This window comes from Rutidosis leptorrhynchoides, chromosome 7, assembly GCF_046630445.1.
Source record: "Rutidosis leptorrhynchoides isolate AG116_Rl617_1_P2 chromosome 7, CSIRO_AGI_Rlap_v1, whole genome shotgun sequence".
NCBI lineage: Eukaryota > Viridiplantae > Streptophyta > Magnoliopsida > Asterales > Asteraceae > Rutidosis > Rutidosis leptorrhynchoides.
In genome coordinates this window covers 370,709,677-370,853,855 of record NC_092339.1, presented here as the reverse complement: position 1 = coordinate 370,853,855, position 144,179 = coordinate 370,709,677, and the positions used below count along the sequence as shown (strand labels likewise).

General features: G+C 33.4%; 1 protein-coding gene and 2 pseudogenes across 1 annotated transcript; 1 reads left to right on the top strand and 2 right to left on the bottom strand.

The window, feature by feature from the left end:
• Nucleotides 1–63,307: 63,307 nt before the first annotated feature.
• On the top strand, nt 63,308–67,286 carry LOC139857581 (transcription factor EGL1). The gene is made up of 8 exons (XM_071846395.1): nt 63,308–63,435; nt 64,047–64,319; nt 65,027–65,123; nt 65,228–65,242; nt 65,567–65,623; nt 65,715–66,335; nt 66,674–67,027; nt 67,107–67,286. Exons 1-8 carry the CDS (start codon nt 63,344–63,346, stop codon nt 67,176–67,178), a joined length of 1,581 nt encoding a protein of 526 aa, XP_071702496.1. The 5' UTR covers nt 63,308–63,343; the 3' UTR covers nt 67,179–67,286.
• Nucleotides 67,287–67,764: 478 nt separating this feature from the next.
• LOC139860511 (uncharacterized) lies at nt 67,765–112,572 on the bottom strand (annotated as a pseudogene).
• LOC139860510 (uncharacterized) lies at nt 112,572–114,235 on the bottom strand (annotated as a pseudogene).
• Between the last annotated feature and the right edge of the window lie 29,944 nt (nt 114,236–144,179).

Sequence of the window (144,179 nt, the reverse complement as noted above, 5' to 3'; positions counted from 1 at the left end):
CAGACTAGTAAGCGGCGGAAGCAACCTCAAGCACCTGAGAAATACATGCTTAAAAATGTCAACACAAAGGTTGGTGAGCTATAGTTTAAGTATAACAGTAATGTAAGTAGGCCACGAGATTTCAGTGCTACAACGAGCGTTTCGAAAGTATGTAAAAGTATATGCTAACCGTGGGCACTTGGTAACTAACTTAACGTTTATACCCCCTGAAAGTACACTTGGCAAGTGCGTATGTCTACGAAGTATTAAACACTCGTTAAATGCTAGCGCTACTAGCCCGAGTGGGGATGTCAAACCCTATGGATCCATATCTAAGATTCGCGTTCACGGTTCAAAAACCAATGATTAAACGTTACCGAGCTAAAGGGAATGTTTATGCCGTTGTATAACCCACACATATATAAGTTTAAGTACTCGTGCCTAGTATGTAAAACATAAAATCCGCATGTATTCTCAGTTCCCAAAATAAGTTTAAAGTAAAAAGGGAATGCTATAACTCACAATGATAATGTAGTCGTAAAGTCGGTTCGGAAAAGGTGTGCAAGTAATCGGTCCGAAGTCCTCAACCTAAGTAAAATAGTACTAAGTCAGTAAATCATCTTAATAGGTTTAAAAGTATGTAATTAAGGTCTTAAAGGTCATCATCATTCATCATCAAACAAAAGACGTAAAGTAGGTTTTGTTTATGAAAGTTGTTTAAAACAAAGGCTGACTTCGATCAGTCACCACGGCCTCTACCCTTACTGAATTAAGGTGAGACCAGTGGCCATGGATCTGTATATGAGTCCCTTAAGTGTGATAAAATTTACAGAAGCAAACTCGTCTTCGTTTAACCGTGGTGACGGTTTAAGTGCGAGTAGGTCTGAAATTTCTGCACAACGTTAAAAGACATAGTGACGCTCGGAGGGCCATAAATCCTAAACCGTAACTCGGATTAAGACGAGTCCTATATGAAAAGTTATCTACTCGAAAATTTCTATCTAGAAATCTAGGTTAGAACAGCCCAGGTCTACTGGTCTGTTACAGAAACATCAGATCAGTAGCTTTTGGACAGAAACAGTAAGTTTAAAAGGGTTCTGGTGGTCTTGGTGCTTGATGTTCATCATGGTTCTCATCCTTGATGCATATAGCTTCAAGTGTACAACTCATTGATGTATCTACATCATCTTAACCAAGTCTTGACCATCATAACCCTAGTGCAAGTCTAAGACATGAAGCACAACTCACTTAAGAGTTGTATGAAGTTTGATGAACCAAAGTTACATCAAGGTCTTAGATCTAACACCTACATGAACTTTAAAGCTAATAACAAGTTACAAACTTGAAAGTAAACTAACTAATCAAGATCTTAAGATGTAGAACATAGTTCCTTAGTTAGATCTTGAAGATCCAAGACCCAAAAGTCTAGATCAAGCATAAGTATACAAAGTTATTTTTAAAGAAAACTTATTTGTGTGTTCTTGAACTTTCAAAGTTAACTTTTAGTTCAAGATTAATGAGATCAAGGTTAACTAGTAACACTTGACCAATAATAACCAACAAACATCAAATTAAAGTGCAAGTAACTAAATAAACAAGTAAATTATTCATGGTTGTTCATACTTTAAAGATTCAAACCAAAGTTTGATCTTTAGAAAGTAAACTTTAAAGTTTACTTCATGAACTTCAAGTATGAATTTAATCAACACATGAACTTGCAATCTTTTAAGAAAGTATATGTAGAACCATAACTAGTAAGTTATGTTCTTGAGTGTTCTTGATAAATACAAGATATAATGAAGAATAAAACTAGTAAGTTAGATTCTTGAAACCAAGTAAGTAAATAACTAACAATTACTAGAAATCAACACAAGTAAACAAAGATTAAAACAAACAAAGTATGATGATGATGGATGCATCAAGGGTCACGGTTTTTGTAAGAGTAAAAGAAGAGAAGAAAAGTCTTGTTGCTTACTAGTTTAGAGAGAAAAATGAGAGAAGAAAGTAGCAAGTATTGTGTGTGTGTTTTTGAGAGAGGAATGCAAGTGAGATGTAATGAAAAATGAAAGCAAAAGACACCCCTAAAGGCCTCTTTGGAAAAATGCAAGTGAGAGTAAAAGAAGAGAAGCAAAACGGGGATCGCGATCTGAGATGATCGATAAAGGTACACCATGACGAGATACAACCTCTTTGATGTATAACTGAGCAAGTCTCTCCATTGTATCAGTTTCCTTCATCGCTAGAAAGTGTGCAGATTTGGTAAGGCGGTCAACAATAACCCAAATAGTATCGTATCCGCCCACCGTCTTTGGTAGCTTGGTGATGAAATCCATTGTTATCCTTTCCCACTTCCATTGTGGGATCTCCGGTTGCTGAAGTAACCCAGAAGGTCTCTGATGCTCGGCTTTAACCTTCGAGCAAGTCAAACACTTACCAACATAAGTCGCAACGTCCTTCTTAAGATTCGGCCACCAATACTGTTCTTTAAGGTCGTGGTACATTTTGCCCGCTCCAGGATGAATCGAATATCTCGATTTGTGTGCTTCATCAAGTATAAGGTTCCGTAGATCTCCATAAAGAGGTACCCAAATTCTTCCGGCATAACATCGGAGTCCAGACTCCCTAACCTCGAATCGAGAGACAAGTATGTTCAAATGTTCGTGAGATATATTCTCCTCCTTGAGAGCCTCAACTTGGGCTACTCTGATCTGGTTGTTGAGGTTCGAATGGATGGTGATGTTCAGAGCCCTAACACGAAGAGGTGCCGTCCTCTCCTTTCGGCTTAAAGCGTCAACCACAACATTGGCCTTGCCAGGGTGATAACGGATTTCACAATCGTAGTCATTGAGCATCTCGATCCATCGACGTTGTCTCATATTTAGTTGCTTCTGATCAAAGATGTGCTGGAGACTCTTGTGATCGGTGAAGATAGTGCTCTTAGTTCCATACAAATAGTGTCTCCACAATTTAAGCGCAAAGACAACGGCTCCAAGTTCAAGATTATGTGTAGTGTAGTTCCGCTCGTGAATCTTCAATTGGCGGGAGGCATAGGCAATAACCTTTGATCGTTGCATCAGTACACAACCAAAACCACTCTTCGATGCATCACAATAAACAACAAAGTCGTCACTGCCTTCAGGAAGTGATAGGATAGGTGCGGTGGTTAACTTCTTCTTCAAAGTTTGAAATGCTGATTCGTGTGCGGGTTCCCAAATGAACTTCTTGCCCTTGTGAGTCAGTGCGGTCAAAGGACGCGCAATCAGAGAAAATCCTTCGATGAATCTTCGGTAATAACCGGCGAGACCTAGGAATTAGCGAATATGCGTCGGAGTAGTGGGGGTCTCCCACTTGCTGATAGCTTCAATCTTGGCGGGATCAACTTTGATACCCTGGTCGCTCACAACATGACCCAGAAACTGGACTTCCTTCAACCAAAATTCACACTTGGAGAATTTGGCGTAAAGTTGCTCTTGTCTTAAGAGTTCAAGCACTAATCGGAGGTGTTGCTCATGCTCTTCTTCGCTCTTAGAGTAGATGAGGATATCATCTATGAAGACGATAACAAACTTGTCCAAGTAAGGCTTGCAGACACGATTCATGAGATCCATTAACACGGCAGGTGCATTTGTCAAACCGAATGGCATCACGAGGAACTCATAATGACCATAACGGGTTCTGAATGCAGTCTTCATCACGTCACTTTCCTTCACCCTCAACTGGTGATAGCCGGATCGCAAATCGATCTTTGAGTAGACACTCGATCCTTGTAGTTGATCAAAAAGATCGTCAATTCGTGGAAGAGGATACCGATTCTTGATTGTCAATTTGTTGAGCTCACGGTAGTCGATACACATATGAAAGGATCCATCCTTCTTCTTCACAAACAGAACAGGTGCGCCCCAAGGCGAGAAACTTGGTTGGATAAATCCTCGGTCAAGTAGCTCTTGTAGTTGACTCTGTAATTCTTGCATCTCAGAAGGTGCGAGTCTATAAGGTGCGCGAGCTACAGGTGCAGCTCCTGGCACTAAGTCAATCTGAAACTCTACTGCTCTCTACGGCGGTAATCCAGGCAATTCCTATGGGAAGACATCGGAAAATTCGTTCACAATTCGAACGTCGTTCACGCTCTTCACCTCAGTTTCTACCGCTTTCACATGTGCTAGGACAGCAAAGCGTCCCTTCTTCATAATCTTTTGCACTTTCACGCAACTAATGAGGTTCAACTTCGAGGTACATCTCTCTCCATAGATAACCAGTGGTTCGCCATCTCCTTGTGGTATGCGAAGTGCTTTGTCTCCACAAATAACCTCGGCTCTTATCTTAGTCAACCAATCCATGCCAACAATAACATCAAAACTTCCCAACTTAATGGGTATCAAGTCTATCTCAAACTCCACGCCGGCTATGTTGATAATAGCCCCTCGGCCAATTTGGTCCACTTTTTCAAGTTTACCGTTCGCTACCTCGACAAGCATACTTTCCTTTAAAGGAACTAACGACCAATCTAACTTATCGCAAAAATGTCTACATACGTAACTTCTATCGGCACCAGTATCAAATAGGACAGAAGCTAAAAGATTGTTGATTTTGAATATACCTGTCACCAAGTCGGGGTTATCGCGTGCGTCCCTTGCATTAACATTGAAAGCTCTACCTCGCGGTGGTCCTCCGTCTTTTCTCTTGTTTGGGCACGCATTTCTGAAATGGCCCGTCTGTCCACATTCGTAGCACTTCTTAGGTCCATTGGTGTTCGGCTTCCCATTCAAAGTGGTGACCTTGCAGTCTTTCCCGATATGCCCAGCCCGTTGGCACTTCTCGCAGACAACATTGTAATACCCAGTGTGGTGTTTGTAGCACCGTTTTGCATTGTGGTAAGGTTCCTTTGTAGTTCGGGTTGGTGTTGGTGTTGTTGTTGGGATTAGGGTTTCCACCGTTGTTGTGCCTCTTGGCGGGGGTTTGATCGTAGTTTCTCCCCCTGTTGTTGTTGTTGTTGTTGTTGTTGTGGTTGTTGGGGTTGTTGTCCCATTTCCTCTTTTTGCTACTACCAGCCTCAAACTTAGCCTTCTCCGGCTCATCAATAAGAATCTGATTCATGAGGGTATTCACCATGCGCATTGCTTCGGGAACATTCGGTGGTTTGGACGATGTGACGTTTCCTTTGATGGACTTAGGGAGTCCCCAGAAGTATCTCTCCATACGCTTGAATTCCGGGGTGACCATTGTCGGACACATAAGAGCTAACTCAAGAAACCTCCTGTTGTAACCATCAAGGTCGTTTCCAACGGCCTTTAACTGCATAAATTCGATTTCCATCTTCTGGATTTCGGTTCTCGAACAATACTCATCAATCATTGCAGCCTTGAATTCTTCCCATGGCGTAGCATACACCTCGTCAATGCCTTTCGCTTGAGCTAGCGTGTTCCACCACGTTAGCGCGCCGTCAGATAGCGTGCAAGATGCAAACTTGGTCTTGTTGTCCTCCGAACAGTTGCTAACTCGGAATGCTGATTCAAGTTTCTCGAACCATCTGGTGAGGCCAACTGGTCCCTCGGTGCCGCTGAAGTTATGCGGTTTGCAGCTCTGGAATTCCTTGTATGTACACCCATTTCGAATGGGTGGAATAACCGGTGGTGGTGGCGGTGGAGCTTGGAGATTTCTTTCTGCTAGGGCTGCAGCGACCCGTTCGTTGATCATGTCCTCAATCTGGGCGGCGGTAGGTGTGGATCTTCCGTTAGCCATGATATTTTAAACAAAAATTTTGACCCAAGTCAAAATCCAGCATTCAGTATAGTAATAATATAGTATATAGCAACTAACATGAAAACAGCACAACACATGTTGATTAAGTAACGCAACTAGATATAAGTACCACAAATCACCACATAGTAATGTAAATAGGACACTTGTGCAAAAAAAGTAAACAACGCAAATTTCCATTAATAATAATAAGTTTCATACATCGCATAAGTTCGTACAATACATATGAAATACATGAAACTACAACTAGATTACATCATGAAATCTGAATACAAAGTTCTACGGTGAAGGCGGGTGAACTGCTCCTCGAGCCAACTGCTCCTCGAGCTCAGTGACTCGAGCTCGGAGGATCTCAACCTCCCTCATCAGTTCCTCGTCAGAGGGAGCTGGTGGGGCAGGAGGTGCAGGTGGGGCGGGTGGTGCGGGTGGTGCCGGTGGTGCTGATGTAGATGGTCCGGCTCCGGATGTAGACGGTACGTCCCTAGATGTAAGTGGTCCGTATCTAAATCTATGAGGTACGGTTCCAGGAATGGTCAATACGTAACGGGGAACCTTACGTATCTGAGGGTAGGCAGGGTATGGCACAACCCGTTTACGGGCGGTAACCCTACGACGATGGCCAAATGCGTCAGTAAAAGCACGACCTCCATTCACCCCTGGAATGACGGTGCCGTCGAAACGGTACCGCTTCTTCGGCGGGGTGGAGGGTGCCTGAATAGGTCTATCAGCGGGATCCTCATCATCGCTGGAGTCGTCTGATGATGAAGAATCGGCGGATGATGAGTCATCCGAATCGTGTGGTGGTGGCACTGGTGGCTGAGCTGGTAGTCCGAAGCGTCCGAAGGCGGCCAACATCTGTCGGTGTCTGCCTGGCGGAATTACGACTAAACGTCCGTCGGGAGTGCGTCGGCAAGGTGTGCGCATGTGGTTACGAAACGGCCCTTCCCCGAACTCCGCGGGGATCTCAATCCCACCAATGCGGGGCTGTGACCTCGAGGGTCCGGGAACAGACGGAGCTGGAATCTCCGCAGGGTCAGAAGTAGCCATAGGTGCTGGCGCACTACTGCTCGCTCCGGAAGACGAAGCGCTGGGATCACTAGTGGGTAACGGGACCGGTGTATCAGCAACAATAGCAGGTGATGTGGTGGAGTCTGAGTCTGAACTGCCCAAAACGCTAGCAGGTGGTACATCCGACATCTGAACAAGGAAAAATAAATTTTCCATGTCAGTAAGTCATAAGCAAGCACGTATTAGGCCAACAGTTTAAATCATGTATAACAATAAGTAGCATGGCAATAATAACGAATCGTACAGAAGTAGCATGCAATTGAAAGCAAGTAATATCATGCAGTAGTGAAATCATGTAGTAGCATACGGCATATAGCAGTAAAAGTAAGCAGCAGCATGCAGTAAGTTCAGCGGAAACAAGTAAACTAGCAAGTTGTAGATTAGTTCTATTAGTGAATCCTACTCGGGTCGGTCTTAGACTCACTAATGCAACCTAATTCCCTACAACCAATGCTCTGATACCAAATGTGACGCCCCGTACCAAATCATCATGTACGGACCATCAACAACAGGATCATTACAAGGTTAAGTACTATATGCGTTTTCAAAAAGAGTTTGCATTCATAATTAAAAGTGATGTCAAACCAACATCGAAAGTTTTACAATCCAAAAGTATGCTTCACTAAGTAGAAGCAATAAATAAGTGTATGTGACCACAAAGGTCGTTACAAGTCATAATTCAAAAGTACAAATGTTTGAATGCAAAGTAAAGTAGTTCATGCGTTGACAACTCTAAGCAGCGGGTGTCTACAGCACAAACTAGTACGCGGCGGAAGCAACCTCAAGCACCTGAGAAATACATGCTTAAAAATGTCAACACAAAGGTTGGTGAGCTATAGTTTAAGTATAACAGTAATGTAAGTAGGCCACGAGATTTCAGTGCTACAACGAGCGTTTCGAAAGTATGTAAAAGTATATGCTAACCGTGGGCACTTGGTAACTAACTTAACGTTTATACCCCCTGAAAGTGCACTTGGAAAGTGCGTATGTCTACGAAGTATTAAACACTCGTTAAATGCTAGCGCTACTAGCCCGAGTGGGGATGTCAAACCCTATGGATCCATATCTAAGATTCGCGTTCACGGTTCAAAAACCAATGATTAAACGTTACCGAGCTAAAGGGAATGTTTATGCCGTTGTATAACCCACACATATATAAGTTTAAGTACTCGTGCCTAGTATGTAAAACATAAAATCCACATGTATTCTCAGTTCCCAAAATAAGTTTAAAGTAAAAAGGGAATGCAATAACTCACAATGATAATGTAGTAGTAAAGTCGGTTCGGAAAAGGTGTGCAAGTAATCGGTCCGAAGTCCTCAACCTAAGTCAAATAGTACTAAGTCAGTAAATCGTCTTAATAGGTTTAAAAGTATGTAATTAAGGTCTTAAAGGTTATCATCATTCATCATCAAACAAAAGACGTAAAGTAGGTTTCGTTTATGAAAGTAGTTTAAAAAAAAGGCTGACTTCGATCAGTCACCACGGCCTCTACCCTTACTGAATTAAGGTGAGACCAGTGGCCATGGCTCCGTATATGAGTCCCTTAAGTGTGGTAAAATTTACAGAAGCAAACTCTTCTTCGTTTAACCGTGGTGACAGTTTAAGTGCGAGTAGGTCTGAAATTTCTGCACAACGTTAAAAGACATAGTGACGCTCGGAGGGCCATAAATCCTAAACCGTAACTCGGATTAAGACGAGTCCTATATGAAAAGTTATCTACTCGAAAAGTTATATCTAAAAATCAAGGTTAGAACAGCCCAGGTCTACTGGTCTGTTACAGAAACATCAGATCAGTAGCTTTTGGACAGAAACAGTAAGTTTAAAAGGGTTCCGGTGGTCTTGGTGCTTGATGTTCATCATGGTTCTCATCCTTGATGCATATAACTTCAAGTGTACAACTCATTGATGTATCTACATCATCTTAACCAAGTCTTTACCATCATAACCCTATTGCAAGTCTAAGACATGAAGCACAACTCACTTAAGAGTTGTATGAAGTTTGATGAACTAAAGTTACATCAAGGTCTTAGATCTAACACCTACATGAACTTTAAAGCTAATAACAAGTTACAAACTTGAAAGTAAACTAACTAATCAAGATCTTAAGATGTAGAACATAGTTTCTTAGTTAGATCTTGAAGATCCAAGACCCAAAAGTCTAGATCAAGCATAAGTATACAAAGTTATTTTTTAAAGAAAACTTATTTGTGTATTCTTGAACTTTCAAAGTTAACTTTTAGTTCAAGATTAATGAGATCAAGGTTAACTAGTAACACTTGACCAATAATAACCAACAAACATCAAATTAAAGTGCAAGTAACTAAATAAACAAGTAAATTATTCATGGTTGTTCATACTTTAAAGATTCAAATCAAAGTTTGATCTTTAGAAAGTAAACTTTAAAGTTTACTTCATGAACTTCAAGTATGAATTTATTCAACACATGAACTTGCAATCTTTTAAGAAAGTATATGTAGAACCATAACGAGTAAGTTATGTTCTTGAGTGTTCTTGATAAATACAAGATATAATGAAGAATAAAACTAGTAAGTTAGATTCTTGAAACCAAGTAAGTAAATAACTAACAATTACTAGAAATCAACACAAGTAAACAAAGATTAAAACAAACAAAGTATGATGATGATGGATGCATCAAGGGTCACGGTTTTTGTAAGAGTAAAAGAAGAGAAGAAAAGTCTTGTTGCTTACTAGTTTAGAGAGAAAAATGAGAGAAGAAAGTAGCAAGTATTGTGTGTGTGTTTTTGAGAGAGGAATGCAAGTGAGATGTAATGAAAAATGAAAGCAAAAGACACCCCTAAAGGCCTCTAAACCGTCGGCCAGCTGCAATGGGAGGGAGAATGGGACTGTTTGATGGTTATTAGCATGTAAAGAGGTTAAAAGTTGGTTAATAGAATAGGTTACATGGGGATTATGGCATGACTAGATTCTTATTGTTCAAACTAACTAGTTACATTTAAAAATGATACTTACAAGTAAGACATGGGCTAACTAAGTCCATAAATAATGTAGGGTGGGCTTACAAGTCTTAATTCATGAGTCCATTATCTTTAAACAAGCCCAAGTCCAAATAATAACAAGTTAAACCAATTAAAGCTCAAGTAATTAACTAATAGCCATAGTTAATCAAAATGATTAATAAACCTTAATCATGAATGCAAATAATATCTAGAAATATTATTCGTGAAGTTTCGTGTGTCACAAAGACGTTTCGGGCACTTATAAGTCAAGTACGGGCAATCAAGGCAATATGTAAATGTAATAACATACATTCGTTTAATCACGCGTATTAATAATAATAATTATTAATAAATAAATGTTGGGAAAATCCAGGGTCGTTACATAATTATAATGTGAGCTACCAAAACGTCATATGGGTGAGAACATATTTTATTGATTGGATCCCATATTATAATGACATTAAAACATAAATATACAAATTAAATATTTAAAAACTTTGAATTCGGTTTTCGGTTAAACCGAATTCAAAATTTTCAAAACCGAAAACCGAATTCAAATTCGGTTTCGGTTTGACTCAATCCGAAAACCGTTTTTCAAATTCGGTTTGATTTTTTTCCAGTTTGGTTTTGGTTTGGTTTTCGAGTTCCACAGTTTCAAACCAAATACTGACCACCCCTAGTTGGATTGAAGGATTTCGGATCAACATCTTAAAGAAGGAACGTATCATCGCGGTCGTGGTTACTCTCCTATGGGTACTTTGGCGCTTTCGGAACAGAATAGTCTTTAATGAAACTTTTTGTAATAGAAGTAGCTTATTTGACGTTGTTAGATCACTTTCTTTTCGTTGGCTTAAAAATAGAGGTCATTTAGTCTCCATTTGAAACTTGTGGCTTTATATGCCTTTGTAATATCCCTTAACGTCTTGCTAGGGATCGTTTTTCTTTAATAAAATTTCACATTTCAGCCGTAAAAAGAAAAAAAAAAACCTTCATAACTTCATTCTTAAATGTTCACACATAATAAGAGATAAACACAATTTTAAAATGTGTATTGATGAAATTTCAACTAATAAGATGTTTTTATTGATAATATGTAACTCGCTCTTAAGTTTATAATATTGGTATAGTTAAGATACGAAAATAAGTGAGTATTAGATGTAGTTTTTGTCAAGCACAAAATCATTCTAATACAAACAAAATTTTAAATATATTAAATAAATTTACATCACCATATATTAAATGTTAAAATTTAAAAGTCAAATATTTGAGTTGCTTATGTTGTACACTAACAACAACAACAACAAAACCCAATAACACATGAGTGGTGTATGAAGAGGTGAGATGTAGAAAATTATTCCCTTATCCTAGAATAAAGACAAGTCATTTCTCCACCCGAAGTGAAACACTCCTACGAGTAGAGAAAGTCATCACTCTCAATGTTCTATGAATAGAGAAATTGCTTCCAAAAGGACCTCCGGCCTTTAAGTAGGAAAAAATTTAAAAAATAAAAAAATAAAAAATGAGTTGCCATGAAAATGGTAGAATCAAATTTCCATGGGTTTTAAATCATCTTATGTTGTACACTAAGATGATGTTTATTTTTTAAGATGTTTTTATCTGAAGATCTGAGAACCTTGTTTGTAATGAAGATGTGATTTAAAGATTTGTATGCTGAATAATGAAGATTGTTTGTTTTTTATGTCTGCAGAGTAACTTGATACTGTCTGCGATACTTAGAAGCATATTTCTAAATCCGTGATTTTACAGAATAAGACTTTATTTTATCTTATATATTTAGAAAATCAAAATAGTCTGTAGTAAAAATGTTTGCTAATGCGTAGACATAAACATAATAAGATCTAGAGACTGAAAAACAAACTACTACACATGTATATACTTGATGAGTTGATGGATGCTAATTTCTGTTGCCAGCCATCTGCTCAACTGTTTTTCTTTCATGTTCTCTCTCACTGTCACAAGTAATTAAACATACTTCAGCATTTAATTCTTTATATTCCATCTTTTATTATATTTCTTCCACTCCAGCATTAATGGAGGTTTCCCAAAAAGCCCATCAATATCACATCTAGCTTCAAATATCAAACCTTCTGAATAAAAATTATTTATTTAATTTATGTCTGCCATGTTATCTTGATTAATTATCATGCAGTATACTTTACACCAATCTTTCATATTTTCAACTTATTGGTAGCAATGGAAAATTTGAGACATAAACTAGCTATGGCTGTCAAAAGCATTCAATGGAGCTATGCTATCTTCTGGTCATTTTCTTCAACACAACAAGGGTACCTTTTAATTTAACTTAATTTTAATAGCATATACATGATATTGAATATACAAAATTTTTAATTAGCTTGTTGTACAACTGTTAATGAAAGCATTAAGTGAACAATTGTGCATGATTCGTGTATATTAGCAGAAGTATGTGTTTGTTCATGGCTTCTGAGTTCTGATCATATATTTGATTCAGTGTACTAGTTTTTGGAAATTAAATAGGTAGAAACACAGTTGAACTTTTGAGGTCAAACATTGATTTCCAAAATAAAAAATTGATTCAAGTAATGAAGTGAGAAAAAAGATAGATGATAAGCATACCAAATTTTTTTAAGGACTGTTACCAAAGTATGTTTGTGAATTCGTTGAATGTGTTTAGTTTTCATATAATAACTGGAATTTTAGAAAGTGATAGGATTGACCTGTTAAAGTCAACATGCATCTTTGTTGATACACAAAGGAGTTCTTGAGCCTCATTAACACTTCTTTCTCTTAATCTGCTTAATGGGTTGTATCTTGTCCATATCAAGTAACTATCTTTTGGAGCAAAGTACAACTCATAAAGCAGGAATTTCACTTTGTGAGTGTATAATCAATTTTGTATAGAAATTAAATAATTAGGTTATTGACATGGTGTGATGGATACTACAATGGAGATATTAAGACAAGAAAAACTGTACAAGCAGAGGAAATGATTGATGATGATGACGAAATGGGGTTACAAAGGACGGAACAACTAAGGCAACTTTACGAATCACTTTCGGCTACAGCTGAATCGCACCATTATGAACCACAAACACGAAGGCCATCGGCTGCATTATCCCCGGAAGATCTTACAGACACCGAGTGGTATTTCTTGGTTTGCATGACATTTGAATTCGGAAATGGTCAAGGGTAAGCGTATATATACTCCTTTAAATGACTGTCTTCTCATTATACTTGAACTATTTTTTTTTTTATAACAAAAACTATCCTCCTAGCATTTTTGAAACAAAGTTGTTGGTCGTATAGTAAACACTCCTAGCTTTAGTACTTCGATGTTATTTTATCATGTCCGATGAATGTCCCGGAATGATAGGGGATATTCTTATATGTATCTTGTTAATATCGGTTACCAGGTGTTCACCATATGAATGATTTTTATGCATGCACGCTGTTTACATGAAATGGAAATATGAAATCGTGTGGTCTATTAATACGAATTGATAAATATATAGGCTAAACCTATAACTCACCAACATTTTTGTTGACGTTTTAAGCATGTTTATTCTCAGGTGATTGTTAAGAGCTTCCGCTGTTGCATACTAAATTAAGGACTAGATTTGGAGTCCATGCTTGTTAAATATTGTTTAAAAACTGCATTCGAGAGTTTACTTTGTTGTAACATATTAATTATTGTAAACCATTATGTAATGGTCGTGTGTAAGCGTGAAATTTTAGATTATCATTACTTGATAATCTACGTTATAATTATTAAACTTTTATCGATAAAATAAAGGTTATGGTTTGTTTTAAAAACGAATGCAGTCTTTGAAAAACGTCTCATATAGAGGTCAAAACCTCGCAACGAAATCAATTAATATGGAACGTTTATAATCAATATGAACGGGACATTTCAGTTCGCCTGCAATGACTCCGGGCTACTCGCAAAGCGGGTAGTCGCCATGAGATTAGTCAGTTTTGAAAAAATGGTTGAATACTCAGGTTAATTAAAAAAAAGAAAGGCAACAACTTACAAGAAATATTTAACCAAATAATTCAACAATTTAGACTACGATCTTTTTGTTTAATCCAGAAAACATATAAGAATGAACATTATCAAACAAAATACACTTTAACCATTTGTTAAGCGGTTTTACTCTCTCATGTTGTCCGTGAGACTGGTCAGTGATGAAATGTCCCGTTCTTATTGATTAAAAATGTTCCATATTAATTGATTTCGTTGCGAGGTTTTGACCTCTATATGAGACGTTTTTCAAAGACTGCATTCATTTTAAAACAAACCATAACCTTTATTTCATCAATAAAGGTTTAAAAAGCTTTACGTAGATTATCAAATAATGATAATCTAAAATATCCTGTTTACACACGACCATTACATAATGGTTTACAATACAAATATGTTACAACAAAATAAGTTTCTTGAATGCAGTTTTTACACAATATCATACAAGCATGGACTCCAAATCCCGTCCTTATTTAAGTATGCGACAGCGGAAGCTCTTAATAATCACCTGAGAATAAACATGCTTAAAACGTCAACAAAAATGTTGGTGAGTTATAGGTTTAACCTATATATATCAAATCATAATAATAGACCACAAGATTTCATATTTCAATATACATCCCATACATAGAGATAAAAATCATTCATATGGTGAACACCTGGTAACCGACATTAACAAGATGCATATATAAGAATATCCCCATCATTCCGGGACACCCTTCGGATATGATATAAATTTCGAAGTACTAAAGCATCCGGTACTTTGGATGGGGCTTGTTGGGCCCGATAGATCTATCTTTAGGATTCGCGTCAATTAGGGTGTCTGTTCCCTAATTCTTAGATTACCAGACTTAATAAAAAGGGGCATATTCGATTTCGATAATTCAACCATAGAATGTAGTTTCACGTACTTGTGTCTATTTTGTAAATCATTTATAAAACCTGCATGTATTCTCATCCCAAAAATATTAGATTTTAAAAGTGGGACTATAACTCACTTTCACAGATTTTTACTTCGTCGGGAAGTAAAACTTGGCCACTGGTTGATTCACGAACCTATAACAATATATACATATATATCAAAGTATGTTCAAAATATATTTACAACACTTTTAATATATTTTGATGTTTTAAGTTTATTAAGTCAGCTGTCCTCGTTAGTAACCTACAACTAGTTGTCCACAGTTAGATGTACAGAAATAAATCGATAAATATTATCTTGAATCAATCCACGACCCAGTGTATACGTATCTCAGTATTGATCACAACTCAAACTATATATATTTTGGAATCAACCTCAACCCTGTATAGCTAACTCCAACATTCACATATAGAGTGTCTATGGTTGTTCCGAAATATATATAGATGTGTCGACATGATAGGTCGAAACATTGTATACGTGTCTATGGTATCTCAAGATTACATAATATACAATACAAGTTGATTAAGTTGTGGTTGGAATAGATTTGTTACCAATTTTCACGTAGCTAAAATGAGAAAAATTATCCAATCTTGTTTTACCCATAACTTCTTCATTTTAAATCCGTTTTGAGTGAATCAAATTGCTATGGTTTCATATTGAAATCTATTTTATGAATCTAAACAGAAAAAGTATAGGTTTATAGTCGGAAAAATAAGTTACAAGTCATTTTTGTAAAGGTAGTCATTTCAGTCGAAAGAACGACGTCTAGATGACCATTTTAGAAAACATACTTCCACTTTGAGTTTAACCATAATTTTTGGATATAGTTTCATGTTCATAATAAAAATCATTTTCTCGGAATAACAACTTTTAAATCAAAGTTTATCATAGTTTTTAATTAACTAACCCAAAACAGCCCGCGGTGTTACTACGACGGCGTAAATCCGGTTTTACGGTATTTTTCGTGTTTCCAGGTTTTAAATCATTAAGTTAGCATATCATATAGATATAGAACATGTGTTTAGTTGATTTTAAAAGTCAAGTTAGAAGGATTAACTTTTGTTTGCGAACAAGTTTAGAATTAACTAAACTATGTTCTAGTGATTACAAGTTTAAACCTTCGAATAAGATAGCTTTATATGTATGAATCGAATGATGTTATGAACATAATTACTACCTTAAGTTCCTTGGATAAACCTACTGGAAAAGAGAAAAATGGATCTAGCTTCAATGGATCCTTGGATGGCTCGAAGTTCTTGAAGCAGAATCATGACACGAAAACAAGTTCAAGTAAGATCATCACTTGAAATAAGATTGTTATAGTTATGGAAATTGAACCAAAGTTTGAATATGATTATTACCTTGTATTAGAATGATAACCTACTGTAAGAAACAAAGATTTCTTGAGGTTGGATGATCACCTTACAAGATTGGAAGTGAGCTAGCAAACTTGAAAGTATTCTTGATTTTATGAAACTAGAACTTTTGGAATTTATGAAGAACACTTAGAACTTGAAGATAGAACTTGAGAGAGATCAATTAGATGAAGAAAATTGAAGAATGAAAGTGTTTGTAGGTGTTTTTGGTCGTTGGTGTATGGATTAGATATAAAGGATTTGTAATTTTGTTTTCATGTAAATAAGTCATGAATGATTACTCATATTTTTGTAATTTTATGAGATATTTCATGCTAGTTGCCAAATGATGGTTCCCACATGTGTTAGGTGACTCACATGGGCTGCTAAGAGCTGATCATTGGAGTGTATATACCAATAGTACATACATCTAAAAGCTGTGTATTGTACGAGTACGAATACGGGTGCATACGAGTAGAATTGTTGATGAAACTGAACGAGGATGTAATTGTAAGCATTTTTGTTAAGTAGAAGTATTTTGATAAGTGTCTTGAAGTCTTTCAAAAGTGTATGAATACATATTAAAACACTACATGTATATACATTTAAACTGAGTCGTTAAGTCATCGTTAGTCGTTACATGTAAATGTTGTTTTGAAACCTTTAGGTTAACGATCTTGTCGAATGTTGTTAACCCATTGTTTATTATAACAAATGAGATGTTAAATTATTATATTATCATGATATTATGATATATAATATATCTTAGTATGATGTATATACAGTTAAATGTCGTTACAATGATAATCGTTACATATATGTCTCGTTTCGAAATCATTAAGTTAGTAGTCTTATTTTTACATATGTATTTCATTGTTAATACACCTAATAATATATTTACTTATCATTTAACATAATTAACCAAGTGTATCAATATCTTAATATGATTCATATGTACCTAGTAAGACGTTGTTATAACGATAATCGTTATATATATCGTTTTCGAGTTTCTTAAATTAATAGTCTCATTTTTATGTATATAACTCATTGTTAAAATACCTAATGAGATACATACTTATAATAAAAACATGTTAACTATATATATAACCATATATATGTCATCGTATAGTTTTTACAAGTTTTAACGTTCGTGAATCACCGGTCAACTTGGGTGGTCAATTGTCTATATGAAACATATTTCAATTAATCAAGTCTTAACAAGTTTGATTGCTTAACATGTTGGAAACATTTAATCATGTAAATATCAATCTCAATTAATATATATAAACATGGAAAAGTTCGGGTCACTACAGTACCTACCCGTTAAATAAATTTCGTCCCGAAATTTTAAGCTGTTGAAGGTGTTGACGAATCTTCTGGAAATAGATGCGGGTATTTCTTCTTCATCTGATCTTCACGCTCCCAGGTGAACTCGGGTCCTCTACGAGCATTCCATCGAACCTTAACAATTGGTATCTTGTTTTGCTTAAGTCTTTTAACCTCTCGATCCATTATTTCGACGGGTTCTTCGATGAATTGAAGTTTTTCGTTGATTTGGATTTCATCTAACGGAATAGTGACATCTTCTTTAGCAAAACATTTCTTCAAATTCGAGACGTGGAAAGTGTTATGTACAGCCGCGAGTTGTTGAGGTAACTCAAGTCGGTAAGCTACTGGTCCGACACGATCAATAATCTTGAATGGTCCAATATACCTTGGATTTAATTTCCCTCGTTTACCAAATCGAACAACGCCTTTCCAAGGTGCAACTTTAAGCATGACCATCTCTCCAATTTCAAATTCTATATCTTTTCTTTTAATGTCAGCGTAGCTCTTTTGTCGACTTTGGGCGGTTTTCAACCGTTGTTGAATTTGGATGATCTTCTCGGTAGTTTCTTGTATAATCTCCGGACCCGTAATCTGTCTATCCCCCACTTCACTCCAACAAATCGGAGACCTGCACTTTCTACCATAAAGTGCTTCAAACGGCGCCATCTCTATGCTTGAATGGTAGCTGTTGTTGTAGGAAAATTCTGCTAATGGTAGATGTCGATCCCAACTGTTTCCGAAATCAATAACACATGCTCGTAGCATGTCTTCAAGCGTTTGTATCGTCCTTTCGCTCTGCCCATCAGTTTGTGGATGATAGGCAGTACTCATGTCTAGACGAGTTCCTAATGCTTGCTATAATGTCTGCCAGAATCTTGAAATAAATCTGCCATCCCTATCAGAGATAATAGAGATTGGTATTCCATGTCTGGAGACGACTTCCTTCAAATACAGTCGTGCTAACTTCTCCATCTTGTCATCTTCTCTTATTGGCAGGAAGTGTGCTGATTTGGTGAGACGATCAACTATTACCCAAATAGTATCAAAACCACTTGCAGTCCTTGGCAATTTAGTGATGAAATCCATGGTAATATTTTCCCATTTCCATTCCGGGATTTCGAGTTGTTAAAGTAGACCTGATGGTTTCTGATGCTCAGCTTTGACCTTAGAACACGTCAAACATTCTCCTACGTATTTAGCAACATCGGCTTTCATACCCGGCCACCAAAAATGTTTCTTGAGATCCTTGTACATCTTCCCAGTTCCAGGATGTATTGAGTATCTGGTTTTATGAGCTTCTCTAAGTACCATTTCTCTCATATCTCCAAATTTTGGTACCCAAATCCTTTCAGCCCTATACCGGGTTCCGTCTTCCCGAATATTAAGATGCTTCTCCGATCCTTTGGGTATTTCATCCTTTAAATTTCCCTTTTTTAAAACTCCTTGTTGCGCCTCCTTTATTTGAGTAGTAAGGTTATTATGAATCATTATATTCATAGATTTTACTCGAATGGGTTCTCTGTCCTTCCTGCTCAAGGCATCGGCTACCACATTTGCCTTCCCCGGGTGGTAACGAATCTCAAAGTCGTAATCATTCAATAATTCAATCCACCTACGCTGCCTCATATTCAGTTGTTTTTGATTAAATATGTGTTGAAGACTTTTGTGGTCGGTATATATAATACTTTTGACCCCATATAAGTAGTGCCTCCAAGTCTTTAATGCAAAAACAACCGCGCCTAATTCCAAATCATGCGTCGTATAATTTTGTTCGTGAATCTTCAATTGTCTAGACGCATAAGCAATCACCTTCGTTCGTTGCATTAATACACAACCGAGACCTTGCTTTGATGCGTCACAATAAATCACAAAATCATCATTCCCTTCAGGCAATGACAATATAGGTGCCGTAGTTAGCTTTTTCTTCAATAATTGAAACGCTTTCTCTTGTTCATCATTCCATTCAAATTTCTTCCCTTTATGCGTTAATGCAGTCAAGGGTTTTGCTATTCTGGAAAAGTCTTGGATGAACCTTCTGTAGTAACCAGCTAGTCCTAAAAACTGGCGTATGTGTTTCGGAGTTTTCGGGGTCTCCCACTTTTCAACAGTTTCTATCTTTGCCGGATTTTGTTCACTATGTGACCGAGGAATTGAACTTCTTCCAACCAAAATGCACACTTTGAAAACTTAGCGTACAATTCTTCCTTCCTCAATACTTCTAACACCTTTCTCAAATGTTCACCGTGTTCTTGGTCATTCTTTGAGTAAATAAGTATGTCATCAATGAAAACAATGACAAACTTGTCAAGGTATGGTCCACACACTCGGTTCATAAGGTCCATGAACACAGCTGGTGCATTAGTTAAACCAAACGGCATGACCATAAACTCGTAATGACCGTAACGTGTTCTGAAAGCAGTCTTTGGAATATCATCTTCTTTCACCCGCATTTGATGATACCCGGAACGTAAGTCAATCTTTGAATAAACAGACGAGCCTTGTAGTTGATCAAATAAGTCGTCGATTCTCGGTAGTGGGTAGCGGTTCTTGATGGTAAGTTTGTTCAACTCTCGGTAGTCGATACACAACCTGAATGTACCATCTTTCTTCTTGACAAACAAAACAGGAGCTCCCCACGGTGATGTGCTTGGTCGAATGAAACCACGCTCTAAAAGTTCTTGTAATTGGCTTTGCAGTTCTTTCATCTCGCTGGGTGCGAGTCTGTATGGAGCACGAGCTATTGGTGCAGCTCCTGGTACAAGATCTATTTGAAATTCAACGGATCGATGTGGGGGTAATCCCGGTAATTCTTTCGGAAATACATCGGGAAATTCTTTTACAATGGGAACATCATTGATGCTCTTTTCTTCGGTTTGTACTTTCTCGACGTGTGCTAGAACAGCATAGCAACCTTTTCTTATTAGTTTTTGTGCCTTCAAATTACTAATAAGATGTAGCTTCGTGTTGCCCTTTTCTCCGTACACCATTAAGGGTTTTCCTTTTTCTCGTATAATGCGAATTGCATTTTTGTAACAAATGATCTCTGCTTTCACTTCTTTCAACCAGTCCATACCGATTATCACATCAAAACTCCCTAACTCTACTGGTATCAAATCAATCTTAAATGTTTCGCTAACCAGTTTAATTTCTCGATTCCGACATATATTATCTGCTGAAATTAATTTACCATTTGCTAATTCGAGTAAAAATTTACTATCCAAAGGCGTCAATGGACAACTTAATTTAGCACAAAAATCTCTACTCATATAGCTTCTATCCGCACTCGAATCAAATAAAACGTAAGCAGATTTATTGTCAATAAGAAACGTACCCGTAACAAGCTCCGGGTCTTCCTGTGCCTCTGCCGCATTAATATTAAAAACTCTTCCGTGGCCTTGTCCATTCGTGTTCTCCTGGTTCGGGCAATTTCTAATAATGTGGCCTGGTTTTCCACATTTATAACAAACTACATTGGCATAACTTGCTCCGACACTACTTGCTCCGCCATTACTCGTTCCGACACCATTTGTTCCTTTTGTTCTATTAACCCCTGGTCCGTAGACCTCACACTTCGTCGCGCTATGACCGTTTCTTTTACACTTGTTGCAAAATTTGGTGCAGATCCCCGAGTGATACTTTTCACACCTTTGGCATAGCTGCTTCTGATTGTTGTTGTTGTTGCGGTTATTATTGTTGTTGGAATGATTGTTGTAGTTGCTGTTGTTGTTGTTGTTGTTGTTGGGCCGTTTGTTGTAGTTGCGATTGATGTTGCGATTGTTGGGATAATTGTTGCGATTATTGTTGTAATTGTTGTTGTTGTTGTATTGGTGATTCTTATCACCATTTTCCTCCCACTTTCTTTTGACTTGCTTCACATTGGCCTCTTCAGCAGTATGTTCTTTAATTCTTTCTTCAATCTGGTTCACTAGTTTGTGAGCCATTCTACATGCCTGTTGTATGGAGGCGGGCTCGTGTGAACTTATATCTTCTTGGATTCTTTCCGGTAATCCTTTCACAAACGCGTCGATCTTCTCTTCCTCATCTTCGAATGCTCCCGGACACAATAGGCACAATTCTGTGAATCGTCTTTCGTACGTGGTAATATCAAATCCTTGGGTTCGTAACCCTCTAAGTTCTGTCTTGAGCTTATTGACCTCGGTTCTGGGACGGTACTTCTCGTTCATCAAGTGCTTGAATGCTGACCACGGTAGTGCGTACGCATCGTCTTGTCCCACTTGCTCTAGATAGGTATTCCACCATGTTAACGCAGAACCTGTGAAGGTATGCGTAGCGTACTTCACTTTGTCCTCTTCAGTACACTTACTTATGGCAAACACCGATTCGACCTTCTCGGTCCACCGTTTCAATCCGATCGGTCCTTCGGTTCCATCAAATTCCAAAGGTTTGCAGGCAGTGAATTCTTTGTAGGTGCATCCTACACGATTTCCTGTACTGCTAGATCCAAGGTTATTGTTGGTATGTAGCGCAGCCTGTACTACGGCTATGTTTGAAGCTAGAAAAGTACGGAATTCCTCTTCATTCATATTCACGGTGTGTCGAGTAGTCGGTGCCATTTCCTTCAAAATAGTCAAATGGAACAAGTTAATCATACAGAATATTAAGAGTAGTTAATAGTATTTCGTAGCATAATATGAACTCATTTATAAAAGCTTTTTCTTCATATTAGCGTTTTATAAATTTAAATTTGGGTAGTACCTACCCGTTAAGTTCATACTTAGTAGCTAATATACAATTCAACTACTACAATTCTATATGAAAAACTGATTATAATAATATTTCGCGTTCAAACTTTTATACAATATTTTACAAACTTACAATACCGCTTATTTTACATAAAGCATGAAATATAGCACACAATAACTTTGATACAAGATAGTTGTGAAGATAATTCTAGCTAGTACACAAGTCGTTCAGCAAAGGCAATAAAGACACGTAATTCATACGTCCAGAAACAAGTCATGCATTCTGGTTTTACTAGGACTACTTCCCATCCTTGGTCTTGTGGAACATAACCGTTATGGTCGTTGATAAGACAGCGTGTTGTAACGTCGTCAAAGGGACAAGGGTTACGTAATGTCCAACAGTCCCGTAACAATCTAAAAACCTCATTTCTTACCCCAATTGCCGACTCCGTCACTTGTGGAAACGTTTTGTTTAATAGTTGTAGCCCGATGTTCTTGTTCTCACTTTGGTGAGAAGCGAACATTACTAATCCGTAAGCATAACATGCTTCTTTATGTTGCATGTTAGCCTCTTTTTCTAAATCACGAAGTCCAATATTCGGATATATTGAGTCAAAATAATTTCTTAACCCGTTGCGTAAAATAGCATTTGGGTTCCCTGCAATATATGCGTCAAAGTAAACACATCGTAACTTATGGGTTTCCCAATGTGATATCCCCCATCTTTCAAACGAAAGTCTCTTATAAACCAAGACATTCTTGGAACGTTCTTCGAATGTCTTACAAACTGATCTCGCCTTAAATAGTTGTGCCGAGGAATTCTGACCGACTCTAGACAAGATTTCATCAATCATGTCTCCGGATAGGTCTCTTAAAATATTGGGTTGTCTATCCATTTTGTGTTTTTAAACTGTAAAATAGACAAGAGTTAGATTCATAAAAAAATACTTATTAATACAAGCAATTTTTACATATATCATAAAGCATAAGCACACTATATTACATATATTACACCACACGAATACAACTATCTTATTCCGACTCGCTCGTTTCTTCTAGTTCGGTTTTGGTTCATTTTGCCAAGTTTCTAGGGGTATATGATGTTCCCCTAATACGAGCCGTCGTTGTCCACATTGGTTTAGAAAAACCTGGTGGTTTAGAGGTTCCCGGGTCATTGTTACAACGTAAGGACTTCGGGGGTTGACGATACATATAAAGTTCATCGGGGTTGGAATTAGATTTCTCTATTTTTATGCCCTTTCCCTTATTATTTTCTTTTGCCTTTTTAAATTCAGTTGGGGTAATTTCTATAACATCATCGGAATTCTCGTCGGAATCCGATTCATCGGAGAATTGGTAATCCTCCCAATATTTTGCTTCCTTGGCGGAAACACCATTGACCATAATTAACCTTGGTCGATTGGTTGAGGATTCTCTTTTACTTAACCGTTTTATTATTTCCCCCACCGGTTCTATTTCTTCATCCGGTTCTGATTCTTCTTCCGGTTCCGATTCTTCTTCCGGTTCCGACTCTTCTTCCGGTTCCTCTTCGGGAACTTGTGAATCAGTCCACGAATCATTCCAATTTACATTTGACTCTTCATTATTATTAGGTGAGTCAATGGGACTTGTTCTAGAGGTAGACATCTATCACATAATATCAAACGCGTTAAGAGATTAATATATCACATAATATTCATATGTTAAAAATATATAGTTTCCAACAAAATTTGTTAAGCAATCATTTTTCAAGTAAACACGATCGAAGTCCAGACTCACTAATGCATCCTAACAAACTCGATAAGACACACTAATGCAAAATTCTGGTTCTCTAAGACCAACGCTCGGATACCAACTGAAATGTCCCGTTCTTATTGATTAAAAACGTTCCATATTAATTGATTTCGTTGCGAGGTTTTGACCTCTATATGAGACGTTTTTCAAAGACTGCATTCATTTTAAAACAAACCATAACCTTTATTTCATCAATAAAGGTTTAAAAAGCTTTACGTAGATTATCAAATAATGATAATCTAAAATATCCTGTTTACACACGACCATTACATAATGGTTTACAATACAAATATGTTACAACAAAATAAGTTTCTTGAATGCAGTTTTTACACAATATCATACAAGCATGGACTCCAAATCTCGTCCTTATTTAAGTATGCGACAGCGGAAGCTCTTAATAATCACATGAGAATAAACATGCTTAAAACGTCAACAAAAATGTTGGTGAGTTATAGGTTTAACCTATACATATCAAATCATAATAATAGACCACAAGATTTCATATTTCAATATACATCCCATACATAGAGATAAAAATCATTCATATGGTGAACACCTGGTAACCGACATTAACAAGATGCATATATAAGAATATCCCCATCATTCCGGGACACCCTTCGGATATGATATAAATTTCGAAGTACTAAAGCATCCGGTACTTTGGATGGGGCTTGTTGGGCCCGATAGATCTATCTTTAGGATTCGCGTCAATTAGGGTGTCTGTTCCCTAATTCTTAGATTACCAGACTTAATAAAAAGGGGCATATTCGATTTCGATAATTCAACCATAGAATGTAGTTTCACGTACTTGTGTCTATTTTGTAAATCATTTATAAAACCTGCATGTATTCTCATCCCAAAAATATTAGATTTTAAAAGTGGGACTATAACTCACTTTCACAGATTTTTACTTCGTCGAGAAGTAAGACTTGGCCACTGGTTGATTCACGAACCTATAACAATATATACATATATATCAAAGTATGTTCAAAATATATTTACAACACTTTTAATATATTTTGATGTTTTAAGTTTATTAAGTCAGCTGTCCTCGTTAGTAACCTACAACTAGTTGTCCACAGTTAGATGTACAGAAATAAATCGATAAATATTATCTTGAATCAATCCACGACCCAGTGTATACGTATCTCAGTATTGATCACAACTCAAACTATATATATTTTGGAATCAACCTCAACCCTGTATAGCTAACTCCAACATTCACATATAGAGTGTCTATGGTTGTTCCGAAATATATATAGATGTGTCAACATGATAGGTCGAAACATTGTATACGTGTCTATGGTATCTCAAGATTACATAATATACAATACAAGTTGATTAAGTTGTGGTTGGAATAGATTTGTTACCAATTTTCACGTAGCTAAAATGAGAAAAATTATCCAATCTTGTTTTACCCATAACTTCTTCATTTTAAATCCGTTTTGAGTGAATCAAATTGCTATGGTTTCATATTGAAATCTATTTTATGAATCTAAACAGAAAAAGTATAGGTTTATAGTCGGAAAAATAAGTTACAAGTCGTTTTTGTAAAGGTAGTCATTTCAGTCGAAAGAACGACGTCTAGATGACCATTTTAGAAAACATACTTCCACTTTGAGTTTAACCATAATTTTTGGATATAGTTTCATGTTCATAATAAAAATCATTTTCACAGAATAACAACTTTTAAATCAAAGTTTATCATAGTTTTTAATTAACTAACCCAAAACAGCCCGCGGTGTTACTACGACGGCGTAAATCCGGTTTTACGGTGTTTTTCGTGTTTCCAGGTTTTAAATCATTAAGTTAGCATATCATATAGATATAGAACATGTGTTTAGTTGATTTTAAAAGTCAAGTTAGAAGGATTAACTTTTGTTTGCGAACAAGTTTAGAATTAACTAAACTATGTTCTAGTGATTACAAGTTTAAACCTTCGAATAAGATAGCTTTATATGTATGAATCAAATGATGTTATGAACATCATTACTACCTTAAGTTCCTTGGATAAACCTACTAGAAAAGAGAAAAATGGATCTAGCTTCAATGGATCCTTGGATGGCTCGAAGTTCTTGAAGCAGAATCATGACACGAAAACAAGTTCAAGTAAGATCATCACTTGAAATAAGATTGTTATAGTTATGGAAATTGAACCAAAGTTTGAATATGATTATTACCTTGTATTAGAATGATAACCTACTGTAAGAAACAAAGATTTCTTGAGGTTGGATGATCACCTTACAAGATTGGAAGTGAGCTAGTAAACTTGAAAGTATTCTTGATTTTATGAAACTAGAACTTTTGGAATTTATGAAGAACACTTAGAACTTGAAGATAGAACTTGAGAGAGATCAATTAGATGAATAAAATTGAAGAATGAAAGTGTTTGTAGGTGTTTTTGGTCGTTGGTGTATGGATTAGATATAAAGGATATGTAATTTTGTTTTCATGTAAATAAGTCATGAATGATTACTCATATTTTTGTAATTTTATGAGATATTTCATGCTAGTTGCCAAATGATGGTTCCCACATGTGTTAGGTGACTCACATGGGCTGCTAAGAGCTGATCATTGGAGTGTATATACCAATAGTACATACATCTAAAAGCTGTGTATTGTACGAGTACGAATACGGGTGCATACGAGTAGAATTGTTGATGAAACTGAACGAGGATGTAATTGTAAGCATTTTTGTTAAGTAGAAGTATTTTGATAAGTGTCTTGAAGTCTTTCAAAAGTGTATGAATACATATTAAAACACTACATGTATATACATTTAAACTGAGTCGTTAAGTCATCGTTAGTCGTTACATGTAAATGTTGTTTTGAAACCTTTAGGTTAACGATCTTGTCGAATGTTGTTAACCCATTGTTTATTATAACAAATGAGATGTTAAATTATTATATTATCATGATATTATGATATATAATATATCTTAGTATGATGTATATACAGTTAAATGTCGTTACAATGATAATCGTTACATATATGTCTCGTTTCGAAATCATTAAGTTAGTAGTCTTATTTTTACATATGTATTTCATTGTTAATACACCTAATAATATATTTACTTATCATTTAACATAATTAACCAAGTGTATCAATATCTTAATATGATTCATATGTACCTAGTAAGACGTTGTTATAACGATAATCGTTATATATATCGTTTTCGAGTTTCTTAAATTAATAGTCTCATTTTTATGTATATAACTCATTGTTAAAATACCTAATGAGATACATACTTATAATAAAAACATGTTAACTATATATATAACCATATATATGTCATCGTATAGTTTTTACAAGTTTTAACGTTCGTGAATCACCGGTCAACTTGGGTGGTCAATTGTCTATATGAAACATATTTAAATTAATCAAGTCTTAACAAGTTTGATTGCTTAACATGTTGGAAACATTTAATCATGTAAATATCAATCTCAATTAATATATATAAACATGGAAAAGTTCGGGTCACTACAAGTGAGGCCACAATAGGATCAGTTTTACTCAATGTCATGAGTTTCAATCCTAGCCCCATCTTACTTTAACTATGAGATAGCTATTTTCCTCTCTCATATTAGCCGTGGAACCGGCCAGTGGGACCCGCTAGAGGGTCTGTTCTACCTTCTTTTGTATATGCACATGACACGATACTTCTGAATAGCAGATTCAAGACTAGTCTAACAGAAAAATATTACAGGTTTGGTCCATCCTTATTATAGCATAATTGTTAGGAAGAGGGGATCGCCTGGACGTTGGGAGATATAGATTTGAGAGAAAAATAACTCTATTACTCACAAGAATAGATTTACAGAGTATTACAAAACTCTTACAAAAAAAAACTCTCAAACTCACACACACTCTCTAGGTTGTGATTACACTTCTCTGAGTGATTTGGGATGATTTACAATTGAGGTTTGCACCTCTATTTATAGCAAAAATTCTATGGCGGTGAATGGTGTGAACGAAGAAGGTTGGCGGAAGTTGGCGGCCGTCATCGTGTTCAAGTTTGCTACTTCCGTATGAGTTGTTCAAAGCTGGAAATGTTGAACATCTAGATGGCAGCTGGAACAGAGTCATCTAGATGACGGCTGGAAATCACTGGAAACCATCAATTCTCCCCCTCCAGCCGAATCCACGAACATTCCAATTATGTCTCTGCATAACTTCAACTTTTCTCTAGTCACCACCTTTGTTAACATATCCGCAGGATTCTCCTTTGTATGGATCTTTACTAGTCTCAACAGTTGTCGATTAATTACCTCGCGTATTCAATGATAGCGAATATCAATATGTTTTGTACGAGAATGGTACATGGAGTTCTTGCTCAAATCTATAGCACTTTGACTGTCACAATATACCTTGTACTCCTTTTGCTTGATTCCAAATTCTTGAAGATAACGCTTTAACCACAACATTTCTTTTCCAGCTTCTGCGGCAGCAATATACTCTGCTTCAGTTGTGGATAATGCAACACACCTCTGTAGTCTTGACTGCCATGAAACAGCTCCCCCTGCAAAAGTGTAAATGAATCCTGAAGTAGATTTCCTACTATCAAGATCTCCGGCCATATCCGCATCTGTATAGCCTTCCAAGATTGGATCAGCTCCCCCGTAACAAAGACATAGATTCTTTGTACCTTTAAGATATCTGAGAATCCATTTTACTGCATCCCAATGCTCTTTCCCGGGGTTCGAGAGAAAACGACTCACCGTTCCCACTGCATGAGCAATATCGGGCCTTGTACACACCATTGCATACATCAAACTTCCAACTGCTGAAGAATATGGTACTGAAGACATCTCCCCGATCTCTTCCTTGGATGAGGGACAAGAACTCTTGCTTAACTTGAAATGGTTAGCTAATGGAATGCTAACAGGTTTGGCATTGTTCATATTGAAACGTGAAAGCACTCGTTCAATATATTTCTCCTGAGATAGCCATAACCTTTTATTCTTTCTGTCTCGGGTTATTTGCATTCCCAAAATCTGTTGAGCCTGTCCTAAGTCTTTCATGTCAAAAGACTTAGAGAGTTCCTTCTTCAGCTGGTTGATCTTCGTTGCGTCTTTCCCTACGATCAAAATATCGTCTACATATAGTAGAGGAGCAACGAAATCTCCTTCAGAAAACTTCTGAATGTAGACACACTCATCTGCTGCAGTTTTCTTGTACCCTTGACTCACCATGCACGAGTAAAACTTCTTGTACCACTACCTAGGTGCCTGCTTCAAATCGTACAAACTTTTCTTCAACTTACATACGAGGTTATCTCCTGAAACCTCAAAACCTTCTGGCTGCTCCATGTAAATTTCTTCATGTAAATCTCCATGAAGAAAAGCTGTCTTTACATCCATCTGTTCAAGCTCCAAGTTCATACTTGCGACCAATCCAAGTATGACTCTAATTGAAGTCATCTTGACTACTGGTGAAAATATCTCGTCAAATCAATCTCTTTCTTTTGTTGGAATCCTTTGACTACAAGTCGTGCTTTGTATTTCACCACTTTTCCACTACCATCCTTTTTCAGCTTGAACACCCATTTATTTTTCAGTGCCTTCTTCCCGCGTGGAAGTTCTACAATCTCATAAGTTTGATTTTTCTGCAGAGAATCCATCTCATCCTGCATTGTGAGCAACCATTTTTCTTTATCCTTATGAGTTACTGCTTCATGAAAACTCTCCGGTTCTCCATCTTCAGTAAGTAGAAGGTACTCGGATTCTGGATATCTACTCGATGGAATCCGACCTCGTTCAGATCTACGAACTTCTGGAATATTCTGAGGAGATCCACCATCATCTTGACCTTGTGATGGTGCTGGAACGTCTGGCAGATGGGGTTGTGGCTCCCCCTGCTCAGCACCGTCATTTTCCTCATTATCTTCTACTTCTGGCATTTCTTCTTGCACTGAAAATTCATTTCTCATGAATGATTCCGCTGTTGCCTCTGGCACCTGAGCAGCAACATTTGTCTTCTGAGATATTGTGGGCTTTTCAATATCTTCTATTGTCTGGCTTTCATGGAACACTACGTCCCTACTTCTGATCACCTTTTTCTCCTTTGGATCCCATAATCTGTATCCAAATTCTTCATCTCCATAGCCTATGAATATGCATGGAGTGGTCCTTGCATCCAGCTTCTGCCTGAGCTCCTTGGATACATGTGTGATAAGGCTAAAAAGGAACATATATTTCATAGCAATATCCCTCCTAAATAATAGGTTTTCATATGTAATTGTATTATATTTTCATTGTAATTGTGTAAATAAATAAGTGCGAAGACAAAAGGCGAAAATGACGATTTGAAGACGCAAATGACCAAAAAGCTCAAATGTACAAGATACAATCCAAGTGGTTCAAATTATTGATGAAGAACGTCTAAAAAAGATAAGAGTACAAGTTACAAAACGCAAAGTACAAGATATTAAATTGTACGCAAGGACGTTCGAAAATCCGGAACCAGGACATGAGTCAACTATCAACGCCCGACGCAACGGACTAAAAATTACAAGTCTACTATGCACAAGAATATAATATAATATATAAATAATTATATTAATTATTTATATTTTATATTTATATATATAAAACGTCGGCAAAGAATATCCCCGCGATTCGCGGAGTTCTCAGGCACAAAGTGCCGCGACTCGCGGAGCACAGAAATTTCAAAATCCCTATAAAAGGTCGCGAATTCTGCCGAGTTTAAGAACATAATAATAATAATACTCCCTAGTATAATATAAATAAATATATATATGTATATATAGTATAGATTAGTGTTATATTAGATTAGTTTGGGTTATGTAAAAGTTATTTTTACGGGTTTTTAAAGTCGGAGCTCTGTCCGTGTAACACTACGCGATAAATAATCAATGTAAGCTATGTTCTCCTTTTTAAATTAATGTCTCGTACTTAAGTTATTATTATGCTTATTTAAAACGAAGTAATCATGATGTTGGGCTAATTACTAAAATTGGGTAATTGGGCTTTGTACCATAATTGGGGTTTGGACAAAAGAACGACACTTGTGGAAATTAGACTATGGGCTATTAATGGGCTTTATATTTGTTTAACTAAATGATAGTTTGTTAATGTTAATATAAAGATCTACAATTGGGCGTCCCTATAAATTACCATATACACTCAATCGAACACGATGGGCGGGGTATTTATATGTACGAATAATCGTTCATTTAACCGGACACGGGAATGGATTAATAGCCACTAGAATAATTAAAACAGGGGTGAAATTACATTCAAGGGTAATTGGTGTAATTGTTAACAAAGTAGTAAAACCTTGGTTTACACGCAGTCGATAACCTGGTGTATTCATTAAACAAAGTATTAAAACCTTGTTACAATTCGAATCCCCAATTAGTTGGAATATTTAACTTCGGGTATAATAATAATTTGACGAGGACACTTGCACTTTATATTTATGACTGATGGACTGTTATGGACGAAAACCAGACGGACATATTAAATAATCCAGGACAAAGGACAATTAACCCATGGGCATAAAACTAAAATCAACACGTCAACCATCATGGTTACGGAAGTTTAAATAAGCATAATATATTTTATTTCATATTTCCTCGTACTTTTATTTATTGTCATTTTAATTATGGTTATTTATTTTATTGTTATTTAAATATCATCATTTACTATACGCTTCGCTTAAAATATAAATCGACAAACCGGTCATTAAACGGTAAACCCCCTTTTATATATTATTATATATAATTATATATATTTTATACAAATATAGTTGTTTAAAAATATAGTGTGCAATAAGCCCGCTCCCTGTGGAACGAACCGGACTTACTAAAAACTATACTACTCTACGATTAGGTACACTGCCTATAGTGTTGTAGCAAGGTTTAGGTATATCCATTTTGTAAATAAATAATTAAAACTTGTGTAATTTGTAACGTATTTCGTAGTAAAATATAGTACTATCACGTACCCCTCCGCTACATCATCAAGTTTTTGGCGCCGCTGCCGGGGAACTTGGCGAAACGCTATATTTTTAATATATATTTGTATAAATATATTTTTAGAAAAACAATATATAAAAAAAAAAAAAAAAAAAAACGTCGAATTTCAAACTGTACCAGAGTTGAATTCTGGAACCCCCCGACACGCGGGGTTTGCAGCTTCGGGAACCGCGACTCGCGGAGCCGTCTGACACGAACCTGGTCCAGCAATTAATAAGATTTAGGTTTTAATTATTTATTATTATTATTATTAAACCTAATTAGGTTTTATATATAATATTATTTAGTTTAAGTTTTTAATTAATTTGTAATATTAAGTTTTAATTAGTTTTATTTATATATAAAAATTAATACTATTATAAAAAAATAATATTTTTATAAAAATTGTATTTTTTACAACTTTTTGTATATTTTTATATTTTGTCCCTTTTTATTTGTTTTTAGCGTAATATTTGTATGTTTTTAGCTCATATTTAGTTTTAAACTTAGTTTTTGCCATAGTTATTTTTACTTCTAGATTTTTAGGCTTTGCCGTAAAATCCTTTAAGTGCTTTTTCTTTAGACTAAGATTTAGGTGCTTTAGAATTTTGCGACGCCGTTTTTATATTTTAGTACCTTTTTAAGTTATTACCATTTGGGATATAGTTTTTCTTTTAAGCTTTAATATTTTTAGACGCAACTTTTAATTCTTAGTTTTTAATTCCTTTTTAAGTTACGACGCGCTATTTTCTTATTTTTATTTTTCGACGTTTTTCGACGCGCATTCTTTTTCTTTCTTATTTCTCGACGCTTTAGTTTTTAGGACTTAGAAATCTTCTCTATTTCTTATCTAATATCTCAAACAGAAAGAAAAATTATTTAAGTGGTTAAATTAATGGACGTTGACAATTTTCTGCTTCGCAGTAATAGTTGGATTTGTTAGTGGCTGAGTTGTGAGCTTCCGATTTAAAGGGTTCTGGCTCCCTGCTGCATCTTTTGGCTATTCGAAACGTGGGCAAAAGCAGAAAAGTCTATTAATTGGACAACTTATATAAGTTTTTCTATTTTTATAACTAATAGGATAATTAGTAAATGCACCACATTGTAGCTAAAATTTGGCCATCGCAATAAAATGGAAAATTTTGAAAACAAGGCTATGGAAACTCTTTTTGATATCCAAAATCAATTAAATCAATACTCTCAAACGAGTGTTGATAAAAATTCATTCGGTCAATCTTGGATCACGAACGACGAAACAATAACTGGTTGTGAAATTTGTGGAGATTATCACTCAACATGGGAATGTTACTATTACGTTCCTATGGAAAATTACGCACCCACGGAACCTGAATGGAACGATTACGAAGAATACAATTCAAATTGGGATTATTCCCAAGAATATATCCAAACTCAACAACCAGAAGACGAGGAAAATTATGTGCCTGAAAATTCTTTAGATTATATGAAAATCAAACTCGAAGAACTCAATGCTCAAAATGAACAAATGAGAGAGTTTGTAAACCGGCAAGCTGAAACTCTATCAGACTACACACCTGTTGATCTGAGGAGTATTGTACAAGAAAATCTCATATCATCGAATTTTGATGAATTCGAGAGCTCCGAAATCACCAACTATCCCGATGATACTTTTTATTCAGTCTTACCAATTTCACAACATATCGACACATTAGCCTCTACCGACGAAATCATCGATCCATCAATGGATAAAGAAGAAGTAAGGGTAACAAATTGGTACTCTTGGAAATACGATAACGTTGAAAATTTTAACCCCAAGGCCAAACCGAACTTCACCATTCCACAACCTTCCAACCCAATATTCTCAATAGACGAGTCATCTACCGAAAATGAACTACGAGCTGTAATAGATAATGACACCTCGGATTTCACCCAATTGGGTAATAGAGGTGAAAACTTTGATCTTGAGAATAAAAGGAAGGAAACGTTAGAAATTGTCCACCCTATAATATGTATGTCGGTGTATATCGATCCATTTGACCAAGAACCAGAAAAGAGACATATCCATTTACTAAAAGCTACACTTAAAAAAGAATTTAGTAGTGACGATCGGGTGGGTCTAAACTTTAAACCCATTAATATATTTTATACCACCCGAGATGTGAATAACTGGCTCACTATTTTAATTCGTGGAACTTATTCTACTGACTTCACATGTCGTCAGCTAAGTGTGAGGAAGTTTAACCCCACTTAACGTTAAATTAAGGGTTCGGGTTAGTGCATAACTCGTTAATAAACATGCATAATAAATTAGGGTAAAAGACGCATTTTTAAAGATTAGCAAACAGTTCAGAAAAGCAACCGTTTTTGAAGAAAAATATGTGTGATAAAACAAGAAGGAATGAACGATGAGCCGCGCCATCTATCATTCGACGAGCTTTATAATTACAAACTGAGTATTTTCAATCACTTTTCTACACTAATCACCCTCATGAATTTATAATTAGAGTCTGATTTCATGCAAATGAGGGCATTGCATGATCTCAAGTGTGGGGAAGGGTTATAAATTCTCTCAGGTTTATACTTGGCTTATTTTCTAAATTTTATGAAAATTTGAAAAATTTTAAACTAAATGAATTTAAAATCATGTTTATATATATTTATGAACGGTGAAAACTAGGTGTTAATACCGAAATTATCGTTACCTCGGAAAGGACATAAATTGAGAAACACCCTAAAACGATTGAATTCATTTAAAATGGAATAAAGGAGAATAAAAAGGCAAAGAATGAAACTAAGTGTGGGGAGAATGTGCCAAGTTATTCAATTAAAAACTATCTATCACATGTTTCTGTAAGGTTTATTGCAGGTGCTTTTGATTTGGACTAAATTAACTATTTTACCCGATGAAAGAAAAGAAAAGATGGATCTACACGATGAATCAATTCCATCATTAAAAGGAAGTAAAGTCTTCCGAAAAAGAAACGCGCTTCTTGATTTAGGTCAGGAAGTTGTCGTCCAGACCAGCTGTAGGTTGACGAAAAATCTAGAAAAGTCATCTCTAAAATCAGCAGGAAATCCACGGACCTCAGCATCAAACAGGGTCGCCAAGTGGTCAGATTTATCCTAACCATGAGAAGGATTTATCTCGTACAATGGGGGGGCACCGTGCAAATTAGCTTGATAAGACTAATGAATCAGATCCCCAGAAAGGATAATCTCCTTAAAGATTAAAAATCAGCTTTTAAGACTGATATTACTCAATCCTTGAGATTGACCTTAAAGATTAAGAATTTAAACTCATGGAATTCAATGATATCTAAACTCGAGCTTGAACGAGAAAATATTTTGATCAAAATTACAAACCGATTTGTTTTCTGAAAACCCATTTTTAATGCGTTCATTACCATTGAACGTAAAATCCTATGAATTCACCTGGAATTCATTAGGTCACCTGAACCAAATCGGGTGTCAACTGTGATGACCCGGGAATTTCCGACCAAATTTAAACATAATCTTATATGATTCGACTCGATAAGCAAAGTCTATTAAACCGAGTCTCATTATGTTTGAACTATTTCATGATAACATTTGACCTTTAACTATTTCCGACGATTCACGAACCTTTAATTGTAACTAAGAATGTAAATATAAATAATTATATATAAAACTAATTATATTAGTATTAATGAACTATTAAGTAATTTTGTTATTATAAAAGATAACATTTAATAACTAAAGATTTTCATTTTGAATATATATAGTATATTGTATATAAATGATTCAAACATATTTTACCAACGTTATCAAAATATTAAATGTACAATGTTATACTTTGTAGTTAATTATTTAATATACATAATTAATCATCTACTCAACATTTAAAACATGATTTTATATATATGGTAGTATACATATATACATAAATATAACTATATATATATATGATTTTATACATAATTATTATATTATGTATATGTAGAAATTTATAATATATCTATGATGAAATAATGTACTATTTTAATAAATATATATAATACTTACATATATAAAACATTTATATTTTTCATAATTACATACATAAGTATAATATAATTAGTATGTAAATAAATATTATAATATATTTATATTAAAATGCATAAATATATAATATTCAGTATATGTTACAATACATATTACATAATTATTAAATATTACATAATAATAGATGATATTAATAAATTAAATTTAAATACAAATATAGTTGTTGTAGTAATGTTATTTGTATCGTCAAATATCAATATTTGTATTCATAATATCACTTTATATCATATAAAGATGAAATTGGATGTATAAATTAGATTATTATTACTAATATTATTATTATCGATAAAATATTAATATTATCATAATTAGTATGGTATTATTATTATTATTATTATCATTTTTACAATTATTATTATCATTAATATTATATTTATCATTATTATTAATTTTATTAATATTATTAGATATTAATAGTATTGTTATTATATATTATTATTATTAATTAAAAAAAAACAGTAGGGATCTATATTATACGCGTGACCTCTGTATACTTTATCTCTATTATTATTATTTTTTTTGTTTCTTTCCTGCTCCCAACTCGTGAACCTGTGTTGACATATTCTCCATTTTTTATCAACCGATCTCTATTATTACAACATGATTATGTATAATTGCAAATCAAATAAAAAGGAAATCCAATGGGATTAAAGAACACAGCGATATTTTTTTTTTCTTCTTCTCTGCACGCTCCAATTTTTTTTCTTTCTCTTAATTCAATTTCGAATAAAGTTTCAAAATCTAAAAATGCAGAAAGGTTAGAAATCTTTCTTTGAATCTATCTGCAAAATCTCAACTCTCAAATCTTTATATCGATCTTGAATTTTGAAGTCAAAGTTTAGTTTAAAAAAAGTCAACAATTGTTCTTGAGACAAATTCGCGTTCGTGTATATGTTTCTGATCAAATTGACGATTCCAGTAGTTTTTATACATGTTTAGAAAACTATTTCGTGTTATAAACATTATCTATAATGTTATCTATTACGAAATCAATTTTTTTTGTTTTGTTCCAAGAACCGACGCTGCAGTAGGCCTTTAGTATTTTTTTTTTATTTTAGAACCCAAATTATTATTTTTTCTGTAATGTTTTGAAGCTTTAAAGGGAACCCCGATTTTTTTTTTTTTGGTTATTGATGTTTTGTTGAATCCATGAGACTTGTGGAGAAGAAGAGGAATAGAAGAAAAACAGTTTATATATAAAATTTAAATTCGATATTAGTACAGAGAATCAGAATTGGTGGGATGGTCGAGAGTGTTTGCGTGTGAGCATGTGGTCACGAGATCGAGTCCAGAGGACGGTATTTTTTTTTTTTTTTTTTGAAACTCTTTTCATGTGAGGTAGTTTTCTTTTCTAATTTTATTATTGTTATTATATATTAATTATTATTAGTATTATTATTATTATTATTATTATTGTGATTGTTTTGATTGTTATTGTTATTGTTATTATTAGTATCATACTTGTTATCATATTTGAAAGTATTATAGACATTACTATTATTATTATGATAGGTATTAATAATATTATTATTAGTAATAAACTTATCATTTTAGTATTTTATCATCATTAGGATTATGATTATGATTATCATTATTATTATTATGAAGGAAATAAAAATATATTATTATCATCAATATTAGAATTTGTACCGGTTTATAAATAATAGTATCATCAGTACATTTACAATTAATAATATCATATTTATCAGTATCATCATTAATATTTACTAGTATTATTATGATTATCATTTATCATTTTATAAATATTAGAACCCTTATTATTAACATAAGTATGGTATTAGTATTAATATTATTTTAGAGTTATTATTATTAGTATCATTAACAGTTATCATTTTCATTTTTTTTGCTATTAGTATTATCATTATTAATAAAATTATTATTATTATTAGTAAATCATTATTATCTAAATTATTATTTTAACAAATAAATCTTTTGTACACTATATATATACTTATGGTATATACTAGGATTGTATTAATAATTCACATAACAAACTAATAAAATTTCATAAATACAATACTAACCACAAATATATGTATATAAATATATTAATGTCACTATTTATATAAACGTAAATCATTATAGATATATATACATAAAATAGATATATATATAAAATATAACTTAAAATATAATATAAGTATACGTTTTAAAATAAAGGTTAGAATAAATTCTACAAAACTATAATATATAAATAATACATATTAATAAATAAAATTTTGTAACTTACATTATACGTATTAATATATACACAATTGATATAGGTTCGTGAATCCGAGGCCAACCCTGCATTGTTCAATGACGTCATATGTATTTTTACTACAAAATACAGTATCGTGAGTTTCATTTGCCTTTTTACCCTTTATATTTTTGGGCTGAGAATACATGCGCAACTTTTATAACTGTTTTACGAAATTGACACAAGTACGTGAAACTACATTCTATGGTTGAATTATCGAAGTCGAATATGCCCCTTTTTATTAAGTCTGGTGATCTAAGAATTAGGGAACAGACACCCTAATTGACGCGAATCCTAAAGATAGATCTATCGGGCCCAACAAGCCCCATCCAAAGTACCGGATGTTTTAGTACTTCGAAATTTATATCATGTCCGAAGGAGGATCCCGGAATGATGGGGATATTCTTATATATGCATATTGTTAATGTCGGTTACCAGGTGTTCAATCCATATGAATGATATTTTTGTCTCTATGCATGGGACGTATGTTTATGAGAAATGGAAATCTGAAATCTTGTGGTCTATTAAAATGATGGAAACGATTGTTTAAGTTAAACTAATGAACTCACCAACCTTTTGGTTGACACTTTAAAGCATGTTTATTCTCAGGTACGAAAGAAATCTTCCGCTGTGTATTTGCTCATTTTATAGATATTACTTGGAGTCATTCATGGCATATTTCAAAAGACGTTGCATTCGAGTCGTCGAGTTCATCAAGATTATTATCAAGTCAATTATAGTTGGATATATTATGAAATGGTATGCATGCCTGTCAACTTTCGATGTAATGAAAGTTTGTCTTTTCAAAAACGAATGCAATGTTTGTAAAATGTATCATATAGAGGTCAAGTACCTCGCGATGTAATCAACTGTTGTGAATCGTTTATAATCGATATGGACTTCGTCTGGATGGATTAGGACGGGTCTTCACAGTTGGTATCAGAGCGGTGGTCTTAGCGAACCAGGTCTTGCATTAGTGAGTCTAACTGATAGTCGTTAGAATGCATTAATGAGTCTGGACTTCGACCGTGTTTGCATGTCAAAAGTTTTGCTTATCATTTAGTATCGAAAAATTATTTGCTTATCATCCTTAAAGTCTAAGACACGTCTTACTGCCTTTATTGCATAGACAGTGTATAGTTAAATTCATATCTTAGTGTATCTGTTATTGTTACCTTTGCCTGACAGCTTCCGTAGATTCCTCCGTAGCTTATGGGATTTTAGTATTATATATGCATATGTAAATTATGTATTGCAGGGTATTAATCTACATCCTATAATATATTTCTTATCGAAAATCCTTCATCTGATCGTACAAGATGAATCCCTCAACCAGTTCGAGTCCATCAGATTTCGATAGCTATTTCGATAGTTATTCCGACAGCTATTTCGATATGGATTTCCACTCGAGCTCCGAAAGCAGAGTAACCGGAATGAATCGATCAATTAGCCATCATCTATTCTGAATGAATTGGAGATGGGTTCGTAGTCGACTTAATCAATGGAAACGCGAAGAAGGCGATCATTTCCACTAACCAAATTCACCTCTTGACAATGAACCTAAAACGTTTACCGGCGAACCTGTTCGAGACACCATTTTCTCTCTCATTTCCAAAGTATCTCATCACGATCATATACTATCTCAGATTCTAAACCTCATTCATCCGCTCGTCCGAATCGACAATCATCCCGGTGTAATAGAAGAAGTTAACGAACTTCGCGCATAAGTTGTAGTCTTGGAAAATATGGTGCAAAACGTACCAGCTTTATCCAAATCACCGGCACCAACAGTACCACCAACAACCCAAATTTCAATATCACATGCATCAACATCTCAATCTATACCTCGAGTATAATCATCATTCTACATGACATTCTACATCAGTTATCTTCGTTCGACATGGTGATTATGTAATCTCTAATGTTTTAGAGATTATTTATTCTAGTTCCAACTGAAAACTAAATGAGTTTAATATCATGTTAACTCATTAAATTCATGATTACATTTGAAGAAAATATATATGTATATATGTTTTCATAAAGATTGTAATTAAAAATTCTTTTGTACAAACTGTTAATAATAAAAATATTTTAACGGGTAGGTAATACCCGAGGAATATTTAAATTTCACATTAATAAGTTACACTGTATATTCTTCGAATCTGATTCAACAGTTATTCACTATCCTATTTACAACCACCGGAATACTTATCCATTCACCAAAGAATAACTATTTTCATTCAAATTCAATTTCATATTTGAATTTTGACCTATCAGAATCCAACAAGTGGCATAATGAAGAAATAATGGACACAATAAAAATTGATTAGAAACAGACTAATTAACAATATTAAATTTTATTAAGAAACCACGCTAACAAAATCCTAGCTAACTGTTCCTAGCTAACTGTTAATTCCGTATTACATTTTATTTATCGCAATTTATTTATCGCAATTTATTTTATCGCAATTTATATTCTCGCAATTTTATTTATTGTCATTTAATTTCTGTTATTTACTTTACGCACTTTATTTATCGTCATTTAATTTCTGTTATTTATTTTACGCACTTTAAATATCGGGACACGTATACAAGGTTTTGACATATCATATCGACACATCTATATATATTATTTGGAATCACCATAGACACTCTATATGCAGTAATGATCGAGTTCTCTATACAGGGTTGAGGTTGATTCTATAATAATATATATACTTTGAGTTGTGATCGAGTCTGAGACATGTACACGGGTCACGATACGTATTAATTAATTCAAATATTATATATTAAACTATATATGAATGATTGCACTGTCAACTGTGGACTATCGACTGTGGACTAATAACATTGGACAATTAAAATGAATTAAAATATTGAATATAACATATGAAACTAAACAATTCTTCAAGTTTGCCACTTGATTTTGTCTTAAACCTCATTTGTATCTTCACGATTACATTCTGCATTCAAACCTTTCATGATTCTTGAAAACACCTCAATCGATAGGATGAATCAACCGCACTTCATCTACGGAAGGAAAGATTTATGCATATAGTTATGCACCTGAGAAACTCTCGGCAATTGAGTAAAAGTTCAACACGTAGCCGCGTCAGATCCTTTGGCATTTATTAACAAAAACAACTTTTCGATCCCTTTTCAAAATTAGCCAATTTTGTCACAGCTCCAACAAGTCAACTTCGACTTTTCGTACGAAACAACCTTATTATAACGTTTATATATACGCGTGCTCTTTTATTGTTACCAGGTAACCTTTCATATTCCATCATATTACCATCAGCGTTTAATCATCTAAAAACACAATTCTCCTGAAACCACCTCGGATTAATAACCGATGATTCAGATATCATAGCATTAAATGCAGAGGAACAGAAAAATGGTAGATGGTCTAAACGGACAAAAGTTTGATGATAAAGAAAGGAGTGTTAGGAACGCTCGATAGAAAATTGGGTATTGAAAAACAGATTGAGTTACCCATGAAGGAGACCAAGTACAAATACAAGGACCAAATCCTATATTCAAAGGATTCAGGTAATTCTGGATCCGTTGAAATCTTTAGAGAATATCTTGCTCCGAAGTCATGTTAAAATCTTGCGGAAAATCTTTCTCCATCAACCGTCGAACTTAGAAATTCCAAAATATCATCATCAATATCTTTGATATTTCTGAGGATATTTTCATAAATATTCTCGTCCGAAATTATATACCTCTTCGTGCTTCCTGTGTATCAATATATTGGAAACATTCAATAGAAAATATAGTACCGAAAAGCAGATTATGCGAAACTATGAAGAAAGTCGTGGATAAATCACAAAGAATAAGTTTGACTTCAAAGAATCCAAATAATTCAATGTCTGCTAAAGTCTATAGTGAATAACTTGCTCCTTACTCTAAACCCTTGCAGACAATAGTTTCTATCATCCTCTGATCTTAGATATTCTGAGATATTATCGTACCTTTCATTATAAATATCCTCCATATTTCTGGAGATATTTTTATAACTATTCTTATCTGAAATCATTAATCTTTTCGTGCTATCAGTATTACATCATATAGAAACTGTTAGTTTCTATATTCTGTAAATTTTCAAGCTTAAAATATGAATGTTATTGTAGTAATGATGGGAACTGATGCATGAGTTAGTATAATATAATGACACTTGATCAACGTGATTATATTACAGTAAGTCATGCTGAGTTTCTAAATGAAACGTGATGATTCACAGATCATAACGTCATCATGTGCCATGTTACATAACTCTTTCATCCTACTTAACTCCGTAACAAATCAAGAAAATGTATTCTTGATGGTTCTATCTTCCGTGATGTTGATAAATTTGAAAATCAAATCGTGCTATCACGTTCCTTCATGCTTAGAACATTATAATCATTCGAAACTCTATATCTATAAATTCTGGACCATTATTCGCTTGACTTGAAGTCGGGAAGAGAAAACAAAAGCATAGAGCTTTGAAATATAAGGGAGAATATAAAGTCCGATAACAACACATAAATTACAAACCGTGTATATCAATGTTTATCGCAACATAAAGACACGGGAGAATTAAAAACATTATAATCCCGAGGGCGAAGTAGAAGAAAGCAGATTCCTCTGGTGGAAGTTGGAAAAGGAGAATGATTGTTGCGATAGTAAGGATGAGGACAAGGATCAGAACTGGATTAATCATTTTCAGAATCTTTTGGATGTATGAACTAAGAAAGAAAGTATAAGAATGGTGAGAATAATGGAAAGGAAGAGCTTAATTTATACTGGAAATATCAGACGTAGTAATCGGGGCAGATCACCGTATTTAATTAAAGAGATCTTAATTTCCATAAATCCCGAAGAATCAGATTTTATAGATCTTCAAGATTTTCTTTAAATCCCTTAAATTCCGGAATTCAACCAAGGCAATGTCAAAAGTTAAGACGCTCCTTATTTTCTAAATTCAAACCTGACTACGTCAAAAGTTAAAAACAAATCTTTGTTTCTCATTTCATCCTTTTGTGAATAGCTTCATTCGCACTCTTCGAATAATCGAATTATTTTTATCCATATTACTCAATGATGATAAAACTCAAGTTATCAACTCATATTCGTCAGGAAAACATATTTATTGTTAGCTATGACGACCTCACTCAAATTTCGGGACGAAATTTCTTTAACGGGTAGGTACTGTGATGACCCGGGAATTTCCGACCAAATTTAAACATAATCTTATATGATTCGACTCGATAAGCAAAGTCTATTAAACCGAGTCTCATTATGTTTGAACTATTTCATGATAACATTTGACCTTTAACTATTTCCGACGATTCACGAACCTTTAATTGTAACTAAGAATGTAAATATAAATAATTATATATAAAACTAATTATATTAGTATTAATGAACTATTAAGTAATTTTGTTATTATAAAAGATAACATTTAATAACTAAAGATTTTCATTTTGAATATATATAGTATATTGTATATAAATGATTCAAACATATTTTACCAACGTTATCAAAATATTAAATGTACAATGTTATACTTTGTAGTTAATTATTTAATATACATAATTAATCATCTACTCAACATTTAAAACATGATTTTATATATATGGTAGTATACATATATACATAAATATAACTATATATATATATGATTTTATACATAATTATTATATTATGTATATGTAGAAATTTATAATATATCTATGATGAAATAATGTACTATTTTAATAAATATATATAATACTTACATATATAAAACATTTATATTTTTCATAATTACATACATAAGTATAATATAATTAGTATGTAAATAAATATTATAATATATTTATATTAAAATGCATAAATATATAATATTCAGTATATGTTACAATACATATTACATAATTATTAAATATTACATAATAATAGATGATATTAATAAATTAAATTTAAATACAAATATAGTTGTTGTAGTAATGTTATTTGTATCGTCAAATATCAATATTTGTATTCATAATATCACTTTATATCATATAAAGATGAAATTGGATGTATAAATTAGATTATTATTACTAATATTATTATTATCGATAAAATATTAATATTATCATAATTAGTATGGTATTATTATTATTATTATTATCATTTTTACAATTATTATTATCATTAATATTATATTTATCATTATTATTAATTTTATTAATATTATTAGATATTAATAGTATTGTTATTATATATTATTATTATTAATTAAAAAAAAACAGTAGGGATCTATATTATACGCGTGACCTCTGTATACTTTATCTCTATTATTATTATTTTTTTTGTTTCTTTCCTGCTCCCAACTCGTGAACCTGTGTTGACATTTTCTCCATTTTTTATCAACCGATCTCTATTATTACAACATGATTATGTATAATTGCAAATCAAATAAAAAGGAAATCCAATGGGATTAAAGAACACAGCGATATTTTTTTTTTCTTCTTCTCTGCACGCTCCAATTTTTTTTCTTTCTCTTAATTCAATTTCGAATAAAGTTTCAAAATCTAAAAATGCAGAAAGGTTAGAAATCTTTCTTTGAATCTATCTGCAAAATCTCAACTCTCAAATCTTTATATCGATCTTGAATTTTGAAGTCAAAGTTTAGTTTAAAAAAAGTCAACAATTGTTCTTGAGACAAATTCGCGTTCGTGTATATGTTTCTGATCAAATTGACGATTCCAGTAGTTTTTATACATGTTTAGAAAACTATTTCGTGTTATAAACATTATCTATAATGTTATCTATTACGAAATCAATTTTTTTTGTTTTGTTCCAAGAACCGACGCTGCAGTAGGCCTTTAGTATTTTTTTTTTATTTTAGAACCCAAATTATTATTTTTTCTGTAATGTTTTGAAGCTTTAAAGGGAACCCCGATTTTTTTTTTTTTTGGTTATTGATGTTTTGTTGAATCCATGAGACTTGTGGAGAAGAAGAGGAATAGAAGAAAAACAGTTTATATATAAAATTTAAATTCGATATTAGTACAGAGAATCAGAATTGGTGGGATGGTCGAGAGTGTTTGCGTGTGAGCATGTGGTCACGAGATCGAGTCCAGAGGACGGTAGTTTTTTTTTTTTTTTTGAAACTCTTTTCATGTGAGGTAGTTTTCTTTTCTAATTTTATTATTGTTATTATATATTAATTATTATTAGTATTATTATTATTATTATTATTATTGTGATTGTTTTGATTGTTATTGTTATTGTTATTATTAGTATCATACTTGTTATCATATTTGAAAGTATTATAGACATTACTATTATTATTATGATAGGTATTAATAATATTATTATTAGTAATAAACTTATCATTTTAGTATTTTATCATCATTAGGATTATGATTATGATTATCATTATTATTATTATGAAGGAAATAAAAATATATTATTATCATCAATATTAGAATTTGTACCGGTTTATAAATAATAGTATCATCAGTACATTTACAATTAATAATATCATATTTATCAGTATCATCATTAATATTTACTAGTATTATTATGATTATCATTTATCATTTTATAAATATTAGAACCCTTATTATTAACATAAGTATGGTATTAGTATTAATATTATTTTAGAGTTATTATTATTAGTATCATTAACAGTTATCATTTTCATTTTTTTTGCTATTAGTATTATCATTATTAATAAAATTATTATTATTATTAGTAAATCATTATTATCTAAATTATTATTTTAACAAATAAATCTTTTGTACACTATATATATACTTATGGTATATACTAGGATTGTATTAATAATTCACATAACAAACTAATAAAATTTCATAAATACAATACTAACCACAAATATATGTATATAAATATATTAATGTCACTATTTATATAAACGTAAATCATTATAGATATATATACATAAAATAGATATATATATAAAATATAACTTAAAATATAATATAAGTATACGTTTTAAAATAAAGGTTAGAATAAATTCTACAAAACTATAATATATAAATAATACATATTAATAAATAAAATTTTGTAACTTACATTATACGTATTAATATATACACAATTGATATAGGTTCGTGAATCCGAGGCCAACCCTGCATTGTTCAATGACGTCATATGTATTTTTACTACAAAATACAGTATCGTGAGTTTCATTTGCCTTTTTACCCTTTATATTTTTGGGCTGAGAATACATGCGCAACTTTTATAACTGTTTTACGAAATTGACACAAGTACGTGAAACTACATTCTATGGTTGAATTATCGAAGTCGAATATGCCCCTTTTTATTAAGTCTGGTGATCTAAGAATTAGGGAACAGACACCCTAATTGACGCGAATCCTAAAGATAGATCTATCGGGCCCAACAAGCCCCATCCAAAGTACCGGATGTTTTAGTACTTCGAAATTTATATCATGTCCGAAGGAGGATCCCGGAATGATGGGGATATTCTTATATATGCATATTGTTAATGTCGGTTACCAGGTGTTCAATCCATATGAATGATATTTTTGTCTCTATGCATGGGACGTATGTTTATGAGAAATGGAAATCTGAAATCTTGTGGTCTATTAAAATGATGGAAACGATTGTTTAAGTTAAACTAATGAACTCACCAACCTTTTGGTTGACACTTTAAAGCATGTTTATTCTCAGGTACGAAAGAAATCTTCCGCTGTGTATTTGCTCATTTTATAGATATTACTTGGAGTCATTCATGGCATATTTCAAAAGACGTTGCATTCGAGTCGTCGAGTTCATCAAGATTATTATCAAGTCAATTATAGTTGGATATATTATGAAATGGTATGCATGCCTGTCAACTTTCGATGTAATGAAAGTTTGTCTTTTCAAAAACGAATGCAATGTTTGTAAAATGTATCATATAGAGGTCAAGTACCTCGCGATGTAATCAACTGTTGTGAATCGTTTATAATCGATATGGACTTCGTCTGGATGGATTAGGACGGGTCTTCACATCAACCGTAAGAACGGTGGTTGCATAGCTTGGTCGAAGACAGGACCTTGTGCCAGACCGAAAAATTATAAGGATGATCTTTACTATTGCTCCTACAAAGGATAGTAATAGCATCCGACACGTTTTTGGACCATAATCAAATGCATGTCATTAGACATAGCCTTAACAGTTTCTTGTTCATCGCTTTCTTTTACAACCGGACGGTAGTTTGCCGAAAGGTAATATACGGGACAAGTAAACTAGACGTGTTGCTTTCCTAATACAAGGATAGCAAGTGGGTAACACAAAACCACAAGTGTTGAGCTAAAATTTTCAAATCTGAAACCCACACAACCCACAAAAATATTTTGCAAACACCGGTGAAGGGTTATTCCGGAAAACTTATCTAGGGTAAAAGCTAGATTGAATTTTCAAAAGATCAAATATTTTCATAAAGATCCAATTTCCTTACGGACCTAAATTTTCATAGTCATGTGGGACTGTAAACCGCCTTTCAAATGTGCACTTTGCTTTGGAAACCGAAAGTAAATCGGCTATTTGGTTGCAAGTGTCGTTGACCTAAACCCGAGGCAACTGTGGATGACACACCCACCTTTAACCATGGTTCTATTGTTACTATCATTGTTTATACCGCCATCTCAAAATCACTAATGTATAAAGTGTGAAGAATAAAGAAGTGATTCGTGTGATGTATTATATTTCAAGTTCTGTATTGCTTGAGGACAAGCAACGTTCAAGTGTGGGGATATTTGATAAGGCTAAAAAGGAACATATATTTCATAGCAATATCCCTCCTAAATAATAGGTTTTCATATGTAATTGTATTATATTTTCATTGTAATTGTGTAAATAAATAAGTGCGAAGACAAAAGGCGAAAATGACGATTTGAAGACGCAAATGACCAAAAAGCTCAAATGTACAAGATACAATCCAAGTGGTTCAAATTATTGATGAAGAACGTCTAAAAAAGATAAGAGTACAAGTTACAAAATGCAAAGTACAAGATATTAAATTGTACGCAAGGACGTTCGAAAATCCGGAACCAGGACATGAGTCAACTATCAACGCCCGACGCAACGGACTAAAAATTACAAGTCTACTATGCACAAGAATATAATATAATATATAAATAATTATATTAATTATTTATATTTTATATTTATATATATAAAACGTCGGCAAAGAATATCCCCGCGATTCGCGGAGTTCTCAGGCACAAAGTGCCGCGACTCGCGGAGCACAGAAATTTCAAAATCCCTATAAAAGGTCGCGAATTCTGCCGAGTTTAAGAACATAATAATAATAATACTCCCTAGTATAATATAAATAAATATATATATGTATATATAGTATAGATTAGTGTTATATTAGATTAGTTTGGGTTATGTAAAAGTTATTTTTACGGATTTTTAAAGTCGGAGCTCTGTCCGTGTAACACTACGCGATAAATAATCAATGTAAGCTATGTTCTCCTTTTTAAATTAATGTCTCGTACTTAAGTTATTATTATGCTTATTTAAAACGAAGTAATCATGATGTTGGGCTAATTACTAAAATTGGGTAATTGGGCTTTGTACCATAATTGGGGTTTGGACAAAAGAACGACACTTGTGGAAATTAGACTATGGGCTATTAATGGGCTTTATATTTGTTTAACTAAATGATAGTTTGTTAATGTTAATATAAAGATCTACAATTGGGCGTCCCTATAAATTACCATATACACTCAATCGGACACGATGGGCGGGGTATTTATATGTACGAATAATCGTTCATTTAACCGGACACGGGAATGGATTAATAGCCACTAGAATAATTAAAACAGGGGTGAAATTACATTCAAGGGTAATTGGTGTAATTGTTAACAAAGTAGTAAAACCTTGGTTTACACGCAGTCGATAACCTGGTGTATTCATTAAACAAAGTATTAAAACCTTGTTACAATTCGAATCCCCAATTAGTTGGAATATTTAACTTCGGGTATAATAATAATTTGACGAGGACACTTGCACTTTATATTTATGACTGATGGACTGTTATGGACGAAAACCAGACGGACATATTAAATAATCCAGGACAAAGGACAATTAACCCATGGGCATAAAACTAAAATCAACACGTCAACCATCATGGTTACGGAAGTTTAAATAAGCATAATATATTTTATTTCATATTTCCTCGTACTTTTATTTATTGTCATTTTAATTATGGTTATTTATTTTATTGTTATTTAAATATCATCATTTACTATACGCTTCGCTTAAAATATAAATCGACAAACCGGTCATTAAACGGTAAACCCCCTTTTATATATTATTATATATAATTATATATATTTTATACAAATATAGTTGTTTAAAAATATAGTGTGCAATAAGCCCGCTCCCTGTGGAACGAACCGGACTTACTAAAAACTATACTACTCTACGATTAGGTACACTGCCTATAGTGTTGTAGCAAGGTTTAGGTATATCCATTTTGTAAATAAATAATTAAAACTTGTGTAATTTGTAACGTATTTCGTAGTAAAATATAGTACTATCACGTACCCCTCCGCTACATCATCAATGTGCGTACGCCAAACATCCAAATACTCTTAAGTGAGAGTATGATGGATCCTTTCCAGACCAAAGTTTTTCCGGAACTTCAAAATTCAGTGGTACTGATGGAGATCGGTTGATCAAATAACAAGCGGCTCTGACTGTTTCTCCCCAGAATGGCTTTGGCAGATTAGCCATACTGAGCATGCTCCGAACACGTTCCATGGTTGTTCGGTTCATTCTTTCTGCTATACCATTATGTTGAGGGGTACGTGGGACCGTCTTCTCATGTCGGATGCCATATGATCTGCAATAGGCATCGAACTGCCTGGAAGAGTATTCACCGCCGTTGTCGGATCGAAGACACTTTAACTTCTTTCCTGTCTCACGTTCTACCATGACATGGAACTGTTTGAAGTAATCGAACACCTGGTCCTTCGTCCGCAAGAAATATACCCACACCTTTCGAGAAGTATCATCGATAAACGTCAGAAAGTATCGGTTGCCACCAATTGATTCAACCTCTAAGGGACCGCAAACATCAGAGTGTACCAGACTGGGTAACTCTGATCTTCTCGTTGAAGAGGAATTAAACGAGACACTATGTTGCTTATCAAACAGACAATGATTGCAAGGATCTAGTGCAGCGTCCTTGTCTACATTGATAAGCTCCTTCTTTATTAGGGTAGACAACCCTTTCTCACTCATGTGACCGAGTCTTTGGTGCCATAAATTTTGTGAAGCCTCCTTTTCTGCAACATTAATGCTGTCTGTGCAGATCTTCACATGAGTCTTGTACAGTGTGCCACAAATGTGTCCTCGAGCGACTATTATAGCGCCTCTTGACAATTTCCATGTGCCTCTACTGAAATGACTATCATAGCCCTGTTTATCGAGAGCTACTCCGGAAAGTAGATTCAGCCGAAGATTTGGCACATGGCGGACATCCTTCAGAGTGATTGTGCTCCCAGAACTTGTCTTTATCTTGACATCACCAATTCCGACAATCTCAGCGGAACTGGAATTTCCCATCTTCACAGCTCCAAAGTCACCAGCTTTGTATGTTGTGAAGTATTCTTTGTATGGAGTCACGTGGTAGGAAGCTGCAGTATCTACCACCCATTCCGCTTCTTCTCGTGAGACGTGAAGGCATGTCTCATCATGGGTTGAACAATAAGCTACATCACCTGTGATAGCAACTAATGTTTCTCCACCCTTATTCTTCGGCTGTGAACTGCTTTGACCTTGTTCCTCTTTTAATCTATAGCAGTTCTTCTTCATATGTCCCTCTAATCCACAATGATGGCATTTATATGTTGGTTTTCTGCCATCAGCTGACCTGCCCCTGCTCTTGCTTCTGCCTCTACATTTATTTTTGCTACTCATTCGCTGTCTCCCCCGATTCTCTGTGACAAAGGCATGGGTCTGATCTGTGCCCATGTCCTTTCTCCTTGCCTCTTCACTGAATAGGGCATCCTTGACCATTGACATGGTAAGTTTGCCATTAGGAGCTGAGTTGCTGAGTGTTACGACCAGCGTTTCCCAGCTATCGGGAAGGGAACTAAGTAGCAGTAGCGCCTGAACTTCATCGCCAAGCGGCATCTCTACAGACGATAACTAGTTGACCAAGCTCTGGAACTCACTGGTATGCTCGGCAACTGAAGTTCCACTTTTGAGCTTCATGTTGACTAAACGCCTCATCAGTAGGGCTTTATTCCGAGCAGTCTTGGCCTGGTACATGTCCTCCAACTTTTTCCAGAGGACATATGCGTCTGTCTCTTGTGTAACATGGTGGAAGACACTATGATCAATCCATTGACGGATCTGACCAATAGTTTTTCGGTTTGATTTCTTCCACTCTATCTCTTTGGCAGAATCAGGGTTTATACCCTTCAATTCAATAGGATCGAACAAATCCTTACAGCTGAGGAGATCTTCCATCCGAGGTTTCCACAGTGTGTAGTTTGTGGCCGTGAACATAATCATAGCTCCGGAAGATGATGTTGACTCTTCTGTGGACATTATCACCTTACAAATAATTTTTCAACACAAACGGAGTTGAATTGTAGAAAACGGAGATCACCGTTACGTCCGGAACGGTTGAAAATGGTGGAATAGACACTTCGCGGCTTAAATTCCACTTATGGGGCAAAATTATAATTTTCTAAACTTTCAGGGACCAAAAATGAATTTCTGAAAATTTCAGGGACCAAATTGTAAAATTTCAGAATTGCTACAGTACCGCTACAGTGCTGCTACAGTGACTTGCTACAGTGCCGCCAGCTGCTACAGTGATCGTCTTCTCCGGCCAAAATTCCGGCACCGGTCGTCTTCTCCGGCGAGATTCCGTCGAGTTGACCAAACTTTGACCGCGTTTTCTGGACTCGTTATAACTCCGTTTAAGTCACCGTTTTTTGCGTTGGACTCGGTTCGACGAGATGAATCCAATGGTACACTCAAAATTGGATTTTGAGAAAATTTCAGAAAACCCAAAACTCGACCAACGTCTCTAACCAAGCTCTTGATACCACTTGTTAGGAAGAGGAGATCGCCTGGACGTTGGGAGATATAGATTTGAGAGAAAAACAACTCTATTACTCACAAGAATAGATTTACAGAGTATTACAAAACTCTTACAAAAAAAAACTCTCAAACTCACACACACTCTCTAGGTTGTGATTACACTTCTCTGAGTGATTTGGGATGATTTACAATTGAGGTTTGCACCTCTATTTATAGCAAAAATTCTATGGCGGTGAATGGTGTGAACGAAGAAGGTTGGCGGAAGTTGGCGACCGTCATCGTGTTCAAGTTTGCTACTTCCGTATGAGTTGTTCAAAGCTGGAAATGTTGAACATCTAGATGGCAGCTGGAACAGAGTCATCTAGATGACGGCTGAAAATCACTGGAAACCATCAATAATTGCTTTAAAGTCACATATGTTTTATGAAAGTTAGAAGGTACAACTAGTTATGCATTAAATACAACTAGTTTGTTTCGGGTTCCTAGTGGTTTGGTTATCTCTTTGGCCCTTGTGGTCTGGTTCTTGTTTGTTTGTTTTAGTTTGTTGTGTCTGCAGGTAGTTTCGTTTGCTTGTTTGCTCTTTTAGTTTCCGTTAGTGTTTGGGTTCGGTTTGATTGTTCGTTTAGTCGCTTGTTATGTCTTTCTTGTTTGTACGATATCATCATCTTTGTGATGATTCTTTAGTGATAAAAGTTTTTGTCTTTTTGGCCAAAAATAAATAATAAGTAAAGCATAAAATAATTGAATGTGGATGTATAATTTGGCAGACTTTTTTCTTTCCTCTTGTCAAATGATGATTTTTTTTTTTTTCGTCAGATCACAAATTCTCATCAAATAATTGATTAGACATAAAAATAAAGCATTGGCGTCACATATGCAACTAAACCACTACTGCTAACTACCCCCAAATATGTGGACCAATTATACCCTCCATTTTACCAACTTCTTTCACAGAATGTTACCTGACACCTCTTGGAGTTACACTTAAGTCAAAAATTATTTATTTTTAAAATTATTATTATTATTATTATTATTATTGTGCATTATATCTCATATGGTCTGTTGATTTCGTATCAACAATGTCATTGGTTAATCATATTTCATGATTTTTTTTTTTTTTTTTTTTTTGAAAGGCAAGATATATTAACAACTCAAAGGAATACAGAGAAAGGATGAGCAAGCTCATATACAAGAAGCGCGAAAAGGTTTGCAAAGTTAGCAAACAAACAAACACGAAAACATGCACGAATTTTACGCTATTCTAAGAAAAACACTAGGGTCGTTGAGCCACGTTAACCATTCAATTTTCCGCTTTTTTGATCTTTTGGAAATCCACTCAAAGGTCTTGACTTGGATTTCATTCAAAGCTACCGGAGGATTCCAACTTTTGTCTCTAAAAACCTTCTCATTTCGATTCCGCCAAATTAGATACGCACTTACCCATTCCACCGCTTGCCATATTTTGGATCCAAAAGTCGTTGAAGAAGTAGGCATGTTTCCACGCAATAATTCGTTAATGCTAAGGTTTGACATATTACCAAAACCCCACCATGAAAAGACTCGGTCCCAAATTTCCATCGCACTTTTACAAAATATAAGGGAGTGATCCACGGTTTCTAGATCCTCGTCACACAACGGGCATCTAACAGAATGTAAATCAATACCCCTTTTATCGAGTTCGGTTCTAACGGGCAAACGTTTTAAAGTCGCCCTCCAAACAAAGATCTCAAGCTTTTTTGGAACTAATTTGTTCCTCATTGTTTCATTGTTGTTTATGTATTCACCAAGTAACTGGCAATCGATAAGATGGGATAAAGATTTAACAGTGAAGATACCGTTATGGGAAAGGATCCAAGAACACGAGTCCCTCCCTGAGTTGTTGAATCCGTATCTTGCTATGCGACTAGAGAGGTCCTGGAGCTCGTTTAGTGTCCTGCCAGTCGGAGGACGAATCCATTCGCCCCTAAAAACAGCGCCTGATCCGGATACTTCAATCCTGTTTTTGATGCTGACTTGCTTCGATACTTCTAGCATGTACAGACGCGGAAAAACAGCACTCAATCTGCATCCATTCATCCATTTCGACTGCCAGAATTCACTGCTTGATTCGCTGCTAACCGAACATTGGAATGAGGATATGAAGTTGATGCCACAATCTTGAATTAATGTACCTGCCAAAATAATATTCTTCCAAGTGGTTGGCTTTAAAGAATGAAGTGCTTCACTCTCTAAATCCAAACCGCCACTTGAACCATAAACACTACGAATTAATTTAACCCAAAGTGATTCGGTTTCGGTATGGAACCTCCACCACCACTTTCCCAATAATGCAAGATTTTTGCTCTTTAAAAGTCCGAAGTTTAGCCCCCCATTTTCATAGGAGGATACAACCTTGGACCATTTTACCCATGAAATTTTTGAGTTTATTTCAGACCCGCTCCAAAAAAACATTCTCCTCACACTCTCAAGTATTTTTAGCACACTCGACGGGGCACGAAAGAGCGAGAAATAATACAATGGAAGGCTATTTAAGATCGATTTGATGAGCACCATTCTTCCCCCAAACGACATCGAACGCATTTTCCAACTAGAAAGTTTGGATTTTATTTTTTCAATCACCGGATTCCAAGTACTTAGTTTGTTCATTTTTGCACCAATAGGAAGGCCAAGGTACGTGAAGGGAAAAGTACCAACTTGACATCCCATGCTACATGCCATAAGTTTTGATTCATCGACACTTACCCCAATACCATAGAGACAACTTTTATGGTAGTTAACCTTCAATCCCGAAGCTAATTCAAAACACTTAAGAAGTTTTTGGAGGTTTAGGAGGTTTTCGCGGCTCCATTCACCTAAGAAAATAGTATCATCGGCATATTGGAGATGAGATATTTTGACTTTATCGTTTCCAATTTCCACTCCATTAAAGAGACCTTTTTCGTTTGCTGCTTTTGTAAGGATGTTTAGACCTTCCGCGGCAAGAATGAAGAGAAATGGGGAGAGTGGATCACCTTGCCGGATACCTCTTCCTAGTGAGAATTCCTTGGTGGGGGATCCGTTAACGAGTATGGATATTGTAGTGGATTTTAAACAAGATAGAATCCAAGTTCTCCATTTCAACCCAAATCCCATACTTTTCATGACTTCCATCAAGAAGTTCCAATTAAGGCAATCAAAAGCCTTTTCAAAATCGACTTTAAGGAGAAGGCCTTTCTTTTTTGCTTCTTTTAGAAATTCAATACTTTCATTCACTATTAAAGCTCCGTCCAGAATAAATCTCCCTTTTAAAAACGCGCTTTGCTCTGAGCCGATAAGATGTGGTATTACCTTCCGAAGTCGATTCGAAAGAATTTTAGCAATGACCTTGTAATAACTCCCGATCAAGCTAATAGGGCGGTAATCACTAAGTCCGAGAGGATCTGTTTTTTTTGGAACTAACGTGACAAAAGATGCATTACACCCTTGAGAGAACTCCCCTTTATTCCAAAACCACCCGATAGCATTAATAAGGTCGGTCTTTATAGTACCCCAATATTTTTTGTAAAAGTGCATATTAAAACCGTCAGGTCCAGGCGCTTTGGAACTACCACACTCAAATACCGCATCTCTAATCTCTTTTTCGTCGAATGGGAGTTCTAATGTTGTAGCATTATCCGTAGATAGACATGGATAATTGAGATCTTCCATACTAGGTCTTTCCACTTCTAATTCCTCGAAAACACGCTTAAAGTGGTTAAAGATTTCACCCTTCATGTCGTTAGGCGAATCGTTCCAAACCCCATTAATGGTTAGGCCCCTCATGTTACATTTGTTGTTCTTGCGGTTAATAATTGAGTGAAAAAACTTTGTATTTTCATCACCTTCAAGAGCCCACTTGACACGCGCTTTTTGTTTCATCATACTCGATTTCAATCTTTCCTTTTCCATCCATTTTTTCCTGTACCCCAACCATACCGTCCTATCTTCTTCACTTAGCAACTTGTTTTCAGCTCTTAATTCATAGTTTAAAGTTAGAGTTTTTAGACTCTCTATCTCATTATCCAAACCTCCAAATTTGCTAGAACTCCACTCTCTCAAAGCATTCTTAACATTTTTTAACTTGTTACGAAACATACAGTCTTTTCGATTGATAGAAGGGACAGGAAGGGACCATGAGTTTTGAATTATTTCATCTATTCCTTCTTCATCGAACCAAGCATCGAAGACTTTGAAAGGTTTAGGGCCAAAGTTCTTTTCTTCATCATTCATCATGATCGGACAATGATCCGAGAATTGTCGTTCTAAAGCCATCGCCGAAACATTCTTCCACATATTATAAAATTTTTCTGTAACTAGGAAGCGATCAATTTTACTAAACTTCAACCCATCATCACTAATTCGCGTAAAATTTCGGCCACCCAATGGGATTTCCATCAATTGGTTGTTAGATATAAACTCGTTAAACCTTCTTGTTCGATGTTCAATAAATTCACAATTAAGTCTATCCGAGTGCTCTCTAACCTCGTTGAAATCACCACATAGGACCCAAGCTTCGTCACTATCACCTAACAGATTAGACAGCGAGGACCATAACCTGATTTTACTAGCATCATCGTGGGGCCCATGTATGTTTACAAAATTTACAGAGGTATCTGTATCTCTCCATAAACCACGAATACATAGAATACTGTCACTGAGAATTTTAACAGTAGCCTCGAACAAATCTGTGTTCCAGATTAGTAATTGACCCCCCCCAAGACCGACTCGTTCTTTTTGTATGAAATTACAATTAGCGGATCCCCATAGAGATTGGATCCAACTAATATTGACCTGCTTTAATCTTGTTTCTTGAAGAGCAAGGAAGGTTGGCTTTTCCTTCAATATCAGTTTACGCACCCACCCGAATTTATTTTCCGAATTCCCGAACCCGAATCCTCTAATATTAAGAGATAATATCTTCATGATAAAAACAGAAAGATACGAAAGAACAGATCATAACTTACTGGGGAGATTTCTTCTCCATCCATTTTAAGCCCAATTTGCTTCCGTATTCACGTACTTCCGCCGAGTTAACAGTGACGCTTGGATTATCAGATGAGTAACTGTTGTGTGAGCAGCCATCAGAGTCGTTCTTCCCATTTTCTTCCCTGGCACATGACGAACATTTAGATCTTAGGGTTTGATCATCTTCATGAATCCTTCTAGCAGTTTTTTTAATATGTATCATCTTAGAAGATGATTTCCAGCCGCGAATCTTTGCCCAGCAACAATTTTTCTTTTTGCCATTCTTGTTTACAGTAGAGTTTTTATTATTGCCTTTCGATATTCTAGCTCTTTTGTCTTTCCATTCTTTTGTTTTACCCTTTTTGGCCTGATTTGATTTTTTAGCAAACCCAGTATACTTATTGGAAGTGTTAATGGACTCAATCGAGACATGTTCATTGTTAGGCCCAACATTAGAGCCCATTTCATTTCCTACCAGAGTCTGGCCCATATGGTTATTAATTTGATCCATGTCGTGCATTTCTCCTTTTTGTCCGATGGTTTCTTCGACAAAGTTTGAACTATTCTCATCATTATCTAGATCTTTTTTTCCCCCCTCTTGGATTGGCTTAGGCCCCACATTGGTACGGTTGTCATTGGAATTCCCACAGCATGCCTGTCTGTCATGCACGCTTGTCTGGTTTACACTATTATCATGATTGATATCTTGGGAGAATCTACGGCTCCCAATGTTGTTGGACCCTCCATCCCCTTTATTGTCTGAATTTGATCTCCGGCCACCTGAATTACCGGAATAATTGCCTGTGTCATGAGATTTAATCGGACTAATGACTTTGTTTTAAGGTGTTATGGCTTCTACAAGGTCCTCTTCATCTTCATCCTGAACCTTGTTTAATGAGAATTCACTTTCACCTTCATCTTCTGAATTATCAAAGGTGTCATCGATATACTCATCGTCCTCATCTTCATTAGCATCGCTTTCACTGTTGTTTTGAACACAGTCATTTTTTTCTTCATCTTCATCAGTCTCATCATCTTTATTATATGAAACAACTGGACAGAAGCCTACAGTATCGTGTAAATCTTCTTTAACAAAAATTGAAACTTCTTTGTTATCAACCGTTAAGATGACTCTTTCATTGATAAGACTTTTAACTTCAGTAAGGATTATTGCCTGACCAGATTCCATATTTTGGTTCTCATGATTAATGGTGCAGTTTTGTAACTCAAGAACCACACCCCATAGCTTGGCTATGGAACTGAAAGCAGCTTCATTCCAACATATAACCGGCATATTACTGATGTTTAGTCGGACTATTCTCTTTAAACAAACATATCCATCCTCTAAGATCTTAACAGAGCTACACCATCGATGGATAGCGTTGTCCTTATTGTCTCTGACCTTTACTGCTTCAAACGTAGAATTGAATATCCATAGGACCTCCATACCTCCCAAATATTTGATGTCACAATTGATCATTCCATCCGCCCTACTTAAAGCACAAATCTGGGGAATAGATTTCCAATCGTTGAGGGTCCCAACTAGAGAACGTTTAGTTAGGTACCTCTTACAATCTGATTCCCTGATAGTTATTCTTTTGACCGCCTGTTCGTCTTCCCTTTTCCTATCATATTTCTCGTTAAGTTTTTCTCTCAGATCTGTTTTTTTAAGCATGTTGCGGAGATCAATAGAATGATTTCCAGCGACTTCACTATAATTTCGTTGATCGCGAAACGCGTTGCCCAAAGGTATGTTGGTGTTTCTGTGGACTTCAGCAGGTATTTTATCATCTTCAATGGGTTTACGTTCAAAGGCTTTAAAAATCTTAATTGGGTTTCCTTCAAACATGATGCCCGATAAGGATGAAAGAAGGATATCAGCATCATTAACCTGACAGAACCTCACGAATGCGAATCTCTGACCCCCCTTTAATCGTTTACTCGCCATGTAAACGTCACGAATCTCCCCGTAGGGTTTGAATGTTTGCCATAAATCTGATACAATCCAGGTTTCCGGGAAGTTGAAAAACATGTAAGATGTTAGTTGAGTTCCAAATAGCCTCTTCAGTCGGTCTCCATAGCCACCATTGAATCGATCTCTTTCAGCCGTGCCCGCCCGATGGTCTTTTCCGGTTTTCTCTCTCATCGCTCTCTCTCTTTGACAAACTAATCATATTTCATGATGTTAATTCATTTATGTCATTCTTGGTATCACTTCACCCACGTAGAAGTGTACCACTATCTTATTTGGCATCTAGATGACTAGATTCACCTTTTTTTTGGACGGGCCAATCTCAAACTTTTCTGTTACCTAGTTTATTCTCATAAATCGGTATAAATTTCACATATAGTCGAAACTGAGGGACCGTTTCTAATGTGAACGCAAACTCAAAACGACAATCCGATATAGCTGCAACGACGGCATTTCCATGTCTTTTAGTATATAAGGGTTAATAATTTCACATATACTACAGAGTATTGGACACTGCTTATGTTAAGTGGCTTAAATAAATAAGTATGTATCAAACTTCATTGTATTTAGATGGAATGGAAAAAGGTTTGGCCTTTTTGTTAGGTGATGATTTCTATACTACCACAATTATCCGCACACAACTAAACATGCATTATAATGTTGTACTGTATAACTTTCTAAAAACAGTTTAGTGGTGTATAGATAAAATTTAGTGGTGTACAGATCACGTCGTTTTTTCAGTATTATTTATGCAGTTGAGGTAATTATGATTTATAAATGTCTACGTAAAATCTAGGGCAAATTGCCTAAAAAGGTAACATAAAATAAAAATTTTCCAATAAAGAGAATATCGTTTTTCACTTTGCCCAAAAAGGTAACATGATATAAATTTGGTGCACAGAAAGGATTTTGATTTGAGAAGAGTTTGATAAAGGTAATATCCGTCCACATGTGCATCCGCAAAGGCGCCACGTCATCGAATCTGATGAGGTGGATCCACGTCATCGATTTCCGGCGCCATGGCATCAAATTTTCCGACCAAAATTTTTTTTCGGCAACTTTTTCCGGTTAAAAAGTCAATTTTCGGGCACACGTAGTTAATGACGTGACGCCACCTCATCACATTTGATGACATGACACCTATGTAGATGCGCATGTGAACGAATATTACCTTTATTGAACTTTTTTCAAATCATAATTATTTCTTTGTATCAAATTGAAATCGTGTTATATTTTGGGCAAATTGAAAAGTGATATTTTCTTTATTACGAAATTTAATTTTTATGTTACTTTTTAGGCAATTTGCCTTAAAATTGTATCATAGAAACAAAATAAAAAAAAAGGTAAGAAGAAAAAAGAAGTCACTTGTTACAAATTTATTTATTTATTTTTTTTTTCTTCTTCTTCTTATGAGTAGGACCCGTGTGATTATAATGTTAATTTAATTATCTGCGATCATACAATCGCTTTACTATGTAGGCTACATCATTATATTTGACTTGAATTCCAAATGATATCAAAGTCCCTAACATGACGGTCGATAATGCAATTATTGTTACATTGTGTAATTTCCTAAAATTGATAGCTTTAAATTTTATAGTAATTCATAGCATATTAAATAAATTAAATAGGCCACATGTACTTCTCACTTTTTCATGCAGAGTGCCACGAGAACAACTGTCATCAGACGACTCACTTTTCATAATTATTCATGCATAGTGTATGCCTTCATAACTTCTTTCTCTCCTATGCCACGAGAACAACATGCCTTCTTTCTCTTCGTGCAGTGGGATTCGTTTTTCAGTTGATTACTCTCCTATGGGTACTTTCGGATCAACATCTTAAAGAAGGAACGTATCATCGCGGTCGTGATTACTCTCCTATGGGTACTTTGGCGCTTTCGGAACGGAATAGTCTTTAATGAAACTTTTTGTAATATAAGTAGCTTATTTGACGTTGTTAGATCATTTTCTTTTCGTTAGCTTTAAAATAGAGGTCATTTAGTCTCCAATTGGAACTTATGACTTTCTATGCCTTTGTGATATCCCTTAGCGCCTTACTAGGATCGTTTCTCTTTAATAAAATTTCACATTTCAGCCGTAAAAAGAAAAAAAAAAAAAAAACCTTCATAAGTTCATTCTTAAATGTTCACATATAATAAGAGATAAACACAATTTTAAAATGTGTATTGATGAAATTTCAACTAATAAAATGTTTTTATTGAATACTAGTTTTATGAGCCCGTGCGTTGCACGGAAATTATAAATTTATCTTTTCGCAAATACAAAATATCGGGGCACGGAGCGTGTGTTGCACGCCTCTTAATGAGCGGAAAAAATTTACGTGTAATAATGTCGAATGATTGAGATATTTAAAACCCGTTGATTGAATTTCAAAAACATCATGATCATCATTCAATACTGACAAAAAATAAATTAATAATTAAGTAAACCACCAAAATATATCATATGTAATGTGATGAGTTTTAATACAAATAATGATGTTAAATAGTAACTTGTCGTAATTAGTGAATACATATATGAATGGCGAGTTGTTGCAAGTAAATAGATATAATATATATTTACGGTGTAATTAGAGAAAATCAATTTGATTTAGATAATGGATTTGCAGTTACAACATACCGATAACCTCTAATGATATTATTGACGTATTAACGCAACTTATAAATTTATTTTTTCGCAAATACAAATTATCGGTGATCTGAGCCCGTTCATTGCACAGCTGTTAATGAGCACAAAATTTTTACATGCAATAGTTATTAGAATGACCCTAACTATTCATTCACATTGCGAACCATTCAACGCTAAATAATTCCATTTTTATCGAACGCATCATTAGAATGTTTTTTTCTTTTAATGATACTCCGTAGTATATTTTAGTACAACTATGTTTTTCCTTATTTACTTTATATTGTTATTTAATTTGATTATTTAAAAATTAAAAGTAATATTAGTATTCTAATTTCTCTTTATTAATGTCATTTTGAGAGTTAAGAAGTATATGTAATTTACGCTACTTGATTCTTGATCAAGTATTACGGATTATTTTATTATATAAAATAAATGTATAGATAATTTAAGAAAGGATATGGTAGATATGTATAAAATAATTATTTAATTCACTTTAATTAAGAAAATGACACGTATGATTATTTAATTCAGATTAATTGAGAAATTGACATGTAGGATTATTGTCACGTGCTTTATAATAATGTATGTATGTATGTATGTATGTATGTATGTATGTATGTATGTATGTATGTATGTATGTATGTATGTATGTAACTTGCTCTTAAGTTTATAATATTGGTATAGTTAAGATACGAAAATAAGTGAGCATTAGATGTAGTTTTTGTCAAGCACAAAATCATTCTAATACAAACAAAATTTTAAATATATTAAATAAATTTACATCACCATATATAAAATGTTAAAATTTAAAAGTCAAATATTTGAGTTGGCTTATGTTGTACACTAAGGTGATGTTTATTTTTTAAGATGTTTTTATTGAAGATATGAGAACCTTGTTTGTAAAAAAGATGTGATTTAAAGATTTGTATGCTGAATAATGAAGACTGTTTGTTTTATGTCTGCAGACTAACTTGATATTGTATGCAACACTTAGAAGCATATTTCTAAGTCTGTGATTTTGCAGACAGAATAAGACTTTATTTTATCTTATGTATTCAGAAAATCAAATAGTCTGTAATAAAAACGTCTGCTAGCGCGCATACATAAAGACATAATAAGATCTGCAGACTGAAAAACAAACTACATATACTTATATACTTGATGAGTTGATGGCTGCTAATTTCTGTTGCCAGCCACCTGCTCAACTGTTTTTCTTTCATGTTCTCTCTCACTGTCACAACAAGTAATTAAACATACTTCAGCATTTAATTCTTTATATTCCATCTTTTATTATTTTTCTTCCAATCCAGCATTAATGGAGGTTTCCCAATAAGCCTATCAATATCACATCTAGCTTCAAATATCAAACCTTCTGAATAAAAATTAGTCATTTATGTCTGCCATGTTATCTTGATTAATTATCATGCAGTATACTTTACACCAATCTTTCATATTTTCAACTTATTGGTAGCAATGGAAAATTTGAGACATAAACTAGCTATGGCTGTCAAAAGCATTCAATGGAGCTATGCTATCTTCTGGTCATTTTCTTCAACACAACAAGGGTACCTTTTAATTTAACTTAATTTTAATAGCATATACATGATATTGAATATACAAAATTTTTAATTAGCTTGTTGTACAACTGTTAATGAAAGCATTAAGTGAACAATTGTGCATGATTCGTGTATATTAGCAGAAGTATGTGTTTGTTCATGGCTTCTGAGTTCTGATCATATATTTGATTCAGTGTACTAGTTTTTGGAAATTAAATAGGTAGAAACACAGTTGAACTTTTGAGGTCAAACATTGATTTCCAAAATAAAAAATTGATTCAAGTAATGAAGTGAGAAAAAAGATAAGATGATAAGCATACCAAATTTTTTTAAGGACTGTTACCAAAGTATGTTTGTGAATTCGTTGAATGTGTTTAGTTTTCATATAATAACTGGAATTTTAGAAAGTGATAGGATTGACCTGTTAAAGTCAACATGCATCTTTGTTGATACACAAAGGAGTTCTTGAGCCTCATTAACACTTCTTTCTCTTAATCTGCTTAATGGGTTGTATCTTGTCCATATCAAGTAACTATCTTTTGGAGCAAAGTACAACTCATAAAGCAGGAATTTCACTTTGTGAGTGTATAATCAATTTTGTATAGAAATTAAATAATTAGGTTATTGACATGGTGTGATGGATACTACAATGGAGATATTAAGACAAGAAAAACTGTACAAGCAGAGGAAATGATTGATGATGATGACGAAATGGGGTTACAAAGGACGGAACAACTAAGGCAACTTTACGAATCACTTTCGGCTACAGCTGAATCGCACCATTATGAACCACAAACACGAAGGCCATCGGCTGCATTATCCCCGGAAGATCTTACAGACACAGAGTGGTATTTCTTGGTTTGCATGACATTTGAATTCGGAAATGGTCAAGGGTAAGCGTATATATACTCCTTTAAATGACTGTCTTCTCATTATACTTGAACTATTTTTTTTTTATAACAAAAACTATCCTCCTAGCATTTTTGAAACAAAGTTGTTGGTCAACTCTGTATAGTAAACACTCCAATATATCATTCTCAATAGATATTAATGTCAATTCATTAAGTCTTTCTTGTGACATGGACCATGGTACACCCCCTTGCCGTTGTCTCCACCTTTGTTTATAAGAAAACAAATAATTTATTTAGTGTGATTGAATTGTTTGATAAATGAATGTTCGCAATTTGATTTATGAATAAATATATAAATGAATGTGTTATTATTTTTTTATTAATTTTTTTTTTTTTTTTTTTTTTTTTTTTTTTTTTGTAAATTTTGAACCATTTGGGTTGCATACTTGACATGTCCGAAGACGTCCCTGTGTTGATGTAAGCCGCATGATTAGTCTAGAGAATTTTATGTAGATGAAAGCAGAAACAAAGATATATATGTCAACTAGTTGGTGTCCATAGTCTAAAGAGGATAACATATCCATGTTCAAGGGTATTGTCTTTTCCCTGTATGCTTGAAAATGTGTTTTTTGACATCGAAAGTCAAAATCAAGAATATGATGGAATTTAGATGCAAAAGGTTGTTGAATATTCATAGGTCGATAGAAAGAACAATGTAACTTGAAAAATCATAACTTGATCTGATTTAGATTGCCAGGAAGAACATTGGCAAATAGTACAACTAGTTGGTTGTGCAATGCTCACCATGCTGATAGCAAAGTCTTCAGTCGTTCTCTTCTTGCGAAAGTAAGCAAATTTTTTACATCAATAAACTTTGCATACAGATTAATTCCCAAAGTATCCCAATCTAATAATCGTTCTTGCTTTCCGGCTCGTATATTTTACCTCAGAGTGCATCAATTCAGGTACGCCTTTTTGTCGCTTCATTCCTTTAAGTAATGACAAAGTGGCAGTGGCGCATCTACTTTAAAGGGAATGGGGTCCGGTGACCCCACTAGTTTGATATTTTTTTTTACAAAGTAGTCTTCAAATTGTATAAAACACCGATTAATTTAAACTATAGGACCCATATATATCTTTAAAGATAAACATACACTAAAGTACTCTTCATACTTTTGAAAAAAAAATCAGGACCCCCTTAAGTTTTGGTGCTAGATTCGCCACTGCAAAGTGAGCAACATTTTCATTAGTAGAATCCAAGATTCATATGTTTTATCTTTGACATGTAGACCGTCGCGTGCTTTCCATATTTAGAAGGTGTACTTGAGTTTGGCATAAGTGAGCAGGTATAAAAGTAGATAATAGCTTCTTTATAATATCTTTCTGGTTCTTCATTTTTCGGCATTGCTAATTTTCTGAAACTTCTGCTCTTTTAAGGTTTTAGAAGAACCGAACATCATAAAACGGATTAAAGCTTGTATCTTTGATTCTCCACCACAAAAAAGCCTTGATATCCCTTTAGAAAGTTGTTCCGGCATGCTTAATCATGATTTAATCGGCAACAATCTTGAAAATTTGCTTGAATATGATCAAAACCTAATTATAAGGACTCAAGAACAAAGCTGGCAGTATGTAGATGATGAAGAAGAAGGTGAAGTTAGTGTGTATCCTAATAATTCGATGGGTTCGAGTGACTGTATATCTCAAAATCTCGTTAGTGACATTTGGAGCGATGATGATAGTCGATATCAATGTGTGCTTTCAAAGATATTCAAGAACACACAAAGTTTAATTTTGGGACCTCACTTGAGATACTGTGATTATAAGGATTCCGCTTTCGTCAAATGGGAAAATTATGATGGAACAAATTCGAAAGCATGTTCTTCACAAATGTTATTAAAGAATGTGCTTTTTGGAGTACCCAAAATGCATAAGAATCGGATAATAAGTGACGCGAATGGAAGAGTAGATGAGATGCAAAAACTTGAGGCTGATGATGTGAAGAACATCAACCATAGGTTTTCGGTTCTAAGCTCCATGGTCCCTACGAGAGGCAAGGTAAATTACACTCTTTGTGTAGGTGGCAAATTGGGCGGGTTGATTAACAGGATTGAGTCATTCATCCAAACCTTTCCCAAATTCTTTAACTTTTTATATACCAATAAGTAGTGTGTTAACGATTAGGAATTATCTAACTACAGAGTTGTCGTTAACGCACATAAAGGTGTGTTGTACATAGCAATTATATGTTGACTTTAAGGTGACAATTATTGAATTGTACAATATCTTTATGCGTGTTAGAAAAATTCTAAAGATTATTACCACGTAATAAACTATGTTATTTTTTTTGGCATCGATCTATCTTTGACTTGTGATGATGTCTTAATTTTGGTTAGGTTGACAAAGTGTCTCTACTCGACGACACTATAAATTACTTAAAATCTCTAGAGAAAAAGGTGAAAGCGTTACAATCACTCAAGAAATCTCATGATGTGCGAGAGCGAATCTCTGATAACTACGCCAACAAACGAAAAGCTTCATGTGATCTTGAAGATATACAAGAGGAAAGTTCATCAGATTGTATCACTGTCAGCGCGATCGAAAAGAACGTTACGATTGAAATAAGATGTCGGTGGCGAGATAATATGATGGTACAAGTGTTTGATGCAATGAGCAGTCTTAACTTGGAATGTCACTCGGTTAATTCTTCTACTGTTGATGGGATTCTTACATTAAGTATTGAATCTAAGGTACGTGTACTTGGTCAAGAATGTGTCGTTTTACATATAACGTGTGTTGTTTAATGCTTGATACACTTGTACATTGCAGTTAAGGAGTTGTACAGCGTCAACAGCAAAAATGATAAGGCAAGCACTCCAGAGAGTAATTCGTAGGTACTGAGTCAAATTCTTAGTTTCTAGTAGAACTATAAATATTTTGTAATATAAATTTATGATGCCATCGTACTCTGATAGTCGAATAAAGTACGCATAGCACAACTAATAGTAGTACATGTTATTTATATAAACGAAGTTCGGTGCTCTTGTGTGCAGGGGCGGAAGCGGAACAAAGTGTATCTCAAAGGGGGTATCGCCACACATGAATTAAAAAAAAAAAGTTTTTTTAGTGTTTACCCTCTGTGGCTATTTTCACCCCTCTGTAACCGGGTTTCAAGTTCCGTCACTCCCTGTGTGCGGTCTTAACACGTCCTTTTCGTGTTAGCGTTGTGCACAATTGGTTTAGTTATAACTCCAAATTCAACTCCTTTTTGTTGCTCAAACAAACTATGCCAAAACATGAACAAAACACACCCATTATATATTATTGGAGCAGTAATGTTATAACATATAAGTGACCCACGATTCATTACATATAGCAGCAATCTAGAACTGCAAAAAAATAGGCATAACCATTTCTGCGAATTCTTGCTTAAATTCAAGTTGTATAAAGCCACCATTTACTGGTCACTTTCGGTTGCGCCATTTGTTTATTCCAATTGAATTGTTAACGGAGGTTTAGACGTAATGTCTAGACACACTCGGTTCGCCCCACGGGCATGGTTGCAGATTTTTCTTGACACGTTATCTAGGAACTTATGCTCAAAGTAGTACCTAAATATTGAAATATAACAAGAGTTGAGGGTTCGCGCGTTGCTGCTCCAAGGTTTATGCGTTTATAACGCTAGCTATCAATTTGCATGGCACATTTTACCCGCTGTTTTTTGCGGCATACAAACTACAACGAAAAACAATTATTTTTTTTTTAACAGCGATTGGGATCACCCGAGGGGATTTTAACCACCCGCTGCGATCATCTCCCGTTTCGACTGATGTCTCAGCATTCCTCATCTCTTTTCCATTAAAAAGAAGCTGTTGTTGTAATAGCACTCGCCTCTGCTAATCATAAAGCAAATCAACAATAGATCTAAGACTGAAACATTATGGAAAGAAGCTCCCATTGTGTGACAATAAGAATTATATAAAAAATCAAATATGTACTTTCTAAAGTTCCAAACATTCACTAATCGATAATTAGATGTAACATTATATAACCAACTGTATGACATGTACACTATATACGAATTACTACTATTTATAGTACACAAAGAATCACATACTCATAGTGCTAAACACAACCTAATCTCCATTACACTCAAAATTCAACAATCCAGCAAGACTTTACACTTAAACTTCAATTTATATTATTATTTTATACACGGCTCACCATAAAGAAATAAAGCTTTTGCCATCACCAAATGACGCAAACCAGCGTTCGCTTACAATGCTTGTTCAGAAGCTTCCTTCAGTTCATTATGAGGGAAAGTAGACCACAAACATGTAGGAGCATTATTAAGTCCAACAATACATTTTGCTTTCACAATCTCCTACAAAATAACTTCTTTAAATTAAAATCAACAACTATACTAAGATGTAATGAATCACTTGGTACAGAAAAATATATGAGAATGTTATCATGATGATCTCATGATATTGAATTACATGTAAGCAAAAAATAACATTAAATCCATCAAAGATGATAAGAGTGTCAAAAAAGGTGTTGAACATAACAGTTGTAGTGCATTAAATCATAAGTTAATCATAAGTTATCCATCAGCACCCCCAAATCTAATAAGCGAGGTCAAAAAAATGCTGAAAATTTACTGAGCAAACTAAAAACACTAATTTAGGGTTTAAAAATTTTACTCTCGAACTGTAAAAAGTAAAAAGTACTCACTTGTGCACAAAGTTCCAGTACTTGTTGCTTGAAAAAAGGCATACAAAAAAACATCCAGCATAGCCTGCAAGAGGCAGGCCGAAAATTATGACAACATCGAAAATTTTACATCACTAAAGAAAAAATTAACACCCATTTAATGACAGCACCTATTTGATCAAGCCTTGCACCTTAAAGCCTTCAAAAAACACCTTGGATCAATCTTCCACTCTTCCATGGAAATTACCCATTTTTTATTAAAATTTATTGAGTTTCAAAAAATTAGGCGGTATTTTAATCACGCCTTTATTTATTTATTTATTTATTTATTTATTTTGGACTGATTATTGATTTTTTTATTGAATAATGTATTTTTTTTTTAAAATTTAAAAAAAATTATGACATCAGCAAGAGTGGCTGAGATTATTTTTTATTTTTGATTTTTTGTTATGCTTTGGGTAACCTTTTTTATGACATCATCGAAAGTGTCTAATATAAAATATCAACCTTAGCAAAACAAACCTGGAATCAACGGGTCAATTTCATGCGCCTATCTGCAGACTTATGGATCACTATAAGTCAAAAGTTATACTTACTTCTCGCTGCTCATGTATATCAACGGGTCATTTTTTTGTGTTCCTTGTACACCTTTATTCGTTGACATATAACCTACAATTCAGAAATACCTTTAGTGATTTACTAATTTAGATCGGCAAGACATAAATACACAATATTTAAACAACTTTATTATTTTTTCTATTTTATGCTCCTAATTCACTTTATATTTCATCAACCTAGTGGTATGCATTTCATCAACCTGGATACATTAACTGTTATCACTACCATATTTAATCACTATAGGTTAATATATAAAATTATATATGAACAATATAACATTAAGCAACAAAATTGAGAAATAAATTGAAAGATTAACAAATAATAACTTTTACAATTGAAATTATCTTATATTGAAAAATAAATTGAAAGATAATTTCTTCGTTTCAACATAATTTAAGTATCAGGTGCAAGAGAGCATCAAAATAATTCTCTTCTTCATATTCCTCATCTTCCCTCCAGCGTATTTCTACATAACGATCTCATTTTTTATATTCCTTAAAGATTTATTATAGATGGACTAAACAACACGGTGAAACAGATCAAATAGGTAATGTAACTCCAACATGCCACAGTCTATTTTTAACATTCATAACCTTGTGGAACTACCTAAGTCAATGTATGTGTAAATCTTGATTATTTACGCGTTAATATTTTTATTCGAATCATAAGTAACACATTAAACAACTATAGACATTTAGACATGGGAAAAATTGTTGTGTGGGAAATAATATTGCCCATAACGATGATAGATCTTGATACATAACCTACATGATCGCTACTATCCCATCCTGGTTTATTACGTACTCGAGCTAAACGACCCATTTATATTCAGCTCATTAAGTTCAGATCAAATATGGCCCATGAGTGAAATTATTCTAAAAGAAGGTACCTGAATAGTCTCCGAAACGCCATAACCATAGTGGCGAATAACCAATGTACCACCTGGTGAGTGTCCTAGTGTTTGCAATTACTTAACTGTTATGATAAAAATAGCGAGATTATTAAGTTAGACTCGATACTTTACCCTTGATAGATACATGTTGTGAATCGCCACTTTATATCATTCATTATAACAGTGAACATGTACATAATAATGGAATTAGCATTTTGATGAGGCGCAAGCTTTAAAAGAGTTGAGCAGAATATCCTCATTTAGTGATCAATCTGCATAAATCAAATAACGTAAAATGCGATATATAGTTTGTTTATAATTAATCAATGACAACTAATAAGCTTCACAACACTATAACCAAACTATATATCAAATTTCAAACTCATGTCCTACTTATTGAAAAATCCAAAATCAATACCTTTATACAAATATATTTCAGCTACACAAATATGATCCATCTAACACTCGAATACCAGTACTAAACACAATCGTAATAAGCAAAATTATAAACCTTGAACAAAAAAACCTATAAAAAAACCCAGAAACAGATTAGCACTACAACCCGATCTAGATTTGTACCTTTCGTAAACGATTATGTTTATAAATTTTGAAACAAAAATGTTACGATGGTGGTCGGAGTCCCAAGGTGGGCGGCCCTCCATTGAAACACAGATCCAAATATAATATAAAACTTACATAACATCATGACCAAACCTCAAGCTGACCCAGTTCGACCAAACTAAAATACATGATCAAACTTTTTGAATCTTCACCTAAGCCGCACACTTTGACACTACTAAATAAGAGTAAACAGAAAGAAAACTTACAGTCTTTGCGTTGCCTTCATTGTTTTATATCGAGTTCTCAAAGCATCAAAAGTGTTTGGGGTGCTTTTGTGAATATAACATCTATCTAATCGTAAAGCTATCTAATCTAATCTCCATTGACACAGTTCAACTGTTGGGAAATTACGGTCTCACTAATTCCCACCACCCAGCTCAACAATAATAGTAAAGAAATAAGAACAATACACAACACAAGATTTAACGTGAAAACTCCAAAACAGGAGAAAAACCACCGGCCCCCAAAGAGAGAAATACACTATATCACAAATTGTTACAATGATATAGACGACTCTCTTAAGCCAACTACACTCTCCAAAATATTTAACTAATACAACTATCAAACAAGGGTAAGAAAGAAAGAAATAATCAAATACTTAAAGTGTATTGATTGGTGCAATTTGGAAGTGAGGCTTAACACTCCTTTTATAACCAAGTCACCCCTTCCAAGTTCTTCCTCCCACCTATGTGGGATAACATCCATTTTACCAATATAGCTAGCAACCATATTCATCTTCTAACCAAAACTATAGCCAACAAATCTCCACCTTTTGGATAGAAGAAGATAACCATGCTTCCACATTGCAAGGATAACCGACGTAGATGCTTCCTTGACGACAACTTTAAGATCCTCATCTTCATGTCGCTGACATTATCTCTAACCCAAGAAATAAAATTTGCATCTTCATCGAATATTGTCAAGACCCGACAATCATTGTCATAACAGACAATCATAACTCTTAACAGAATTATCATACTCCACCATAAAGAGTATAGCACTTAGAATATCACATTCCAAGCATTTCACCTCGGCACATGTTGTTGAACAACCAGCTGAAACTTTATGGTGCAACTTCCCTCTTTGGCTTTCCCGAAAGTCCCATCAGCTACAACATCAGTTTCCACCACACAACCTGCATAAATGCCAAACCAATGCCCATGTGCAATTGTGGAACCGCTAACAAACATCCCTTTCCATGGTGGCGCGGACACACCATGAGGATGATGTGACTTCAGAAGAATTCGTCACTCTCCGTAACGACGGAGACAATGTTAGCATCTTTGGAGCCATTTGCCGGATTAGCTCCACCTGGACAATTAACCCTTACATGCCCAGTCTTCCCGCACTTCCAGCATGTCAGATTCTTTCTAGAGTTTCTCTTCTGCCTATCCGAACACAACAGTACCGTAGCTTCTGATGACGAGACTCCGTTACCTTCCAATCTTTTCTCCTCGGATAGGAGCTTGCTAGTAACATCTTCAAACTTCAACGTTTCTTTCCCGTACATTAGAATAGGTTTCATGTGCTCATAGGACGATGATAAAGATAATATCAACCTCGAAGCTTTATCTTCATCATCCGTTTTAACTCCAATAGCCTCCAGTTCCGAAACAATACCGTTAAGTATACTTAGATGATCTGAAATCTTTGAACCCCCATCTATACGCAGAGTATGAAATTGTTCTTTAAGACACAACCGATTTGAGATGCCCTTGCCCTAGTACAATTGCTCTAGTTTAACCCAAAGCTCTTTTGCCGTTGATAACCCGTGCACATTTGCAAGCACGTTCTTTGCAAGACACAAACGAATCGTACTTGCTGCCCTCAAATCCATATCATCCCATTCTTCTTCATCGAACTTACTGCTAGAATCACTGCCAGGAACAAGGGTGGGTTTACCCTTCAAAGCCTTGTGTAAACCGGACTGAATCAACACATCTTTGACTTGAACCTGCCATAAGCCAAAATTGATCCTCCCATCAAATTTCTCTACATCAAACCTCATTGGACTGAACTTCGACATCGTATCCGTATCCTATAAACAACACTTTCTCTGATTTTGCTCACGTTTCGAATAGCCAAAAGATGTAGCACGTAGCCAGGACCCTTTAAATCGGAAATTCACAACTCGCCACAAACAAATCCAACTATTACTAAGAATCAGAAAAATATTGTCTAACCAGATACCCTATATGATCAATAGAACTCGTTTCTGATGTGGACGATCCACTCCCGTGGCAACCACAGAGCATACTCCGACTCCTATAACCGAGACCCCCGTCAAACCTGACGCTCTGATACCAGTTGTTGGGAAATTACGGTCTCACTAATTCCCACCACCCAGCCCAACAATAATAGTAAAGAAATAAGAACAATACACAACACAAGATTTAACGTGGAAACTCCAAAACAGGAGAAAAACCACCGGCCCCCAAAGAGAGAAATACACTATATCACAAATTGTTACAATGATATAGACGACTCTCTTAAGCCAACTACACTCTCCAAAATATTTAACTAATACAACTATCAAACAAGGGTAAGAAAGAAAGAAATAATCAAATACTTAAAGTGTATTGATTGGTGCAATTTGGAAGTGAGGCTTAACACTCCTTTTATAACCAAGTCACCCCTTCCAAGTTCTTCCTCCCACCTATGTGGGATAACATCCATTTTACCAATATAGCTAGCAACCATATTCATCTTCTAACCAAAACTATAGCCAACATCAACTACCACTTCAACATATACGCGCAACTATACATAAAGCTAGGACCTTATGTACAGTGTTGTTGGTAAATCTGCCGCTACGTATCTTGTAATCTTCAAAAAATGTTGTATGTAAATTATGTAGGCAAGAGCTGAGGCCTCACACGTTTTCGCTGCGTAGCACGGCCTCTGCTCATCTTGTTTAGATCATTTGAAAGCCTCATCAAACCTTCTACTGAGAAAAAAAAAATCAGTAAATGATCAGTTATGATCTTGAAGTATATATATTTCAAATTCAGTCCGTTACTCTAACCATTTATCCCGAGTTGGATGCTTTTAGGAGCTCAAATTTAGTGGTTTTATCAACCGAGTAACCCCATATAATTTATTCATATCTTTATTTCGGTGAAATCAAATTGGATGTGATATCAATAAGTGAAACAATTAGCATAAGAACTTTCTAACAGCCTTAAAAGAACTTAATGCCATGGAAAAATAAAACTCATTTCAAGTGACCCACTCACCCAAAAACCCATCACCTTCCAAACTGTAGGTTAAAAATTTAAAATGAGAAAATAGATTTCCCTGTAACTAAGTACTTAAATATCCATTTTAAAGGCATGTGATTTTAAATTTGATAAAATAAAAGTAGCTTACTTTTAACATTTGAGCTCCTTTTCTATTAGACCCATCCCTAGCAGGGACTTACCAAATTCCTTATTTTTTGAGGGTGTTGTGGAGCTGAGGATGCATCCTTGTGAATAAAAGCATAACCACCGAAAAAGTTTCGGAATCCTCAAACTTCTACATCACCAATAAAATTTCCATCCTTTACAACAACTGAAAAATATCAATCGGTAATATCAGCCCTGGTACCCAACATATATAACAAGTGTAAAGGGTGTAGGCTTCGGTCTAAAATAAAACTTCAGCTAGCTTGGTGGTTAAGTTAGGGTTTGGCTAACCCTAATTTAGTTGGGCCGGTTTAGGGTTTATTTAAACTAAGGTTTATTCTAATCCTTGTCTATAAATAGTCTCTCAATTGCATGAACTTGGTATCACCTCCAAATAATAATATTCTCTCTAGTTCCAAAGTGGATGTAGGTTTTACATTGAAACTGAACCACTATAATTCTTGTGTCGTCTTTATTTATTTTTCTGTGTTCATACTCAGCTACTATTGTGTCGTGTGCTTGTGAGTACTCTGATCAGTCAGGTTTAATACTTAACAACTGGTATCTAGAGCTCAGGTTCTAACCCTAGCCGATTACAGACAACAAGATCAAGTCTGCTGTTGCTGCTGTTTTTTTCTGTGTTCAGATCTACCACTGTTGTTGCTGCTGTTTTTTTTCTGAACAGATCTGCTGCTGTTTTTCAATAAAAGTGCAGCCGTCACCCTTCTCTTATTGTTTACAGCTGCTGTAAATTGCAGGATCAACCCTAGCCGCCACCAAACACGTGTTGTTGCTACTAGTACGATTAAAATTGCATATCAGGCTGTTGCTGCTGTGCTGTTACAGATCAGGTTCACCACAGCTGCTGCTATTCCTCAGATCTAAGCTAGTTCCGTTGCTGAAGAAGGGAGGATTAAAATTGATAAGTTTGATGGGCAAGATTTTGGGTGGTGGAAGGTGCAGGTTGAAGATTTGCTATGTTAGAAGGATTTGATTGATGCTTTGAGTGAGAATAAACCAGAAAAATTTAAAGACGATGAATGGAAGACGCTTGACAGGAAAGCCCTAGCTGTTGTCAGGCTCACACTGACAAAAAGTGTTGCCTTTAATATTGTGAATGAAACCACGACACATGGTTTGATGAAGACCTTAGCAAATATGTATGGGAAGCCGTCTGCTTCTAACAAGGTGTTTTTGATCAGACAGTTGGTAAACACCAGGTTGAAAGAAGGTGCTTCAGTAACAAATCATGTTAATAACTTCAACAATATTATCTCTTGGTTACTGTCAGTTGATATCAAGTTCGATGACGAAGTTAAAGCTCTTCTATTATTATCTTCGTTACCTGAAAGCTGGTCAGGTTCAGTCACAACTATCAGTGGATCCACAGAGTCCTCAAAGCTCAAGTTTGAGGGCATTCGTGATTTTATTCTTGGAGAAGATATAAGAAGAAAGAGCTCAGGAGAACCATCAGGAAACTTGCTGAGCACAGAAGAGAGGGGTAGGAGAAAAGGCAGAAGTAACATTAGGGGCAGGACAAAGTCAAGAAGAAGGAGTGTGTCGAGAACAAGGAATGATATTAAATGTTGGAATTGTCAGGAGACTGGGCACTTTCGAAACCAGTGCACTAAGCCAGTAACATCATCAAAGCCAAAGGAAGTTAATGTTGCAGCTGCAACAGATGATTATGATAACGTCCTTGTTTGCTGCATTGAGAATACAATTGATGCTTGGGTTATGGACTCAGGAGCATCGTTTCATGCTACTCCAAGTCCACATTTGATGAAGAATCTACAAACAGGTAATCTTGGTAAAGTTCGTTTGGCTAATGATCATTTGCTTGACATTACAGGGATTGGAGATTTAGAGCTGAAGACCTCTTTATGAAAGGACCCGTTCATATCGATTATAAACGATTCACAATAGTTGATTTCATTACGAGGCATTTGACCTCTATATGATACATTTTACAAATATTGCATTCGTTTTTAAAAGACAAACTTTCATTTCGTCGAAAGTTGACAGGCATGCATACCCTTTCATAATATATCCAAACTATAAATGACTTAATATTAATCTTGATGAATTCAACGACTCGAATGCAACGTATTTTGAAATATGTCATGAATGACTCCAAGTAATATCTTTAAAATGAGCAAATGCACAGCAGAAGATTTCTTTAATACCTGAGAATAAACATGCTTTCAAGTGTCAACCAAAAGGTTGGTGAGTTCATTAGTTTATCATAAACAATCATTTCCATAATTTTAATTGACCACGAGATTTCATTTATTCAATAATCATACACTCGCAAGTGTTTAAAATTCATTCATATGGATTGAACACCTGGTAACCGACATTAACAAAATGCATCTAGAATATCCCCAAACATATAAACATCGAAGTACTAAAGTAGTTCACATTCTCTGACTGGGGCGTGTCAAAGCCCATAGATCTATCTTTAGGATTCGCGTCAATTGATGGCAATTATAATAAACACCAATTCTTAGGCTACCAAGTTCAACAAGGGCGATATCCGGTATAACAATTCAACCATAGAATGTAGTTTCAATTACTTGTGTCTATTTCGTAAAACAGTTATAAAAGCGCATGTATTCTCAGTCCCAAAAATATATATTGTAAAAGAATTTAAAAAGGGAGCAAATGAAACTCACAATCCAATATTTTGTAGTAAAAATATTCATACGACGAAACTAAACAATGCAGGGTTGGCCTCGGATTCACGAACCTATATCATTTGTATATCTATTAAAACATATAATGGAAATTACATAATTTCATTTATTAATATATATTATTTATATAATTTTAGTTATATAGAATTTATATTAAATTCCATTTAAAAACATATGCTTATATTATATCTTAAATTATATGTTATATATATTTATTATTTTTTTATATATATTTAAAATGATTTATATCTATACATTTAGTTATTAATATATATTTAAAATCAATAGTTTGTTATATGTATTTATATAAATAATATTAGTATTTTGATATATAGTTATATGAAATATTAATATAGTTATAGTATATGCAATAGGTATATTTTATGTACAAACTATTTATATGTAAAAGAAATGATAGTTTTGATAAAATTAATTTACTAATACTAATAATAATAATAATAATAATAATAATAATAATAATAATAATAATAATAATAATAATAATAATAATAATAATTTCATTAATAATTATAATACTAATAAAAAAAGTGATCATGTTAATAATAATAATAATAATAATAATAATAATAATAATAATAATAATAATAATAATAATAATAATAATAATGATGATGATATTACTAATACTAACAATAATGATAATAATATTAATTGTATGAATGATACTAATAATTACATTTTTGATATTTGTAATAACCTAATAACAATAATAATAATAATAATAATAATAATAATAATAATAATAATAATAATAATAATAATAATAATAATAATAATAATAATAATAATAATAATAATAATAATAATGAGTAAACTACCTCAATGAAGTAGCCCTTAAAAAAATGCTCAAGTCCGGGTTTGAACCCGCGACCTCCCGCTAACTCGATAACATTCTTAACCAACGATCTGTCTATTGCATTAATGATTTACTTCATACATAAAAATTTTCTAACCCATGTATTATCATTTTCATCATCATCTAACTTCATTTATAACATCGTCATCAACCTCATCATCATATTTATCACACTTAATCATCAACATACCCATCAGTCTAATCAATAACATAATCTAATCTTAATCATAATCATATAAACCGTCATCACCATCTTTATGTATCATTATCAATATTTTTATCATACTCTAGCCCTAACCTAATCATAAACATAATCATAATAATCATAAACATCTCCATCATCATTTATCACTTATCATCATCATGATCACCCAATCAAACATCATTATAAATTATCATCTTAATAATATATCATATTATTGATCATTAAGCATTATCATCATCATTAGAATTACCATCTCATGATTTATATGTCATCCCCATCTCCACTCAATATCTCGTCATTTTTTACACCTCACCTCGTCTACCTCTCTCACCATTTCGTAAAACAGGAACAGATTGGAGTTGACAAACACCATAGCTAGTCCATATAACATAGCCAAAATGCTAATCCAATTGAATTAAGGAAGCCCAACGAAATGGCCCATAAAGTCCAAGGAATGAATCGGTCCATGTGGTTTCAATAATCTAAACCGTCCCTTTTCCAAAAGGCATTTTTGTGGGGTTTATGGTGGGGTTTGTGAGATTTATGTAATTAGAACCCGACACACAATATGAATGGATGTGGGGTTTTCACCTTTGTATTGGTCTGCCACATAGAAAAAGAGACATGATAATGGTTCGATCCAATAATTCCTTAGTATGATTAATGTCTGTTTATCAAGCAGATACAGTCATGGCAATATTAATATGCCGTTTAATAATGCTGCTCAATATTGTGATTTTCTTGTTTTGAACCGAAACAGAAAACGTATGTAAGTAAAACAGTTCGAAGGTATGTGATTCATGGTGGTGTTTCCGGTGGCCGTGATTGTTTTTCCGTGATAGAATCAGAAATTAGTTAAACAGTTGTTTATTAGTGATAGTTGTTATGGTGTTGGTACACGATCATATGGAAAACAGTATCAATCGTTTGAGGGTGATGATAATAATGAGTTTGATGGTGGTTTGTGTGATTGGGAGGTGAATGGTTCGATAATGTTTTGAAATAGAAAGAAGAATAACGCGAATTAATGATGGAAAAGTGTTAGTGGTGATGGTGATGGATCGAATATAAATAGCGAGAATAGTTGCAGGTTAGTGATGGTGGTACACGGTGTTTGTTCTTGACAGCACCGTAGATAGAATGTGCAGCAGCAATTTGAGCCCACGTGTTCATGTGATTAAATCATGATAGTTTCGAACAAGATAAAAGCAAGTCTTTAAATAATGGTTATGTGTTTTGTTTGGGTGTGTCGATGTTCTTGTGTTAATATGTTGCGAACAACTTGACATAAACAGAAAACAAATAACAACTCACCCAAGTTGGTTACATGGAACTGGAACAGTATGCAGTCGATAAATAAGTGGCGTTTTTGGCCTTCAAAACAACTACAACACTAACCGGACTTCCAACAGAAAAATGATGATCGAAGAAGATAGTTTGCAGAATAGTAGCCATTAAAATGGTAGTTTATAGCGGTTTTGTGGTGGTTTATGATGGTTTCGAATAAGAAACAGAAACATGTAGTAGAAGTGGATTAACACTTTTATTTTTAAGATTTCTGAGATGAAATAATAATATGAATCAGAGATGTATTTGAGTGATTTGTGTATACGTGTTTTGGAATAATGATATGAATCGATTTAATATGAACTTGTGATTTGAATGTGAAGAATAATTCGTGTAATATATGGTGTAGATATATATATATCTGTATGCTATGTGATATACATATCATATATTAAATATGTTAGTGGAAGAGAAACGGATTAACAGAATAATAATATAGTAATAATTCCAATCATACACAGTAACACATGTTTCAATTAGGTATAGTAACCATGTAATATGTCTTACTATACCGACACTAATTCCCAGAATATTATATCATGCTCCTTTGCTAAACAGTTACGGATAAATTTAATTCAGAAAAAAAATCCCATATTTTAAAATTAAATATATTTATTTATTTTGGTCATTAAATGTTTGAAACATGATCAAGAGGATGCATCTAATATTTATTTTTAGCTCCAAATAATAAGTACGGAGTATTATAATTTAAACTAAAAAGATAAAAATATTTTTATTAAACCTAAAATCGTCGTAATCAATTTACGTTTCAACTTTCATTTTAAATCTTCATAATTTCGTATTAGATCTATATGAACACTAACAATACATCAACCGAGTATCAGAATTGATTAATAAATGTATTAAATAAACTTTTATATCTATATATAGATTTATTTTAATAATAATAAACTTTATTATATCTTATATTATTTTATTTTACAAAATTAATTCTAATAACTAAATAATATAATATTTCAAATTATATTACGAACTAATATATATATTTATATTTTTAAATATATATGAATATATTTACAAATAGTTGTTCGTGAATCGTCGGGAATAGTCAAAGGTATAACTGAATCTATGTAAACAGTTCAAAATTTTTGAGACTCAACTTTACAGACTTTGCTTATCGTGTCGGAAACATATAAAGATTAAGTTAAAATTTGATCGGAAATTTTCGGGTCATCATAGTACCTACCCGTTAAAGAAATTTCGTCTCGAAATTTGAGTGTGGTCTTCATTTTTAACAATAAAGATGTTTTCATGACTAATATAAGATGATAAATAGTGTTTTATCATTATTGATTAATATAGATAAAACGATTCGATTATGTGGAGCGTACGAGTGAAGCTGTCACAAAAGAGTGAAATGTGAAAATAAAGTTTTATCTTAACTTCTGACGTAGTCACGATTGAATTTCGAAATTCAAGGATTTTAGAGATAATCTTCGAAATCTATATAAGATTCGGTTCTTCAATAAATAAGGAAATTAGGATCCTTTTTGATTAAATGCGGTCATCTGTCTCGATTGTTATGCCTGATATCTTACTATAATTTCATGTTTTCCGTTCCATTATTTTCACAACTCCTCTACTTCCTTCTATTTTGAAGCTTCATGCTTCTGTTTTCTTCCCGACTTAATGTAAACCGATCAAGACGTCTCGGTTTTGTAGGTATAAAGTTCGGATGGACATGATTAAGATTCTAAGCAGCAATGAAAGGTAATAGCACGATTGGATTTTTAGATTACAGGAAATTACGAAAGATAGAACCATCAAGAATATATTTTCTTGATATGTTCAGAGATTAAGTAGAATGAAAGAGTTATGTAACATGGCTTATGATGAGGGTATGATCTGTGAATCATCACGTTCCATTAGAAACTCAGCATGACTTACTGTAATATAATCACGTTGATCAAGTGTCATTATATTATACTAACTCATGCTTTAGTTCCCAACACTACTTCAAAAATATTCATATTTCAAACTTGAATTTTAAAGAAATTTAGAAACTAAAGTAGTTTCCTTTATGATGTAATATAGATAGCACGAAGAGATAAATAATTTCGGACGAGAATATTTATGAAAATATCTTCAGAAATATCGAAGATATTTATGATGATATTTTGGAATTTCTAAGTTCGATGGTTGACGGAGAAAGATTTTTCGCAAGATTTTAACATGACTTCGGAGCAAGATATTCTCTAAAGATTTCAACGGATCCAGAATTATCTGGATTCTTTGAATATAGGGTATGGTCCTTGTATTTATCCTTGGTCTCCTTCGTGGTTAGTTCAATTCGTTTTCCAGTTCCAACTTTTCTGAGCTTTTCAACATACTATTCTTTATCATTAAACTTCCGACGATTAAGGTCGTTTACGATTGTCTACAGTTTCTGCTGCTTCATTCAGCTTTTTCAACATTCAGAGTATTGATTTGTAGACTGAGTGCTGTTCAGAATTTCAGAATGAAAGACCATAATTCTAAGAGATAAATGTTATACATATAACTGTTGATGTAGATATGCTGTGATTTTTCAAAGTACTGATTGCTAATTCCCGGTAATTGGTATGGCAGTTCTCGTTACAAGATGAAGATGAGTATATGATAGGGTTTCAATGAATAAATATAATGATTTATCGGAGAGATTTAAATCAAGAAGCAACGAGGTTGCTGGTACGTCTGCTAGTAATATGGTAGAATATGAAAGGTTCCCCGGTAACAGTAAAAGAGCACACATATATATCAAGGTTATAATAAGGTTGTTTCAAACGAAAAGTTGAAGTTGACTTGTTGAAGCTGTGACAAAATTTGCTAATTTGAAAGGGATTACCAAGTTATTTTGGGTAATAATAACCTTAAAGGAATTTGCACAGCTACGTGTTAAACGTTTACTCGGGTTTCGAGAGTTGTTCAGGTGCATAACTATATGCATAAATCTTTTCTTCCGTAGATGAAGTGCGGTTGGTTCATCCTTTCGATTGAGGTATTTTCAAGAATCATGAAAGGTTTGAACGCATATTGTAATCGTCAAGATACAAATGAGGTTTAAGATGAACTCAAGTGACAAACTTGAAGAGATGTTTAGTTTCATATGTTATAATCAATATTTTAATTCATTTTAATTGTCCAATGTCATTAGTCCATAGTTAGGAGTCCACAATTAGTAGTTCAACAATTCATATATAGTTTAATATATAATATTTGAATTAATTAATACATGTCGTGACCCGTTATATACATGTCTCAGACTCGATCACAACTCAAAGTATATATATATTATTGTAGAATCAACCTCAACCCTGTATAGCTAACTCGATCATTACTGCATATAGAGTGTCTATGGTTATTCCAAATAATATATATAGATGTGTCGATATGATATGTCAAAACATTGTATACGTGTCCCAATATTTAAAATGCGTAAATAACAGTATTTAAATGACGATAAATAAAGTGCGTAAAATAAATAACAGAAATTAAATGACGATAAATAAAATTGTGAGAATTAAATTGCGATAATTAAATGCACAATAAGGAATTAATAGTTAGCTAGGAACAGTTAGCTAGGATTTTGTTAGCGTGGATTCTTAACAAAATTTCTCATAGTTAATTTGTTTGTTTCTAACAAATTTTATTTTGTCCAATGTTTTCTTCATTATGCCACTTGTCGGATTCTGATAGGTCAAAATCCAAATATAAAATTGAATGAAAATGGTTATTCTGTAGTGAACGGATTCATATATCTGTGGATGTAAGTAGGATAGTAAATGACCGTTGAATCAGATTCGAAGAATGTACAGTATAACTTACTAATGTGAAAACTAAATATTTCTCGGGTATTACCTACCAGTTAAAATATTTTCACCATTAACAGTTTGTACGAACGAATTTTTAATTACAATCTTTATGAAAATATATATACATATATATTTTCTTCAGATGTAATCATGGATTTAATGAGTCAATATGATATTAAACTCATTTGATTTATTGTTAGAACTAGAACACATAATCTCTAAAACATTAGAAATTATATAATTGTCACGTAGAATGAAGACAATTGATGTAGAACGATTCGTAGAACGATAATTATACTCGAGGTACAGAATGAGATGTTGAGGCTTGGATTGTTGATGATACTGGTGCTATTATTGATGGTATTGTTGGTGCCGATGATGTTGCTGAAGCTGGTAAATTTTGCACCATATTTTCTAAATTGATTACTCGAGCGCGAAGCTCGTTGACTTCTTCCATTATTCTGGGATGATTGTCGGTCGAAACGAGCGGATGGATAAGGTTTAGAATTTGGGATATCATATAATCATTGCGAGATATCCTGGAAATGAGGGTGAATATGGTGTTTCGAACAGGTTCGCCGGTAAGTGCATCAGGTTCTTCACCAAGAGGTGAATTCGGTTGGTGGAAGGGATCGCCTTCTTCGCGTCTCCATTGATTAAGTAGACTACGAATCCATCTCCAATTCATCCAGAATAAATGATGGCTAATTGGTTGGTTCATTCCGGTCCCACTGTTTTCGGAGCTCGAGTGAAATTCTATATCGGAATCAGTGGGACTTGAACTAGTGGTGACTTCTATTTCGTATGATTGAATAAAGAATTTTTCGATATGAAATGATTTTTGAATATTGGATGATATTCTAACTACATAGAATATCTATATATATAGTACTAAAGATTTCGTAGACTACGGAGGAATTTACAGCATATGTCAGGCAAGTCTACAGTAACAGATGCACTAAGATATGAATTATCAGATACGCTAAGATATGAATTTTGTCTATACACTATTCATGTAGTCAATGCAGTAAAATGTGTCTAGACTAAGAATGATAAGCAGATAATTTCCTAAGGATGATAAGCAGGTAATTTTCGACACGAAATGAAAAGCAAAACTTTTGACATGCAGACACGGTCGAAGTCCAGACCCACTAATGCATCTGAACAATTATCAGTTAGACACACTAATGCAAAACCTGGTTCGCTAAGACTACCGCTCTGATACCAACTGAAAGGACCCGTTCATATCGATTATAAACGATTCACAATAGTTGATTTCATTACGAGGCATTTGACCTCTATATGATACATTTTACAAACATTGCATTCGTTTTTAAAAGACAAACTTTCATTTCGTCGAAAGTTGACAGGCATGCATACCCTTTCATAATATATCCAAACTATAAATGACTTAATATTAATATTGATAAATTCAACGACTCGAATGCAACGTCTTTTGAAATATGCCATGAATGACTCCAAGTAATATCTTTAAAATGAGCAAATGCACAGCAGAAGATTTTTTTAATACCTGAGAATAAATATGCTTTCAAGTGTCAACCAAAAGGTTGGTGAATTCATTAGTTTATCATAAACAATCATTTCCATAATTTTAATAGACCACAAGATTTCATTTATTCAATAATCATACACTCGCAAGTGTTTAAAATTCATTCATATGGATTGAACACCTGGTAACTGACATTAACAAAATGCATCTAGAATATCCCTAAACATATAAACATCGAAGTACTAAAGCAGTTCAAATTCTCTGACTGGGGCGTGTCAAAGCCCATAGATCTATCTTTAGGATTCGCGTCAATTGGTGGCAATTATAATAAACACCAATTCTTAGGCTACCAAGTTCAACAAGGGCGATATCCGGTATAACAATTCAACGATAGAATGTAGTTTCAATTACTTATGTCTATTTCGTAAAACAGTTATAAAAGCGCATGTATTCTCAATCCCAAAAATATATATTGAAAAAGCATTTAAAAAGGGAGCAAATGAAACTCACAATCCAATATTTTGTAGTAAAAATATTCATACGATGAAACTAAACAATGCAGGGTTGGCCTCGGATTCACGAACCTATATCATTTGTATATCTATTAAAACATATAATGGAAATTACATAATTTCATTTATTAATATATATTATTTATATAATTTTAGTTATATAGAATTTATATTAAATTCCATTTAAAAACATATGCTTATATTATATCTTAAATTATATGTTATATATATATATATATATATATATATATATATATATATATATATATATATATATATATATATATATATATATATATATATATTTTATTCTATACATTTAGTTATTAATATATATTTAAAAATCAATAGTTTGTTATATGTATTTATATAAATAATATTAGTATTTTGATATATAGTTATATGAAATATTAATATAGTTATAGTATATGCAATAAGTATATTTTATGTACAAACTATTTATCTATAAAAGAAATGATAGTTTTGATAAAATTAATTTACTAATAATAATAATAATTTCATTAATAATGATAATACAAATAAAAAAGTGATCTTGTTAATAATGATACTTAAGTTAAAAAGATACTAATATTAATATTAATGAAACAAAATAATAATTTGTATTGTTTTCAAACTAATAATAATAATAATAATAATAATAATAATAATAATAATAATAATAATAATAATAATAATAATAATAATAATAATAATAATAATAATAACAATAATGATAATAATATTAATTGTATGAATGATACTAATAATTACATTTTTGATATTTGTAATAACCTAATAACAATAATAACTAGTGGGCAAAGCCAGTGCGTTGCACGACTTGTCCCAAATTTCAATATTTTAAAATTCATGTTTAACATGATGTTGGTTCCATTCTGCACGTGTCTAAGTATGTTTTTTTTTTTTGCATACGTGCTTGCAAAAAATTGTAAATGTAAGTCTCGTGTTATAGCGCATGATGTAATTATATACATGTGATCATATGCTTGTTACATATGTATATATGTATCATTTGTTTATCGGGTAGTGATATTTCTAAAATTGAAAATGATAGATCCACCACATTTGTGCAATAACTGTTTGTACGTTATAAGTATTTAATGCACAAACATGATGAATCTATCATTTTTAGTGTTAGATATATCAATTCCCTTCTTAGTTGTTATAATAATATCCCCATTCAAAACATATATTTCAAATGATTCATTAGGGCAAATGAAACTAAAACAATTAAATTTGAGCAAAAAATTGCACATTAGTGTCCACTATCTATACAATATCAAGTTAACAATAAAACTATCGACTATAATTCATACATCGACTTTTGATCATTACCTTATAAACTTATATCCAAAATTAAATAATAAACACTCCAAATGTATTATTCTATGAGACTGCTAAAGCAATTGCAATCACCATCTTATCAACATAATCTTGTAGTTGTATTTGAAAGTCCTTCATCAAATAATTTTATCGTAAATTTTCACAAATGAAATAATGTAACATATAGTGCATAATAGTTCCATGTACATGTATATTGTTCTAATTATATATTCATAAAATACTATGTTAAAAATGATTGTATAAATCATAAAGACATAAACCTATTGAGACACATAGAGTACATAATGTTCAATGGCGATTTTAGGATGTAACTCAATGGGGTCCTGAAATTTTTTTCAGTACTAATTAAATTTTAATTTTATTTTAGTGATTGTTTAATTTCAAAAAACTAAAAGTTCAGGTAATATATTAGGTCCGAGTAGTTAAATATAGTGGTGTCCTATACATTTAAAAGGAATAACTATAAATTTGAAAAATATACGGAGTCCTCCAGTTAATTTTAATGGTGTCCTATACAATTTATAGTTTATTTTCTACTAAAATTTTTCAAACTTGCGGTGTCCCGTGACCCCACGGATAACAATGTAAAGTCGCCACTGATAATGTTTCACTTTGCGATTGATAAATTTTTAATGATCATTTATGATTTTTAATGCAACACTAACAATAAAATGAATCTACTACTTCCATATCATTAGATGACTACTACCATTAATATTAATAACAATCATAATATTAACATTAAAAATAATAAAATTGCCACACGAAACAAAAATAAAAAGAGAAAAAACCTCATGATACATGTACACACATCAACAAATCATCTAATAAGATACACGATATATAAGAAATCCAAAATAACTTGGATATACAAACACAATACAAATATACAATATAGTAATCATAATATTAACATTAAAAGTAATAAAATTGTGAGATAAAATAAAAATCTCATCATACATGTAGATACACCAAAGCATTATCTAATAAGATATAAGATACATGATATAAGATATATGATATATAAAAAATCAAAATAAATTCTATATACATTGTCATTTAGATAATCAAAACTTGACAAATAAAACTATTGTAACCATCTTTTAGTAATATGGTGTGCTCTTCACATTGTATGATTTATATGCAAAATGAAGATGACATATTTATAGACTAAAAAAGTCTCAATTTAATTTGATATTAAATAACTTAGTTCAATAAGAAGATAAAATGTTTATATATTTATTGAGCATTAATTACTTAAAAATTTATTTGCAAAGTAATAATTTTTTTTATATATTTTATATACAATCTTATATATAGATTAGCAAAGATTATTATAATTATCTTAAGTACGTAGTAATAATTTTTTTTATATTTTGTACACAATCTTATATATAGATTAGCAAAGGCTATTATAATTATTATAACTAAGTAATAATTTTTTACTTTTTTTATAGTTTATGAGTAATTAACCATGATCACATCATATAGTAAACATTGATTCAGTAAAAAGATTAAAAGATGAATGTTTAGATATTTATTGATGATATATATTACTTTTAACTTTATATGCAAATTATGAGATATGTATTTAATTTATATAGAAACTTACATGGATTATTAAAGTATCGTATAATAAATATAGGCACTTACATTTTTTTTTATTTTTTACCTTTTTATCATATGTTGTTATTATCAAATGTATACTGGGTAAACCATAATTACTAATTTTTTTTTTTTTTACTATTATTACTTTATTATATTATGATATAAAAATCTATTTATTATATCATATTTAATGAGCTAGGTACTTTATTATTTTATGATGTAAAAGTCTATTTATTATATCATATTTAATGAGCTAGAACTCAATTTTTATATATAGTTAGATTAATAATAACAATAATAATAATAATAATAATAATAATAATAATAATAATAATAATAATAATAATAATAATAATAATAATAATAATAATAATAATAATAATAATGAGTAAACTACCTCAATGAAGTAGCCCTTAAAAAAATGCCCAAGTCCGGGTTTGAACCCTTGACCTCCCGCTAACTCGATAACATTCTTAACCAACGATCTGTCTGTTGCATTTATGATTTACTTCATACATAAAATTTATCTAACCCATGTATTATCATTTCATCATCATCTAACTTCATTTATAACGTCGTCATCAACCTCATCATCATAATTATCACAATTAATCATCAACATACCCATCAACCTAATCAATAACATAATCTAATCTTAATCATAATCATATTGAAAGGACCCGTTCATATACATTATAAACGATTCACAATAGTTGATTACATCGCGAGGTATTTGACCTCTATATGATACATTTTACAAACATTGCATTCGTTTTTAAAAGATAAACTTTCTTTACGTTGAAAATTGACAGGCATGCATACCATTTCATAATATCCACTATCCAACTATAATTGACTTAATAATAATCTTGATGAACTCAATGACTCGAATACAACGTCTTTCGAAATATATGCCATGAATGACTCCAAGTAATATCTTTAAAATGAGCAAATGCACAGCGGAAGAATTCTTTAATACCTGAGAATAAACATGCTTTAAAGTGTCAATCAAAAGGTTGGTGAGTTCATTAGTTTTTCATAATCAATCATTTTCAATAATATAATAGACCACAAGATACTCATAATTAGAAAACAATCTGTGCAGGTCTATTCCTGCTGTAAAATCATTCATATGAAGAACATCAGAACCTTTCAAACAACGATCCATCATTAGCTAATGCGTAGTGCAATGACAAAATCATCTCACCGTGGTAGTTAATACAATATAGTTCTTACAACGGGGGCTAATGCGTATGCAATGCAAAATCATCCCTCCGAGGGTAGCTGAAACGGGGGCTAATGCGTACGCAATGCAAAATCATCCATCCGTTACCAACTACAAAGTCGACTATAATACAATACAATACATCGGGGGCTAGTGCGTGCGTGCAATGCAAAATCATCCCGCCGATGGTAGTTAAAACCGGAGCTAATGCGTACGCAATGCAAAATCATCTCTCCGTTAACTACTAAATCGAACCTCTGAATCCAAATAATTCTATAAGAGAATGTAGTTTTGAATATTTGTGTCTATTTTGTCAATCATTTATAAAAGCAGTTCATGTATTCTCAGTTCAAAAATATATCTCAAAAGCATTTAGGAAGCAGTTATAAAAACAGCGCATGTATTCTCAGTCCCAAAAATGTAAAGAGTAAAAGGGAATCAAATGAACTCACTATACTATATTTCGTAGTAAAAATACATATAACGTCATTGAACAAGTGCAAAGTTGGCCTCGGATTTACGAACCTAAATTAAGTATATATATTTATATGTTGGTCAATATTTGTCTAACAATTTAAGTCAGGTCATAGTGTATTACAATCCTAATGCTCGAGACTAACATGCAAAAGTCAACAAAAGTCAATTTGACTCAAAATGATTTCAAAAATTTATACATGATTATTATATAGTTTAAATATCGTCGTTTTATATTTTTTAAATATTTTTAAAGATTCTATTAGAGTAAATAATATAATTCATTTATTATAAAAATCTATATAAAAATATACTTTTTATATATCTTAAGTAATAAAATTTATAAAGTTCATTTAATATCATAAAATAATATGATAGGTAATATTAATGTAATTATATTACGTAGTAAAATATTTTTGTATCGCATATTTATTTGATAAAGTAATATTGATAATAACAATAATACGTAAAAAGAAATTGTATTACATATTTATTTGATAAAATAGCATTGATAATAATAATAAGTAAAAGTTGTATTATTTTGTAATAATTATTATTATTATTCTATTAATAAAAATTTCAATATTTATATTTACCAAAAATGATATTATGATAAAGTGATAATTCTAATTATGATAACTTTAATATTTACGATACTTTTTAATATTAACTTTAAAATGATAATTTTATTTAAAATGATAATAATAATGACATTTCATAATAACAATGATATTTCTGTTAAAATGATAATTTGTGTTAAAATGATAGTTTTAATACTAACGATACTTTTAATAATAATAGTAATGATAAAATAATAAGAACGATAATTTTATCTAAATCAATATCTTACAATATTTTAATTTCATCATGATACTCATACTCATTATTTCCTAATCGATTCGTTTAATAGCTTTTAATCGTCTTTTATATCGCGTTCATATTAATGATAATAATAGTAATCATAATAATTAGGTGTTACTAATATTAGTTTTTAATTATAATAATAGTAACGATAATAAATGTAATGTTAATATTAATGATAATACTAATTATAACTTTAACGATAATAATGATAGTAATAATAATAAAAATAACAATTTTTAATGATAATACTTTTTATAGATAATGATGATGATGATAATAATAATAATAATAATAATAATAATAATAATAATAATAATAATAATAATAATAATAATAATTAAAAAAAACTATAACAACGATAATAATGACGATAATAATAATCATTTTTAATAATAATACCAAATTTCAATTGACTATAACTTCTAATCCGTTCATCGAAACCATTCGATCTCTAAATGAATAGTTCTTAATTTTTCGCTAGCTTTCCAACGACATGCATATCTTATACCTTATCTCAACCGCATATGTAACTAATTCAGGATTCAACACATCCTATCTAATGGCAATATCAAAAGTACAAGCATGCATAATCCTATATACTCAAGCACTAGTCAGGGATACACTATTAATATATAAAAGTTAATTTATGAGTACTCACGTATCAATATTGAGATTCAATATTGCAGGAAAGGTTCGTAAATGCAACGGAGATGATAAACACTAGATTGACCTAACAAGCATACCCATGATCCATACCCATAACCTCCATAGCTATAACCCATAATTTCCTTAGCCCTATCCTACTCGCAAAACTCGTTTTAAAAACACGCGAGCAGCACCTCGTCGTAGTATTTTATGTATAATACTAATAATATTATCAATACTACTAATAATAATATTATTTAGATTAATAACAATAATCTTTGCTAATAATAATAATAATAATTATTATTATTATAATTAATATAGGTAATACTCCGTAATATAGAGTGATGATGAAAAAGAATGAATGAAAAAATGAACGAGTTCGGTTATAAGGATGTTAGCCACCAATCTTCACCATGCGATCGCATGGATTTGGTGTGGTGTGACGACCCGGAAATTTCTGACCAAATTTAAACTTTAATCTTTATATTATTCCGACACGATAAGCAAAGTTTGTTAAGTTAAATCTTAAGAATTTTAAACTGTGTTCATATATTCATTATAACCTCGACCAAATTCTGACGATTCACGAACCATTATATATAAATAGATACGTATATGTATATATATATTATAACTTGAGAATATTAATAAAGTATTAAACGTATAATAATTTACACGAACGTATTTGTTTCAATATGATTTTTGATGAAATAAAAAAAAATATGTTAAATGATTGAATTATCAGAAACGTTGAATTATGATTACAAGTTTCTGTTGAGAGGTCCACTATGATTTGAGAAAATCTATTCCTCTTAACGATATTCAGAATAATTTGTAAAGCTATTTATAAATAAAAACAAAAAGTGTCATTTACGAAAGTTAGACAAAAGTTAGTGGAGAATTGGTTTCCATAATATTCTATTAACCTATTTTCAAACGTACAAAGACGTTTTCAGTTTAAAAAGAACTTTATTATTAAAACGTATATAACTTTTATAAATATCTAGAATCACTTTTGACAACTCATTACTTAACCAGTATAATAAATATAACGATATTTATATTTTATTTCATTAAATGTATATAACGATTTAAATTAATATTATATATATTTATACGCGTATTATACATATATATTTTTTATACTTTTACTATATTTTAACTTTACCTTTACTTTACTTTTACTTTACTTTAACTTTAATAATTCACTTTAATAATTCATACTTTAATAATTCACTTTAATAATTCATACTTTAATAATTCACTTTAATAATTCATACTTTAATAATTCACTTTAATAATTCATACTTTAATAATTCACTTTAATAATTCATACTTTAATAATTCACTTTAATAATTCATACTTTAATAATTCACTTTAATAATTCAAAAATCTATTATAAATATAATTCAATAGGTTTTATTATTTCATAGAAACTTGAAAATGTATTTCTCTAAACTCTCTCAATCGATTTATATATATATATATATATATATATATATATATATATATATATATATATATATATATATATATATATATATATATATATATATATATATATATATATATATATATATATATATTTGCTCTGTATTATTTCAAGATATTATTAGTATACATAAAATATTACGACGGAGTGCTGTCCGAGTGATTTCAAAATAGTTTTTTTTGAATGAGTCGAAGCTAAGGAAATTATGGGTTATAGCTATGGAGGTGATGGGTATGGTTCATGGGTATGCTCGTGAGGTCAATCTAGTGTTTATCATCTCCGTTGCGTCTACGTACTTTCCTGCAATATTGAATCTCAATATTGATACGTTCGTGAATCCGAGGCCAACCTTGCACTTGTTAAATGACGTTATATGTATTTTTACTACGAAATACAGTATTGTGAGTTTCATTTGCTCCCTTTTATATATATTTTTGGGACTGAGAATACATGCGCTGTTTTTATAAATGTTTTACGAAATAGGCACAAGTACTAAAACTAATTCTACGTGGGTTTAAACCAGAAATATACCCTTAGCTTGGTAACATTAAACTACTTGTTTATGTACGGTAGGCGCGAATCCTAAAGATAGATCTATTGGGCCTGACAACCCCATCCTGACTATGGGATGCTTTAGTACTTCGAGGTTATTTTAAACACACCTGATCTGGTGTACTTCAGAGGGTAAAATATGAACGTTAAGGCTTGTTACCGGGTGCCTACAACTTATAGAATACTTTTATACACTTGCGAGTGTACATATATTTATAAACGGAAATCTTGTGGTCTATTAATATATTGAAATGATTGTTATGATAAACCTATGAACTCACCAACCTTTTGGTTGACACTTTAAAGCATGTTTATTCTCAGGTATTAAAGAAATCTTCCGCTGTGCATTAGCTCATTTTAAGGATATTACTTGGAGTCATTCATGGCATATTTTGAAAGACGTTGCATTCGAGTCATTGAGTTCATCAAGATTATTATTAAGCCAATTATAGTTGGATGTATTATAAAATGGTGTGCATGCCGTCAACTTTCGTTGTAAAGAAAGTTTGTCTTTTAAAAACGAATGCAATGTTTGTAAAATGTATCATATAGAGGTCAAATACCTCGCGATGTAATCAACTATTGTGAATTGTTTATATTGTATATGAACGGGTCCTTTCAGTTGGTATCAGAGCGGTGGTCTTAGCGAACCAGGTCTACATTAGTGTGTCTAACTGATAGTTGTTAAGATGTATTAGTGAGTCTGGACTTCGACCATGTCTGCATGTCAAAAGTTTTGCTCATCATTTTTGTCGGAAATTACCTGCTTATCATTCTTAGTCTAGACACATCTTATTGCATTGATTGCATGAATAGTGTATAGACAAAATTCATATCTTAGCATATCTGCTAATTCATATCTTAGCATATCTGTTACTGTAAATTTTGCCTGACATATTCCGTAAATTCCTCCGTAATCTACTAAACCTTTTGCTCTGTATAATTAGAATACCACCCGATAGCCGGAAAATCATTTCATATCGAAAAATTCTTTATTCAATTGTACGAAACGGAATTCGTCATTAGTTCAAGTCCCTCGGATTCCGAAATGGAATCCCACTCAAGTTCCGAAAGCAGTGTGACCGGAATGGATCAACCAATTAGTCATCATCTATTCTGGATGAATTGGGGATGGGTTCGTAGCCTCCTTAATCATTGGAGACAAGAAGAAGGTGATCCCTTCCATCCACCACATTGCCCTCTTGGCGAAGAACCTGAAGCACTTACCGGCGAACCTATCCGAAACACCATTTTCTCTCTTATTTCTAGAGTATCTCGTCACGATTACATACTACACCAAATTCTAGATTTTATTTATCCGCTCGTCCGAACCGACAATCACCCCGGTGTAATAGAAGAAGTCAACGAGCTTCGCGCTCGGGTAGTGACTTTGGAGAATATGGTGCAAAGGTTACAAACACCAGCAGCAGCACCAGCAGCATAAACAGTACCACCATCAACAACACCAACAGTACCATCACCACCACCAACACAACATCCACATCCCACACCGCAACATCACAATCTGTATCTCAAACATCAACGTCATACGCCCTGTAAATATCCAGGAATATCAACAACAACAAACGATGAAGTTTTAATTCATAAACTTCATTGAAGATATATCTCTGCGGCAGTTATGTAATCTCCAAAATCTTAGAGATTATTTAATTCTGACCGTAAATCGGATGAGTGAATGGAGATGGTAGAGTAGAAACTTTGATCGAAAATGGTGTACGATTTACAAGCTAGAAATGTTTTAACAACAGCATCAACAGGACCGTAGCATCATCAACACAGTCAGTGCCGTCAGTATCGTCAGAATCAACAGCAACTGTAACATCACAAACTCTGTCAGTACAAGAATCATTATGGACATCATTACGAATCAACAACAAATATATTGTATCAACGAGTTATGAAGTATTAACTCATTTCCAATCGAAAGATTTATATGTATATTTTATATGTATAAATTTTTAAACCGTAATAAATCTTCCCGTACTAAGCTATTATGTGTGAATCTTAACTACTCAGTTAATTCATATTACAAATATGCAATGATGTACATCCTTCGTCCACAACTTAACCATCGTTAATTACAATCTCTGTCTCAATTCAATAAAAATCCAATTCATAATAAATCAAGTGTATTATTCGAATATATGTTTGATTTTACACTTTCATCATCGATGTACTCGAAACTTTTCAAATAACATCATTCGTACCTTGCGAAGTTCACAAGAATTTCACGAAAACCAACAAATAACAAAGTAATGATTCATAATTTCAATATTATTGAAGAAATACTTATGCAATTTATAAAGTTTTAGGGATTACTCAATTCTAGTTCCAACCATAAAACAAATGAGTTTAATTTAATATTAACTCATTAAATCTATATTACATCTAAAGAAAATATACACATATATTTTCATAAAGACTGTAATAAACTTCTTTTATACAAAATATTAATTGTGAAAAGAATTTTAACGGGTAGGTAATACCCGAGAGATATATAAATTCACAATTAATATATTACATTTTTCGAAACTGATTCAGCAATCATCAACTATACTCCCTACTTTCACAACAATATCCATTCTTTCATATAAATCAAAACAATCATACTCATTCAAATTCAATTACATATTCCATTCTTTCATATAAATCAAAACAATCATACTCATTCAAATTCAATTACATATTCCATTCTTTCATATAAATCAAAACAATCATACTCATTCAAATTCAATTACATATTCTGATTTTGAAATCGCATAATTCAATTCGAAATATAACCAGTATCATCACTCTTAGATTCCTATATCTTTCAAAGCTATACTTTGACTTCAAAACTGTGTTAGAACATCATATGTATTAACGATTACAATATGTGCTCAAACCCTTCGAAATTCCTGAAGACACTTCAACTAAGGAACAATCGAGATGATGATCCAACCACATGTTACCCACAGTTATACACCTGAAAAACTCTCAAAACCCAAGTCATAGTTCGACACGTATCCGTGTTAGACCCTTTGGCATTTACTAGCTAAAATAACTTTTCAATTCCGTTTCAAAATAGACAGTTTTGTCACAGCTCCAGCAAGTCAACTTTGACTTCTCAATCAAAACAGTCTTATTATAACCTAAATAGATACGTTGCCCTTTCGCCAACGTTACCGGGGAATCGTTTATATTCACCACATTAGCAATAAACTTACCAACAACTTCATTGATCTTTGACTTTCCAAAAAAAAAATCATTATAATTATCGAAACCCTATCATATACTCATTCGTACCTTATAACAAGAATTGCCATACCAATTATTGAGAATCAGCAATCAGTATTTTGAAACCTCGCAGCATGTCTACATCAACAATTACATATACACACAACGTCTACCTCCAAGACTTACATTCTTTGAATGAGAAATTTCTGAAAAACACCCTAAACTGCGAACCAGTTCTCGAAATTTTGAAAAATGCTTATGAAGCAGCAAAAACTGTAAACGATCTTAACAGTAAAAAATTGGATGATAAAGGATAGTATATTGGCAAAGCTCAGAAAAAGAGAAGCTTTGGAACTGGAAAACAGATTGAGCAAAGTATGAAGGAGGCTGTGGACAAATCACAAAGGCTGAAACTGCCTTCAAAGAATCTAAATGATTCAGTATTTGCTGAAGTCATTAACAAATACCTTGCTCCTGACTCTAAACCCCTGCAGACAATATCCTTCATCATCCTCTGATATTAGACATTCTAAGATATCATCGTATCTTTCATTATAAATATCATCCATACTTCTGAAGATATTTTTATAATTATTCTTATCTGAAATCATTTACCTCTTTGCGCTATCTGTATTATATCATAAAAGAAACTATTTTAGTTTCTAAATTCTGAAACATTCGAGTTTAAAATAGGAATATTCTTGAAGAAGTGTTGGGAGCTGAAGCATGAGTTAGTATAATATAATGACACTTGATCAACGTGATTATATTACAGTAATTCATGTTGAGTTTCTAAATGGAACATAATGATTCACAGATCATAACATCATCATGTGCTATGTTACACGACTCTTGTATTCTCTTTGATCTCTAAATATCAAGAGAATATTTCTTGATGATTCGGCCTTTTTCGAGGTATTCTGGTAATTTGACAAGTCAAGATCGTGCCATTACAATTTCCTTCCTAGAACATTAACAATGTTCATTCCGAAATTTATATCTGCGAATTCTGGACCATTACAAGCGGTGCTTAATCGCAAGAAGAAGAAATGAAAGGACAAAGCTCCAAACTAGAAATGGGAGTATAAATCATAGCAAATAGAAGAGAGCATTAACTGTGGATGACAATGATTATAGAAGAAGCAAGGACTTTGAAATATAAGGGAAGATATAAAACCCAATAACAACCCAGAAATCACAAACGGTATAAATCAATGCATATAGCAATATAAAGACACGGGAGAACTAAAAACACTATAAAACCAAGAGTATAGTAGAAGTAAATGGATTCTTCCGGAGGCAGATGAAAAAGAAGAGCGACAGATATGAAAGTGAGGAGTATATCAAGAATCAGCACTGAATGAAGCATATTGACAAATACTTTAAAATATGAGTTGAGAAGGTGTGAGTTGTAAGAAAACAAATGAGGTGGATTTATAGTGAAATATCCGACAGAGAAATCAAAATGGATTATCGCATTAATTTGAAGAGGATCATAATTTCCTTAATCGCCGAATAATCAAATCCAATATAGATTACAAAGATTTTCTTTTCGGAGATCAATCGTGATGACGTCAAAAGACACGACGAATCACTATTATCTTATTTCATTCATTTACGATAACTTCACTCACACGCTTCGAGTAATCGAATTATTTTATCCATTCTTCTTGAACATGATAAAACTCTATAATCGTTATAATAACATTCTCATTGTTAGTCATGACGACCTCTATCAAATTTTGGGGACAAAATTTCTTTAACGGGTAGGTACTGTGACGACCCGGAAATTTCTGACCAAATTTAAACTTTAATCTTTATATTATTCCGACACGATAAGCAAAGTTTGTTAAGTTAAATCTCAAGAATTTTAAACTGTGTTCATATATTCATTATAACCTCGACCAAATTCCGACGATTCACGAACCGTTATATATAAATAGATACGTATATGTATATATATATTATAACTTGAGAATATTAATAAAGTATTAAACGTATAATAATTTACACGAACGTATTTGTTTCAATATGATTTTTGATGAAACAAAAAAAAATATATTAAATGATTGAATTATCAGAAACATTGAATTATGATTACAAGTTTCTGTTGAGAGGTCCACTATGATTTGAGAAAATCTATTCCTCTTAACGATATTCAGAATAACTTGTAAAGCTATTTATAAATAAAAACAAAAAGTGTCATTTACGAAAGTTAGACAAAAGTTAGTGGAGAATTGGTTTCCATAATATTCTATTAACCTATTTTCAAACGTACAAAGACGTTTTCAGTTTAAAAAGAACTTTATTATTAAAACGTATATAACTTTTATAAATATCTAGAATCACTTTTGACAACTCATTACTTAACCAGTATAATAAATATAACGATATTTATATTTTATTTCATTAAATATATATAACGATTTAAAATAATATTATATATATTTATACGCGTATTATACATATATAGTTTTTATACTTTTACTATATTTTAACTTTACCTTTACTTTACTTTTACTTTACTTTAACTTTAATAATTCACTTTAATAATTCATACTTTAATAATTCACTTTAATAATTCATACTTTAATAATTCACTTTAATAATTCATACTTTAATAATTCACTTTAATAATTCATACTTTAATAATTCACTTTAATAATTCATACTTTAATAATTCACTTTAATAATTCAAAAATCTATTATAAATATAATTCAATAGGTTTCATTATTTCATAGAAACTTGAAAATGTATTTCTCTAAACTCTCTCAATCGATTTATATATATATATATATATATATATATATATATATATATATTTTCTCTGTATTATTTCAAGATATTATTAGTATACATAAAATATTACGAAGGAGTGCTGTCCGAGTGATTTCAAAATAGTTTTTTTTTTAATGAGTCGAAGCTAAGGAAATTATGGGTTATAGCTATGGAGGTGATGGGTATGGTTCATGGGTATGCTCGTGAGGTCAATCTAGTGTTTATCATCTCCGTTGCGTCTACGTACTTTCCTGCAATATTGAATCTCAATATTGATACGTTCGTGAATCCGAGGCCAACCTTGCACTTGTTAAATGACGTTATATGTATTTTTACTACGAAATACAGTATTGTGAGTTTCATTTGCTCCCTTATATATATATTTTTGGGACTGAGAATACATGCGCTGTTTTTATAAATGTTTTACGAAATAGGCACAAGTACTAAAACTAATTCTACGTGGGTTTAAACCAGAAATATACCCTTAGCTTGGTAACATTAAACTACTTGTTTATGTACGGTAGGCGCGAATCCTAAAGATAGATCTATTGGGCCTGACAAACCCCATCCTGACTATGGGATGCTTTAGTACTTCGAGGTTATTTTAAACACACCTGATCTGGTGTACTTCAGAGGGTAAAATATGAACGTTAAGGCTTGTTACCGGGTGCCTACAACTTATAGAATACTTTTATACACTTGCGAGTGTACATATATTTATAAACGGAAATCTTGTGGTCTATTAATATATTGAAATGATTGTTATGATAAACCTATGAACTCACCAACCTTTTGGTTGACACTTTAAAGCATGTTTATTCTCAGGTATTAAAGAAATCTTCCGCTGTGCATTAGCTCATTTTAAGGATATTACTTGGAGTCATTCATGGCATATTTTGAAAGACGTTGCATTCGAGTCATTGAGTTCATCAAGATTATTATTAAGCCAGTTATAGTTGGATGTATTATGAAATGGTGTGCATGCCGTCAACTTTCGTTGTAAAGAAAGTTTGTCTTTTAAAAACGAATGCAATGTTTGTAAAATGTATCATATAGAGGTCAAATACCTCGCGATGTAATCAACTATTGTGAATCGTTTATATTGTATATGAACGGGTCCTTTCATGTGGCTACACCATGCGATCGCATGAAGCCTTTTTACAGCTCATTTCCACTCGTTAAGGACTGTCGACACAACTTAATTATTATTATAATTAATTAATTATTTAATCTATATAATTATTTATATAATATATTATATTTACGAGCATAGTTAAAATGTAATTTTTGCTCAAATGTTTCGTACGTTGTCACTCGACTTATGTACCACTTTACGTTTCGTACGCTTAGAAAACTAGCCTTTTACGTTTAGTGACTCGTACTATTATCAAAATTTAGTTTTAGTCATTGATAAATTATTTTACGAAAAATGTAACTTATGTAATTGAGTGTTGTGGTCATTTGCTTCTATAAATCAGTGGCTCGTTGTTTATCAAAATATATAATTTTAAATCAGGACGTTTTATGACTAAGTTAAAATATATATATATATATATATATATATATATATATATATATATATATATATATATATATATATATATATATATATTTATTTATTTAGAATTGTAAATTTGTATAATATATATAATGTTTGTAATATTTATCTAATGATATAGTATTTAGTCTTTCAAAACTAATTACATTTCAAAGTTCGTTTTATATAATATAACCCTTTTTAAATAATAGTAGTTATTTTACCAAATAATGTTTCTAATATGAAAACTAACTAGTTGATTTATCAAAGGACACGAGTTAATGATAGTAAAGTACACTTTTGAAATTTAAACGGAAATGATTACTAACTTTTTGACTAACTCTCGTTAATGATACTTTTGTAAATCACTTTTACCAAATATTCTGGATACCGTTAAAAAAAGAAAGGTTTTCTAAATCAAAATGGACCTCTCAACAGAGACTCGTAATCATAAATCAATGTATCTGATAAATCAATCATTTGATCTTATCTTCTAATTCCATCGATAAACATTTTGAAACAGATACAATCATGTAAAGTATTAAATCTAATATTTTGCTTACGTTTCAAGTTATAATATATATACATATATACATATATAATTATATTCGTTTAATGGTTCGTGAATCGTCGAGAAAAGTTGAAGGGTAATTGGTCATATGAACATAATTCAAAGTTTTTGAGATTTCAACATTACAGACTTTGCTTATCGTGTCAGAAACATATAAAGATCAAGTTTAAATTTGTTCGGAAATTTCCGGGTCATCACACATATAAACCGTCATCACCATCTTTATGTATCATTATCAATATTTTTATCATACTATAGCCCTAACCTAATCATAAGCATAATCATAATAATCATAAACATCTCCATCATCATTTATCACTTATCATCATCATGATCACCCAATCAAACATCATTATAAATTATCATCTTAATAATATATCATATTATTGATCATTAAGCATTATCATCATCATTAGAATTACCATCTCATGATTTATATGTCATCCCCATCTCCACTCAATATCTCGTCATTTTTTACACCTCACCTCGTCTACCTCTCTCACCATTTCGTAAAACAGGAACATATTGGAGTTGACAAACACCATAGCTAGTTCATATAACATAGCCAAAATGCTAATCCAATTGAATTAAGGAAGCCCAACGAAACGGCCCATAAAGTCCAAGGAATGAATCGGTCCATGTGGTTTCAATAATCTAAACCGTCCCTTTTCCAAAAAGGCATTTTCGTGGGGTTTAGGGTGGGGTTTGTGAGATTTATGTAATTAGAACCCGACACACAATATGAATGGATGTGGGATTTTCACCTTTGTATTGGTCTGCCACATAGAAAAAGAGACATGATAATGGTTCGATCCACTAATTCCTTAGTATGATTAATGTCTGTTTATCAAGCAGATACAGTCATGGCAATATTAATATGCCGTTTAATAATGGTGCTCAATATTGTGATCTTCTTGTTTTGAACCGAAACAGAAAACGTATGTAAGTAAAATAGTTCGAAGGTATGTGATTCATGGTGGTGTTTCCGGTGGCCGTGATTGTTTTTCCGTGATAGAATCAGAAATTAGTTAAACAGTTGTTTATTAGTGATAGTTGTTATGGTGTTGGTACACGATCATATGGAAAACAGTATCAATCGTTTGAGGGTGATGATAATAATGAGTTTGATGGTGGTTTGTGTGATTGGGAGGTGAATGGTTCGATAATGTTTTGAAACAGAAAGAAGAATAACGTGAATTAATGAAGGAAAAGTGTTATTGGTGATGGTGATGGATCGAATATAAGCAGCGAGAATAGTTGCAGGTTAGTGATGGTGGTACACGGTGTTTGTTCTTGACAGCAACCGTAGATAAAATGTGCAGCAGCAGTTTGAGCCCACGTGTTCATGTGATTAAATCATGATAGTTTCGAACAAGATAAAAGCAAGTCTTTAAATAATGGTTATGTGTTTTGTTTGGGTGTGTCGATATTCTTAGGTTAATATGATGCGAACAACTTGACATAAACAGAAAACAAATAACAACTCACCCAAGTTGGTTACATGGAACTGGAACAGTACGCAGTCGATAAATAAGTGGCGTTTTTGGCCTTCAAAACAACTACAACACTAACCGGACTTCCAACAGAAAAATGATGATCGAAGAAGATAGTTTGCAGAGTAGTAGCCATTAAAATGGTAGTCTATAGCGGTTTTGTGGTGGTTTATGATGGTTTCAAATAAGAAACAGAAACATGTAGTAGAAGTGGATTAACACTTATTTTTAAGATTTCTGAGATGAAATAATAATATGAATCAGAGATGTATTTGAGTGATTTGTGTATACGTGTTTTGGAATAATGATATGAATCGATTTAATATGAACTTGTGATTTGAATGTGAAGAATAATTCGTGTAATATATGGTGTGGATATATATATATATATATATATATATATATATATATATATATATATATATATATATATATATATATATATATATATATATATATATATATATATATATATATATATATATCTGTATGCTATGTGATATACATATCATATATTAAATATGTTAGTGGAAGAGAAACGGATTAACAGAATAATAATATAGTAATAATTCCAATCATACACAGTAACACATGTTTCAATTAGGTATAGTAACCATGTAATATGTCTTACTCTACCGACACTAATTCCCGGAATATTATATCGTGCTCCTTTGCTAAACAGTTACGGATAAATTTAATTCAGAAAAAAATCCCATATTTTAAAATTAAATATATTTATTTATTTTGGTCATTAAATGTTTGAAACCTGATCAAGAGGATGCATCTAATATTTATTTTTAGCTCCAAATAATAAGTACGGAGTATTATAATTTAAACTAAAAATATAAAAATATTTTTATTAAACCTAAAATCGTCGTAATCAATTTACGTTTCAACTTTCATTTTAAATCTTCATAATTTCCTATTAGATCTATATGAACACTAACGATACGTCAACCGAGTATCACAATTGATTAATAAATGTATTAAATAAACTTTTATATCTATATATAGATTTATTTTAATAATAATAAACTTTATTATATCTTATATTATTTTATTTTACAAAATTAATTCTAATAACTAAATAATATAATATTTCAAATTATATTACGAACTAATATATATATTTATATTTTTAAATATATATGAATATATTTACAAATAGTTGTTCGTGAATCGTCGGGAATAGTCAAAGGTATAACTGAATCTATGTAAACAGTTCAAAATTTTTGAGACTCAACTTTACAGACTTTGCTTATAGTGTCAGAAACATATAAAGATTAAGTTAAAATTTGATCGGAAATTTTCGGGTCATCACACTTTAGGTACTAATTGGACCTTGGAAAATATCCGAGTTATTCCTGGCCTAAAGAAGAAACTAATCTCTATTGGACAGCTTGATGATCAAGGATATAGTGTGCTATTTGGTGAAGGTCAGTGGAAAGTAATAAAGGAGAACTTAGTAATAGCCAAGGGTAAGAAGAAAGACACTCTTTATATGGTAGAAGTTCCAGCTAATGAAGTAAATGCAGTTTCCAATTATCGAAGCTTAACCAGTCAGTGGCACCAACGTTTAGGTCACATGAGTGACAAAAGAATGAAAATGCTAGTGTCTAATGGTAAAATTCCTGGTCTAAAGAGAGTTTAATCAGACTTTTGCGAGTCATGTGTTCTAGGAAATAAGAAGAAGGTCACCTTTGCAAAAGCAGGCAGAACTTTAAAGGCTCAGAAGTTGGAGCTAGTACACACGGATGTGTTCGGGCCTACTCCTGTTTCTTCATTAGGAGGAGCACGCTATTATGTTACTTTCATCGATGATTCAACACGCAAGGTATGGGTTTACTTTCTTAATAATAAATCTGATGTATTTGAAGCTTTTAAGAAATGGAAATCTGATGTTGAATTATCTTCTGATTTGAAGGTAAAATGCTCGAAGTCGGAAAATGGAGGAGAATACATCAGCACCGAATTCGTTAACTATTGTGCTGATCATGGCATTCGGATGATCAAGACGGTTCCAGGTACTTCACAACAAAAAGAAGTTGCAGAAAGGATGAATCGTACTTTAAATGAGAGAGCACGTAGCACGAGACTTAATTGTGGGCTACCAAAGACTCTATGGGCTGATGCAGCAAGCACTGCCGCTTATTTGATCAACCGTTCTCCATCAGCTCCGTTTGATTTCAAAATACCCGAAGAAGAATGGAGAGGTAAAGCAATCAGTTATGAGCATCTAAAATTTTTTGGGTGCAGTGCATATGATATTAATAAAGATGGTGACAAACTTGATGCAAAAGCAAAGAAGTACGTGTTCATTGGTTGTGGGGGAAGTGACATGGGTTACAGGTTATGGGATAACAAGGAAAAACATGTTATCAGAAGTAAACATGCCACCTTCAATGAAGCAGAATTGTACAAGGATTTCAACTCAACACCAAAAGAAAAAGAATCAGTTGAATTTGAGGTTGACACATAGACAACAAGAGAGGATGAAAGGAAAACTCCAGAGTATGAAACTGAAGTTCCAGTGGGAGTTCCTAACAGCGAAAGCTCGGATTCTGATCACGAGCAGACTTCTGATAGTGGGAGCTCAGATTCTGATGATGAGCAGCCCCCACAGCCCCCACCACAACCTGACTAGTCCAATTGGGTCAGGAGATCTACACGAGTTACAAGACAGCCAAATAGGTTTAGTCCAACAGTTAACTATCTTCTTTTAACAGAAAATGGAGAACCGAAATGTTATTCTGAGGCAATGAAGGTGAAAGATTCGTTCCAGTGGGAACAGGCTATGCAAAGCGAGATGGAATCCTTATTGAAGAATCAAACTTGGAAGTTGACCAAGTTACCACCAGGAAAAAGGGTCTTACAGAACAAATGGGTTTTCAGAGTCAAAGATGAAGGGGATGGTTTTAAATGATACAAAGCAAGATTAGTTGTCAAAGGATTTCAACAAAAGAAAGGAGTCGATTATGCTGAAATCTTTTCTCCAGTAGTGAAGATGACGACTATCATATTAGTTCTAAGTATGGTGGCAACCGAGAAGTTACACTTAGAACAGTTGGATGTTAAAACAGCCTTTCTGCATGGCGACATTGAAGAAGACATTTACATGTCTCAACCAGAGGGGTTGTGTCAAAGGAAAGGAGAATCTTGTGTGTAATCTAAAGAGAAGCTTGTATGGTTTGAAACAAGCTCCCAGACAGTGGTACTTGAAATTTGATAATTTCATGGAGAAGACGGGATTCGTGAGAAGTTCTACAGATCATTGTTGTTATTTGAAGAAGTTCAAGAGCTCCTATATTATATTGTTTCTTTATGTCGATAATATATAAATTGCAGGTTCTGATATAGTTGAAATACGCAATTTGAAGAAGCAATTATCTAGAGAATTTGAAATGAAGGATCTCGGGCCAGCTAAGCAGATTCTCGGTATGAGTATATGCAGGAATAAAGATGGGTCAGTTTCTTTATCTCAAGAAAAGTATATTCGCAAGGTTCTTGAAAAGTTCAGAATGAATGGTGAGTCTATAAAGCCAAGAAACACGCCGTTGGGAAGTCATCTAAAGCTTTTTAAACATCAGTCTCCTAAAACTGAAGTAGAAAAAGCAGAAATGGCTAAGGTTCCTTATGCATCTGCCGTGGGTAGTCTAATGTACGCTATGGTGTGTACAAGACCTGATATAGCACATGCAGTTGGGATGGTTAGTCGCTTTATGTCAGCTCCGAGGAAAGAACATTGGGAAGCAGTGAAGTGGATACTACGGTATTTAAAGGGTACTTCCAAAGTTGGGTTATGTTTCAAGGGCAGGGATACTACTCTCAGGGGTTATTCTATCTGGGTAGATGCAATAATACCTTCAAGAGCACCACCGGGTATGTATTCACTATAGGAGGAACGGCAGTGAGTTGGATGTCTAGGCTTCAAAAGAGCGTGGCTCTATCTACTACTAAAGCAGAATACATGGCCTTGACTGAAGCCACTAAAGAACTAGTATGGTTGAAGACATTCATGAAAGAACTGGGTAGTAAACAGACAGAATATGTCTTATATTGTGATAATGAGAGCGCAGTCAAATTAGCGAAGAATCCAGTCTATCATGCTAAAACGAAGCACATTGGCATGAAGTATCACTTTATCAGAGAACGGATACGCAATGGAACATTTAATCTGGAGAGCATTCCAGGTTCAAAGAATCCAGCAGATATGTTCACCAAACCAGTAACGCTGGATAAGTTGAAGCTGTGCATAGCTTCAACTGGCCTTCCGAACACTGAAGAGAAGGCAGGAACTAGAGAGAGATGAGACGAGCAAAGTCTTGCATTGCAGAAGTACAAGAGTGCAGATCGATGGTATTCGAAGCCTCTGATGTTATGCGAGGTGTATACGAAATAGTTTATATTTTTACTAGGAAAAACTATTAAATACGATACAATTTTACACAAGATATTTATTTATTTATAGAATGGATATACTTAAACCTTGCTACAACACTTATAGGCAGTGTACCTAATCGTACAGTAGTGTAGTTTTTAGTAAGTCCGGTTCGTTCCACAGGGAAATCTTTAAACAAAGCTCAACGCTATATTAGTTTACTTTTATAAAAATACAAATATATATATAAGTAATATTATTATTATAAAGGGGGTTTTTACCGTTTAATGACCGGTTTGTCGATTTTAAAACTTTAGTCGCAGTTAAAACCTAATGTAAAATATTAAATAAATAAAAGGCTTAAATTAAAACTTAAAGTAAATAACGATAATGAAATTGCGAATAATAAAAGTGCGATAAAATAAACTTGCGATAATTAAAAAGTACGATAATTAAAAGTGCGATTAAATAACAATAAATAAAAGTGCGATAATTAGAAGTGCAATTAAATATAAAATAAAGGAAATTAAATATGAAATAAAAGAATTATGCTTATTTAAACTTCCGTAATCATGATGTTTGACGTGTTGATTTTAGTTTTATGCCCATGGGTTAATTGTCCTTTGTCCTGGATTATTTAATATGTCCGTCTAGTTTTTGTCCATAACAGTCCATCAGTCATAAATATAAAGTGCGAGTGTCCTCGTCAAATTATTATTATACCCGAAGTTAAATATTCCAACTAATTGGGGATTCGAATTGTAACAAGGTTTTAATACTTTGTTTAATGAATACACCAGGTTATCGACTGCGTGTAAACCAAGGTTTTACTACTTTGTTAACAATTACACCAATTACCCTTGAATGTAATTTCACCCCTGTTTTAATTATTCTAGTGGCTATTAATCCATTCCCGTGTCCGGTTAAATGAACGATTATTCGTACATATAAATACCCCGCCCATCGTGTCCGATTGAGTGTATATGGTAATTTATAGGGACGCCCAATTGTAAATCTTTATATTAACATTAACAAACTATCATTTAGTTAAACAAATATAAAGCCCATTAATAGCCCATAGTCTAATTTCCACAAGTGTCGTTCTTTTGTCCAAACCCCAATTATGGTACAAAGCCCAATTACCCAATTTTAGTAATTAGCCCAACATCATGATTACTTCGTTTTAAATAAGCATAATAATAACTTAGCTACGAGACATTAATGTAAAAAGGTTGAACATAACTTACAATGATTAAAAATAGCGTAGCGTTACACGGACAGAATTTCGACTTACACCCTTACAACATTCGCTAACATACCCTTATTATTAAGATTAAAATTAAAATTAAAATTAAAATATAAATTATATATATATATTTTACGTATATATGAGAGAAGAGAGAAAAAGATTATAAATTGCGATCAGAATTCGGTTGCTTTTATAGGAAAAGTTGATTTTTGGGGCTCCGCGACTCGCGGCATATTTTGCCTTCAAACTCCGCGAGTCGCGGAGTTTGAGATTCCAGCTCACACTTTGGAGTCTTTCTCTGCCGACGGTTTATTTATAAATATAATATATATATAATTAATATAATTAATTATATATTATATTATATTTATATACCTAGTTAACTTGTAATTTTTAGTCCGTTGCGTCGAGTGTTAAGAGTTGACTCTGGTCCCGGTTCCGGATTTTCGAACGTCCTTGCGTACAATTTTATATTTTGTACTTTGCGTTTTGAATCTTGTACTCTTGTAATTTCGAGACGTTTCTTATCAATAATTGGAACCTTTTTGATTGTCTTTTGTTCTTTTGAGCTTTTTGGTCGTTTGCGTCTTCAATTCGTCGAATCTGTCTTTTGTCTTCACCTTTTATTATTTAAACGAATATCACTTGTAAATAGAACAATTGCAAATAAAAGCTTGTCTTTCTTGAGGAATAATGCTATGAAATATATGTTCGTTTTTAGCATTATCAGCCTCCAAGTGGGAGATTGTAAAGGGTGTAGGCTTCGGTCTAAAATAAAACGACAGCTAGCTTGGTGGTTAAGTTAGGGTTTGGCCAACCCTAATTTAGTTGGGCCGGTTTAGGGTTTATTTAGACTAGGGTTTATTCTAATCCTTGTCTATAAATAGTCTCTCAATTGTATGTACTTGGTATCACCTCCAAATAATAATATTCTCTCTAGTTCCAAAGTGGATGTAGGTTTCACATTGAAACTGAACCACTATAATTCTTGTGTCATCTTTATTTATTTTTCTGTGTTCATACTCAGCTACTATTGTGTCGTGTGCTTGTGAGTACTCTGATAAGGCAGGTTTAATACTTAACACTAAGAATCTTCATGTGATATATGTATGGTGTATACACTTCTTAAAGTCAACAAAAAAGAATTGGACAACATGCGTTCAAACGCTTAACCATTAATAACAAAATCAATAACATGGAACGTTTTTAAAAATAAAATAATGATTCGAAATTTTTTTAATGGATCAACTTCAGGATCTACCGAATTCATATCTGAGTGTTTAAAAATATTAAAATATAATGATTGGCGGTTCTGTGATGCAAAAAACGTTCTAACCAAAATTTATGTCTTGAAAGATTAACACATTTACAAACTACTATACCATAGAGTCGGCTCTGGTTTGAATTTTAGTCTCAACAATGATAAGTTCACAAAGCAGTAGTCTTACTTGAATTGATATTATCAAACGTAGCTAATGAGCAAATAAAAACTCAATCTGGTCACACGTTTATAGCGTTAGCGCATGGTAAAGAATTCAATTAGAAAGTTATAGCATCGAGAAAAGTAAAAATTTGCCACATTATATCGAGTTCTGAATGAACCTGTTATTTGTATGGCTAGTAAATGGGTTGTGATTTGTAAATGACGTCATCACTATTCACCCAATTATATATAGTATACATATACATATACATTACACTTGAAAGTAACTAATTTGATTATGGAGTGACCCACTAACCTTCTGAAATGGAACTTCAAACTGGGACTTTATGTTGTAGCATTGTTGCCTTCTTTTGTTATTCGCTTGTAACTTGTAATGCAAGCATCTTTGAAGAAATAATGGCTGCAAAAAAGTAAACCATCAGTTACAAACCAAAACATAAAAGTATTATTCTTCACAAGAGTCACTGATATCATAAATTTTAAATCACATCGATACAGTATGTTTTACTCCACAGCATATAGAAGGCATTTTATTAATGTAATCAGCTGAAACACATATGACTATATTTTCCACTTTCAACAGCAAATAGATATCAAAACAGAGCAACAAATAATACTTCAATCACCAACATAAACAAACATACATGTATATATACAAACATATAAATTTATAGACACATAATCAAAAAAATAAATAAATAAATAAATAAAAATTACACTGAAATTAAGAGAAACCCTTCGAAGAAGAAGCCACAATCAACAATAGTTGATGAATAACTGAAATTAATTGAAAAAAAAAGGACATAACTTGGAGACGGATGAACCCTAATCGAAGCAAACGACCGAACACCACCCAAGAATCAGGCCAAAAATACTAAAGCAAGAGAAACCCTAAATCAAAAATATCGATTGTTACCTGTCGAGTTCACTTGTGGAGATGGCTTTTTGGTACAGGGGTGAAGACGAGTGACGATAATGAAGAAGATGTTGCTGAGAAGTAGAGTAAATCAAATAAAATTGCTGAGAAGTAGAGTAAATCAAATGAAATTATTATTAGAGCAAGAAGGTAAGGGATAAGGTATGAGAGGAGGTGAGGGAGAAGACATAGCTGAAACAGGAGACGGTCGCTTCATTTTTTGTAAGAAAAGAGGAAGAAAAAAAAGAAGGGGGCAAAAGGTGAGCAGTAGCAGTTTGTGAGAGGAGGGTGGACAGGTGGACCAATGGGAAGCCAAAAAACACACTTGCTATTAATATGTGTATCATAGAATGATAAGTAGTAGCTAAATATTGAGATACAATAGAATGATGAAACATACAAAAAAAAGTTCCAAAATGGCTTTAAAGATTTTAACATAAGTATCGATAGTTGATGTTTGACATTAATGTTTACAGTTTACTTAACCACCACAATTTTCTTGAAAATTCATGTCCGGTTGACCTATAAAGTCAAGATGTACCTCTGTTTTTCTTAAGAAGCTTTTCAAGAATAGAAAGGTTACAACTTTCATGTGATGGAAAGAAGAAAATGTACGAAAGCGTGTATGTTCGCTCACCAAGTCACCAGTCAGCTATCATGCCATCTTGACTTGTAACAGCTCTAAGTGCAACTGCATTATTATGAGTTCTTTTGTCTCCTTGAACGCTTGTTGTTTTTATCGGTAAAAATACAACAAATGCTTGCCATATTTCATAATAAATACCACCATCTTTGATTGCCTGAATAAAGATTTCATCCACCTGCATTGTATATTCATTATTTACATAGAGTCACCGCCAAATGAAAACTCATATGAAATAAACAATTTGAATAAATTCTTTCATGCATATATTGACTTCAAGTCTTACCTGACGAAGAATATCCAACGCATTTCCTTCAGTGACATAACCAGGAATTCGTACAACAAGCCCAGGCCCAGGAAATGGATGGCGTTTCAAAAACGACACTGGAGCATCCAAAATCTTACCTAGTTAACGAACCTTCAAAACAATAAGATAATAATGCATAAATTGATCAAGACAAATTATTTTTTTTTTTAAAAAGGAAAAAAATATCACCTTTGGAACTTGTCTACATTAAACTTGTTGCAAAGCGTGTATTTCAGCCTATTCATAAACAACAGTCAACAAAATAGACCCATTACCAACCCGCCCATTTTTCCACCACAATTTCGAACTTCAACTAAAGAGAGCATTATAACCTTAACAAACCATTATCAGCAAAAATACAATGAAGCCTATCTCCGATTGTTTTGTGAGCAAGAGTGGCTGCAAAAGTAGAATCCACACCACCGGATAACACACGTATAACATGATCTTGAGGTCCAACCATACCCCTGATTACCTTTATTTCTTCCTCCATTACATTTTCCATTTTCCAACCAGCTTCAACCCCACAAATATCATAAAGAAAATGTCACAATATATCAATTCCCTCAGGTGAATGCGTAACCTTCATAAAATAAAGAAAAGTGTAATGGTAATTGGTATTAACAACACATACTAAGAACTTGCGGGCATAGCCCAACGGTTCCCCCCATGTACTTTGTGTCATGGGATAGGGAGAGGTCATGGGTTCGATCCTTAGGGATGACATGATTTTCTTTAAAACAATTGAACACCAATAATAATAGTTGTATATATTGACCCTATAGGGAGGTTTTACCGGATTCGTTCACGGACCTCTACTCAGGAACACTGCCCGAATGGATGTGTTCCCGGGTACCGTCGATTGGGTTCGGGTTTCCGCCCGAACGTGTGTGCTACGTGCAAATGATGAGGGTCGTTGAAAGAAATGATCTATTGATGCCAAAAAATCGCCGTTAAAAAAAAAAAAAAAAAAAAAAAAAATATTAACAACACATACTACAATGATAGAAAAAAAAAAGCCAATCAAACACAATTAATCCCTAACATGTTTTCTATTACATTGACTTAATCAAACAACGGCTAACTCAAACCATATACATCATTATGATCAGTTCTCCACTAACCGTAATTAAAATACTAACACTGCAAGCTTTTTAACGGATCAAACTAATCTCATTAACGTAACATAACATGACACTAATCTTATAAATGTGTTACATTCACATGATTATATTATAACAGTGACAAAATAAAAAATGTCTTGAAAAAGATAATATGTGCATATATGGATGCATCACTATGACAAACTTTCCACTAACCTTAATCGAAATTCTAATCTATAAATGCTTGTTTAACCAATCAATCTAATCTCATTAACATAGTAACATAACATAGCACTAGATATTTGAGTGTGCCACATTCAAACAATTACATAACATTAAACAAATCAAATCTCTAAACCAAATTAAATTCTACCTCAGGATGATACTGCATCAACTGCGCCTTGCTCGCTGCTAGCAACCACCTCGAACCCCTCTGGCAACCGCCTCATCACCAAGGTTCATCCAAACAAAACCTGTTTATCACCAACAACCTTGTCTTTAAACAACCCCACCACAATCTTTAACAACCGCAATCAGCATTTTACCGTACTCTTGTTTTTAACCAATAACAACATGTCCACCCAATTTCTGCACAATCAGCTGCAACCCATAAGGCCATAACAGATATCCAACACAAAGATTCCATTTTTTATCAACATAATCAAGAAACCCATCTGGAAAAGACGGCGCGTTTGGTTCGTGGACGGAGTGGGGGCCACCGGAGAGGATGATTGCAGATAGGTTTAATTCGGTGATTGATTTGAGAAATGGAGTGCCGGAAATGTAGAGTGAGAATATTGATAAGCTGCAAATTCAACGAGTGATTAAATGGGTGACCGTAATCAAGAATCAAATAAATGTTTAATTTCACGGTTTCAGGTTCCATATTGGAGATGGTGAAATTGAGTTGTGTTGGATCGTGTAATCTTGAATTCAATAAGGAGCGCGGAAAATCTAGGGTTTTATACTCAAAATCCAAATGTAAACTTTTGATATGACAAAATCGACTTAGATATGTCAAAGATGTACTATACTATAATGAATGCTAGAATACCAGTGTATTGAATTGTACGTGTATGATAGGTTAGGATTCGTAACCCTAACAATGAACCTTTAATACCCATTAAATACACACAACACGTTGCAACCGTGCGGTTGCCTGTCTAACCGTACAGTTGCATTCCTGCAACCGTGCAGTTGTATACCAGCAGAGAAAGTTAAACAATAAAGCACTTTAACTTGATTATAATGAACTCGGGGACTAATTATGCACCAACAAGTTGTTTACTAGGGTTTTAAGACAGGGGTGGTTGCTACTTGCTAGGGTTTTTGTAGGTTGGCGGGAAGCAATTCGACCTAAATGTGTTTTTTTAGACCATTATGGCCGGTGATAGCGTGGGAAATGGGTTCCTGAAAAAATACCAATTGAAGTGGAGAGATTTTTCAAATAACAACCGGCTAGATCAACTATTCAATCAAATAATAACAATCGATTTTTTCACAAGGTACGAAATGTATCGTCAAATATTTGATAAAAGAAAAGAACATACAAACAATAAGTGACTAAACTCAAGATAACAAAATCAAGTCTAACAAATCACAAAACTAATTAAAGAAACAAAGCCTCATCCGAGATGCTAACTACCTAAAGTCAACCAATACATCAAAAACATGAAACAAAAATTAAAAGAAGACTACCAACAAACAAATCGACTCGCAACCGGTACCGAATTACTCGACCAACGATTTCCCCTTACAAGATTTGGAACCCGAAGTAGACCTTAATGTTCCGTTGTTGGAATATTATTGGGTTTCGCCATTTATCATCTTTTTCAATTTTCAGGGTGTTATTGGCTTCCGCCATTGGTGATACTAATGACATCCTCTCGCGATTGATGACATCGATGGCATGCCCTTGCCATTGGTATGCCATCAATGACTATCCATCCATTTTGTCTGAGAAAATACAACAACAACAAGAACAAAACCCAATACCACATGAATGGTGTATTGGGAAGGTGAGATATAGACAATCCTTTCTCTATCCGAAAATAAAAAAAAAGGTCGTTTCTCCACCAAGAGTGGAACACTCTCAAAAGTAGAGAAAATCATCCATCTCTCTATTCGACGGATAAAGAGATTGCTTCCGAGTGGACCTCCGGCCAAAAAGTAGGAAAAAATGTTTACACATTTATTTGTCTCTACTTGTCTGAGAAAATGTTTACATTTATTTTGTATCAAGTGTTATTTCGATTTTGTCTTAAGGATTGTTTACACAATCGACAAAAACCACGCCCACGTAATGAATAGTCTAATATAGTATACAAGTAGAAGCGATTTGACTATTTCGTTAAAGTGAAAACTATTTGAAATTAATTGTATTAAACGTTTTATTTCAAGTCCAAAAACTACTTGCGGGACTCCCTATCTTCGTGAAAGTCCACTGATAACTCCTAAATTATACAGTTTTTTGATAACATTTTGAGTAGTTATCTTAGTATTTTTGAGTCATTTTGATGCCAAAACACACTAAAATGGGTAAAAATGGAAAAAGGTATTTCTAATGATTATGTCCAAGTTATGTATTAAACAGGATCAAAAATGAAGAAAATTGCAAATCGGCTGTATGAAGCCGCCGGCATTATAACACCCCGCCAAATTACCATCTGACGGCGTGTTAATTCAGGTCCCACATGAAATGTCCCGTTCTTATTGATTAAAAACGTTCCATATTATTTGATTTCGTTGCGAGGTTTTGACCTCTATATGAGACGTTTTTCAAAGACTGCATTCATTTTTAAAACAAACCATAACCTTTATTTCATAGATAAAGGTTTTAAAAAGCTTTACGTAGATTATCAAATAATGATAATCTAAAATATCCTGTTTACACACGACCATTACATAATGGTTTACAATACAAATATGTTACAACAAAATAAGTTTCTTGAATGCAGTTTTTACACAATATCATACAAGCATGGACTCCAAATCTCGTCCTTATTTAAGTATGCGACAGCGGAAGCTCTTAATAATCACCTGAGAATAAACATGCTTAAAACGTCAACAAAAATGTTGGTGAGTTATAGGTTTAACCTATATATATCAAATCATAATAATAGACCACAAGATTTCATATTTCAATACACATCCCATACATAGAGATAAAAATCATTCATATGGTGAACACCTGGTAACCGACATTAACAAGATGCATATATAAGAATATCCCCATCATTCCGGGACACCCTTCGGATATGATATAAATTTCGAAGTACTAAAGCATCCGGTACTTTGGATGGGGTTTGTTAGGCCCAATAGATCTATCTTTAGGATTCGCGTCAATTAGGGTGTCTGTTCCCTAATTCTTAGATTACCAGACTTAATAAAAAGGGGCATATTCGATTTCAATAATTCAACCATAGAATGTAGTTTCACGTACTTGTGTCTATTTTGTAAATCATTTATAAAACCTGCATGTATTCTCATCCCAAAAATATTAGATTTTAAAAGTGGGACTATAACTCACTTTCACAGATTTTTACTTCGTCGGGAAGTAAGACTTGACCACTGGTTGATTCACGAACCTATAACAATATATACATATATATCAAAGTATGTTCAAAATATATTTACAATACTTTTAATACATTTTGATGTTTTAAGTTTATTAAGTCAGCTGTCCTCGTTAGTAACCTACAACTAGTTGTCCACAGTTAGATGTACAGAAATAAATCGATAAATATTATCTTGAATCAATCCACGACCCAGTGTATACGTATCTCAGTATTGATCACAACTCAAACTATATATATATTTTGGAATCAACCTCAACCCTGTATAGCTAACTCCAACATTCACATATAGAGTGTCTATGGTTGTTCCGCAATATATATATAGATGGGTCGACATGATAGGTCAAAACATTGTATACGTGTCTATGGTATCTCAAAATTACATAATATACAATATAAGTTGATTAGGTTATGGTTGGAATAGATTTATTACTAACTTTCACGTAGGTAAAATGAGTAGTTTTTATCAATCTTGTTTTACTCGCCATTTCTTCGTTTCTAATCCGTTTTGAGTGATTCTAGTGGCCACGGTTTCGTATTGAACTTAACTTTATGAATCTAAATAGAAAAAGTATAAGTTTGTAGTCAGAAATACAAGTTACAAGTCGTTTTTGAAAGAGGTAGTCATTTCCGTCGAAAGAACGACATCTTGATGACCATTTTGAAAAACATACTTTCACTTTGAGTTTAACCATGATTTTTGGATATAGTTTCATGTTCATAAGAAAAATCATTTTTCCAGAAGTATAGCTTTTAAATCAAAGTTCTTCTTAGCTTTTAATTATCCCAACCAAAACAGCCCCCGGTTTTACTACGACGGCGTATATCCAGTTTTATGGTGTTTATCGTGTTTTCGGGTTTTAAATCATTAAGTTAGCATATCATATAGATATAGAACATGTGTTTAGTTGATTTTAAAAGTCTAGTTAGAAGGATTAACTTTATTTGCGAACAAGTTTAGAATTAACTAAACTATGTTCTAGTGATTACAAGTTTATAACGTTGAATAAGATAACTTTTTATGTATGAATCGAATGATGTTATGAACATCATTACTACCTCAAGTTCCTTGGATAAACCTACTGGAAATGAGAAAAATGCATCTAGCTTCAAAGGATCATTGGATGGCTTGAAAGTTCTTGAAGCAGAATCATGACACGAAAACAATTTCAAGTAAGATTTCCACTCTAAATAAGATTGTTATAGTTATAGAAATTGAATTAAAGTTTGAATATGATTATTACCTTGTATTAGAAAGATAACCTACTGTAAGTAACAAAGGTTTCTTGATCTTGGATGATTACTTGGAATGGATTTAGAAAACTTGGAAGTAAACTTGCAATCTTGGAAGTATTCTTGATTTTATGAAACTAGAACTTTTGGAATTTATGAAGAACACTTAGAACTTGAAGATAGAACTTGAGAGAGATCAATTAGATGAAGAAAATTGAATAATGAAAGTGTTTTTAGGTGTTTTTGGTCGTTGGTGTATGGATTAGATATAAAGGATATGTAATTTTGTTTTCATGTAATTAAGTCATGAATGATTACTCATATTTTTGTAATTTTATGAGATATTTCATGCTAGTTGCCAAATTATGGTTCCCACATGTGTTAGGTGACTCACATGGGCTACTAAGAGCTGATCATTAGAGTGTATATACCAATAGTACATACATCTAAAAGCTATGTATTGTACGAGTACGAATACGGGTGCATACGAGTAGAATTGTTGATGAAACTGAACGAGGATGTAATTGTAAGCATTTTTGTTAAGTAGAAGTATTTTGATAAGTGTCTTGAAGTCTTTCAAAAGTGTATGAATACATATTAAAACACTACATGTATATACATTTTAACTGAGTCGTTAAGTCATCGTTAGTCGTTACATGTAAGTGTTGTTTTGAAACCTTTAGGTTAACGATCTTGTTAAGTGTTGTTAACCCAATGTTTATAATATCAAATGAGATTTTAAATTATTATATTATCATGATATTATGATGTATAAATATCTCTTAATATGATATATATACATTAAATGTCGTTACAACGATAATCGTTACATATATGTCTCGTTTCAAAATCATTAAGTTAGTAGTCTTGTTTTTACATATGTAGTTCATTGTTAATATACTTAATGATATGTTTACTTATCATAATATCATGTTAACTATATATATATATATATATATATATATATATATATATATATATATATATATATATATATATATATATATATATATATGTCATCATATAGTTTTTACAAGTTTTAACGTTCGTGAATCACCGTTCAACTTGGGTGGTCAATTTTCTATATGAAACCTATTTCAATTAATCAAGTCTTAACAAGTTTGATTGCTTAACATGTTGGAAACATTTAATCATGTAAATATCAATCTCAATTAATATATATAAACATGGAAAAGTTCGGGTCACTACAGTACCTACCCGTTAAATAAATTTCGTCCCGAAATTTTAAGCTGTTGAAGGTGTTGACGAATCTTCTGGAAATAGATGCGGGTATTTCTTCTTCATCTGATCTTCACGCTCCCAGGTGAACTCGGGTCCTCTACGAGCATTCCATCGAACCTTAACAATTGGTATCTTGTTTTGCTTAAGTCTTTTAACCTCACGATCCATTATTTCGACGGGTTCTTCGATGAATTGAAGTTTTTCGTTGATTTGGATTTCATCTAACGGAATAGTGAGATCTTCTTTAGCAAAACATTTCTTTAAATTCGAGACGTGGAAAGTGTTATGTACAGCTGCGAGTTGTTGAGGTAACTCAAGTCGGTATGCTACTGGTCCAACACGATCAATAATCTTGAATGGTCCAATATACCTTGGATTTAATTTCCCTCGTTTACCAAATCGAACAACGCCTTTCCAAGGTGCAACTTTAAGCATGACCATCTCTCCAATTTCAAATTCTATATCTTTTCTTTTAATGTCAGCGTAGCTCTTTTGTCGACTTTGGGCGGTTTTCAACCGTTGTTGAATTTGGATGATCTTCTCGGTAGTTTCTTGTATAATCTCCGGACCCGTAATCTGTCTATCCCCCACTTCACTCCAACAAATCGGAGACCTGCACTTTCTACCATAAAGTGCTTCAAACGGCGCCATCTCAATGCTTGAATGGTAGCTGTTGTTGTAGGAAAATTCTGCTAACGGTAGATGTCGATCCCAACTGTTTCCGAAATCAATAACACATGCTCGTAGCATGTCTTCAAGCGTTTGTATCGTCCTTTCGCTCTGCCCATCAGTTTGTGGATGATAGGCAGTACTCATGTCTAGACGAGTTCCTAATGCTTGCTGTAATGTCTGCCAGAATCTTGAAATAAATCTACCATCCCTATCAGAGATAATAGAGATTGGTATTCCATGTCTGGAGACGACTTCCTTCAAATACAGTCGTGCTAACTTCTCCATCTTGTCATCTTCTCTTATTGGCAGGAAGTGTGCTGATTTGGTGAGACGATCAACTATTACCCAAATAGTATCAAAACCACTTGCAGTCCTTGGCAATTTAGTGATGAAATCCATGGTAATGTTTTCCCATTTCCATTCCGGGATTTCAGGTTGTTGTAGTAGACCTGATGGTTTCTGATGTTCAGCTTTGACCTTAGAACACGTCAAACATTCTCCTACATATTTAGCAATATCAGCTTTCATACCTGGCCACCAAAAATGTTTCTTAAGATCCTTGTACATCTTCCCCGTTCCAGGATGTATTGAGTATCTGGTTTTATGAGCTTCTCTAAGTACCATTTCTCTCATATCTCCAAATTTTGGTACCCAAATTCTTTCAGCCCTATACCGGGTTCCGTCTTCCCGAATATTAAGATGCTTCTCCGATCCTTTGGGTATTTCATCCTTTAAATTTCCCTCTTTTAGAACTCCTTGTTGCGCCTCCTTTATTTGAGTAGTAAGGTTATTGTGAATCATTATATTCATAGATTTTACTCGAATGGGTTCTCTGTCCTTCCTGCTCAAGGCGTCGGCTACCACATTTGCCTTCCCCGGGTGGTAACGAATCTCAAAGTCGTAATCATTCAACAATTCAATCCACCTACGCTGCCTCATATTCAGTTGTTTCTGATTAAATATGTGCTGAAGACTTTTGTGGTTGGTATATATAATACTTTTGACCCCATATAAGTAGTGCCTCCAAGTCTTTAATGCAAAAACAACCGCGCCTAATTCCAAATCATGCGTCGTATAATTTTGTTCATGAATCTTCAATTGTCTAGACGCATAAGCAATCACCTTCGTTCGTTGCATTAATACACAACCGAGACCTTACTTTGATGCGTCACAATAAATCACAAAATCATCATTCCCTTCAGGCAATGACAATATAGGTGCCGTAGTTAGCTTTTTCTTCAATAACTGAAACGCTTTCTCTTGTTCATCCTTCCATTCAAATTTCTTCCCTTTATGCGTTAATGCAGTCAAGGGTTTTGCTATTCTGGAAAAGTCTTGGATGAACCTTCTGTAGTAACCAGCTAGTCCTAAAAACTGGCGTATGTGTTTCGGAGTTTTCGGGGTTTCCCACTTTTCAACAGTTTCTATCTTTGCCGGATCCACCTTAATACCTTCTTTGTTCACTATGTGACCGAGGAATTGAACTTCTTCCAACCAAAATGCACACTTTGAAAATTTAGCGTTTAATTCTTCCTTTCTCAATACTTCTAACACCTTTCTCAAATGTTCACCGTGTTCTTGGTCATTCTTTGAGTAAATAAGTATGTCATCAATGAAAACAATGACAAACTTGTCAAGGTATGGTCCACACACTCGGTTCATAAGGTCCATGAACACAGCTGGTGCATTAGTTAAACCAAACGGCATGACCATAAACTCGTAATGACTGTAACGTGTTCTGAAAGCAGTCTTTGGAATATCATCTTCTTTCACCCGCATTTGATGATACCCGGAACGTAAGTCAATCTTTGAATAAACAGACGAGCCTTGTAGTTGATCAAATAAGTCGTCGATTCTCGGTAGTGGGTAGTGGTTCTTGATGGTAAGTTTGTTCAACTCTCGGTAGTCGATACACAACCTGAATGTACCATCTTTCTTCTTGACAAACAAAACAGGAGCTCCCCACGGTGATGTGCTTGGTCGAATGAAACCACGTTCTAATAGTTCTTGCAGTTGGCTTTGCAGTTCTTTCATCTCGCTGGGTGCGAGTCTATAAGGAGCACGAGCTATTGGTGCAGCTCCTGGTACAAGATCTATTTGAAATTCAACAGATCGATGTGGAGTTAGTCCCGGTAATTCTTTCGGAAATACATCGGGAAATTCTTTTGTGACGGGAACATCATTGATGCTCTTTTCTTCAGTTTGTACTTTCTCGACGTGTGCTAGAACAGCATAGCAACCTTTTCTTATTAGTTTTTGTGCCTTCAAATTACTAATAAGATGTAGCTTCGTGTTGCCCTTTTCTCCGTACACCATTAAGGGTTTTCCTTTTTCTCGTATAATGCGAATTGCATTTTTGTAACAAACGATCTCTGCTTTCACTTCTTTCAACCAGTCCATACCGATTATCACATCAAAACTCCCTAACTCTACTGGTATCAAGTCAATCTTAAATATTTCGCTACCCAGTTTAATTTCTCGATTCCGGCATATATTATCTGCTGAAATTAATTTACCGTTTGCTAATTCGACTAAAAATTTACTATCCAACGGCATCAATGGACAACTTAATTTAGCACAAAAATCTCTACTCATATAGCTTCTATCCACACCCGAATCAAATAAAACGTAAGCAGATTTATTGTCAATAAGAAACGTACCCGTAACAAGCTCCGGGTCTTCCTGTGCCTCTGCCGCATTAATATTGAAAACTCTTCCGCGGCCTTGTCCATTCGTGTTCTCCTGGTTCGGGCAATTTCTAATAATGTGGCCCGGTTTTCCACATTTATAACAAACTACATTGGCATAACTTGCTCCGACACTACTTACTCCGCCATTACTCGTTCCGACACCATTTGTTCCTTTCGTTCTGTTAACCCCTGGTCCGTAGACCTCACACTTCGCCGCGCTATGACCAATTCTTTTACACTTGTTGCAAAATTTGGTGCAAAACCCCGAGTGATACTTTTCACACCTTTGGCATAGCTGCTTCTGATTGTTGTTGTTGTTGTTGCGGTTGTTATTGTTGTTGGGATGATTGTTGTAGTTGCTGTTGTTGTTGTTGTTGTTGTTGTTGTTGTTGTTGGGCCATTTGTTGTAGTTGCGATTGATGTTGCGATTGTTGGGATAATTGTTGCGATTATTGTTGTAATTGTTGTTGTTGTTGTATTGGTGATTCTTATCACCGTTTTCCTCCCACTTTCTTTTGACTTGCTTCACATTGGCCTCTTCAGCAGTCTGTTCTTTAATTCTTTCTTCAATCTGGTTCACTAGTTTGTGAGCCATTCTACATGCCTGTTGTATGGAGGCGGGCTCGTGTGAACTTATATCTTCTTGGATTCTTTCCGGTAATCCTTTCACAAACGCGTCGATCTTCTCTTCCTCATCTTCGAACGCTCCCGGACACAATAGGCATAATTCTGTGAATCGTCTTTCGTACGTGGTAATATCAAACCTTGGGTTCGTAACCCTCTAAGTTCTGTCTTGAGCTTATTGACCTCGGTTCTGGGACGGTACTTCTCGTTCATCAAGTGCTTGAATGCTGACCACGGTAGTGCATAAGCATCATCTTGTCCCACTTGCTCTAGATAGGTATTCCACCATGTTAACGCAGAACCTGTGAAGGTATGCGTAGCGTACTTCACTTTGTCCTCTTCAGTACACTTACTTATGGCAAACACCGATTCGACCTTCTCGGTCCACCGTTTCAATCCGATCGGTCCTTCGGTTCCATCAAATTCCAAAGGTTTGCAGGCAGTGAATTCTTTGTAGGTGCATCCTACACAATTTCCTGTACTGCTAGATCCAAGGTTATTGTTGGTATGTAGCGCAGCCTGTACTGCGGCTATGTTTGAAGCTAGAAAAGTACGGAATTCCTCTTCATTCATATTCACGGTGTGTCTAGTAGTCGGTGCCATTTCCTTCAAAATAGTCAAATGGAACAAGTTAATCATACAGAATATTAAGAGTAGTTAATAGTATTTCGTAGCATAATATGAACTCATTTATAAAAGCTTTTTCTTCATATTAGCATTTTATAAGTTTAAATTCTGGTAGTACCTACCCGTTAAGTTCATACTTAGTAGCTAATATACAATTCAACTACTACAATTCTATATGAAAAACTGATTTTAATAATATTTCACGTTCAAACTTTTATACAATATTTTACAAACTTACAATACCGCTTATTTTACATAAAGCATGAAATATAGCACACAATAACTTTGATACAAGATAGTTGTGAAGATAATTCTAGCTAGTACACAAGTCTTTCAGCAAAGGCAATAAAGACACGTAATTCATACGTCCAGAAACAAGTCATGCATTCTGGTTTTACTAGGACTACTTCCCATCCTTGGTCTTGTGGAACATAACCGTTATGGCCGTTGATAAGATAGCGTGTTGTAACGTCGTCAAAGGGATGAGGGTTACGTAATGTCCAACAGTCCCGTAACAATCTAAAAACCTTGTTTCTCACCCCAACTACTGACTCCGTTACTTGTGGAAATGTTTTGTTTAATAGTTGTAGCCCGATGTTCTTGTTCTCACTTTGGTGAGAAGCGAACATTACTAACCCGTAAGCATAACATGCTTCTTTATGTTGCATGTTAGCCGCTTTTTCTAAATCATGAAGTCCTATGTTCGGATATATTGAGTCAAAATAATTTCTTAACCCGTTGCGTAAAATAGCACTTGGGTTCCCCGCAATATATGCGTCAAAGTAAACACATCGTAACTTATGGGTTTCCCAATGTGATATCTCCCATATTTCAAACGGAAGTCTCTTATAAACCAAGGTATTCTTGGAACGTTCTTCGAATGTCTTACAAACTGATTTCGCCGTAAATAGTTGTGCCGAAGAATTCTGACCGACTCTAGACAAGATTTCATCAATCATGTCTCCGGGTAGGTCTCTTAAAATATTGGGTTGTCTACCCATTTTGTGTTTTTATACTGTAAAATAGACAAGAGTTAGATTCATAAAAAAAAAATACTTATTAATACAAGCAATTTTTACATATATCATAAAGCATAAGCACACTATATTACATATATTACACCATACGAATACAACTATCTTATTCCGACTCGTTCGTTTCTTCTTCTTCGGTTTTGGTTCGTTTTGCCAAGTTTCTAGGGATATATGATGTTCCCCTAATACTAGCTGTCATTTTCCACAACGGTTTAGAAAAACCTGGTGATTTAGAGGTTCCCGGGTCATTGTTACAACTTAAGGACTTCGGGGGTTGACGATACATATAAAGTTCATTGGGGTTGGATTTAGATTTCTCTATTTTTATGCCCTTTCCCTTATTATTTTCTTTTGCTTTTTTAAATTCAGTTGGGGTAATTTCTATAACATCATCGGAATTCTCGTCGGAATCCGATTCATCGGAGAATTGGTAATCCTCCCAATATTTTGCTTCCTTGGCGGAAACACCATTGACCATAATTAACCTTGGTCGGTTGGTTGAGGATTTTCTTTTACTTAACCGTTTTATTATTTCCCCCACCGGTTCTATTTCTTCATCCGGTTCCGATTCTTCTTCCGGTTCCGATTCTTCTTCCGGTTCCGACTCTTCTTCCGGTTCCTCTTCGGGAACTTGTGAATCAGTCCACGAATCATTCCAATTTACATTTGACTCTTCATTATTATTAGGTGAGTCAATGGGACTTGTTCTAGAGGTAGACATCTATCACATAATATCAAACGCGTTAAGAGATTAATATATCACATAATATTCACATGTTAAAAATATATAGTTTCCAACAAAATTTGTTAAGCAATCATTTTTCAAGTAAACACGGTCGAAGTCCAGACTCACTAATGCATCCTAACAAACTAGATAAGACACACTAATGCAAAATTCTGGTTCTCTAAGACCAACGCTCTGATACCAACTGAAATGTCCCGTTCTTATTGATTAAAAACGTTCCATATTATTTGATTTCGTTGCGAGGTTTTGACCTCTATATGAGACGTTTTTCAAAGACTGCATTCATTTTTAAAACAAACCATAACCTTTATTTCATAGATAAAGGTTTTAAAAAGCTTTACGTAGATTATCAAATAATGATAATCTAAAATATCCTGTTTACACACGACCATTACATAATGGTTTACAATACAAATATGTTACAACAAAATAAGTTTCTTGAATGCAGTTTTTACACAATATCATACAAGCATGGACTCCAAATCTCGTCCTTATTTAAGTATGCGACAGCGGAAGCTCTTAATAATCACCTGAGAATAAACATGCTTAAAACGTCAACAAAAATGTTGGTGAGTTATAGGTTTAACCTATATATATCAAATCATAATAATAGACCACAAGATTTCATATTTCAATAAACATCCCATACATAGAGATAAAAATCATTCATATGGTGAACACCTGGTAACCGACATTAACAAGATGCATATATAAGAATATCCCCATCATTCCGGGACACCCTTCGGATATGATATAAATTTCGAAGTACTAAAGCATCCGGTACTTTGGATGGGGTTTGTTAGGCCCAATAGATCTATCTTTAGGATTCGCGTCAATTAGGGTGTCTGTTCCCTAATTCTTAGATTACCAGACTTAATAAAAAGGGGCATATTCGATTTCAATAATTCAACCATAGAATGTAGTTTCACGTACTTGTGTCTATTTTGTAAATCATTTATAAAACCTGCATGTATTCTCATCCCAAAAATATTAGATTTTAAAAGTGGGACTATAACTCACTTTCACAGATTTTTACTTCGTCGGGAAGTAAGACTTGACCACTGGTTGATTCACGAACCTATAACAATATATACATATATATCAAAGTATGTTCAAAATATATTTACAATACTTTTAATACATTTTGATGTTTTAAGTTTATTAAGTCAGCTGTCCTCGTTAGTAACCTACAACTAGTTGTCCACAGTTAGATGTACATAAATAAATCGATAAATATTATCTTGAATCAATCCACGACCCAGTGTATACGTATCTCAGTATTGATCACAACTCAAACTATATATATATTTTGGAATCAACCTCAACCCTGTATAGCTAACTCCAACATTCACATATAGAGTGTCTATGGTTGTTCCGCAATATATATATAGATGGGTCGACATGATAGGTCGAAACATTGTATACGTGTCTATGGTATCTCAAAATTACATAATATACAATATAAGTTGATTAGGTTATGGTTGGAATAGATTTATTACTAACTTTCACGTAGGTAAAATGAGTAGTTTTTATCAATCTTGTTTTACTCGCCATTTCTTCGTTTCTAATCCGTTTTGAGTGATTCCAGTGGCCACGGTTTCGTATTGAACTTAACTTTATGAATCTAAATAGAAAAAGTATAAGTTTGTAGTTGGAAATACAAGTTACAAGTCGTTTTTGAAAGAGGTAGTCATTTCCGTCGAAAGAACGACATCTTGATGACCATTTTGAAAAACATACTTTCACTTTGAGTTTAACCATGATTTTTGGATATAGTTTCATGTTCATAAGAAAAATCATTTTTCCAGAAGTATAGCTTTTAAATCAAAGTTCTTCTTAGCTTTTAATTATCCCAACCAAAACAGCCCCCGGTTTTACTACGACGGCGTATATCCAGTTTTATGGTGTTTATCGTGTTTTCGGGTTTTAAATCATTAAGTTAGCATATCATATAGATATAGAACATGTGTTTAGTTGATTTTAAAAGTCTAGTTAGAAGGATTAACTTTATTTGCGAACAATTTTAGAATAAACTAAACTATGTTCTAGTGATTACAAGTTTATAACGTTGAATAAGACAACTTTTTATGTATGAATCGAATGATGTTATGAACATCATTACTACCTCAAGTTCCTTGGATAAACCTACTGGAAATGAGAAAAATGCATCTAGCTTCAAAGGATCCTTGGATGGCTTGAAAGTTCTTGAAGCAGAATCATGACACGAAAACAATTTCAAGTAAGATTTCCACTCTAAATAAGATTGTTATAGTTATAGAAATTGAATTAAAGTTTGAATATGATTATTACCTTGTATTAGAAATATAACCTACTGTAAGTAACAAAGGTTTCTTGATCTTGGATGATTACTTGGAATGGATTTAGAAAACTTGGAAGTAAACTTGCAATCTTGGAAGTATTCTTGATTTTATGAAACTAGAACTTTTGGAATTTATGAAGAACACTTAGAACTTGAAGATAGAACTTGAGAGAGATCAATTAGATGAAGAAAATTGAATAATTAAAGTGTTTTTAGGTGTTTTTGGTCGTTGGTGTATGGATTAGATATAAAGGATATGTAATTTTGTTTTCATGTAATTAAGTCATGAATGATTACTTATATTTTTGTAATTTTATGAGATATTTCATGCTAGTTGCCAAATGATGGTTCCCACATGTGTTAGGTGACTCACATGGGCTACTAAGAGCTGATCATTATAGTGTATATACCAATAGTACATACATCTAAAAGCTATGTATTGTACGAGTACGAATACGGGTGCATACGAGTAGAATTGTTGATGAAACTGAACGAGGATGTAATTGTAAGCATTTTTGTTAAGTAGAAGTATTTTGATAAGTGTCTTGAAGTCTTTCAAAAGTGTATGAATACATATTAAAACACTACATGTATATACATTTTAACTGAGTCGTTAAGTCATCGTTAGTCGTTACATGTAAGTGTTGTTTTGAAACCTTTAGGTTAACGATCTTGTTAAGTGTTGTTAACCCAATGTTTATAATATCAAATGAGATTTTAAATTATTATATTATCATGATATTATGATGTATAAATATCTCTTAATATGATATATATACATTAAATGTCGTTACAACGATAATCGTTACATATATGTCTCGTTTCAAAATCATTAAGTTAGTAGTCTTGTTTTTACATATGTAGTTCATTGTTAATATACTTAATGATATGTTTACTTATCATAATATCATGTTAACTATATATATATATATATATATATATATATATATATATATATATATATATATATATATATATATATATATATATATATATATATATATATCCATATATATATGTCATCATATAGTTTTTACAAGTTTTAACGTTCGTGAATCACCGTTCAACTTGGGTGGTTAATTGTCTATATGAAACCTATTTCAATTAATCAAGTCTTAACAAGTTTAATTGCTTAACATGTTGGAAACATTTAATCATGTAAATATCAATCTCAATTAATATATATAAACATGGAAAAGTTCGGGTCACTACACCACAGTTAACAGTTACGCCCTCTATATGAGACGTTTAAAGCAATCGCATTTAATTTTATTCAAAAATTAACTTTCAGAAACATAAGTCAATAATCCTAAAAATAGAAACACTGTTGTAATCGTAACCACAAGCCAACAGTATTTAAATAGTATAAAAGTTTTAAATGCGAAAGTAAACAATGTTCTTTAAAATCAAATGCTGACTCCACGGCCAGTCATGCAGCAAACACAGCGGAAGTATACCTCTTAAGGACCTGAGAATAACAACACGCAAAAACAAGTCAACAAATAATGTTGGTGAATCTACATGTTTAAAGTAATGTAACAGTATCTGAAAAACAGTTATCAGAAAAATAGTTTAATTTCCTTGACCACGAGATTCTATCGTTTGCATAAACCGAGCACCTGAATACTAGCAATGACCCGAGTATAGAAGCCACTATACCCGCCTTACCTCGTAAAATGTTATACACTTGTTCAGATGTATTTAATGTTCAAAGTAAATGCACCACAGTTTTTATAGCGGGTGAGGTTGTCAACCTAACGGATCCGTCCATCTAAATTGTGCTTACACCTATGGTATTAAAAGTATTCAAGCTAGAGGCTTTTTGAACAAAACTCAATATGCATATGTGTAGTACTCATGTCAATACAAAGTATTTGAAAATATAAATATAACAGCGTGTATTCTCATCCCTGAAAATATGTAAAAAGCGGGACTGTAGACTCACCTTTGAAATAAGCTCGGATTGAAAAGCGAACAATTAACTTGTACGGTTTATAGCCGAGTAATGCAACCTAAGTATACGTATGTAGGTTGGTCAATATATGTATCTTAAATAAATGTGGTTTCATAGTGTACATTGTCTTATTGCTCGACTCGACGCGTTTCAAAGTAAAAGTCAACTATATCATGCAAGTCAAACAAAGTCAACCGAAGTCAAACCAAAAGTCAAACTTGGTCAAAGTAGTCAACTAAAGTCAACATCAGTAGGTTCATGTCAAATATTGGTCAAAATGTCAAACCTAAGTCAAACAATACGTTTTAGGTCATGAATGATCATTTTCACAATCTCAGTTTATCGTTATGCACAAAGTTCATGAACACGTAGCATACTTAGCATATTATCTCATAGTACAAAATTCAAGTAAATATGATAAACTCCAGATCATAAATATACTTAAAATCAATTCCAAAAAGTCTGGCCAGGGACTCATACGACAATTAAAAGTTAGGAATCAGAAGGGATACATTTGGGGTTTGCCAAGTCAGTTTCTGACCGCACTGATTTCATTTTGGCTATAACCGGAGTTAGGAACATGAAATTGATACAAGACCAGTGGCCATAGTTCAAGGATAGATCAAAGTAATATATATCAAAAATCTAGCAACTTTTGTTTAGCCAATTTGTACAATTTATTCGTGCAAGTTGAACATTCAGTTTTCAGCTCAAATCAGAATTCACATAAAGTATGGCTCTATTGTGCCCAATGCATAAGGTTTTAGAGATTGAAATAAACTAAAAATAAGTCACATATATGTTAAGTTTCATTTTCCAGAAGCATACATGCTCATGCAACTCACATAATCCACAGAGTACAAAACCGTGTACAATTTACAGATTCGATTCTCATTTAGTTAGTCACATTCGCACGCGATTATCCGAAGATCTAGATATCCACATTAAAGATGAAGTAAGTTTTGTCTAATTTTCAAATATGCAAAGCTTTAATCACAGAAGTTTACACATTTTATCATACGAGGTTATTTTCATGCAAGTACTGTATAAAACTACTTTTACACTAATTCAAGCATATCTAGAGCTATACATAAGCAATCGACATGATATCCTAGTCTAAATTGAGTGTTTTTAAATTATATTTCCAGTGGTATAAGTCTCACATGCCAATTCGTTGTCTATCAATACCAGATTTCTGATCAAGCAACAAAAACACAACGATAATTCAAATCGACATAACTTAATCATACGGAAACGAAATCAAGCGAATCCAAAGCCTAAACTCAATAGTTTTTCGCAAGGAATCTGCTTATAATATAATAATTAATATTTGAAAAACTTAATTTTTCTGATCAAACAAATACAAATTCGTTTTTAAACCCTAGCGCATCAAACAATCAAATTAACGATTACAATTAACACGTACGCGTATAGACTTGAGCAATTGACAACATAACTATGAAACTCACATGAAAATCAGATTTTAAGAATTAGGGTTTATGCAATTATACCTTTGATCGCGAAAAGAATTATATCAACGCGTAGAGGAGATCGAGAATTACAACGTTTGTTCTTGAGGTTTAATCAAAAATTGAAAATTGAAGGTGTATTGTTGGTGGTGGTGGTCGACGAACAAGAGAGGGAGGGAGGGGATCGACTGCAGTTTTTTTGTGTGAGGGTTTAATTAGTTAGGTTAATCACAAGTATTTATATCTAGCCCTAAAATAGATAAGTACACATAAGTCCCTCAACTAATCCAACATTTAACAAAATAAAGGGGAGGGGGAGGGGGTCGGCCGAATGGGGCCCTCTATGGGGTTCCCGGGCTCCCGTTTTGCAATCCCTTGTAATCGTGGTCCATTTTAAGTGCCGTTTAGTCGTACCGAAGGCCCAGAACGCTAACCCGATCGTTAAACGCAACCAATTGTTTAATTTATTAAAAACCCAATAAATTAAATATTTTTAAAAAATTAATAATTAATAAAATTAATTATTAAAATAAACCCGAGCGTTTCGTTGCTCAAAAAGCTATGATCAAAATCGTATCGTTTTTATCGTATTTCATTATCCGAAATATTTATTTGAATTAATATCAACCCATATTAATTATTAAAACCCTCCGAAGATCAGGTACGCATTTAATACACGTAAACGCATAAAATTTAAATAATCGCCGTTAAATAAACTAACCGAAGGTTAACGGAAGTAACGGAAAAATCAGGGTTGTTACAGGCATGGTTCTAAGGAAGCCGCCGGCTTTGAGGTTGAAAAGTACCAGAATGTTCCAGAATCGATAGAAATTGAAAGAACTTGTTAATCAAGAAAAAGGCAAAGGAAGCCGCCGGCTTCCCAATGAAGGCGCCGGCCTGGTTGACACGTTTTCTCAACTTATTGATCAAGTTCAAGTAAAAATAAAAACAAAATCAAGATAAAATCAGAAAGATCCTGCGAATCAAGTGAAGCCGCCGGCATGGCATTGAAGCCGCCGGCTTCAGTATGACGGTTACAAAAATGGCTTGCTGATTAAGTTTAACTTGCACGAGGAGTCACCGACTCAAGGCAAGCCGCCGGCTTGGCCACCGCCCAAGAATCTTATAAATTGAAGCCCCTGGTCTCAGTTTTCATATGTTCAAAAGTTTAGAAGTAGATAAATCATTTTTTAGGGGTTTTCTCTAAACCCTTAGGTTAGATTTACTCTTTTGTAATCAAGATTCAAGATTTTATTCAAGTAATTTTACATCTACCTTCTTTTCAAGGTATGATTCTATCTTTAATTTATTGTTTTGTCTATTTTATTTTTTGTATTCGTTTCTGTTCGTCTTTTACTATGAACTAAACGTTCATAGTGATTACATGGACGAAAGTTAGACTTCACCTGGGATTCAGATGAAGCCGCCGGCTTTACACCCAAGCCGCCGACTTGGTGTGAAGGAAGCCGCCGGCTTCGTGCTTCATTCTGTGCAGTTTCTAGTTCTTTTCCAGGTCTGTATGGTTGAGTTTCTGTAATGATATTTAAACTGTTTCGAATCTGTTTTACTTGATTACATTTGTTTGCCATGCTTAATGATTAAATAACATGATTTTAAGGTTGATTAGTCATTGATATGATAAATCTATTATTTGATTCATGCTACTTGTTTAGATCTAGTCCATCAAACTTGTTAAATTGAATTTCATGCAACTAAGTTAAAGAGTTTAATAGTGATAAACTTATTTGAGTTGAATTACGCTTATATAATAGAAGTTGATATTGTTAGGTTTAATCGAAGATCCTTCGTTTGGATTTGTTTGATTAATGATTGCATAAAAACTTAGTAGTAATTGACTTTCAGCTAGTAACTTGAGTTGATCTACTTGGTGTTTAATAACTTATATAATTTGTCAGTCTATTTGCATATTGATCCTCATCACAAGATTGGTATGTATCATGTAATTGAATTGGACATGAAAAATTAAGATGTTAGTTATGCACATTACATATCTAGCATATGCTTTAAATCCTACTTATTGATTACTATGCAACACTTAGTTTAACCTATTAAGGGATAATTATTGGTCTATGATTGTTATTCTACTTTTTGTTAATATAAGTTATGAAACTTATCTAATATGAATTCCGTATGAATTGATTGTCCATGTAATCACTTGTATCTTTACTTGTATCTTTATTTGTATCTTATTTTGAATCTTCAATTCCTTATTTTATTTATCTTTAAAAGCAAACTCTTTCCTAAGAGAAATCTATCCCATAAAAGATATAAAAATATATCTTTAATTCTTTAATAAGAATTAAATAATAAAGCAACTCTTATCGTTACCACACTTCTCTTGGGACGATAACTTTACATACTACCTCTGATCGGGTTTTGTTGCTCGTTAGGGTGTTAAAGTGTATTAAATAAAGGTTTTATAAATTTAAAAGTTGAAGAATAAGCTAAGCACTACTGCACACACTTTCAACACATCAACTTTTTGGCGCCACTGCCGGGGAAGTGAAGCACCTTCCTTTAGGGGAAGTGTAGAACGGTAAATACGGAGATTGGATATACTTTGGTTATTGATATTTCTTGAAAACGGGTGATGACTGTCTTCTTTTAGGAGAGGGTTGTTAGGGTTCCGATTTAAAGGCTCCTGCCCAAATCTAGACGCTGACGGGTCACTTAAGTATTGAAAGATTCAATAGGCCGTGTATGTTTGATTATTCGTTGTTATGCGATAAAAGTTGTTATTTAATATTTATATTATTAATTACGTCTTTAATATTTAATATATTTATTAATTTAAAATTTACTTATATCCTAAGATATTTCTTAAATAGAAAACTTAAATATATAAATCCTTTAAGGCTTAAAAGATTTTCTCCTAAAACATTTCTTTTCATGATTTTAGATCACATGATTACTCGGTCCAAGAAACCGGTCTTACAAAGAACGTTGTCAAATCCTGATATATTATTTAAACTTTCTAAGGATTCGAAAATTGTTAATAATTAGATTTCCAAGAAGGAACTACTTCTAGTGATGATTCATTGTCTAGCCCTCCGTCTAGTCCTGATTCTAATTTGTGATCTCTTTTTGGTTCAGAAATTAAAATGACTGATTCAATGGAAGCGTTAATGAAAGCTGGTCGGGAAGGATTAGGTCATGCTATTACTCAGCCCGAAATAAAAGAAAATTTTGATATTAAGGGTCCTATTTTTCATTTGCTAAAAGATAATCAATTTAGGGGTACGGAGAAGGAAGATGCTAATGCCCACATTCGGAATTTTAAAGATATTTGTAATCTGTTTAACATTAATAATGTGGAAAGTAATATTATTTATCTTCGTCTCTTCCCATGGTCACTAAAAGATGAAGCTAGGGAGTGGTTAAACTCGTTACCTGAAGGAGATATTACTAGTTGGGATACGATGGTTGAGAAGTTTCTCACTCGATTATTTCTTGCGTCTAAAACTGTCACCCTTCAAACTGAAATTGCTAATTTTCGTCAGAAAACTAACGAGTCTCTTTATTCTGCTTGGGTTCGATTTGGTCAAATGCTTAGAGGTTGTCCACAACATGGTTTGGATAAGTTTAAAAAGGTAACTACTTTCTATAAGGGTTGTGATATTGCTACGAGAAGAGAGATTGATACATCTGCTGGAGGAAACATTATGAGCAAAACTGCCGAAGAAGCTGAAACTCTGATTAATAAGTTGGCTGCTCATTCCCATGAATGGTACCAAGACTTAGATATTTCTCGTTCGGTAAAATCTGTTAGTTTTGATTATGAAGATATGGTTAAAGCTATGAATGTGCAATTGGGTAATTTAGGAAGGCAAATTGAAAAGCTTACTAAGGAAATGCATATGATTAAGGTAGGTTGTAAAAAATGCCAAGGTCCTCATGCTACTAAAGATTGTGTTGCTAGTCTTACCATGGAGCAAGTTGAGAATGTTTCGTATGTTAATCAATTTCAAGGAAACCCGAATTACCGTAATACGCCTTATCCTGCTAATAATAAAAATCCACCTGGTTTCTTTCCTGTTAGAGCACCCTTCATTCCAAATTCTTCTAATGCTCAGAAATCTAATCTTGAAGAAAGCATCCTCACTTTCATCAAAAATCAAAATGAAGCTAATGATAACATAAAGGCTCAACTTTCCCAAGTACAAAATAATCATCAAGCATCCATTCGAAACTTAGAGCGCAATGTAACTAAGTTATTTAAACTTGTCGAGGGTAAAGTTCCGGTTGAATCTGAAGTTTCTAAGGAAGATCGTTTTGAAAAGGTAAATGCGGTTACTTTTATTAATATAGATGATAGTGATGATAGTGATGATTCTGAATATGATTTTGATAAGGAACCTAGAGAAAATGATCCTGAATATAATAGGTTTTGGAAAACTATTAAGGGAATATCTGAAAGAGAACATCTTAGAAGAAAAGCAGTCCGTGAATATGTAGCTTCTAGAGGAGCTGATATAATGTGGGAATATGAATTAACTGAGGAAGAATTGTCCAAAGAAGTAGAAGAAATGAATGGTGGATATCCTGATTCGGAAGAAGAAGATGTTGCTACTAAATCCAAATCTATTAAGGAAGAGGACGCTGATTTAGATGAATAGGTGGACAAAGTAGTTGAAGAAACAATTCGCAAGATAGATGATGAATCTGAAGAAGTCACAAAGTTCGCTGAATTGTTGAAAGGAAATAAGCGTTGGGTATACATTCCGCCACGTGATGAAATTCAAGATGATAAATTGGTTAAGGAAAAGGAATTTGTTAGTGAAGTGCCATTAAAGCCAATAGAAATTTCAATTTCTGACTTCCCGATAGTTCGTGCTAATTCTAGAGAATTTCATATCCCTTGTGAAATTAATGGTTCCACATCTGTTTGTGCGTTAGCTGATAGTGGGTCTAGTGTGAATATTATGCCTTTTAGCATGTTTGAGCGATTGAAGTTAAACACGCTAGAACCTATTGATGGGATTGTTTATTTTGGTAATCAAAGCTTAAGTCGTCCGAGGGGTATTGTGAAAAATGTTATGGTTAAAATAGGGTCAACTAAATTTCTTATTCATTTTCTTGTTATGGACATGGTTGAAAATAAGATTACACCTATTCTTCTAGGAACACCATTTTTGTCCATATCCAAAGCCATCATCAATTATGTCAATAATACTATTATTATTCATCAAGGACACCATAGTGAAACCCTGCCTATAACTGCAAAATCAGGTTTAAAAAGGAAGTTAAATGAGTATAAAAAAAGTAAGTGTGAAGAGAATAAGCCTAAGGAGTAATTCCGTAAGAAGAAAAGAGACGCGCAAACGACTCTATAATCAAAACTACCTATCCCTTTATGTTTGTTTATTAGGACTATATTATGTCCGAGTGTTTTTATTTTATTTCTTTGTTATGAATGTAAGAGCAATATAGCTCCTAAATGTTTAAATGATTAATTGATGAAGAGTTATTAATAAAATATTATGTTCATATCATGTTTGTGTTATTTAATATTTTGTCAAGTTACTTATTCAATTCAAAAGAAGTCCGCAAAAGTGCTCGCAAATCATTCTATGATCCTACAAATCGAGTAACATCACTCTTTCCCTTATTTTTAAGGGTTAAAGCCATAAATAGACCATATACTTTCAGTTTTGTCCCAATGTAGGCTATATACCCCAAAAAATACCAATGTAGGTTATATACTCTTAAAAGTTGTATCGATGTACACAAATTTAACAATTTACCTGTTGAACCGGTAAAGTTAATTATTTAACATTTTTTTGGAATTTTATATGGCTACAATTAGGTCATATACTTTCAGTTTTGTTCCGATGTAGGCTATATATTTTCAGTTTTGTTCCGATGTAGGCTATATACTTTCAGTTTTGTTCCGATGTATCACCAACGTCATCCTCCATGTAGGATGTCACGCCATCGTTTAGTTGTTTATCCGGTTAGTAAGTTTTCTTAGTTCATATTAGTACACTTTATGAAAGTATATAGCCTACATTGGTATTTTTCGGAGTATATAGCCTACATTGGGACAAAAATGAAAGTATATGGCCTATTTATGGCTTTAACCCTATTTTTAATTATGCCCTTTATTTAATTATTTCATTGCTTTTATTATAAATGCAATGAGGATATTGCATAATCTAAGTGTGAGGAGGGAAGTGATTAATCACTTGAAAAAGATTATAAAAGATATTATCAAATTTTCCCGAAAAGGTTGAAAAAGGGTATAATTTTAAAAAATTTTGATTTTTCGAAAGTATAAATTCTTAGTCAAATTTATGTCTTTCTACTAACTTAATCTTAATGCTAATAAATAGAACTACTCTCAATTTCGAGATCGGATTACTTGTTTAAGATAAGAAGTTAAAAGCCAAAAATTGTGAAATGAGTACAAGCTTATAGCCACTACCATATGGCATAAGAAGCATAGACCACTGATGCAGCAAAATAGTCCAAATTGGGATCAAGAAAAAGATATTGCTAAAAGCAATTGATGAAAAGGAAAAAGAGCCCAATGAAGGCCAACGAAAGAAAAGAGTTCCAATGAGAACCATACACTTTTTAAAGTTAGAAAACAAAAGAGTCCAATGATGACCAAACTGTATAAATCTGACTTAATAACCTTTAGGACTACTTGTAATCCTTGGTCTGGTTCAGACTAGTTCTTATGAATAATAAATACTAACTTCTTATTAAGACATACTTTGACTTTGCAATTTTACTTTAATACCCATGATATAATTTATAAGGTTTACTTGAGGACAAGTAAAGGTTTAAGTGTGGGGAATTTGATAACTCCTAAATTATACAGTTTTTTGATAACATTTTGAGGAGTTATCTTAGTATTTTTGAGTCATTTAGATGCCAAAACACACTAAATAGGGTAAAAATGGGAAAAAGGTATTTCTAATGATTATGTCAAAGTTATGTATTAAACAGGATCAAAAATGAAGAAAATTGCAAATCGGCTGTATGAAGCCGACGGCATGGTTCTAAGGAAGCCGCCGGCTTTGAGGTTGAAAAGTACCAGAATGTTCCAGAATTGATAGAAATTGAAAGAACTTGTTGATCAAGAAAAAGGCAAAGGAAGCCGTCGGCTTCCCAATGAAGCTGCCGGCCTGGTTGACACGTTTTCTCAACTTATTGATCAAGTTCAAGTAAAAATGGAAACAAAATCAAGATAAAATCAGAAAGATCCGGCGAATCAAGTGAAGCCGCCGGCATGGCATTGAAGCCGCCGACTTCAGTATGCCGGTTACAAAAATGGCTTGCTGATTAAGTTTAACTTGTACGAGGAGTCACCGACTCAAGGCAAGCCGCCAGCTTCCCTATGAAGTCGCCGGCTTGGCCACCGCCCAAGAATCCTATAAATTGAAGCCCCTGGTCTCAGTTTTCATATGTTCAAAAGTTTAGAAGTAGATAGGTCGTTTTTAGGGGTTTTCTCTAAACCCTTAGATTAGATTTACTCTTTTGTAATCAAGATTCAAGATTTTATTCAAGTAATTTTACATCTACCTTCTTTTCAAGGTATGATTCTATCTTTAATTTATTGTTTTGTCTATTTTATTTTCTGTATACGTTTTTGTTCATCTTTTACTATGAACTAAACGTTCATAGTGATTACGTGGACGAAAGTTAGACTTCATCTGGGATTCAGATGAAGCCTCCGGCTTCACACCCAAGCCGCCGGCTTGGTATGAAGGAAGCCGCCGGCTTCGTGCTTCATTCTGTGCAGTTTCTGGTTCTTTTCCAGGTCTGTATGGTTGAGTTTCTGTAATGATATTTAAACTGTTTCGAATCTGTTTTACTTGATTACATTTGTTTGCCATGCTTAATGATTAAATAACATGATTTTAAGGTTGATTATTCATTGATCTGATAAATCTATTATTTGATTCATGCTACTTGTTTAGATCTAGTCCATCAAACTTGTTAAATTGAATTGCATGCAACTAAGTTAAAGAGTTTAATAGTGATAAACTTATTTGAGTTGAATTACGCTTATATAATAGAAGTTGATATTGTTAGGTTTAATCGAAGATCCTTCGTTTGGATTTATTTGATTAATGATTGCATGAAAACTTAGTAGTAATTGACTTTCAGCTAGTAACTTGAGTTGATCTACTTGGTGTTTAATAGCTTATATAATTTGTCAGTCTATTTGCATATTGATCCTCATCACAAGATTGGTATGTATCATGTAATTGAATTGGACATGAAAAATTAAGATGTTAGTTATGCACATTACATATCTAGCATATGCTTTAAATCCTACTTATTGATTACTATGCAATACTTAGTTTAACCTATTAAGGGATAATTATTGGTCTATGATTGTTATTCTACTTTGTGTTAATATAAGTTATGAAACTTATCTAATATGAATTCCGTATGAATTGATTGTCCATGTAATCACTTGTATCTTTACTTGTATCTTTATTTGTATCTTATTTTGAATCTTCAATTCCTTATTTTATTTATCTTTAAAAGCAAACTCTTTCCTAACAGAAATCTATCCCATAAAAGACATAAAAATATATCTTTAATTCTTTAATAAGAATTAAATAATAAAGCAACTCCTATCGTTACCACACTTCTCTTGAGACGATAACCTTACATACTACCTCTGATCGGGTTTTGTTGCTTGTTAGGGTGTTAAAGTGTATTAAATAAAGGTTTTATAAATTTAAAAGTTGCCGAATCGATGATCCTTTTGAAGTGATATTTTGTGGACTAGCGGAAAAAACACACTTCATTGCACGGACCATTTTCAAGCTAAATACAAATTCGGTGAAACCACGTTCATTATGAGCTAGCCTCCTTTGTTCGAGATCCTCTCAGCTTTCGTGAGCAACTCTATGCATGCAAGCTCCCGAGAAGGAGCCGAAACAGTCCCATAATCGTTCGCGATGTTAGTATCTAACATCACAAAATCATATGTTACCCCTAGAAAGCGTTGAATATTAGGTTGTGCTTGATGCATGTTCGGTAATCCGACTTCTCTGTTAAATTCAGCTGCATCAGCTGTTACTATATTAGTTTGGGTGAAAGAATTGAAGGATCCTCATTCTCTGGTTCGGGTTCTTGAAGTTGGATTATCTTCAAATATGCTTGGTGTCTCAAATAGACGGGTTCGTGGCGTTGAAGCAACAACGGGCGAGGGCTTTTTTATTCACCCTGATGAAAGTTCAAATCCAAACGAGTCTGGGAGGTTGGAGGCTGTCTCGGTGCAGGGAATGGTTAAGTCGAGTGTGATGGTTTCTAAGCATGGTTGGAGGTGTATTCTCAACAGATGTTGGACTTGGTTAATAAACTTGTGGATGTTAATGACTCCTCCCACTTCCAAAAGATGTTGGACTTGAGTTAAAGAGAATGTTGTCAAATCGTTCATCAAGTTTTTTTTTAGAGGTGGCAAAATGGTCGGATCAAAGGGTCAAAATGGGGGCAATTTTTGGTACAATTGGGTCTACCCGATATAACTTCAACCAAACTCTATTTTTACGTAAAACAACATTTTAGTTAGTAGTATCAATCATAAATACACTCGAGCTTACTTCTGGTTCTAAAATATGAGGTGTCAATATCTACATTTTACTTGGTAGTTTACATCATAAGTTATACTCACCAAGAAGACGTTTGTTTCTGTGCAGTTATACTCATCAAGAAGACCAGTGTATGTAGCCGAAGTATTTCTACGGCTGATGGAAGTTGGTACCATTTCGTGTGCATCTTATTGGTCTACATGGAGTGCCAACGAAGCAGCAATAAGCGTGATAAGCTAATAGAGGTAATTTATTTATTCTTTGCTTTTAGCAACTCAGACACAAATGTCTTGGTGCTGATATGGCATGCATTGACGTATGAGGTGTCCCTGCTCTTGTAGGAATTGTCGGAGGATCTTTCTGACCAGTGGCGAAGCCAAAATTTTTTACCATTGGTGTCACTAAATATCTATGAATGTATGAAAAACTATTATTAAAAATACAATGATATGTATCATTTGATTACAAAGTGAGTAATAACAAATACATGAAAAAGGTCAATTGGTGTGTATGTTATTGGTTATTTTAATGATAATAATAGTAATATAAAATATGATTGCTAAAAGAATCGAACACATGCACCTGTTTTCAAAGATTTGAGTAAAAACCATTCATGCAAAGTATCAAGATGTCTAATTTTTCAGTGGAAAATATATAAACTGTGCATATTTCGATGGGGTCATGTGCACCCAGTGGGTAACACATGGCTCCGCCACTGTTTCTGACACAATAGTTGTTGGTACAAGTGGTCTTGTGGAAGTTAATACAAAATCATCAAGCAATCTTGTTTGTAATATCTAGTTCTTGTTTCTTGGTTCTCCTTTACAAGTTGATGTTTGCGTGGTTTATTGAACTTTTAGTCGGTCATATTTTGCATAGCAAGAGGCGTAAAGGTACATTTTCCCTTTCGTGAATTATTGCATGTTTTTTGTTTAAACAATTAACAAACCTACAAAGCAAAATCAAGATATAAAAGAAATCAATGCTAAAAACAACTTTGGCAAATAGTAACATGTTTATACATGTAGGGATTGCAAACATGCATAGCTGCTTTGCTCTCAGGGTGCTCATTTTCTTCTCTTAATGTTGATCTTTGCTCATGCTCTAAATCTTACGGATACGTTATAAAAGTAGAGAGTGATTTGTCTTTAACCCTGCGAGCTGTACACGAGCCACCTAAAAGGATATAATCGCATGATTAATTTAGCATTTAACAACAGATTCAGTCAATTAGTGATTGATTAATAACACCGGGATCAGTTTGACATGCCACAATCATTACACTTGCGTGGAATAATTTCTTAGAAATAAAAACCCAAAATGTCATGCCATAAAACAAAACCTAGCATAACCGAGCCAATTTGAGCCACACGACATAAATGTCATTGTTTTTTAAATATCACTATTAGAATGAAATTTGTAAATTGTTGGTAATAAAATTGTTTATTTCTTTACCAAGCAAAACACTACCTTGAGATTAGGTACATGCACAATTTGAATTATAGTAAATATCAGTGCAATTCCTTAAGTGAACAAACAAGTTTATCATCAGTAAAACTTCTCTAAGTTTTACGGAATTCGTTAGACGTAAAGTTGACTTATAAGTATATCTTAATTGGGAGTTAAAAAAAAAAAAATTAATGACCCAAGCAAAGTTAGATTCTAGAAACACTGGCCAGACAATATCAAAAACTATGCAATATGGTAGAACGACTAAGGCATAGTCTTCGATATCCTCTGGATAGTGTTTCAGGGATCCAAGTTTGCGTGGGTCGGTCAAGATATACTTGTAAGTCAACTTTACGTCTAGTGAAATTTTTCAAAACTTTTACTGATGATAATTTTGTTTGTTCCCTTGGGGACCGTGAACTGCGTCGATAATTATTGTATTTCAAATCGTGCATGTGCTTAATCTCAAGGTTGTTTTTTTTTCCTAGTCAAGAAACAAACTTTCTTATTACTGAGAGTTTACAAATTTCATTCTAATAATAAAATTTAAATATAACGACATTTGTGTCTTGTCGCTCAAGTTGGCATGGTTTACCGAGGGTTTTTTTTCTTTCTCATATGACATATTTTAGATTTTTATTTCTAAGAACTTGTTCCACAAAAGTGTAATGATTGTGGTATGTCAAACTGATCATAGTGTGTTACTAATCGACTGAATCTGGTGTTGAATGCTAAATTAGTGTCTACCCTAATAATTCGATGGGTTCAAGTGATTGTATATCTCAAAATCTAGTTAGTGACATTTGGAGCGATGATGATAGTCGATATCAGTGTGTGCTTTCAAAGATATTCAAGAACACACACAGTTTAATTTTGGGACCTCATTTGAGATACTGTGATTATAAGGAATCCGCTTTCGTCAAGTGGGAAAATTACGATGGAACAAATTCGAAAGCAAGTTCTTCGCAAATGTTATTAAAGAATGTGCTTTTTAAAGTACCCAAAATGCACGAGAATATGATAATAAGTGACGCGAATGGAAGAGCAAATGAGATGTAGAAACTTGAGACTGATGATGTGAAGAACATCAATCATAGGTTTTCGGTTCTAACCTCCATGGTCCCTACGAGAGGCAAGGTAAATTACACTTTTTGTGTAGGTGGCAAATTGGGCGGGTTGGTTAACAGGATTGAGTCATTCATCCAAACCTTTCCCAAAATTCTTTAATTGTTTATTTATCAATAATTAGTGCGTTAAAGATTAGGAATTATCTAATGACAGAGTTGTCGTTAACACGCATAAAGTTGTTGTACATAGCAGTTATATTTGACCTTAAGGTGATGGTTAGTGACGGTTATTGAACTGTACAATACCTTTATGTACAATATCTTTATGCGCATTAACGACAACCCTGATGATGGATGTCGTTGGATTATCAATAAACCATGTTATTTTTTTAGGTGTCGGTCTATCTTTGACTTGTGATGATGTCTTAATTTTTGTAAGGTTGACAAAGTGTCTCTACTCGACGACACTATAAATTACTTAAAATCTCTAGAGAAAAAGGTGGAAGCGTTACAATCAGTCAAGAAATCTCATGATGTACGAGAGCGAATCT

Bases quoted from the DNA above. Each gene is read 5' to 3' on its own strand.
- LOC139857581 (XM_071846395.1), top strand. From the start codon at position 63,344: ATGGAAAATTTGAGACATAAACTAGCTATGGCTGTCAAAAGCATTCAA. The intron at 63,436-64,046 runs GTACCTTTTAAT...TTAAATAATTAG, and splicing joins TTTTCTTCAACACAACAAGG to GTTATTGACATGGTGTGATG. The intron at 67,028-67,106 runs GTACGTGTACTT...TGTACATTGCAG, and splicing joins CATTAAGTATTGAATCTAAG to TTAAGGAGTTGTACAGCGTC.